Source organism: Lacerta agilis, chromosome 7, assembly GCF_009819535.1.
Source record: "Lacerta agilis isolate rLacAgi1 chromosome 7, rLacAgi1.pri, whole genome shotgun sequence".
Classification (NCBI taxonomy): domain Eukaryota; kingdom Metazoa; phylum Chordata; class Lepidosauria; order Squamata; family Lacertidae; genus Lacerta; species Lacerta agilis.
Genome location: NC_046318.1, coordinates 30,538,302 through 30,647,253, shown reverse-complemented (window position 1 = coordinate 30,647,253; position 108,952 = coordinate 30,538,302). Strand labels below are relative to the sequence as shown.

At 43.1% G+C, this 108,952-nt stretch overlaps 2 protein-coding genes across 3 annotated transcripts; both read right to left on the bottom strand.

Annotated features, from left to right (window-relative positions):
* Nucleotides 1–2,025: 2,025 nt before the first annotated feature.
* Nucleotides 2,026–7,213, bottom strand: BLOC1S4 (biogenesis of lysosomal organelles complex 1 subunit 4). The gene is made up of 5 exons (XM_033154739.1): nucleotides 6,882–7,213; nucleotides 6,013–6,084; nucleotides 5,512–5,613; nucleotides 4,244–4,378; nucleotides 2,026–3,313 (listed from the first exon to the last, which is right to left on the bottom strand). Exons 1-5 carry the CDS (start codon nucleotides 7,104–7,106, stop codon nucleotides 3,212–3,214), a joined length of 636 nt encoding a protein of 211 aa, XP_033010630.1. The 5' UTR covers nucleotides 7,107–7,213; the 3' UTR covers nucleotides 2,026–3,211.
* Nucleotides 7,214–13,877: 6,664 nt separating this feature from the next.
* Nucleotides 13,878–92,268, bottom strand: PARD6G (par-6 family cell polarity regulator gamma). Of its 2 annotated transcripts, none has more exons than XM_033154730.1 (3): nucleotides 91,862–92,268; nucleotides 71,314–71,536; nucleotides 13,878–14,992 (listed from the first exon to the last, which is right to left on the bottom strand). In XM_033154730.1, exons 1-3 carry the CDS (start codon nucleotides 91,931–91,933, stop codon nucleotides 14,136–14,138), a joined length of 1,152 nt encoding a protein of 383 aa, XP_033010621.1. In that variant the 5' UTR covers nucleotides 91,934–92,268; the 3' UTR covers nucleotides 13,878–14,135. The 2 variants fall into 2 exon arrangements, with proteins under 2 accessions (XP_033010621.1, XP_033010622.1); XM_033154731.1 differs by having other exon boundaries at nucleotides 91,867–91,947.
* Nucleotides 92,269–108,952: the final 16,684 nt, after the last annotated feature.

Genomic DNA, 108,952 nt, shown 5'->3' with positions numbered 1-108,952 from the left:
AGTTAGGCAAGATATAGCACATGCAGAGTACTCTTTAAAAACAAATAGGCCTGAGAACAGGGACAGGTTTTATTGCTTCTCTTGTCTCTTACTTTTCAGCAATGTATGTTCTGACATCTCTACAGAATACTATTGTTTTAACCTCTAACATTTAACATTCTGTTCAACTTGACTAGGACACCTTATTACTTTAGCATCAAGAAAAGAAAATGATATATTTGGTGTGCTGACTTGACATTGTTTTCTAGTTACTAACGTGTCTTTTATGGCAAGAGAATTTTTGTTAAGGTGAAACTGCATGTAAATAACTTTGTGCAATTTAAGCAGTTGCATTATAGGCTGTTCAATTTCTATAAATGTCAGAAAATTGTTCAGAGGGCTTTTTGGTTTGGTTCTATTCTTTAATACAATCTCATCTGACAGTGAATAATGCCAGTGGAAAAAAATAAATTCTGCAATGGGGGTTCTGTAGGCACAGGTAGATTATTTACATTTGTTTCAGCATTGATACTTATGTATATGCCAAAACGTGGTGAAAGAAATTGATTCAGGGGTGAGCTGGCCACCCAAGTGGTGATTACTACTACTTCTACTATTTTAACTTTGACCTTCATCCATTCATGTGAGAATGCCCAGAGAACATGGAATAGTGCCTCCCTCTGCCATTTTGTGGGAAAAACTAGGAGGTAAAAGTAGTGGCAAAAGCAACCTCCTTTTACTTGAAACCCAGATGCTGGCAAAACAGAAGTCACTGCAGACGTTAAGGGAAGATCAACTTGGCTTTGGGAAATGACGACCTATAAATCAAAATATTTGTGTTCAGTGCCGACCAACTAGTCTGAATTTCAACTTGGCCAAAGTTAATATGTGAGCTTATTTTAAGTTGCAGGATAAATTATATGACAGTGCTAATTATTATGCTTGGCTCTCACTACAGCACAAGTCTGAATACTGCATGTATGATCTGCCAAGAATGGAAGTGAATAGAGGTGCATTAGTGGTGCCTTCGTGAACAGCTCCTCTTTATTTTTCTAAACACCAAGGATCATGAAGGAGGGGAGCACATAAAGCTTGAGCTTCTCCTTACAGTAGGAGAGCGCCTAGTCTGTTACGTGTTACAGCAATTGATCTGTTGACTTCAAATAAACCCAAGTTTCAATTTTAGATGTGTATAGAAGTTTTTTAAGTGACATAATGGAGCAGCATTCAAGCAAGCAGCCCTTTGAGAACTCTGTTTCCTGTATAATGTGTCTTCGACCCTGTAGGCAGGCTTGAGCTGTAAAACTCCCTGGCAGCACTACTTCAGGCCACAGGTGTGTTGGGTGTTTGGATATGCACTGGTGAGGGGCACTGCCTATGCAGGCTGTGCATATTAATTAGACACTTAGGTTGGATCCTCTTTCCTGACACATAGTCTTTTACATGAAACATGGTTCCATTTAATCGTGTAGCAGCCCACTCAGACTGAAAAAGAGTTAAGAAAAAACTTTGTTTGCCACTGCATTCTGCTGAATACATTCTGTGCACCCTTTGATTCTGTAGAGTTATGTTAGTCATCTCATGTTTGGACAGGATTATAATACATAACTAAAAACCACTATCCTGAAAAGAACCACATTCTATCTCCCTACCAGTATCTCTTTTACAGCAGTGAAGAACTGATTATCGAGAAGGTACAGAAAGTACTTGTGCTTGCAAAAGCCTTTGGCTAGGTTTCTCAATATGGCAGCATTGAAAATAGTTTCACTGCTAGAGGAAAAGTCCAAATTCCATAATCCTGTTTTAATAAAAATCCATCCTAGTTTCTGTAGATGAGGAGTTGCCAATCTTTTTGAACCAGTGCACACAGTTTAATTTTTGAGAGTTAACAAACTGCCATTGGGTTGGGGGGATTGGCATGCCATAACGCTATATTAGACAGTATGATCTTGATGAATTCATTGGGCCATAATCCCAAGGAAGTGGCTTTACGAGTGCAACCTTACATATTTAGTTTAAAAATAAAAACTTCATACTCTTAAGGAATCTTATTTAAACTTTAATTAGATTTAAGTTATAAGAGCTTTGACCACCGCTTTTGGCATTTTATATACAAACGTTTTAATATATTCATCGAAAAGGGCTTTTGTCAGCAACAGTTCCCCTGAATTGTTGCAGTAGGCAGCACCTATAACTGTTTTACTTTACTTTGCAGCAGTTCAAAAAAAAACAAAGGAGCTTTTGCCTCTCCCTGTTTAAACAGTGCATTTCCACCCAATACATTGAACTGAATCCAGATACATTCATTAAAGGGCATGAATGTATAGTTTTGGTCCTTATTGCACTTAAAAGTACCACAGAATAATTAAAAAAAATATCCTTGTGGTATGTGGGTTAATACTAGCAGCAGCAAATAAAGAGAGATGCAAAAGCATACATTTCCTGTTTTCTCCCCTCAATCTCTTAACTGCAGATGGGTATTTATACATTTTTATTCCAATTTCTGAAATGAGAATAACCAAGAAAATAATAGAGTATGGCAACTTGTTGCCCATATGCCAACCCACTCCTGGGCAGAGGAAGACAAAAATGAGTTCTATTGCTTGGCCTCTTCCATCTCCCAACGAGTCATTTCAGGCCCAAAGAAGGGGCTGTAGATGTAAGAAACACATAGAGTATACCTGCTTCTACCTAGCCTTTCAATGTTGACAAGTAAAAAAGGCAGGTGTGTATGTGTGTTTATGGCATCCTTAGGGGCAGGTGTAAGAAAGGAAGGTATGAACTCAGGTGTTACTTCCCCACTTGCCTTCCCTGACACTTTTTAGCTGGGAAAGGTAAAAAAGGTGTTTGGTAGGTAGCTGATCTTAAGGAGCCCATTCTGCACACTCTTATCCTCTTTCCTACACATAAAATCAGGGAGGAGGAAGGACTATTTCTGTCTAAAAGTCATGTGGCATGAGTGTGTACTTGCCTCCACCCAACCCCATCTCCCTCTCCCTGCCCTCAAAGTGGGTTACTTGCAAAGGTTAGCTGCCAAACATGTGTATAGTTCACCTTGTTGAAAGACTGGGAGAACAGTATATTCTATACAAAACTAAGCTGAAGTATGTTTGAAGAGGGCATGGGACACATGGGAGGCAGCAGGACATAATTTCCAAAGAATTGCAACTACCTAAGACCAGCACTCACTTAGATAAGACTCTCTTGTCAATAATGTCATTGTCAAGCTAAATCACATATATTGTGCTTCACCGAGGGAAGGGAAGTAGTCTTCTGTCTTGAAGAGATCAGGAGGTTCATAAATGGTTTGATTCTGCCTTGAGGAAGATGATTTCTGGAATTAAAACCTGTATGTTAAAATTATTGCTCACAACAAAATAAACAGAAATAAATCATGAATTCCCCAGAATTTTAGTGGTAGCTTAAGAGGAGCCCTGCTAGAAGTATTCTGTTCCCACAGTGGCCAAAGTAGATTAGAAGCCCATAAGCAGGTCCCAAGTGCAACAGTACTCTCCCCGCTTGTAATTCACAGGAACTTGTAAGGCAAAAGATGTATGAGTCATCGTGCCCTGAAGCACAAAACAAGATCCAAAAAGGAACTCAGAAAGAATGGAGCTGACAGTTTGTCATTCATTTCTCATGGAAGCAAGTAACTTTTCTATTCACCCTTGGAGGACTTATCTGAGATAGCAAGGTGAAGCATGTATGAATCTTTCTGTTGGTTGGTGGGGTACGTTGGCCACTGGACATACTTTTTGTTAACAATTGAGTCCTTAGGGGTTAGGTTTAATAAAACAGTATTTTGCAATCATGGCACATACAGCATGTTCCAATTCCACTATTCCCCCCCCCCCCAAACCATTTTCCACTGCAGATAAATGCGGTGGCGGGGGAGTGGGGTGTGTGCAACCCTTGAAGTGAAGAAGCACAATATAAGCAAATGTCTGTGAGGGATATAACACTCCAAGAAAGTTATCTAGATTGCATTATATGTTTCATTCTCTTATGTATCTAAATCCACACATCCATATGTTGACTGTCAGGATCAACCAACCACACCTCTACTTAATGAATCATCATCATCATCTCAACAGTGGGAAGATTTGCCAAAGTTGCTCTCCTGGGCTTACAAACGTTCAGAAAGCCTTAACTAATGTAATAAGTTGACGTCGGAACATAACAAATGATATTGGATATCAAATGCATTATTATAGCAAATGCATTATTATAGCAAGCATTTCTATAGTTGAGGAAGAAAACTTACGTTAAGGAAAGATGGCACATTGATTGTGTGTAGAAATTTTTTGAAAGTATTTGGAAACGCTCCAAGGTCTGATTCTGCCTTTGTGATCTGTTCTTCCATCCCTGACACGCTATTTCCAACCATTTTTACAAAGGCCTGGTTGAAAGACAACAAATCAATAGCAATGAATAGTTGCAATACAGGAGAATATTAAAGAGATATTTTGTTGCCCAAATAGTTCTATTGGTTGTATCAAAAAGTTTTCTGTATGCATGTCAGAAACTACACTGGCATCTGATATATTAATATATGAAATTCAACAGCCACATTCCAAATTCCAACTTAGACTTAAAGTACATGAAAAGCAATGCATTTTAAAGCACATTTAATTATGCATTAGATTGTGGGAAAGCATCTGTTTAACACATGGTTTATTCAACCACTGTAACATTTTTTTTTTAAAAAAAATTAGAACCATGAGAGTCAGTGTTCTTACCTATGTCAAGAGTTCTAACTACATAATTACAAAAAGTATTGGAAGCACAGTAGGGGTTTTTTAGGTGGTGGTGGGAAACAACAGAAATGAAGAACCCCAAGATTTCTTATATGTTGAACTTTTAAACTCCTTTGAAATCTCTGAAGAGCGAGTCATAATTTTTACAATGTAAGATGACTATACTGTGGTACCTTGGTTTTCGAACATCTCTGTTGACAAATATTTCAGTTTTTGAACGCAGTAAACCTGGAAGTAAATGCTTCAGTTTCTGAACGCACCTCGGAAGTTGAACATGCCACGTGGCTTCCATATTGAGTTTTCTGTTTTGAGGCTTCCATATTGAGTTCCGTTTTCAAACTTTTCGAATCTCTTAACGGTCTTCCGGAATTGATTACGTTTGAAAACAGAGGTGCCACTGTATATGCCAAGACATCATAGCAAGCTCTTCCCCTAGAGTGCCTGAACACACTGATTTACACTACAAAGCTACATTCCTCTTTTATTTGAAATTTACAGGAGCAAGGACTTCTTTTAGAAAACGTGACAGTTTGAACTAAGTTTTAAGAACAGCAAGGGACAATGTGCCCAATCTACAAGATCATCTGCACACAAGAAAAGGAATGGACATGGGAACTTCTTCCTTTCTAGCTGGGAAGTTCTATGCAAATTTTGGAGCTCAATCATTTGGATTGGGTGAATATCTTTATGTTACAGCTTCAAAAAGAAAATAGCCCAAAGATTAATTCCAAGTAGTCCTGTAAAAAAGGGCTGTGTTGACATTAGAAACACATACCTCCAGTTTGTCGATCTTTCTATACAGTTGCTTCATTTCCATTGCCTTTGCATGAATATGAGGCACACTTTCACTTACTACTTGAGAGGAATCACTTCGAATCTAGAAAAATATCAGATTTTTTTTTCTAAACATCATTAAGATTACTTGCGATCTCAAACATCTAAATGAATGAATAAAATGTTATTTAAACCCACAGGCCACTACAAGTAAGGAATTTGTGTCTAAGTGCTCATATAAAGAACAATCATAATCTAAACAAAACTATTTGGCTCAGAACGAATTGGTTAAGGCTATTTAATTTTTTGTTTGGTTGATCTGAGCAAATCTGCACATGCCTGTGGGTAATGTTGGGTTGCCACAAAGACTAGAATGCTACATGTTAAAACAAGATAAAGATTAAGATTATTAATTTCATGTTGGTGTGAAAGCATGCCTAAAGGTAGTTTGATTTCAGTGGCTGACCCTCAACTGTCGTATCTATTGTGTTCTTAGACTTACCATATCTAACATCCCCACAAACTCATCTACCCTGGTCAGCAAATCTTCCAGACTCTTGTCTAAGGTTTCAATCTGCAAAAAAGTAAAATAAAAAATACAAACGTCACAGGGCATTCTTATGTGGAATGCTCTCCCTAGGGAGGCTCGCCTGGTGCCTTCTTTAGGCACCAGAAACACTCCTCTCCTCCCAGGCCTTTGGCTAATTAAACTAACTATAACCTTTTTAATTTGTGTGTGCGACGGGGGGTGGAGTTTTTGTTTGCTACTATGTTGTGTCTTTTTTTTTCTTGTTTTAACACTCTGCTTCTCGCATGAGGGCATTATAGAAATTAAGAAATAATGATAATACATGGACTGGAAGAAACACTGGGCAAAGTGGGGCTTGCTTCTGAGTAAACAGACACAGGATTTGGTTGAACAATGGAAGCAATACCCATTAACCTCCAAGAAAGAAACTCCTCACAACGTCCAAGGCCAGTAAGACCATAAACTAAAGTCCTACAGCTGCTGCGTTGCATAAAATTGGGGGTTGGGGGCATAGTCATAATTTATTGGGGGGGACGGACAGGACACCCATCTGTCATCCTGCAGATTCAGAACGAAATGTCTCAACGGTTGTTTCAAATTACTTTCTTTGGACCCAAAGTGTTCAGAAAAATCTTGTCAAAATCTTTCTACAATTTCTACTTTTAAGTTAAGTATTTTATTTATTTAATTGATGGGGGGGGCTCGCTACGCCCATGGGGTGGGGGAGCTTTGCTTCTAGATAAGCACCGCGGCGCGACCCAACTCTCCCTTCCCCCCTCCGAGGCTGCGGTTAAGCAGCGGCTTCCCCTCCTGAGGAGACGCGGGCGAGTTATTGCGCTCACCTGCCCGGTTGGGGGGACTCCTCCCAGCGGCGAGGGCAGCAGGTACCCGGCGTAGTCCGCCGCGGCCGCGGCCAGCAGCAGCTCCGCTCCGCAGGCATCTCCTTCGGCCGCGTCGTCTTCTTCCTCCTCCCCGATGCCGGAGGCGCTGCTGTGGCTCTGAGAGACGTTGCCGCTGTCGCCACTCGGCGGCGGCGGCGGCGGTTCCTCAGCTGCCGCCTCATCCATTTGGACCCCTCCCTCGCACTACTACTTTCCGCCCGCGCGCATTGCGAAGCCAACCGCCTGTCACCTGACGAAGCGCTTTTCAACGGTCGGCCCGTCAACTGTCGGTGGAGTAGCGGGAGGGCGCCTTTTCCTCATCTACGGAAACCCAGCGGGGACACGGCCAAAGAGAAGGCTCTACAGTAGTTGGTTAAATCTCATGAGGGGCGTGGCGTTCTTTTGAGCCGAGCCCGTGATTGGGTCTCATGGGGCGAAAGGCCCCGCCTCAGGCCTGGCCCCGAGATCGGCCTCCCCGTCCTTCCCTCAGTCCTAGGCTGGAGTGCGTTCAGGGAGGTGTTTCCGCTTTCGTTTTCCCTTCTGTTCTCCCCCGCCCTGTGAATTTAGGATTGCATATTCCTTTTAAAAGCGAGGTGCTGCCTGTCTCCCCCCTTGTTTTGTCCAGCACCTCCAAGGTAGAGGAAGGCTAGGATGGGCTAAGCAGACTCTAAAGGAGCCCCATGGAGTTTCATAGCACTTGCTAACAGGTAATACAATTGCAGCCGGAGCCACGTTGGTCTATCAGCAGAGTAGGGCCGATCCAAATGTCCACGAAATAGGGTACATGCTGTGCTGAGATGTCAACCACCTGCCCACAAGAGAGGAAAACCTGGTTTAATGGTGAAGTTACAAACGCTTGACTTTTAGTCACTTTTAAAAAATAAAAAAAAGATTTTGGAAGGAGAAACGCAGACATGCGTGTAGCCAAGGGAGGCACGTGCCCCCTAAATCAATAAAAATCAATAAAAAATACAATTATCAGGTTCTGACGCCCCCAACAAAAATCCTGACTACGCCCATTAAGGCAGACTTAATTAGATTAAGCACTTTGTAGCTTTGAGCTTCTATCTTGGGCTGCTGGGACAAAGTAAGTAAGTAATCACTCCTCCCTTTGTGTGTGTGTGTGTGGGGGGTGGAATCTAGCAGTTACCTATGCATCTGGATAAGGACTCACTTCCTTGCCCTTACACCTGCCTTCCTCAAATAAATATTCAGCCCACAAATTTTGGAATTCCAGGACTAGATTGGGGAGCTACTGCATTTACATGAAAACTTCCTCATATAGACTCAGACCATTGGCCAATTTATCTCAGCATTGTCTACACTCACTTGGCAGTGGCTCTCCAGGATTTCACATTGGAGTCTATTCCATCCCTACCTGCATATGACAGGGATTGAAATTAAGAACATAAGAGCCTGCTGGATCAAGCCAGTGCCTCATCTCATCTAGTCCAGCATCCTATTCTCAAAGTGGCCAGCTGGATGCCTTTGGGAAACTGGTAAGCAGGACTGGAGCACAAGAGTACTCTTCCTTCCTGCAGTTTCCAGCAATTGGTATTCAGAAGCATAATACCCCTTGACCATGGAGGCAGAGCCTAACTACTATTATGCTTTCATGAATTTGTCTAATCTTATAAAGCATAGATTACATTGTGAAACATTGTCAACAAGATGTAAAAATTCTTAATTCTATGCCTTCACCTTCCCCAGCTGCAATAAAACATGTCTCTCCCTTTTCTGTCTGTACGGCCACAGTAGGCGCTGTAAGGGGACGGGGACAGGAGAGAGGGACTGAGGTGGCAAAGCTGAAGTTCTTTTATTTAGTGTATGCTTGGGGTTTTTCTGTCAGCGTCACCTGTGTATCTGAAGAAGTGTGCATGCACACGAAAGCTCATACCAAGAACAAACTTAGTTGGTCTCTAAGGTGCTACTGGAAGGATTTTTTTATTTTATTTTGTTCTATTCGCTTGTTACGTTTCCTTGGTGATGAGAGAGGTTGGGGTGGCCTAGGGTGTGTCTGGTCGTCTTTGGCTGGCTGCAGTGGGATTTGTTTGTGCGTGGGTGAGGGGGGGGTGTCAGGTTAAGTTAGCCATATTGAATTGTATGTTGTCGGTGGGTTATGAGCTCTTTATAGTGAGTGGGCATTGTTATCTTGGAAGGTGTTCAGTAGGGCCAGTTCTGGGGTGACTTTTAGTACCTGTTTAGTTATTTTGCTTATTTCTGGTATGACTGCGCACACTCCTTTTCTGACTACGGTAGGTCCTCAATTACCTGGTTTGGTGGGATCTGCTGGTTCAGACACAGCATATGTCTAAGAAGGCCGCACGAGGGATCATGGGGAGGAGGTGCAAGAAAAAAAAACTTGTGATATTAATATCTTTGGCAACTTGGAAGGGCTGTGGTGGGATCCAGAAACGGCAACCTGGAGCCCCACTGACCATTTAACTGCTCTCTTCTCCATCAGCTTGGGAGCTTTTTCTGAGACGCTTGCAGGGTATGATAGCATCCTTTGTCATTTGAGCATCTTTATCAAGATGCTAACAGATCTGCCTGCCTTTGATCAGTTGTGCTTCAAGGGAAGCTTACTAGTCCTCTGATTCTTTAATATTTTCCAGCCCAGATAGATGTTAACCAAAGGATCTCACAACAGTCATCTCCTTGTAGGAGCAAGGAAGCATAAGAAAATCAGATGCACCACAAGAGCATCTTGGATGGGATGGCTTTCAAAGAGGGCTATAGAGCTAGACAATTACATGGAGGAGAGGCCAACCAAAGGCAACTAGCTGTGATGGCTATGCTCAGCTCCCCTGTTGGAGGGAGCAATGCTTCTGAAAAGCACTTGCTGGAAGCCACAGACTCCCCAAATGTGTTTCACAAGGACCCCTTCCTTCCCTCTGCCCCAGTACCTGAGGGTCGTCACGTCTCTCCAGGGATTTGGCCAGAACAAAGTACCAGTATATGTTGGGAAAAGGCTCCTTTCCTGCAAACAAAATGGAGGAATCAGCAGGCGCCTGGCTCCCAGCCATGCTAGCACTAGTCTGGTGCATGAGGGTGGGGGACACGGGAAGGAAGCATTCTTATAGTATAGGGCAGGGGTGGCCAACTTCCAAGAGACTGCGATCTATTCACAGAATTAAAAACTGGCAGTGATCTATCCCTTTTGGGGGGGTTCAGGTCAAGGTTGTTGAGCTTTTTTTAGGGAGGGGGAAAGCCCCATTTTATTCCCTTGTTTTGGCCTGCCCCTCTCCTAAGGAAGATGCAAGCTCTTGCTGGAAGCCACTGATGGGAAGAGTATTCCTATGATTCCTGAATGTTTCAAAAGCATCTTTTCATTCCTTTAGCTGCTTGATATAATCATAGCATGGCAGAGTTGGATGGGATCCCAAGTGTCATCTAATCAAACTCCTGGCAATGTAAGGACCCTGCCCACAGCCAGCCTTGGCTGGGCTCCAAACTCCAGCCTTCTAGTTACCATTGCAGTTCTGCATGGTGTGGAGAAAGGGGGGAGAGAAATGTGTTGCTTACACTCTCATAACACTGATATGAGATCCACACCATGCAGCCCTTTCAATAACTAAGTCTAAAGGGCTGCCACATGGAGCAAGCTTGTTTTCTCCTGCTCCAGAGGCTCTTAGGGACTGAAGCAGTGACTCTTCTTCCTTGGAGGTTTTTAAGCAGTGCTTGGATGGCCATCAGCCATGGATCATCTAGTTGAGATTGGACTCAACTAGGGGGTTGGACTAGATGAGCCACAGGGTCCCTTCCAACTCTATAATTCTATGATACTGTTTTAAAGAGCATCCAGTGTGCCTTTAAAGCACACGACTTCCCCCAAAATGATTTGTGCCATTGTGGCTTCCCTCTCCCAGAACCCATAACAAGCTACAATTTCCAGGATCATTTGGGGGAAGACATCTGGTTTTTAGAACAGGGATGGAGAACCTGCAGTTTGCTCACCTCCGTTTCCTAGGAAACAGGAATGGGAAGCTCAAGTGCTTCAACAGTACAGTGGTACCTCAGTTTATGAACGTAATCCATTCCGGAAGTCCGTTCTCCAGTGGATACTGGAGGGGGTGGTTGGGCAACTACCGGTAACTACCGTATTCAGTTTAGGATCAGTAGTCTAGTCAACATTTTTGTAATAAAGCAACATATAAGATAAAGAGATTTGAGGCCATAAGCTCAGTTACATACGTAATCATTTAGTGAATCATTCATACAATCTCCTTTAGTGAGGGTGTAGTACCTAGATTCTGGACCAAACATTGATATTTTTTGCTCTTTTCTAGTTCCATAGGTTTATGTTCTGGTTCTAATGATGTAATAGGGGTGGGGGCTCTTTAAATACTGGGGGCTGCTGCACACTCCTTTTTAAAAATAAAATAATTTCCCTCATTTTCAAAAACACATGCATTCTCTCTTTCTTCAGTTACATTTGTTGTGAAACACTGGTGTTATATGCAGTATAGGGCAGGGAAGAAAAGAGGGGGCCTGTAACTCTCCAACAGTTTGATTTCACCACCAAAAGCACAAAGAAATACTTATCTACAATCGCTGTTTTAGTCACCTACCAAATCATGGGCAGTTATGTGCCTTAAAGGAGAAGCCTGCTAAACTCATGGAGACTTATCCCCAATTTGTAATGACTCAAGAGGATTAATGACACAAAGATTGCAGATTGTAGTCTGGTTAATTTTTCAGAAGAGGTTAACAGAATCTGTATTCCCTTTAAAACATTTATGTGATTGATACTTTTGATCATGAAGTGTTTGTTACACAGCAGTGAGATTGATCAAAAGCCAACTTCATGTGATTTTGACAAAGTGGTTCTATAGGGATCCCATTCTGCATAAATATTGGGGCCTCTAAAAATTTGACGTGATCTGTTCACCAATGGCAATCGGTGTCTGGTATTTTTACTGGCTCCATTTCTCCAAAACAAAGTTCAATTATTTGTTTTTTGCTGCATTCAGCTCTCAGCAACTCTGTATACCGGTAGGTAAAGTAACCCTGCATCTAGTTTCCTAACATATTCACACTCTTCCAATTGTTCCATACAATCCATTTCTTTCTGTATGGCAAGGTATTCAGTGGCTACCTAAAATCCTCACTCCCGTACACTCTTCAGTAGCACAGGTGGGGAACTTGTAGCCCTCCTGATATTACTGGACTCCCATCTCCCATCAGCCCCAGGCAGCACAGCAATTGGCTAGGGATGATGGGTGTTGAGTCCCAACAACATAGATGGCAACACATTCCCACCCCCTGCTGCTTCTGAAGCATCAAAGGTATTTTTATTGAGATGGCTTTGGTGCCCAGGACCTGGGTTTGGGGTGATGGCGGCATTTTTCAGTTAAGAAATATTGAAGCTTGTACATAACTTTATTCCAAGCAGAACAATAAAAGGCTTTTTTATTAAACAACCCCAAAGTGTTTTGAGCCCTTTATAGTACAAAATAAGGGTGTGGAAGGTGTGGGATATAATTTATATAAAGAAATTTCATTTGTTTAGAAACGCTTTAATACACAAAACTACACAGTAAAAAACAAAGAAAATGACAAAGCTAAAAGTAGAAAAATACATTGTAACACAATTATATTTTTTCCTAGACACTTCATAATATAGTCAACCTTTTTTCTATTAAACATTGTAACAGCTTGTGGTGTTTTATAGAACACAAAAACAGCTGGGAGCAAAACCATTTCTTTTGCAGTAGCCTATTATTGATTTGCTTTATAACTAATCATGACCCCAACAATCTAATATAGTCTTTACTTGAAACACTTGATATGCTGTTGAATTGTAGCATTTTAGACTCCAGGGACAATAAAATAAAAGAACACTCTAGATTAGGAACTCAGTATGTACCAAGAGGAACCAGCTTTCAGTATTAAAGACTCTGGATTCAAGTTAATTCTAAACAGTAAGACAAATTTAGGCTGCAATCCTATCAAAATCTACCCAGAAGCAAGTCCCATTAAATTCAATGGGGCTTACTCCCAGATAAGTGGAGTTAGGATTACAGCCTTAGATGAGTTTCTTGTGGTGACATAGAATGCAATCCAAGCAATCTTATTATTTATTTGCAAATTCAGTACTGTTATCAATATAAAGTGAAACCAACAGTAACTAAAATTTGAGTATTTGTCTAATAAATATTTTAGCGATAAAAAGAGAACACATATCCTGATGGTGCATCAATTAAACCAACCTCCATGCTGCCTGTTGTTTTTTTCACATCATATGAAGACAGTTTATTCCAACAGTACTACAAGTCACCTGCAGGTGGTGCTGATCAAAAAGAAATTATGGCAACAATGTGACACTATCCCACTTTAAAAATATACATATAAAACACAAAATCATTTGGTCAAAAGTTTTGTTCCAAAAATAAAAAAAATAAATGCAGCATTCCCTCAACACTATTTCCAGGATAGAAAGTTGTTCAGTTAGCCCTTTCCAGATTTAGGGGCAAGACAAGTAAATTTTCTGTGTAAACAAACTAGGAAGCAGTATATAATGGCAGAAAGTAAAATTTAAAAATTTAAACACATTGCATTGCATCTAGTCGTGCTATTCAGCTGATGGTAAGGCTTTGGTCAGTATACTTACTGGAGTGGTCAGCAATTTCCAGCAATTTCCCCTTCCTAAATCTGCTCCAGAGAACTCAGGAACCCTCCAGAGCAGATTTTTTTTGGGGGGGGGGCGTTGCAGAGGAAGAGGGAGTAAGGATTTCCCTGTTTGGCTGACAGAAACCTGACTGAGCAACCCTGTTGGATGCAATCCTTAATAGTAGTTTTCCCCTCAAAGACTAATTTATGAATGCCCATTCCATGTTTACTGTGTCTGTTGTTATTAATCATCAAAATATATACCATTTACATGTATATATTGCAGCATACATACATCCATACATGCAGCAGACATACTTTCATAGATGGGATTCTTTTTAAAAATGCAGCAATCTTTACTTTCCCTCATTCTGACCCTGGGAGCAGGAACCATATTTACAATTTTTCATGGGTTGCAATAGGCAGCACTTTTATGTATAATCCTGAATACCACCATGTCCGGAAAGTAACACGTGTGTCACACCTCAGAAGGTCTAAGAGAATTAAGATTCCCTCTCTTCGAGATGTGTATAGATTTGTTCCAGTTGGCACTTCAGACAAGAAAAACGCACACACACACACAAACACAAATGGAAGCACCCACTAAAGTGTGACCACTGTTCCGTCCTCCTCAATGCCTTTGGTAATAACCAAGCTATGACGACGATCAGTTTTTAAGGAACTCTTAATTTTGTGAATATTGCCATTGCTTTCTCGTCCCAAGCTGTTGTTGAGTACCAGGTCCCTCTGCAGTCTTTGGCTAAGACTGCTGCCGTTAATTCGGGAAAGGCTACCAGAAGGAAGGCTGTGTGATTTCGGAATGGGTTGTGGCTCCAGACAGCCCTCAATTACAATGTCAGCATCCTCATCACTCTCCATTTCATCAGGGTGGAAGTTCTGCAGGACATGAGAAGAAGGCAAACTGTGATGACTTGCAGTGCTGTCTGTAGACTGGCCAGAACTCCCAGACATCCGACTGCTTCTGATAATATTGTTCCTTTGGTTTGCTGGCTTGACTGTGATGATAAGATTATGGCTGTTGGCAACCATCATGTCCGTTACCTGGTCAAGAGTTTTCCCGGCCACTTCTATGCCATTCACTTCCAGGACTTCATCGTTGACAGCCAACAAGCCTGTACTCTCAGCTAAACCACCAGGAACCATCCGAGAGATGAAAATGCCAGGTACCTTTTCCAGCCCATGAGGAGTTACTCTGACACTGGTCCCATCACGAATGTAGAACCCTAGTGGCTTCTCACACCCATGTCGATACAATCTCACTCTCCTATGAGTTTCAGGTAGAATGTCCACATCAATGATGGAAGACACGGGTCTAAAATCCTGAGGCATGCTGATATTAACGTGGGGGCGTCTGCGAAGGTTGTCATTCCGGAGGGTCACCAGAGCTTTCTTTTTCCTGGTTAAGGTGTTTGAACCAAAGTTACCATAATCTGCTTCATCTGAGAAGAGAGGAGAGGAAGAGTTGAATTTCACATGCCACTGAGCCATAAACTCTTTACAGCAAGCAATGGAATTTCATCTCTAAACATTTCTAAAATGTAGTCATTTGCCAATGCTGCGAACTTCTTGCTTTGAACACCTTTCTCCTCCCCACCTCACATTTCAGGGATTTCAACTTCCATCAGTCCCAGCCCAGCATAAACTGTTGCTAGCAACAAACCATAATTTATAAGAGTTTTTGTGAGATTGGAGGAGGACGTGGGCTGCTGCTGTGCAATGCAGAAACAGCCCTTGTTGTGTTATCTGTAGACAAGAACAGTTAATGAATTTTTACATCAGGTTATGTTGCAAATACACCTACAAAGAAATCTGTCAGACAGAAATTCCCAAATATTAAATAGGATTTCTCAGATGAGAGATGAATACAACAATTACTTTGCAGACTCATCATAGAGGGACATTTGTTATTATTAAATATATTTTACAGACTTCTTTCTCAAGTGGACCCAAGGCAACATACAACAGTATACAAATATACATTATGTGGGGTGGGGGGAAATTAAGGAAGAAAGTCACTTATCCGCATAATATGCCAAAGCTATTTCAGTTGGGTATATATGCTGAGCAAACCAATTGCCAGGCCTTTGGGAGGGGCTGGAGAGTGCGATGAGCTATTTAGCTGTGATTATTCACAGCCTGATATTTTTCTTGATTTTGTTAATTTTAATAAAGATTTAAATAGCATGTGTACTTGAGCCTGTTTTTATTGCACTGTTCAATTATCTTGTTTATGTTCTACCCTGGAACCATTTGGTGATGGGCAGATTAAAAAATCCCATCAGTAAGAACTGGTGGGAGCTCAGGTTTTCCTGGCAAAGGGAGATATTTCTCCTCCCATAAATATCTCTTCGAAAAGACACCTGATGGTGACAACCTGGGCATCTCGCCAAGCACATCTTTAAGGAAGCAAGTATCCTATTTCCCATGCCACCTAGTAGGAGGATTGGCAGAAATTGCAGAACTAGGAGCAGGGGATGGTGATGGCAAATTTTCTGTGCCCAGTGGTTTGTTAGTGCAGGGTAGGAGAGTGAATCAATAAACCTAGGCTACTTGGAGCCCACACTATACTAATCATGCCCCAGAGCAGCTCATTGGCAAAGTTTGTGGTACCAGAAGCAACAATGTGGCTACTGTGTGTCAGGGACTAGCTGGACTTGGAGTGGTGGGAGGCACCAATCGGGAAATCTCCAAGAGAAATGCCAGAGGAAGAAGGCTCAGAGCCAGGGGATTGGTAGTGGGACACTGAGGAGAGGTCAGAGGAAGCAGTCAGTGAGCAGGAAGAGCCAGTGACAGAGAGCAGTTCAGACTCTGAAGCTAAGGCAGAGGAGGTTGGAGGGGGCAAGAGGCTGCTGAAAAATCCAGGGAGACTCCCTCTTCTGCTGTGACAAACTCCCCTCCTCCTTGGTCTCCAAGAACACACAGAATAATGAGGGCTGAACAGAGACCAGAAGTGTGCAGGTGCAGTTTGAGACTGCTTGGGAAACATCTGGGAGAGGAGGAGCTTTAGAAAGTTTGGAAGGCAGGGACCTTCAGTCCTGGCAACTGCTCCATAGGGGCAAGGCATGCTGGGAAGTGTTGTATGCCATTTCCTGGAATAAAGAGTTAACTTCACTGACAATGGAGCCTTGTGTCTCTCATGCTGACCTGCATCTGACTCCAGCCCTGACACTCTGAACCCAGTTCTGCCTTCACTCAAGTAATCGGAAGGTGGTCTTCAGAAGAAAAATGGGAGTTATGCAAACAGAAGAAGACTTGTGGACTATGTAAGCATGGTTTAGGAAACCATGATTTAAAACGATTCAATCAGAGCTAATCAAGAATGGAAAGTGGTGGCGAAAATTCTGCAGCATAGCTCACACACTCAGCATTCTTAAATACGGTTCTGGAAAGCCCAGGAAATTGGGCAAGCATGAGGCTAAGCAGGAAGACACCCACTTGTGTTTTCAATTTCTAAAAGGTACAGTTTGTTATTAGACGTGCAGGCAAAAAGTAATCAAAGTAGTCATGGTCTTTCAACAAGGGCAGAGCTGAGAAAACTGGTGCCCTCTCCCCAGAAGCCTGGCATCAAAAAGTATGTCAAGCACAAGGGAGCAAGGGCAGGCATTTCCTGTTACTGCTCCCTAGTTTCCTTGATGCCAAAAATGAGCCATGAGTGCCAGGACAAGTTATAGCAACTGGTTGTGTGGGTGGAGTTGATGAATTGATGACTACTTGCAAAGCTGCTTTGATTTATGGCTCCAGTTAAGCAACCATGAGGTTGGGACACGTCTGTGCCTCCTCCTGCGTGTGGTCGGAATAGCCACTGCAAGTTACTGTTTTATCTCCATGGCATTTGGAAAAGAAAAAGCTATTTGTTTTAACTCACTCAACCTCCTCAGCTGCATTCTGCTTATCTTTTGAGTCATTCTTCTGAAAGTGACTTTTCTAAGAGTTTCAAATTAAAACAGCACACACAAACAAATGTTTGGAGGAACCCAAAGACTGATAATGTTCATTCCAAGATTTCCTGCGCACAGAGTTAGAAAAATAGGATGGCACCTTCTAGCAAACTGGGATTTCCTTTTCCTCTTGTCACCTCTTTTTAAAAGCTTCACATGTTATGGTCATCACACAATTAAATGTGTGTGCATTTAATTAATTAATTGATTGATTAATTAACCAACCAACCCTATTTTGGGGTGGGGAGATCCAGTACAGAGGTAAAGAATACCTTCAATATTAAACTTAAAAGTCCCCTAAGTCTAAGTAGTCTTTTCATTTTAAGAAAAGTCATGAGGGACACCTATACAAATGAATGTAAATATTGAGCATCTGGTCTTAGGAGGAAAACAGGTATACTTCAAGCAAGGTATTATAGACAACCATCACCACCACACAAAATCCCTATAACCAGAAGCACCACTCCCATTGCTTGGACAGCTGCTTTTTATAGGAACTGTCTGCCAGATGAAATACCAAAACGTAGCCAGATAAGATTATGTAAACAAGCAAGATTCCACAGAGAACCAGACTGCCAGACTCCTATAGGAAGAATTCATTTTGGAGTTTGCATTTCTAGTCAGCATACACTCCTAGGGTATTATTTCTTCTGGGAACTGTGCAACTTTAGTTGACAGCTCTGGAAACTACATCAAAGACAGAATTACTTCCACTAAGGAGAGCAGCACTTCAGGCAACTTTGGGAAGGAAGCCAACAACTCATTAAGAGCATTTGGGGTGCCCCTCAACCCAAAAAAATCTCAATTACTGAACGCAGAAGTAAACAGAAGGATAACTTAAAACTGGGGAGGGCTTTAAGCCTTCACTTCATCACCCAAAACAACTTTTCAGTGGATTTATTTATTTTTAAAGCTTTACAAATCTGCACCACGTGGCCTTTTCCTACGGAGAAATATACACAAGTGATATTTCGGAAAGTGATAAAAGCCTGGCCGGGGAACTTACTCCATCGTTTGTTATAAAATGATGGAACACGCGGAGATACAGAAGGATTCAAAAAGGAAACAGATATATCGTGAACTCTGACTTAGGCTGCTTCCTTTACCCAACTCAGATACAAGTGAGCAAGCTGGATAAGGCAAGAAAGAAAAACACAGTGCAATGCCCAACCAACACCTACTTGTGCTGCAGTCAAGCATAGCAATGGAACAAACAAATGCTAAAGTAAATTGGGCTGAGTTTATTGTTTGAAAGGCTGCTATGCTTTTTGGGTTAAAATAACCTGTTTTTAAAATCCTACCCAGTTAACCCCTGGGGAGGGGAATCTGTGCTGCAAGTTCAAACAAAAAATCCTGGCAGATCAAATTTCATACACAATAAAGTCTTGTGGTTTTTTCTTCACATGCACTGTACTAAGGGTTTGTATTATTATTTTATTATTATTATTTTACTATTTGTTAAACAGTGATGCTGATGTTCTGGTTATCTCAGAAACTGTCCCCTCTTCTTGGCTCTTTTGCCCTGATCATCCAATGAAAGTGGTGCTCCTTTAACTAACTTAGTTACTTTTTCCTGTTCCACCTTTTTGACCACCAAGATGGCTAAGCATTAAGAACCAAATGTAAATAAGCTGAAATACACACACACACACCACCACCACCACCAACCAATGAAATCAAGTCAGCAGCAACTCAGTTATCCAGCTGATGAGAGTAGACCAAAAACCTGAGTTCAGTACACAAATTCACAGCTCAAAAAGTGATAATGGGTTAACCTAAAATAAAGCAACTGCTCGCCTTGATATGTATATAGGCTCTCATCTGGTCTATTAGAACCAGCAGGTGTTTTTTAAAAAAAAAATAGAGGAATGCTAAGTAATTTTTTTACTTTTACTTGAGCTATTTTAATTGCATCAGGAAAGCTAAACTAAATTGCATTAGGAAAGCTAAACCTAATCCCTTTCTATATACACAGACAGCTTTTCAGACTTTCAAACATTTGAGAAAATCACTATCAGCTGATAATTCCAATTGTGCTCTCTGTAGCTCCAGTTGGTGACCACCAGGGGTCATTGCTCAGCTTCTATAATTTTCTAGTGCAGTATTGGGGATTGTTAAGCGAAGGGATGGGGAGAATGTAGATTTGGTTCTCATTACCTAATCCAAATGAACTGAGGCACAGCTATCTTTCAAAATGCTCACTTTTCCAAATTGCAGTGCTGTTCTTCGAGAAAGTATTTTGCCCAGAAAATGTGTATTGTGTTAGGGGGGAAAGCATTTATCAGTCAAAAGTAACAAAAATGCCTCATATTTGAGAAAATTGCTTGCAAAAATGTGTGTATTCGGAGAAATACACAGTAAATTGCTGACAATTTTTTTGGCAATTTTTTTAAAAAAACCTTCTGAATTAAGCTGAGAATGTGTAAAAATAAAGATTGTGGGGAGGCGGGGAAACGCCAGAGAGGAAACTAGAGAAAAATCAAACCTAGCATATAGATAAGGATGTAGGTTGGTTTTACTTACAAGACTGCTGCTCTTATGAGAAAAAAACCAGACTGGTACTTTCTTTTGCAGGCTAAAAGTACAGCAGGCTGGTAAAGAAGGAACCCTCGTGTCTCCTTTGCCAGTCTGTTGCCTTTCCAGAATGGGTGCAGAGGAAGAGAAGCCGAATAGGCTAGCAACAGAGGCAGAGTGCTTTGCCCTCCGCCTGCCAGCTTGCTCAGTCGCCTGGAGAGAATTCCTGGGTTGGCACCGGCGACCAGACAAGGAGTTCAATGCAAGGGCTTCAGTAAAGGGGCACTTGGCACCAACACTTCCCTTCTCACTTTCACTGCCTTCACTAGATTCCTCAAAAGTGCTCATCCACATGTGCTATCAGTCTCAAATCTGTGGCGTTGGATTATAGAGAACTAGTGATCCCTTCATGGATCACTGCCTTGTCGTGGCGAAGGGGCTTGAATTACTCAGGGAAGCTATGGACAGGTCAAGATGGACAGGTCATAGTGGAGCGTTTGGACCAAACGTGATCCACCTGGAGGAGGAACTGGCAAGCCACTCCATTATCCCTGCCAAGAAAACTCCATGGACAAAGACAACAGGCATATAAAAGATATGACGCTGGAAGATGAGCCCCTCAGGTCGGAAGGCGTCCAACATGCTACTGGGGAAGAGCGGAGGACAAGTACAAGTAGATTCAGATCTGATGAAGCGGCTGGGCCAAAGCCGAAAGGACGCTCAGTTGCGGATATGCCTGGAAGCGAAAGGAAAGTCCAATGCTGTAAAGAAAAGTATTGCATAGGAACCTGGAATGTAAGAACCATGAACCTTGGTAAGCTGGATGTGGTCAAATGCTACTAACATGAGTTTGGCCAAACCGTGGGAGGCAGTGAAGGATAGGTGTGCCTGGCGTGCTCTGGTCCATGGGGTCACGAAGAGTTGGACACGACTGAACGACTGAACAACAACAGAGAGAAAAGGTTTGTGGGGATGGAAAGCAATATATGGAAACAATACAAGGGGAATCATCCACTAGTTATAGTTTTCATTTGGGGGGGAGAGCACATCCCTAATCTGCAGTTTCCTGGAATTTTGTGGAAGGGAAACAATATTTTAGAGACTCGTCCACAATTATGGTGGATAGCAACTATTCTGTGCCATGATCACCCCTCAACAGTGAACTGCCATGTATAAAAACATTGTCAATGCCTTGTATACAGTCCAGCTGCATTGCAGGAAGCTGCTTCTACTTTGAATGCATTTCTTCCCTATCTGCCAGCACAGGTGATATATTTAAGGGTGGGTTGGAATAGCCACATTGATATTTTTGGGTTCAAGACAGGCAGCGCTTCCTTTGACTGGAGCCCTTAACATCCTCCTCTGCAGTACGAAGTGTTGGCTACTAGAAAGAATAAGCAGGAGGTGGTTATCAGGGACACAGAAGGCTGTCATGCAGGCAGTTCTAGTTTTTGTCTTTCTGAGGGGGGCAGAGAGAATGCATTCATGACTATTTCCTTTTCCCGTCAGTTAAACAAAAGGATTGAGAGTGGCCCCCCACTTCTCTGGAAGATTTGTCACTATCTCCCTAGTGAAAGTACATCCAAAATAAGCAGGCTGCTGTGTCGGGGAATCCCACAGCTCTGTTAAAGGAAAACATCCAGTTTAGTAAACCCAGTTGACACCAGGCAGCTTCCAAACAAACAGCTGCAAGTGGTTTTCTGCAAGTCTGTTAAGCCTAACACATGACATTCCCAATCGGCTCTCCTTGAATTCCCAGAGCCTGGCATTACCCAAGTATCAAAGCCTCCCCAATAACTGGTGTAGTATCGTGTGCCCTGTTCCTACTGAAGCAAAGCACCATTTCCAGGGTTTTGTGGATTTTGCACACGCAATGCAAAATCAAAATTAAAAAGCGGAACCTAGCAACACAACTCTGTGGTCCTGAACCCGTTTGTGCGCTAACTAGCAGTCGTGAGTTGTTATGTTTGACTGCAGTCTCCAACATATTTCAATTGGTTCCTGGCCTAATTTCTTATCGGTAAAAAGAGTATAAAGAACAGGTGCTCAAGAAAGGGTTGTGTATGGGATGGTCCCATCTACCTTTGGCTCTGGTCTCACCCACTATGAAGCCTCACATTCGGATTACCTCCCTTGGAAGCTCCTGCAGCCAATCAGAAGTCACGGAAGCCCCGTCGGACATTCGGGTTCCAAAGAACATTTGCAAACTGGAACACGTTTGCGGCGTTCGGGAGCCAAAATGGAAGAGTACCAAAGTGTTTGGGACCCAAGGTACGACTGCAATAGGCTTTCAACACAAATTAAATATGAGGTCTCTCTCCAGCACCAAAAAGAAGGGGCATGATTTCTAGATTCCAGCCTATCATATTCCAGCATTACTATGCAACATTCATTAGGCGGTTAAAGGGAACTGTGACCTTTCACATAAGAAGAGCTTTGCTGGATCAGGCCATTGGCTCATCTAGTCCAGCATCTTGTTCTTGGTGGCTGGCCAGATGTCTGTGGGAAACCTGAAAGCAGAACTTGAGTGCAAAAGCACTCTCCCTATTTGGGATTCCCAGCAACTGGCAGATTGTTATAGTTCTTAAATTTAGGTGGTGAATTGATGCATGAATCACAGAAGGAATTTCTCTCTCCTCGCCCCCCCCCATTAAAAGATACTTTAAAGCTGCATTCTTGCCTAGAAATAAGCCTCACTGAACACAGTGGAATGTCTATGTAAAGGTGCATAGAATTGCACTGCAACAGCTAAAATTAACAAGTTTTTTTTTTTTTTTAAAAAAAAAAAAACCCTGACGAAATCAGCTTCACACTTTGAGCTTAACTGGAATGTGTTTACGAGAAAATCTAAAGCTTATGCTTTGGGATGTATACTTGATATTAAACCAGAGTTTCCCAAACTTGAGTCTCGCAACTATTTTTTGGACTACAACTCACATCATCCCTGACCACTAGTCCTGGTACCCAGAGGTGATGGGAGTTGTAGTCCAAAAACAGCTCCAGACCCCAGTTTGGGAAACCCTGTGTTCAACAAATAAGGTGCACCAAAGGGAATTTTTTTGACCGGCTTTGGAATACGGTGCTGCAGCTGTTCCAGGTCATAAAGGAAAAATATAATCAGCCACCAAGAGTTATCTAGCCTAGACAATAAGCTGGCAAATATCACCAGTGGAAAGGTACTCCACATCTGTGAATCTAAACAAAAAGGCATCCGAATAAGAGTGTGTGATACAAGAAACCTCAACACTCTTTCATGTTCTGACCTTTGGGAGCATTGCTGGGTAAGATTTTAAGTTAGTCACAAGATAAACACCAATCGGGGTCAGAACACAGCTGCATACTCTCTTTAATCAGTTCTGCACAGTTGCAATCCAGGATATCATGATCTTTTCCAAACTGGCAGGCCAACATGTCCACCTGTACATCAGAAGGAAGAACAGCACTTTGCTCCAAACTGACACACGGGCTGAGGCTCTTATTTAACCGCCTGTGTCACTCAAGATGGAACAGGAATTCAGTCCATCAGCTTCTGTACCTCAGCTTCGGATCCCAGCCACTCATTTCACATGCAACAGAGTTACTCCAGAGGCCGGCTGGTGGGAGTGCCATGAATTACTTCAGAGTAGCCCTGCAGGGCAAAACAAGGAGTGGCACCGAGGAGTTCCAAAGGAGACTCATATACAGTCATGCCTTGTTAGGAAAAAAGGCTGGTGCAACCTAGTGCCTTTAAGATAGGGTGTGTGTAGAGAATGAGAGAACAGGAAATTAACAGCATTTAAAGAAACAAGGGCCACAAAGTCAACACCGAAGGAGGGACATCCACCTTGCCTGTGCTGCCCCTCCTTGATCCAAGCAGTGTTCCCCTCTTTCTAAAATTGTTATTTGCTCCTCAATTTTAGTTCCAAAATTTGAGAACGGCCCAAAAGCTAAGAAGTTCCCAGTTGACGTCATCAATCTACTGCAAGGAATGGAATGCAAGGTAAGGAGGTCTTGTCAACTCTCGGACTCCACTCCCCGCCCCCAGTTCTCAGCAACAGGGTAAGTCCTGAACCAAGACCTTGGCAGCAACAGTGTCCAGTCCACAAAGCATTATTCCCACATGGTACCATCCTTGCAAGGACAGTATTGCACAAAGACAGGAAGAGGCTAACGATTTAAAAGTGATCATTTGTGTCTATGCATGTGTCCGGCTGGCTGTAGCGATTCAAAATTATTCCTGGATTCAGTTATCTTTTATTTTCTAGCTCTAATCTACAACATGTAACAACAAAGACTCAACAGTGTCTGTCAAGGAAAAATGTTTTTGTTCATGAAAATAATGCAATAGGAACCCCCCCCCCCATATTTGAACCATTTTATGTTCCTGACTCATCTTTTTAGAGGCAGCAGTTTTTTGTGTTAGGCCACACCCCTGGCAGCACTCATTTACTGACTGGTGCCCTTGGCACTTTCTCAAAATGCCAAAGGCGCCCCAAGACCCAAAAATGTTGGCGACCACTGCCTTAAAACAGCAGCCAAGCTGGAATGAGATATGAGCCAATGTTCCACGAAACAGCAGCCAAGGCTATCCATCAGTGAGATAGTGCACCCTAGAGCAAAATACTTCTTAGACCTACTTGATTTTGGCTACTGATTAAAATTTTTGCAATGTCAATTAATGTTTGTGTTCTGCTATGCAGAATGCTGTACAATCCACATCATTCCCAGAACAGAACTCAGCATTAGGCCAGTTATGTCAAAGACAGAAGACAGTGAGCCCATTGCTAGGCCAAGTTTTGAATTGCCACATATTTCAATGCCATAACCATTGAAATATAGATATAGAAAAGCCTACATATGGAAGCACCAGAAAAACAAAGGATTTATTCAGTATTTAATACTGTAACATCCTTCCCCAGCATGTCTGAGGCTGATGGTAGTTGTTGCCATCATGACAGCACCAGGCTGAGGAAGGTCTGATCTTTGTGAGAAACACTATAAAGGGTTAGTTTCGCTGCAGGAGGAAAATGCACAACCCTCCTTGTAGCAAAAATGTCTGGAATGTACAAGATAACCAGTTTAAACCGAAATAACCCCTTCTCCAAGGGCAACACATCTATTATATATATTAGACAACTCAAATATATTCTAGTCTGGAATGGATCATTTTAGAACCAGTTTTAGAACTGTAATCCTATGTAAAGCAACAATCACAACAGGAACAGCAGGATTCAAAATAGGGTTTTTTGTGTGAAATTACCATAGTGTTTTGCTTCACCAAAAGCAGAGCAAGGTAGTTCAAACAGCACCCCCAAGGTAGGAAGGAAGGGAGAGAGACTAAGGAGAATAGGAAAACTTAAATATTGTTTTAAAGCTGCAATAAAAAGAGACTAGAGAATCATTGTTCTCAGCTGACCCTGAGAGCAGGTCAAGAAACAACATGCTTATGCTACAAAGAAGAAGATGGGTTAAAAATTAAAGAAGCATCTTAAGGTAAAGAGAAGCTAGACAATGGAATCAGGTAGATAGGGGTCACATAGAATTCCTCCTTTGTGTGGGTTTTAAGAAACAGAAAAAGGTTGTGCCAGCAACAGCTTAGGAATAATCTTTGGTCACTGAAGATCACTAAAAAGAAAGAATAATTGGAACCAACCGTTCTTTAGCTATGATAAATTGGTGGGTTGTTTAAACCATGGTGTCGTGTTAAATCAGTTTCCTGGTTCAGATGTGAGCCCTGCTAGTACTAACCAGGCTATATAAAACTGGTTTAATGGCCTGAGATAGTTAATTAGTGTATCTTGACCAGGATATATGCATGTAATCCTCAACCATTTTCCTCCTAAGCCAAAATCACACACTAGCATATAAAATATAAAGTGGGCACACAGATAGGGTGAAACTACTTGCAGGCATCTAGACAAGAATTGCTCCTATCTGTTGCATTAAAAGGCAAAAAGAGGGTAAAAGGCAGCTATTTCATGGTAAGACTAAACATATGTAACATTATTTTACATGACAAAATTGTTGTAGAACATGGCAACAAATTCATCTTTTTACAAACTATATAGTGTGGTTTTTATGTTGATCTTTTCTGTGAACTGCCCTGAGACCTCCGGGTATAGGGCGGCATAAAAATTCAATTAATAATAATAATAATAATAATTTTTTTTAAAAAAAACACCATAAACTTAAAAAAATCAATAATGATTTGTAGTGGCAGGCAAGCTCCACACTTGGTGCGTGTCAGAGAAAAAGTAAAAGCATTCTGAAATTATTGTATAACTTATCATATGTGATAATTTACAAAGATTCCTGGGGGTGGTAGGCCCCCTATGGCCTACAGGCCCTTGTGCACCCCACAGCCCTGTACACCCTATGTTGGAGAGGCAAGAGAAGAAGGGAAACCACTTAACTATGGTTTGCTCAGTGCCAGTGTTAATACTTTGTCACGGTTAATGCAAACCAGAGTTTGACAACCCTTTCCAAGCCACATTCCACATCTTGTTTGCTGCTCTGACTTTGAATGGAAAATGAACCATGGTTAAGTGTTGCCCTTGCAGAGTCTGGAAAGTAGCTATTCATAGCTGAAAACATGATCTTAGAGATGCAACATTTGATCCAAATGCAAGGAAAACAGCACCCAAAACTGTTAGGGTTTGCTTCATAAGCTTATTTAAAGATCATAAGCTTATTTAAAGAAAACCCAATAGTGCTGAGGCACTAAATAATATGCCTGCTTGGGCAAAACATAGTCCGGTGTGTGTGTGTGTGTGTGTGTGTGTGTGTGTGTGTGTGTGTGTGTGTGTGTGTGTGAAATCAAGTGACTGGTGTACAGAGCACTGCTGTACAGTATTTATTGGTAGCATGCATGATGCGGTTTCTTTTTCCAGTGAGATATTGTATGCTTGGAAAAACATGCAGGACTTGTTTGCTTTTACACTTCTGCAGTCAAAGGCCAGGGCAGCATAAACATGCTGCAGTTCCCATTTACTCCCTTCCCCAAATGATAGCATAACACAATTTAAGCTGAGCACTGCTCTTCTGATTGCTACATTAATTAAAATGTGCCCATGCCCCATTCTGATCCAGCACCCTGAGCAAAATGCAGTCACAGCGGGAGCCTCCCGCACTTTGCCAGAGTAGGAAGACTAGTCACATTTCTGCAGAGCCCACCATCATTCCTCAATAATTAAAGCTTCCACTTCCAAATCCCCCCTAAGAACCAGGAAATGCACAAGTGCCCCCCAGCAGACTTGGCTCAATTAACTCTGGAAATCTGTAGTCTTATCCTAAAGAGCTCTTAGGGTTTTTTGGGGGGTGGGGGTGGGTGCGGTGCAGGGAACCACTGCTGCAATTGGTGGGCTCAATTAAAAGCAAAAGGTTAGCAGTTCAGCTGGCAAAAACCTTGGCGGGTAACTGACCAGACAGTGCTTATTATTATATAGTTTGATTGATTTCAGCACTACTGGACCAGTAGAATGGTGAAGTGGTGAATTCTGAAGTGCAAGAGTGCATCGCGACATTTCCCAGAGCCACACCCCAAAGGACTCCAAAAATGCAGCCAGCTGTGTTCATCCATTTTATATTATATTATACAACAGCCAAAGAGCAGCAGTACATAACAAAATACTTAATTTATAAGGTTCAGAGTAACTACAATTAGGTAGTGTTTTCTGGGAAGAAGTTTCATTGAATCTGTGGTGCTGACTTTGGACCCTCCATCTGAAGGCAGCCCTATTCAGGGATGTTTGTAGTGTGTGATGTTGTATTGCGTTTTTACTGTTTTCTGTTGCAAGCTGCCCAGAGTGGCTGGGGCAACCCAGTCAAACGGGTGGCATATAGATAGATAGATAGATAGATAGATAGATAGATAGATAGATAATACGTGTTGTTGTTGTTGTTGTTGTTGAGCTTTAACAAAAGATACCCGGTATTCAGGCAGCTGAAATGCAACCTCTCTATCTTTTAATTAGAAATGCAAATGAGATTGCAAACAAATGCTGTCATTTAAACGCTAGTGTGAAGTGGGAGCCCATCAATAGGAAAGGAAAGTTGTGCTGAACCTCTGATTATTTTCCTCGTAGTCCAATTTCCTCTATGCTAATCTATCATAAATGTAGCTGAAAGCCTCATTACCTCATTCATTCGCCACAGCAGGGACACTACACCTCTGGCAGGATAAATGATTGAAAAAAGAGTCCCCGGGGTTGTGCTTGCCTGTGTTCCCTCTGCACTACATCACTGCAGAAGCAGCAGCTGTGATTAGGAATTAGAGGCAAAGGGTTGCTTCCACCCCCATAGCAAGGCCACAGCAAGTTATTCTGTTACGGTTGCCGGATCTGAACTGTGGGAGACATCACTTTTGTTGTTCCTGGCTATATAGTGCCCAAAACTTTCCAGGAATATTCTTACCATATTCTACAGCAAGTAGGAAGTTAACACAGATATCACACCACATGCAGTATTGCTACATCCTTGGTAATAACAGGACTATCTGACAAAAATAAGCACATTCATGTTCACTACCACCAATAAGATCTGGCTGTGTGAATTAGCCCAATACAAAGGGGATGTTACAGCTATATATCTTCCAAGCAACTAATGTATCTAAGTAGCAATGGTCTGTTTGCTTCCCACCCCACCCCCATCTCGACACATGTATCGCCATGGGTGGGGTATAAATATAATCATCATCATCATCATCATCATCATTAAGACTACAGCCAGGAAATTCAGTTCTTGCCTTATCATATAAACTGGGAATTATAACATGCATGAACCCCTAGCTACCTCTGTTGTCAATATACTTCGCTTGAACTGTGCTAAAGGAAATATCTGAATAAATTTTTGTGGCGATAATGGAGAAATACAGCTGGAAACTCTCGAGGTGGGGATTCCCCATTCGAACCAGCACGAGGCTACAAGAAGACTCAAAGGATAAATAACTGGCCAAACAACAATATAGACATACTTCCAAACAGGTGAGGTATCATTACTGAATACCAGTAAAGATTAACGAGAACAGAACTGCTAACACAAAGAGAATATTACCCAAGGTAGGCGGGCATATTTAGGGATGCAAGGAAATGTGAGTCACCTGGAACTGGTTCTGGAAAAAGGAATGTGGTCTAGTTTTGTAGGAATTTTTACAAAGGAAGCTGCTGTCATTAGAAAGGATGCTATTCCAGTGCCAGAAGAAAATATCTGGAAGATCAGGACTTTTAAATACTTTCAAAATGGGGGTTTGAAAATGTTTTTCTGTAAAGTGGGTCTTCCCCAAAACAAACAAAACACCACTATGGAGATGCCAAGAGCAATCAGACACAATGGGGTGGGAGTGGCAGCACATTTATTCCCCCCCTCCCCCCGCAGTTTAATGGAAATGGAATAGAGAAAAGTCTCAAAGATGCATTTCAAGAATCTCATGGTAGGGATGCAGTCCAGCTCCAGCTGCATAACCCACTCAGGTGTGGGAAGCAGAGGCAGGGATGTCAAGCAAAGGCACAGTCCAATTCTCATCATAGGTAAGTTTCCCAGTTGGAGCCACAGTGGATGGCAATACCATCTAATCACAAACACATTGACAGGATTTCCTGTTGGCTTTTAGAGCATCTACGGCACCACCTTTATTCATGCCTGACTGCTGTGTGGACAGAACTGCAACTGAGGCTTCAACAGCTGTACCTGCTAGACTGTATCCTCCCCTCCCTGGACTCCAATCAGCTGTGCTCCTAATCATAAGAAACGATATGGCTGTTCATGGAATATTTATTGCATGCATGTCCCTAGGAGGCAGTCAATACTCCAAATAAACAAACACATACAATCTCCATGTATCTAGCATGAGAATATAGTTTAATTATTTCTGGTCGAGGGGTTCACCAATGGCTCTTTCATCCAGCAGAGGCTTCTGAGAATGGAATCAGGGAGGCGATATTCTCATTTGCCTTTCCTTGTGCAGCCCCCAATCTACTCTGGGGGTCCCCTGAACAGTGTGGGAGATCCCCACTGTTGCATAGGGAGACTTTGCAAAATGTTGCATCTTCCATTCACAGAAGTCTTTGCTAGATTTAAGAACCTCCTATTAACAGATGGGACCACACTGGATACAGCACAGATTTATTAGCAAAAACGTGTTTTTGGTTGTGTTTTAATTTAAAACAAAACAAAACAAAACAAAACAAAACAAAAAGCTGCCAATAATTCCCTGAACTTCTAAACAAGGACAGACAATGTGCTACCTTTACAGCAACCTTCTTTGTCTTCTATCTTTGTCTTTGTTTATTTTACCGTACAGCAGGCATTGGCCTAAAAATCATTAGATATTCCATATATACTCCCCATTTCTCTAAGGAATGCAGGGTGGCATACAAGATCCACCCCTGCTTTTTTTTACTCCCAACACCCCTGTGAGGTAGGCTAGAATGAGAATTAATGACTGGGCCAAAGGGCATCCAAGTAAGCTTCAAAGCTGCATGGGAACAGTGGCCCTACCTGGAGAACGGTGTCCTCTGAGCCCCTCCGTGTCACTGCACCACTTTCTCCCCTGTGCTACCATGGCAACTACCTCCCCCTCTTGCAAGCAGAGTGGTGATGTGGAGATTGAACAAATGGGTTCCCTTTGGGGGGTTTTCAAAGAGGATGGAGGCAAAGGAAAGCAGATCTGCTTGCTCCCTTATCTCTACCTAGTAATGGGGTAGAGAGGATGGGCAGGTCCATTTTTGTTCTGTTTAGTGGAAGAAAAAGAAAGAAAACATGGAACCATTCCTTTTCATCCCCGCTACCTTGGGTTGTTATGAGGCAGGAAGGGAATGAAGAGGTTTATTTTCTTTCCCCCACCAAAAACAAAATTAAGAAAAAGGGACCTTTTTGTTCCCTTCCTATTACCAGCTCAGTCTTTCCTCCTTCTTGCCTTACCAGGTAGCTGCAATGTCAGAGACATTGTGGTTGTTGTTTTTTTAAGAGAGAGAGAAGAAGGCACACTGTTCCTATGGATCAAAAAAGATCACATCAGTCAGCCAGTCCTGCCACCTTCATGGCCCGGAGCCAAGACATTCTGGGAAATGAAGATAGCAGGTGCTACTGTCTGGAACTTTTTTGACTCCACAGCAGCACACCCACTCTGTAAAAAGAAAAAGGGAAAAGGCTGCTGCTGACATTGTGCTCTCTTTTGCCTCCACTCAGGCTGCAGGGTCCTTTATTTGTGTGTTGTAGTCCAACTCTATAGAGGCAATGCTAAATGAGAATTTGAACTGGAGTCTCCCCAGTCCAAGTCCAACACTATAACCACCAAAGGTGGGAGGAGGGAGAGAGAAAAATCAGCTTCTTACCTGCCCTGGTTATGTAACAGGGAGGCTGGATCAAAAGAAGTAGCAATACTTTGCGGAAAACAAAGATGAAAAACACCAAACTAAATTGGGAGGACAGGCAAAGGAAATCAAGAAATTTCTTATCCAGAAGTGTCGATAATTCAACCAGACTCCTCTTCTTTGCCTGTTGCCAGGCCTGTTTTCTATCCTGGATTAAATCTTCCATTTATGTCACTTCAGAAATAAGGATTGACAAATGATAAAAGCAATTGTGCACGTGAAATGTATTTACAGCACATTTGGGGAGGCACTATTGCGCCACAACAGGAACTCAACACACACACACACACACACACACACAATTACACTTCTTATGCCTTCCCCTCCATCACTGGATTTTCCAGCTGGTGTTGCATCTAAGGTAACTGGCAGAGCAACTCAGATGTAAGGAATTGTGGCCATGCCCTAGCCATGTTTGTCTCAACCAAGCTGGTAATCTAGCCAAGCTGCTTCCCAGATCTACTTCTGTGCCATGCTTTCCTGACAAGTGTGCTAAGCGGGGCATCCCACCATGATATTCTTTTCTTCCTCTATGTCAACCTGTTGGAAAAAGGCTGTGTTGGTGGGGGATGGGGGTGGGGATCATGCCACTTCTCTGCCAGACAGAAGAACGACCACCAAGGCTAATGGCAGACCCCAGAAAATAAAGAGATGTACAGTTCATAGTGGAGCAATGAGCATGCCCAAAAGGTGTGGGGAGTTTGCAGCTCCCACCTGAGAACTGCACTAGGAAGGAGGGAGGCTTACTCCTGTCAAGTCAGCCACTAACCCGTGTAACTTAGCGAGCTCACCACATAGGACGCCTACAGTTTCCGAAGCCAAGTTGTTATGATGCAAAACAAACAGGGGAAGCTGAAGTAAGTGATTTTGAGGAACACTTGGTGCAGCAAAGCCCATTAGGGCAGAAAAACAGGCTTTTGAGTGGAAACTATGGAACCGCATCGACATTATTGTGTAATATTATTAATGTTAGCTAATACTCGTGCTGGAATCATCACAATCCTGTGAAAAACAACTGGAGCAACTCACATAGAAAATTTAAAAATACAACCCAAACCACAAAAGGCTAAAAACTATGCATAAATCAAAACCTATATATATTAGAATTGAGAATTGTGTAGCTACTGTACTTAAAAACCCTGGCTGATAATCCAGCTAGTCTTGCTCAAAACAAACTCAATGAAACAAAGTTATCCACTAATTTCAATAGGTACAGTGATACCTCTGGTTAAGACCTTAATTCGTTCTGGAGATCCGTTCTTAACCTGAAACTGTTCTTAACCTGAGGTACCACTTTAGCTAATGGGTCTCCCGCTGCCGCCGCGCCACCACCACGCGATTTCTGTTCTCATTCTGAAGCAAAGTTCTTAACCTGAGGTACTACTTCTGGGTTAGCGGAGTCTGTAACCTGAAGCGTCTGTAACCCGAGGTACCACTGTACTTGAATTATGGCTGACACTGGATCCCTCTCCTTATCATTTGCACTCAGGAAACAACAGTAGGAATTCTTGCTGTGTATTTATTTCAAATCACTCTTCATCGAAAAAGAGCTTTTAAAAGTAGCACACAAAGAAAGATAAAATTACAAAAACATCACAGCATGACAATAAAATACAACAGAATTAAGAAGAATAAAACCACCCAACCACCTAAAACATATCAAACCAAAATCAACTAGAGTAAAGTAGAAGTTGCAAAGTTCTTGCAATTATGGGGGCAATTCATCTCAACAGAACCCAAGGCACAACAGATCAGTTCAAGCAGAATGCAAGTTATTTCACTGCAGCAGCAATTGGAAAAGAAAAGGAAAAGAAAACAATGTGGTGTTAGATAAATTTTTAATGGCTGTACACAAAAATGAGGTACGGGCTGTTGGTATAGCAGCCTAAGATACTCTGTCCTCTTCCACTGGCTCTCAACTTGCTCCATATATAAATATAACCACAGTTAAATAAATTAGTTATGTAAAGGGCAGCTGTGAAAATATTTGGGTTGATTGTTGGTCTTTAAAAACTGAAAATGTACTTTAAAAAAGAAGTACCCATTCAGGTTTCCTGAATGGCTTGTGGGGGGGAAAGAGCTTCCCCCTTTGCACGTGATTGGTTGTCATTTGGTTAATACAGAGGATTTTCTGCTTCATTCTCTGGGGAAGGCTCAAACATTAACAAATGGCTCTTTTGTTTTTAAAAAAATCTGCAGTCACCACGTCATGCCAAAACATTTTTATGTTTCCCACCAGCAACGCTGACCTGTGCCAGCCAGAGCTCTGGGAAAATATGGTATATGAAAAGAAGAAAAGCTCATTGTTGCCACAGAACCAGCTGAGGATGCATAAAACTCTAGTTGACCGTACAAAACCCTGAAAATAAAGACTCACAGCCACAAGGAGTCCGGAGATAACTTTTTATTATCAAAATTCAGCAGTGTGTTATGAGGAAAACCCAATCCTAGCTTACCCTTTCCAATGGGCTGAATACCTAATAAAACTTTTGGAAAAGCGAGAACCAGGCCAAAATATAACTAACGCCTGTAGCCACAGGAGATCCTGCAGACACAGATATACAGTCAGGTCCCAATGCTCATGTGGGCAGATTCCAGCGTACGCGTAACTATTTTCTTCCATGGAGGAATACTCTTTAAAATGAGTTGTAATGCAAAACCCATGGGGATTTTGCACAGATGATCTGACAGCAAGGCACTAGACTCCTGCTCCACACATATTATAAACATTTCCTCACATTCTTCTCTGCAGCCGAGAAATTGCTCCGATCAGCTACATTCTACCATTAGTAGCACCCTGGAGCTGGCACTCCAAGTACACTTACTCCCAGGATGCAGTGAGTACCTACATTCAAAAAAGTGTTTCTGAAAGAGGGTTACAGAGCTGTGAGTTATTAGTTATTAGATGGTTCAATGAAGCACAATTAGTCTATTTTTATTTTTTTTAAAGAAGTGCCCTAGTTCCTGAAAGATCTAGAGAGCAGGAATTAAGATTTGGTATTACTCAAGAGGCTGAAGCAAGTAAATTATGTCTATGAGGTAAAGATAAAGGACCCTGGACAGTTATGTCCAGTCAAAGGCGACTATAGGGTGCGGCGCTCATCTTGCTTTTCAGGCTGAGGGAGCCAGCATTTGTCTGCAGACAGCTTTCCAGGTCACGTGGTTAGCATGACTAAACCGCTACTGGTGCATGGAGGACTGTGCCAAGTGCCAGAGCGCACAGAAATGCCTTCCCGCTGTAGCGGTACCTATTTATCTACTTGCACTGTATGTTTTCAAACTGCTAGGTTGGCAAAAGCTGGGACAGAGCAACGGCCGGGAGCTCACCTCGTCACGGGGAATCGAACCGCTGACCTTCCAATTGGCAAGCCCAAGAGCCTCAGTGGTTTAGACCACAGCACCACCCTGGTAAATTACTTAAATTATGTCTATAGCACGGAGAAAGCAAAATTGGCTCCAGTTACAACCACTGAAGTAGCAGAATTTTATTTTGGCACTTAGTAAGACAGAACAGGGCCAAGGATGAGCACTCAGCGGTCCTGAACCCCAAACTGAGCCATAGAGATGCTTGGCCAATTCAGAAATTTAAAGAGGAGTGAAAGTGGGGGTGTCAGCAGCAGTAACAGGATCTGCTTTGGGGCAGGGATCTTAGGCTGTCCATCCAACCTCTACACTCACCTTTCTCAGAGCACCCCCCAAAAACACTAGTTGTTGATCAGAGAGTTCAGACCATGACATCTGCAATTGTCAAATGTCTAAGACAAGACCCTGTTACTCTGAAGTAAGAACATTCCCTAAAATGCAGAGAGAGATACCTTGGGCTGAATGAAGGTTCAATATCATTTTCACAGAAATGTGGTCTTTATACAATATGTCCTGGTGCAGCCCGTACCTACAGAAGCTGAACAGACCCTTGTTCAGGATTTAATGGCAGTGAGGGAGATGCTGAGCAACAGGGAAGAATGACAACAGCAGCAAAACAACAACAATACCCTAATCAGACAAAGGGATACTGGTGGCAATGCTGAGGACTCTGGTTTTTTATATATTTGCTGTATATGTTTCGCAGCTGAATTGAGCATGGCATAGCAAGCCATTATAAATCAGTAACTTCATCCACCTCAGCACAGCAAAGTCACTCGCTGACCTCTAGAGGCCCCCAAAAAGCTGCAAGCAGGGCAAAGATTAATGCATAAAACGAGGCTCCAAGCATCCTGCTAGGCCACATAAACCATAAGAGAAAAGTAGGAACATATGTTAGTGCAATTAAAATCCATTTTGCCCTAATGGATAAGATTTCAGCTTCCCAGACTTACGTAAAGCAAAACACCAAAGCTTGCAAGACTGTCATTGTGGTTTGCAAGCCAGAGTCGCCGGCTTAAGAAGAGATGAGAGCTTCAAGTTCTCAAGGAAAATGGAGTTTGCAATGCCAAAAGCTGGGGTGGAGAATGGGGCCAGTTAGGTATGTTGGCAAAAGTCCTAGGCCTAGCTGTCCACCCTGCTTGGTCCAGTGGTTTATCAAGCACTACTCTCATTGCCACATCGTCACCACACAAACACACACACACACACACGTTGCTAGGATACTCAGCCAGTCTTCACCTACCACAAGCCCCCAATCACGCTGCTACAAGCTCCCACTGGATAGCTCAGTTGGTTACCCCATGCTGCTGATAACACCAAGGTTGCAGGTTCGATCCCCATATGGGAAAGCTGCATTGCAGGGGGTTGGACTAGATCAGTGTTTCCCAAACTTGGGTCGCCCAGCTGTTTTTGGACTACAACTCCCATCATCCCTAGCTAGCAGGAACAGTGGTAAGGGGTAATGGGAACTGTAGTTCAAAAACAGCTGTAGACCCAAGTTTGGGAAACACTGGAATAGATGATCCTCAGGGTCCCTTCCAGCTCTACAATTCTAGGATTCTATGCTATGCCACTCAACCATTTCATGTCCTTTGGCTGTAGCTGCAGTGGATGCAAGATTATGGTCTCTTCACATTTTAGCACATCTTAAACAGATCCTAGGATATGTCACACGCCACCCCAAGTGCGCTTGAAAGCGTCCAGCACCAAACATGCGGTTTTAATTGCAAATCAAATCAACTGGAGAATTCAGCTTCTTTTAAAAGGAAGAGAGAGCATTCCAAAATGGTTACTGGAACACAGTCAAAAGAAGTCTGCTGTTTCAATTCAGAAATTGAAAACAAATATCAATACCTTGCAGTGGGAAGGCGAGTCGGTTCAATGTTAATGAAGAGTATAGAATTTAAGACATATAAAAAGCTTGGTGCACATACTGGTCAACCACAAACTCTCCAGATTGTGGAAGTAAATCTTTTGATATGTATCAAGAAAGTAGTGCTTAAAAAAAACCCTCTAGCATTTCTCCACAACACTGGAAAAAATGTTTAGATACATTTGTTCTAAAAAACCTAATCCAAGATCAGGGTAAACCCAATCTTTCCTTTTCAGTGCAGTGTCAACAAGCAAGTAATCTGAGTGCATTGCTACCTTGAGATAATTTTAAAACAATTCTTCAGAATATCTGGATTTACACATGCATGTTCCCCCCCCCCCATATGTCTTCTTTCGCCTGCTCCAATTCACATTCAGGTTCTAGAACATAAATGTCTCAACTAAAAATGCTCATCACAACTTATCATTATTTTCCTAAGACTCTGCCAGATTTGAGGTGGTGGAAAGAAGAAAAGAAGTTATAAAGAGGTGTACAAATCAATTTATATGTTTACTTCAGGGTAATACTTTTATTTGCTGCTTACCCACCCAGGTTGTTTTTCTAGTCTCAGCTTGGCCAACCCTTCCACGTCATCTACATTCCTACTCATCAGTGTACGTGGCTACCTTCACATATGTTTGTTTTTAAAGAATGCAAGTTTCAAGTCCTCATGATTATATGGGGGGGGGGGAGCTGAAACTGGGTGGACACGTTATGAGGATATATTTATTCAGTGCCTCATGCCCCTCTCCCATTTCCTTCTGCCTTCCCATTATGTCCAAGTCCCTGCCCCCCAAGCTCCACCTTTGGAAACTTCCCAGTTCCTCTTACTGGTGACCTTCCAGGCTCACTCTGGTTGCAGTCACACACACACCTCTGGTGGTTAATGAATGACTAAATCAATGTCCAACAAAAGCCAGTCACTAGGCCTCACGCCTCAATATCCCTTCAAGATTAAGAGCTCCGTAGCCTCAAAGAGGATTACTGGACAGTTCTTTTGAAAGCCAAGTGGCAGCATCCGAGCAACAGCCACAGATAAATTGATGCTGCACATTGAAACAGTCCAGAATCGCTACCTGTAATCAAATGCCCTATTATCTTTTTTGTGCTTTCTGCTGATAGAAAACAAGGTATTTTGGGCTGGGCTGCAGCTTCCATTCTGAAAGATCACAGAAAGCCTTGCAAAAACACCTTCCAGTCTAAGCTTGTTTTAAGTGCAGCGAAGGCAACAGATCTCCTCCTGCACCCTTTAGACCAGCAAGAATCTAGTACAGCTACACACCCTTGGCTAAAAGCATGCCTGTTCAAGCCCAGACACTTAAGACATAGCCTACTTTTTTTAAAAAAAGTGTGCACTTCATAATAGTCAGGTGAGTGCCAGCTGGCTGATTTACCCCGATCCACCAGGCTGGATCCACCAGCCTTGCTGCCGGAGGCTGAAGAGTCATCCTTTTGTGCAAACGATTAAAGCTTTCATGTGTTTAGTTACACAAGTTTAACAATTACCCAGAAACCTTGTAAGCCCATCTACACACAAGCAGCTAAAACTCAACCCCGGAGGTTGCTGTCATGCTATCCTATAATACTGTTTCATGCTCTTGAATGTTCTTTCCCTTACATAATCCAAACCACCCCATATCCCAATCCACTTCAAGTACTGAATTTACATGAACAGTTTTGCTTAGACGGTCTCCAGGCCACTGGAACAGATGCTTGCACCAGGCTGAGCAACAACAGAATACCACGGTCACAGGCCATTGTTTTTTTCCAAGATAGACAGAGTCAAAGCAAGATGGTCAAAGCAAGATTTGCACACAAGTGACTGGCTTAGTTTCCCCAGATTTGGCTTTCCTAAAACAGTATTTCACTCTCACTAATGGAGAAGTATCACCCAAAGAGCAAACACACTTCTCCTGTTTGTTTCATTTCTATCCTGCCTGTTTCCCCATCCCCTCAGTTTCTCCTCACAAAGATTTGAACTAGGGCCTCCCCCAGAGCTGGCCCAACGCTCTAACCACTATACCACACTACTGTGCGTCTTACTGTTTATGACTCCTGCCTTAGTGGAAAGCCTAGAACAGGTATCTTTCTGCAGCCCAGGGGCCACATTCCCTCATTAACAGACTCCCAGGGGCAACATGGCAGTGGTATGTGCAACAAGAGGCAAACATTTCATCCAGGCTATATTCCAGCTATAAAAAAGCGAGATGTTTTCTACCAACCTTCCTCTGCCCCTTGCACATCTCTCCATCCTGGTAAGATAGGGGCATTAACACATTTCAAAGACACATTCCAGCCAAGGAAATGCAATTGAGGACTGCTACGGGGCATGGTTTTAAGAAGGGGAAGGGGGCTTGAGACTTCTAATGGCCAGGCAGAGAGGTCTGGAGGGCTGCATTCAACTCATCCCAAATTAATATGATGAAAGCCAGACCTGGGCCAGTACAGTAGCAGGGGGGAGGGGCTAGACAGACAGGGTTTTTTTTTGCCCTGGGTGAAGCCTCCAGAGGGGCACCATTCAGGCTCCCAGTCTGTGTGAGAGAGTATGCAAATACAAGTGGTGTGTGTGTGTGTGTGTGCCAAACTGGGGCTTTGACTCCGGGTGAAACAAAGCCTAGTTTCGCCCCTGCATGGGGTCCCTTCCAACTCTACTATTCTATGATTTCCTCATTCCAGAAACTGGGGGTCTCTCTGAGACACCAATGTTATTTCAAGTCACTGCAGAGTAGAAATTGCACTACCACATAGTGCTCTGAAAATGAGTTCTCCCTACTTTGATGTGAATTGTTGAAAGTTCGACATACTGTGTATATTTTCCCTTAAAAACAGGGCATCAATTTAAGCCCTAGCAGACTTTCGGGACAAGGTGCTTGCAAACATTTATCCTGCCCACGGGGAATCACTTTGCACCCCAAGTTAAAATGGCTGCCCCTGAGGCAACTAGATTGATACAAGTGGAGGAGCTTTGTCAGATAGCCTTAATAATAAGCCAAGCACAGTGCCGTATTGGCCCGAATATAAACTGCACCCGCAAATAAGCAGCACCTTTAAAATTGGGGGGGGGGGAGAGACAATAGACAGGCTGTTTCCTGGGGGTGAGCCACACCGCTTTTCTGGCAGCCTTCCCTCTCTTTCCCCTTCCATAGGCAGCTCAGGGGAGGCTTGGGAGCAGCGGCGGGCTGTGTGCCATTGCCCCACGCTCCGGGGGGGGGGGGAGCCGCACCACTTTATTGGCGGTGCAAGGTCACGAATCTAAGCTGAACTTTAACTTTTCACTGTCGGAATTTGGGGGGAAAGTGCGGCTTATATTCGGGCCGATACGGTATATAGTTTCCCTCTAACCGTGGTTGCGCAAGTGACAGGACCCCTCTGAGGAGGGTTTGCCTTGTTTAGATTTTGCACTGGTCCTAAACCAATCAGAGATCTGTATAGATCAGAGAGAGAAATATATTATTTAGGAGATTAGCAACTAAAAGCATTCCATTTCTGCAAAATTTCTCCAATGGGGCATGATCTAGTACACAGTGAAGTACATAAGTCAAGGGGGGTTGGCTGTAGGTCTCTCTAGGGATTAGTACAGTGGTACCTCGGGTTAAGAACTTAATTTGTTCCGGAGGTCCGTTCTTAACCTGAAACTGTTCTTAACCTGAAGCACCACTTTAGCTAATGAGGCCTCCCGCTGCGCCGCCAGAGCACGATTTCTGTTCTTATCCTGAAGCATTATTTCTGGGTTAGTGGAGTATGTAACCTGAAGCATCTGTAACCTGAAACGTCTGTAACCTGAGGTACCACTGTACAGAGCTAACTTTTGGGATTTTGCTTGAATACAACACACATATGAGCAGAAAACACATCAAACCTAGAGACAGCCCTAAAAACAAAATACTAGCATGGATTTAGTTGTGCAATGCTGGAGATAAGATTTGAGATTCTTAAGAGGTCCGTGTAACCCCCGTTAGCAAGATCTGAAAAACAGATGTGCTCTTTATTAACAGAGAAAACAGCAAGCAGACACTCATTCCCTGTTCCTGATCACCGTAGTTGTTCTTAAAGGAATGTGCTTTACCTGGGGGATAAAGAATCTAGCAGACATTCATTAACCCATGCATTTTGATGGCAGCTTTGAACAAATAAAGACTCCAGGCCTGTCACAAAAGTAATTGACTCCTGGCTCTTGTAATCCTTCAGAGAACCAGCCAGCAAAACCCTTTGCCAGGTACTGATGCTCACAACTCCTCTTGCTGAGGAGAGCTCTGGTCCAAGAAAGTGCAGCCATGAAAAGGCAAGATAAGCAGGAGAGAGAGAGAGAGAAGCAAATCCACATACGGTAACTAAAGAAAAGCCAGAAAATGAGCAGAAGAAAATGCAAGGAAGGAAGGAACAGTTTTACAGCACAAGGCTATCCTTTAAAATTGAAACCAATACCCCCCCTTTGTTACTTCCCATAAAGTTAGAACATTTCAAGAAGCAGATTTGCATATATTTACTCATATCATAGTTTATTTGAGTTTAATGAGGTTTATTGCTTGTTCCCCTTTTTTAAAAAGTGCCCTCATTTTTATAAAAAATAAAAATCTTGCACAGAGACCATCAAACAGTTTCTCTTCATTTAGCGATGCTCGCTACGATAAAAAGTTTGAGAAACCTCACCCAAAGCATTTCAGCTGAGAGAACTAGATTCAACGCAGTTTGAAACAGTTTCAGGAACTATTAACCATCTCCCGACATTTCACAAAAACAAGGAGCTGGACACAAGCCGTTTGCCATCACTATATTCTTATTTAGACACAGGCCAGTGCCTTCACCACAAGGAATATGCATGCACAGCTGAACCCAAGGCTAAAATCAAAACACTTTTGTTGAAACCTGGGTTGAATTACTTAGCCTACATTGCTAGTGGAATGCAATTCTGGGTTGTAACCCCAGCGGGGCTGGAATAAGTTGCCAGTAATGATATATTTAGAAAGACATCCATAAAGTCTGCTTTTTGAGATAGCCTTTCATCCTTTATCTTGACAAAGGAACCTGTGCAGTATGATCTGCTGGTTCTGTTGCCTGCTGGCTGATACCGGGAGCCCTGCATTATATTGTTTACATTACACTGAAGCACAAGGAAGGTGGAATCCCTATCTATTACGGTATTCATGGTAGAAATTCAGTGAGGTGGGGACACAAATTCACTTTGTGAGATCTGCAGCAGATGAGAATGATGCTCACAGTCAGAGAGGCTTTGGGCATTTTGAAGAGGCATATGCACAGCCTTAATTTGAGCTATACTATCTTAAGAACATAGGGGCATCTGTTAGAGACTCAAATATATAAGCTAATCACCAAATTGCAACTTAAACCTACGTTAAACCACAGTGGAATAACTAGGTGCCATTTTTAAATGAAATTTGTTGTTGCTGTCTATTTCATTTCTATACCACTTTATATTTTAAAGAACACATCTCAAAGCAGTTTGCAACACATTAGGTAAAGGTAAAGGGACCCCTGACCATTAGGTCCAGTCTCAGACGACTCTGGGGTTGCAGCACTCATCTCGCTTTATTGGCCGAGGGAGCTGGCGTACAGCTTCCGGGTCATGTGGCTGGCATGACTAAGCCGCTTCTGGCGAACCAGAGCAGCACATGGAAACGCCGTTTACCTTCCTGCCGGAGCGGTTCCTATTTATCTACTTGCACTTTGATGTGCTTTCGAACTGCTAGGTTGGCAGGAGCAGGGACTGAGCAACGGAAGCTTACCCCGTCGTGGGGATTCGAACTGCCAACCTTCTGATCAGCAAGCCCTAGGTTCTGTGGTTTAACCCACAGCGCCACCTTGCAACACATTAAGACATCAAATAAAACAATCCAGTACAGAACAAATTCAAGCTTCAAGGAAAATATTCCGGATTCTTCTCTATGTGATGTTCTGCTTTCCCCAGCTGCCAACCTGGCATCCAGAGCTCTCTGTGTGGTCGCAATTGGACCCACACCAGTCGCAAAATGCACCTGACGCCTGGCCAATTTCTAACGCTGCACAGGAGAAATTACATGTTTAATGAACTTCACTGCAACAAGGTGTTAGGATGTGGTGATTGTGCAAATACAGGAATGCATGGTTGATTCATTCAACAACCCACTTTCCTATATTCATTTAAAATAGGGTCTGTACCAAGTATCTTTTCTGGGCATTTGAAATTGCTCCTAGCAAGGCTGTATGAAGTAACTGCCCAATGTAAGCATGAAAGCCCAGAATCAAGCTCCTTAGTGAAACTTTTCAAAATCCTTTCGAATTTTCAAAATATATTTGGCTCTAGTTGTTTATTTAGTCATTTGGTTTTGGAACGACTGTAAATCCACAATCTTGAAACAATAATTTAAGCACAATAGCTACAGTTATATGGCTCGTGCATATTTTCATTTGTTTACCCTGTCATAAATATCTAAAAGAACACAGAACATACTCTTCTAAAGGTCAGATATGAAACATGTTCAAACTTAAAATACCTAGTGGATGTTAGTGATACAGCCCTGCATAGTGATGATGATGATGATGTACAACATGAATGTGGAAGGAGTAAGGTGAATTAGGCTGAATAGTGTATTATGTGCTCTTAGAGATGAGACACATGAACTCTTTTCAAATTGGGGCCTTTTGATAGCTAAAGGGGAGTGGAGGAGTTTGTTGCTAGCTGCCAGTCTTGCTAACACTCTTACACAGTTGGCTTAAGCATGCATTTACTTTAAACTAGCATTATAGGTGGTTTATCAAATGAAATTATTTGCTTCAAACCTGAAGAGACCATGTTCCTATCTGTTACTCCCCACAAAATGAGAAGAAGAAAAAGACACAACTCATGCCAAACACATTTGGCTGCTTTGAAAGGAAGAGATGACATCTATTGCTGTCTTTCAGGAAAAAAGGAAGTAAAAAAAAAGAGATGTCTCCTCAAGTCAGGTGGATTCATCTCCAACGCAAAGTTTTCATTGGCAGCTGGTTCCAAGGGACCCACCGTTTTGTAGAAGAGCTTCTGGGTTTATTCAAAGCTGGCTAAACAGTCCAGGCAATTAAAAGAAAGTCTGCTGTACACTCCTCAAGTGTCAGGCCTATTGATATAGGTGTGGCTGATCAAAATGTGGTCTACGGCAGTGTTTTTCAACCTTTTTTGGGCAAAGGCACACTTGTTTCATGAAAAAAATCACGAGGCACACCACCATTAGAAAATGTTAAAAAAATTAACTCTGTGCCTATATTGACTATATATAAAGTAATTTTTCATTTTTTCCCACGGCACACCAGGCAACATCTCGCGGCACACTAGTGTGCCACGGAACAGTGGTTGAAAAACACTGGTCTACGGCACATATAAACGCATGCACTAGCCAGAAACTTTAAAGAAAATAAAAGAGCAATCACAAATACAATGAACTCCAAAATTCTTCATTGGAATCTAGCCTTTTTTTTAAAAAAAAGCATGCACACAAACAGTACACTGAAAGCCCATTCAAGCGTCCCCTTTTTAGGCAACAGCTCTGCCAGATTACAGTGGTACCTCTGGGTACGAACTTAATTTGTTGCAGGGGTCTGTGTGCACCCCGAAACATTCATATCCAGAGGGGCCTGTTCTGCCCAGGCATGTGCGGCGGTAGTCCACTTCTGCGCAGGTGCCGGAAGCCTTCCTGTTACTTCCGGGTTTGCCGCGTGTATGTAACCCGAGGTTCCGCTGTACAGTGTTTTACAGATCTACTGTATCCTCACACTCACTCTGCGGTATAAATTAAGCCAAGAGCAGTGCTAGAAACTCGTCGATACGTAAGCTAGGCACCAAATGGCTCCTTAAACCAGGATTACAGTCAAAAAATGGAATGCCTAGTTGCCACCAAGGATCCCCCAGGCATGCACCTCCCGATGATGGAGACGTCAGGCACTACTACCCTGCTGCCTGGGCATCTTCACGTGGTCGCAAGTGGCCGGTAGCAAAATGCACACGGCGCCAGGCAAATGTTGAACACCGACCGAGAGCTAGAGGCATGCCCCATGTGAGAAAACTTGAGTCCCTCTCCTGCCATCCAGCTCCAATACTCTTTATCCACAGGCCTACACAGGACTCCCTTTAACACGGGGCAATGCAAAGCTACAAATTATCTACCCAGAAGAATAAGAGGCAAGTTGCCTAAGATTTAACTTCAGCCTGCTCTGCCCATCTGTCGGTTATAAAAGCCAGAGGCACTTTAACGAGGGCTCACATTGTCATCACGGCATTTGAGCGTTACTTAAAAGTGACTGCGGCTCAGGAGGAAAGGGACGGCGTGTTTTACCATCATAAGCAGGGCCGTGGTTGTTTTTTTTTTAAAGAAAACCCTTCAGAGCTGGCTCGCCAATAAAACTATAGTAAAAACACACAGCAACTTGCCAGAAAGCACTAGGAGAGGCACACTCAAAAGAAAATGGGAAGCAAGATTAAGTTTGCAGAGTGTGTGTGTGCCTATGGTTTTGCAAGCGAGGTGTGAGCAGTAGTTGATCCACTGACTGCTGGCAGTTGTCAATCTGCAGAAGAAGACACAAGGATTTCAGGCAGAAGATTCCAGCCACCCAACAGTGTCAAGTGCATGTAGCCGTGCTCTGAAAGGCCAGTGTGGATTGCGTGGGAAGAGGGAAATGGAATGTGTAATTTACTAGTGCAGGGATTGCTGACGACAGTTGTTTTGTTTCCCTCCCTCCCTACGCAGCAATTCAGAGCTTGGTATGATGAACGCTGCCGACACACCGCATGCAGTACAGGCAGGAAAATAAATTCCCCCACAGAAGCTTTATGTTTGGATTTTGGCAGTGGCCTCTGGACAGACATCTGCTTGAGAAAGGCCCATACACAAATAAGGGGAGTTATGTCGATGCAGCTAGCATAGGCTCAAGAGGAAGAGGCAGGCAGGGTGTGGAGTCTGGTGTCACAGGGAACTCCCAGCCAGGTAGGTTCACTCCTCAATCTGCCAGGTAGCAGAGAAAATTGTGCCATTAGCAGCAGCATACCTACAGAGCAGTAAAACTGGATTTTCCCATTTTTTCACTACACGCTTCTGGGCAAAGTGGGCATTTTTCCAGGTTGTGGAAAGTGATTCGTTGAGTTCAGAACTAAGGATTGGTAGCTATGTGTGGCTTATGGTGCTGGAGGAGACTCTTGAGAGTCCCATGGACTGCAAAAAGATCAAACTTACCCATCCTTAAAGAAATCAGCCCTGAGTGCTCACTGGAAGGACAGATCCTGAAGTTGAGGCTCCAGTACTTTGGCCACCTCATGAGAAGAGAAGACTCCCTAGAAAAGATCCTGATGTTGGGAAAGATGGAGGGCACAAGGAGAAGGGGATGACAGAGGATGAGATGGTTGGACAGTGTTCTCGAAGCGACTGGCATGAGTTTGGCCAAACTGCGGGAGGCAGTGGAAGATAGGCGTGCCTGGCGTGCTCTGGTCCATGGGGTCACGAAGAGTCGGACACGACTGAACAACAACAGCTATGTGTGGCTACCTTTGAAGATGACTCGGAAACTACAACTAATCCAGATTGTGGCAGCTAGACTGGTGACTGGGGGCAGATGCAGGGACCGTATAACACTGGTCCTAAAGGATCTACACTGGCTCACAGTATGTTTCTGGGCACAATTCAAAGTGTTGGTGCTGACCTTTAAAGCCCTAAATGGCCTCAGATCTGTACAGCTGAAGGAGCATGTCCACCTCCATCGTTCAGCCTGGACACTGAGGTCTAGCTCCAAGGGCCTTCTGGCGGTTCCCTCACTGTGAGAAGTGAGGTTACAGGGAACCAGGCAGAGGGCCTTCTCGGCAGTGGCACCCTACCTGCGGAACGCCCTCCCATCAGATGTCAAGGAGATAAAGAACTACACAACTTTTAGAAGACATCTGAAGGCACCTCTGTATTGGGAAGCTTTTGATGTTTGATGCTTTATTATGTTTTTATATGTGTTGGAAGCTGTCTAGAAAGGCCGAAGACAACCCAAACAGATGAGTGGGGTATAAAATAATAAATCATCACCACCATCATCTAATTTAGACTAATTAAGGGTAATATCCAACAATGTCAGTATACTTACATGACAAATCTTCCCCTTCCTCTTCTCCCCCTGCTGCCCCAACCTGGCAATATCTGCTCTGGGCTTCCCCCACAACCCTCTGGAGCAGATTTGGGGTGCATGCAGGGGAAGCAGAGGGGGGTAAACCCTGTTGCATAAGCAGAAGTCCTTGTGCAGGCTGACTATCTCCCAGACTGATTTAACAATCAATCCCTCTTTCCCAGGGAATTCTGGGAACTGCTTTTCTGTGAGGGGAGCAAGGGTTTCCTAACAACTACTAGCACCCAGAGGCATAGCAAGCCCAAGTGGTACCTGGTGTGGATTTTTTTTTTTGTCAACCCCCCCCCACACCCCTTCAAGTCACAGTGAGCATTTTGCATTCCCCCACAATGCTTTGCGGCACCTCATTTGCATGTATTTGCAAAGCATTGTGGGGGGGCACAAAACGCTCACTGTGACTTGAATGGGTGTGGGCAGATGGTACCCCAGGTCCAGGTGGACTGAGTAAAGCAGGTACAGCTAATGCTTTTGCAGTGCTGTGGCAAGTCCTAAGCCCAAAGCCACTGGGTTTGCTCTGGCTTGTGCTTGAGGCTCTAGGTGGAGGTGCCAAATGTCACCTTTGTGCCCCCTGAGAGGGCAGTGCCCTGGTGAAATGTGCCGGGCTGCTAGGTGGAGCCCTGGCTGGGCAGAGCTGTGCTTCTGTGGCTCTTCCCAGCAGGAAGGAAAAAGTAAAGTGTGTGCTGTGTAAGCCAGCTGCTGCACTTAGCAACTTATGAGTTGTGGGGTGGGCATGCTGAGTCACCCTCCCTCCCCTGGAACCTGGGGCAACCTGCCCCCCCATGCGACGCCCCTGCCAGCACCCTTACAAAAACTACAGTTCACAGGGCTCTTTTGAGAAAAGCCAAGGCTGTTTGAAGTGGTATGATACTGCTTTAAATGTATAGTGCAAATGGAGTCCCGGTGTGTCTTCTGAACAGGGATTTGAACCTGCCTCTCTCCCCAGTCTAACTTCAATCTGCTACATTACACTGGCTGTCCACATTGCCAGTGTAATTTATTATCATGAAAGAAATGGAGAGTGGAGAGGTAAGTAGGTTCACAAAAGGTCTACTGCATTTGTAATCACCACCTACTTTAGGCTCAAAACTTAATAGGAAGCTCTGCAGTGCAGTGTAATAAATTATGATCATATCCTACTCTATCCCTCTGTTAAGGGCCTGGAATAAGAGAACAAAAGGTTCCGATTCAGAGTATTATAACACTAAAGGATGTAGTGAGGGATCTTTCATTATAGGGGGAAAGAGTGACAAGGCAGCAAATTAAGTTATGGGCTAATGTAAAAGATAAATGATTAGTATATGGACAGAGAAAGCTCCTCTCCAGGGTGAGGCCGACCTGTGTACCTCTCAGGTAAAATCTTTTATTTTGTGAGCTGCCCTCAACAAATATTTTAAATATCAAAGGTGCGTAACTGTTGCTCAGATACTGCTGGGGAGAGGGGGGAGGTATAGGAAGAAATGTAGAAAAGTACCCAAGCCATGCAACTGACAGATGGCCAAATTAGCTCACATGTCCTGGGCAGTACCTGGGTTAAAAAGCTTAGGCTAGTTACCCCAGGTATGGGAGCCGTTGGACGCCAAGAAACAGGATGATGATGTAATGAAAATAAAAGGATGAGAAGCTTTTGTTCTGAGCCTCCTTAACCTAGGTGGTTCTATTTATATATCCAGCAAAATTATAACATAAAACTTCTTACTGCAAGAACCTAATGAGAAGAGAGAAAGTTGTGTGAAACCATGACTCCGTGCACAGCGCTTATCCAACAGAAAGCTGTCGGGGTTTGGGTGCTGGAGCTCCTCGTGCACGGCCTTGGATTGGTTATGCACGAGGTACCAGTTGCGGGGAAAGTGGCCAGCGTTCCGCGTGCTTTTGAGCACGGTCGCCGGCCAAGCCTCACAGTCTGAAGGATGATGAGTAAGCCAATTGACGACTCCGATGAAGTGTGAGTTTCTAATTGCCTTCTTTAATGAACAGTTGCCTCGTGAAATAAAATATATACCCTGACTCTGAATAGACGGACCAGTTTAAAGAAATTAAATTTTTTTACTTTACTCCCCCCTTTAACCCCAAAGGAAGACAGACACCGGTTGTATCTTTAGTGGCTTCGGCAGAACCCGCATAGGCTCGTCCCCTAAGCTAAGTTCTCCTAAGCTTAAAGACCCTGCGCGCCCAATCTTCCGCGAGGCTAACTAAATAAACTAAAACCGAAATATCTTCCGCAATTCTAGCCCTAAGCTAAACCTAAAGAAAACCTAACTAAGGCTAAACCGAATGATCTTCCGCGATCTAACTCTAACTAAAGAAAAACCCATCCAACCCGTCCAGCCCGCTCCTAGCCCCTTAAACTAAACTTGACTTCAACTAAAACCCAACTAAAAGAACATAAGAAGAACGTGCGGTCTCGTGCTACTCCTCCTGCCTAAGCGGGGTGCCTCTGCCTTTTATTAGGGAACAAACGTGACATCATCAATAGTACTTTAACCAATAAAATCACTGTTGCTGCCCTCCAAAAGGGCGGGAAGCAAGTTTAACGCTCATTAACAATTTTGAACATAACCGGATCTACAAAATAAAGGCGGATTAATCTTGTAAGTGAATCACACTATTCATTCATGCTTTCACTTTCACTTTTGCGCGCAATTATACCAAAAGTAGACCTCGAAAAACTTATAAAATAATCAAATAAATATGAATCCATGGCGGATCCGTGAAACGTATTCCGACATATCATCTTTCTTTTTTTGTTTTAAATTAAATTAATTTTGATTTAGTTATATATATAAAAAAAAGAAGGTTAGAGATATCATAAGCATTTATCTGACATAAACATTACCATTTGTTTTGATATAGAACTCGACATGAAAGGGCAAAGCGTCAACAGTGCTGACAGTGTCCACATCAAGACTGTGATATAAACACCAGCAAAACCATCAACATCCACCCCTTTCATAGGAGGAAATACTTGTACAATAATGTAGCAATAAAGTCATGAAAATAACAAACCACTAGCCAAACATAAAAAGTGATCGATCCGATACACTGTAAACCTTTTAGGCATATATAAATACTTCAATACGTAGTGTAACACAACAAATCACCTCATAAGCATATATATTTTCGCGTGCAGCGTAAAACAACAAATTACTCCCCAAACACAAGAGAGGACCTGATACAGGTCCAAAATTAAAAATAACGGATAACGACTGCCCAAACATAAGAGAGGTCCCGATCCGGGACCCAAAATTAAAGTATAACTAGAGCTGGGGCTACATGGCCTACCCAGACCCCTCCCCCATTTTTTTTAAATTTTTTTTTATTTGGAAACTAAGGAAAATGGATAAGGAAACATAAAAGGGTTGTGGCTCTGAGGCTACAGAATCGAGGGAACTTTAGATTCTGGACTTACCACAGCGACCACAGGTAACGGGGAACTAGGGTCCGATTCCAGAGAGGGGATTTAAGCCACCTATGTACAAGTGGTTTTCGCCACAAGAGGGGATTTAAGCTACCTACATAAAGGTGTCCCAGCCAGGATGAGGATTTAAACCATCTACGCAAGGGTTTCCAGCGAAACGAGATGGGATTTAAACCAACTACATAAGGGTCTCCCATCAACAGCAGGAAACAAAGTGAAGGGAAAAGCTGGGAACCTGGTTTACTGCCAAAAGGTAGCATATAGAGGGGTATTCTTTAAAGAAAATAGGGGTACCAAAAGGGTAGGACGCCACCAGACTTGACACATATATCTTGAACAAATCCGAGAATGACCAATTCTTTGACCAAAGGAAATATTTCAAATAAGGCATATAAGTATTACCACATTTTGAACTACAACTTTTGCAAGCACAACGTGGAGATTTAGGATTATTGAAATAAAACATATATGTATAAATATATCTATGACTAGAACTGCACAAAGACGATGCTTTGACCTTACATAAACATTTCCATATCATCAAAGTTGTGACGCTCTAAATGGAAACCATTTCAGAAAAGCTTTGCATATATAAACATCCATATCATTAATTACCAAGCTATATGGAAAACACATGTAATATGCGAGGCGGATATTTCAAGAAGCATACAAAGGTAAATATGCAATTTTTACAAGTACAATATAAAGTACAAGACAGGTTTAGAACTGCAAAATGGTGTTGGAGAGGAGGATGAAGACGATGAATGAGTTGCCGGTCGTCTTCTTCTCCGACTACACATGACCATGTAGAAGAAATAGTCCTGGAACTCAGGAAAAGTTCATGGAGCTCAGGAAAGTACTGAAACATCGAGTTCTGAAGAAACAACGATACCTGTAGAAGAAAGGAGGTTAAGCAAGCAAATCAAGGTGATCTGCTAGTGAATGCAGGTATGGGAATAACTGGAACAAATCCAGGCAGCCAGGAACCAGAGGCCGCCCAGAGGCAAACAAAAGGCATAGGTTAAGGATAGTTGAAGAGTTGCTGCATTTGACACTGGAAACTAGTGCAGCCAAACAACGAGGTGGATATTCTCAACTTGGTTCCTTAGCTCTCCAAGGGCGCACACATCTGGCAGGCACCCAAACAGCCTTTTCTTCAAGGGCAACGGCAGCATACCCACGACCCCAAGTGATGAGTGGAACTGGTCCTCGCCATTCAATGTCAGGCAAGAGGCGATAAGAGACCAAAGGTCGAGGAAGCTGTTCTTCTTTCTTGAAGTGGAGATCCACTGGGGAATGAGGCTTGTTATGTGGAAAGAGAAGAAAATTTAAGGTGAACAGCACCTTTGCAACTGCCAAAGGGATCTCCGAGGCTGGAAGGTGACGTCCTGCGGTCTGTTTGTGGAGCAGAGTTTTGAAAGTGAGGTGTGTCCTTTCAATGAGAGCTTGGCCTGTCGAATTAAACGGAATCCCGTGGGATAGGGAAATATTCCATTGCACACAAAAGTCATTAAAGGCCTGAGAAGCATAGGCCGGGCCATTATCTGTCTTAATGGCTTGAGGTTTTCCCATAACTGAAAAGGTTCTCATGCAGTGCTGTATGACGTGCCTCGTAGTTTCTCCCTTCAGTGCTGTAGCCCAAATGAAACCTGAAAAGGTGTCCACTGTGACATGCAACTTAGACATTGGAGCAAGGGCTGGGACATGTGTCACATCCATCTGCCACAGCTGATTCGCCTCCGTGCCTCGAGGATTTACAGCGTCAAATGGCAAGCAGATAGGAGACTTGGAGCACGAAGGGCAGCATGAAATAATGTCTCTTGCTTGTGACATTGGAATGTTGAAGGTCTTGTGTAGAACCTTTGCTGATTGGTGGAAAGTTTCATGGCTTGTCACAGGATTGTCGAACAAGGAGAAAGCTAGAGTCCTGAGGGCAGCGTCTGCTACTGCATTTCCTTCCACCAGGAATCCTGGAAGGTTAGAATGAGAGCGCAAGTGTGCAGCAAAAAAGGGAAATGAACGTCTCTGTAATAGTTCTTGAAGCTGCGCAAACAAGTTAAAGAGATTTTCATCCATGGATGGAGACAGATAAGCAACTGGAAGCGATGATAACAGTCTATATACATACTGAGAATCTACAACAAGGTTGAATGCTTCTGTAGTGAAAGTTTGAAAAGCAAGAATTACTGCAGCCAGTTCCGATCTTTGTGCTGAAAGTTGTTTCTCTGTAAACACAGTCTTCCATTGCCCATCCTCCTGCCATGCAAGGACACCATAGGAAGAGGAGCCATCTGTGAACAGAGTTTTTGCAGTGGGAATAGGCTGAAGCACCAACATGGATGAAAGGTGATAGTTTACTTGTTGCAACAAAGTGAATCTTTTGTCCTTAGGAGGATTATACAAGAATGAACCGACAAAATCTGCAATAGCAATTTGGAAACTATCTGAAAACTGAATCAAAGTTAGTACTTGTTCTTGAGAGAAAGGAAGGTAGATGGAAAGCAGATCATTTCCACTCAGGCGAATTGCACGGCCTCTGCACTTAACAAGGAGATCAGCAACAGCGTCCATACTGGGGTACACATTCCTTTGAGGCGTGTGCGAAAGATGAATCCACTCCACGATCGCCACCTTTGAGGAAGTATCCGGAACGTATAAGGCTGCTGTCGGCAATCTTGGTGTAGTGAAGATAGCACATGAAAGAGCGCAGTTGGCTGTTGGCACACGATCTACAGCTATTTGGTGCAGTTTTGTGTTTACCCCTTGTAAAGCAAGACGCATCTCAGAAGTGCATGGAATAACATCTGAAGGAGATGTATGTCCCTTAAGAGCAGAAAACAATGGCGAGAGTTCAGATGTTGGAACTGCTAGAGATTTTCGAGCCCAGTTTATCTGTCCCAAGAGATGCTGCAATTGTGTTAAAGTAAAGGATTCTGGAATGACTATGCTCGGCATCTCTGGCAGGGCTGTATCTTGAAGCAGTCTGTGACCCAAGTAATGAAATGGAGCAGTGCGCTGTACCTTTTCTGGGGCAATACAAAGCCCAAAAGAGTTCAGGATGCGCGTAAGATGCTCAATATGATGCTCTGAGACCTTTTCTCCATGGATCAAGATGTCATCCATGTAATGACAAACTTCTAAGGCTGGATATTGTGCTCTGAAAGGCTGTAATGCTTTATCTACAAAGTTTTGGCAGAGAGTCGGCGAATTCACCATTCCTTGAGGGAGTACCTTCCAAGAGTATCTGGAAGCTGGTCTGGTGTTATTGAACACAGGTAGAGTGAAAGCGAACCTTTCTTGATCTGCAGGTGCCAGTGGAATGGTAAAGAAACAATCTTTAAGATCGATGATTGCAAGCTGATGGTTTCTAGGAATGAGGTTAGGGTTAGGAAGTCCACATTGAAGGGGACCCATTGGAACAATTCTTTCGTTGATTTTTCTCAGGTCTTGAAGCAAACGCCATTTTCCACTTTTCTTCTTGATGACGAAGATTGGAGTGTTCCAAGGGCTATTAGAGGGTTGCACACGATCCTGGTGTAGCAGCTCTTTGATTAGGGCCTCTGCTGCAGCGAGCTTTTCTGACGTCAGCGCCCATTGGTCGACCCATACAGGGGGTCCTTCCTTCCATGTGAGTGGAAGAGCATGTACTGGCGCTGATGCAAAGGCCCACATCAAAAATGTGTATGGACAACAGTTCTTGCTTTAGACAATAAGTCTCTACCCCAAAGGGTGATAGGCACATCCATAACAAGTGGACGGAGCTGCACCATGGAGCCTGAGTCTGACTGGAAGGTAATCGGATGCACACTCTGGTGGGCGGGTTCGAAACCTCCGACTCCGAAGACTTCCTGGGTGACAGTCGTTGCCCACTGGTCAGGCCAATCTTTTCTGGCGATCACTGTAACATCTGCGCCTGTATCAAGAAGACCCTTGATCTTTCGTCCACCCATTTCTAAGACGAGATGAGGGCGTTCTTCTGTAATCTTGATTAGCGCCATTGCTGTCTGAGGAGGCAAAGAGTCTACAGGAGCTGTAGGCGTAGAAGTAAGCAAATAGAGTCTGGCAATTTCCAAACCTTTTGTTAGGACACAAGGAACAGTTGAAAATCCTGGAATCAGCAACTGCGATGAATCTGTGATTCGAACTAGGCCTGCAGTCAGTGTGACTGTGGCAGGGAGGCGATCCATCCTAGGCAGGATAAGGCAAATCGAGGTGTCTGGGAATGGACCACGAATGGATGTTGGCAATTGCTGAGCAAACCATGGATTTGAAAAGTAACAGTCCTCTGTTAAGAAGAGTGGTATACCTGGGACAGAAGATTCTTCTTGTTCTTCGTTGGCAGTGTTTGAAGATATCTTTTTGGCTTCGGGTTTTTTGCACTGCTGAAGTTGGCAACTCTGAAGCTGCTTGGCGTTGAGTTGGCAAACTTGAGGTTCCTCTGTTGGTAAAAGTTGCTGATGCTGTTGAACCTGTTGGCATTCAGTCAGTTGTGCATCAAACTGGCAGGATGGAACTTCCTCTTTGACACGAGGCAGTAGAAGTTGTTGTTCCTGATAGTTGTTTGGTTGTGGCGGGCTGAGCTTAAAAGCTGGAGGTGACACAAAGGTGTGGACATTGTTAACTGGAGTGATGCTTAAGCTTCCACAAGAGGGAGCTGGCTCACTCACTTGCATTCTTTGGCCACATGGAAAGTGATCATCAGCTGGGTTGCAACTTGAACACTGCTGTTTCATCAAGGGCAAATGTCCTTCAATGACAGATTGACCTTGATTTGAAGATGAATAAAGCTCAGGAGTTGCGAGATTGATCTCAGTAGGATGTCTTCTCAACGTTGAAGGCAATTCTGCGATCAGAGGCTTGACTGTGATTGCTTGCTGTGAAGCAGGATCAACATCAGCAGGAACTGAAGGGCGGTCAGCAGAAGGTGAACTGAATGCTGTGTTCTCTACTGGAACCCTTTGAATAGGTAAGGCAGATGATGAAACCTCTGGAACCTGAATGCTTGATGAGGTCACATCTTTTCTCTGGACATCTGAAGAGTAGATATCTCTCTGGATCACTCTTTTTTCCTGATGACCTGGATAAGGAGTAGCGTTGTTCACCTTTCTGGGATGGTTGACCTTCATGATGTTCTTGAACTTGCACCCTATTGTTTTACCGGGGCCGGGGCGCGGCCCGCAGAACCGTTTCCCTGAACTGGAGATGAGGTAGGTGATGTGTTTTGTGGATTCAAGCGACAATCATTCGCCCAATGAAATCCTTTCTGACAGATGGGACATCTCTCTGGCGGCTTGGCAGAAGGCCTTGGCGTTGTTGTGCACTGCGACCGGAAATGCCCATCGCCTCCACACCCATAGCACTTCTTGACTGGTGTAGAGCTGTCTTGACGTGGCATCTGTACCGCAGCTGCCAAGAGCTGTGCTTTGTAGGAGTGGGTACCGACATTCTGGCAGACGCGTAGCATCTCAGTCAATGTGGCATCTGGACGAGCTGCAACTGCTGTTAGGGCATTCTTGCAGTCATCATTGGCATTTTCAAAGGCAAGTTGTTTTGTCAGCATGTTTCTGGCATGACGATCTTCTATCTGGCGTTCCACTGCAACAATCAGGCGATCCACGAAGTCCCCATAAGGTTCTTTTGGACCTTGCCTAACTGCAGCGAATCCTGATACTGAGCTAGCATCTGTGCGATTGGGTAGTCTGCGCCAAGCTTTGACTACAATGTCTGCTATGGTGACAAGTGCAGCATCAGGTATGGCTAGCTGTTGATTGAGATTGGAGTAATGTCCTGATCCTGTGAGCATATCTTCTGTGGCAAGTGGCGTTGCACGTCTGGCTGCTACTTCTTTCCACTCTTGCAGGCACAGAAGAGCATCTGTAGGCGACAGGAAGGTGCGAAGAATCAACTTCCAATCAGATGGCAGAAGTCTACTAGTGGACAGTCCTTCAAGTAAACTTCTAGTATAAGGAGCTTGAAGTCCATTTTCGCGTATGGCTTTTCGCAGTTCACGTAGTGTTTCAAAAGGAATGGCTTGATATCTTGCAGGTTGTCCTCCATTAGCACGAATCACTGGAAAGATGTGCATTGGATCAGCACTAAAGTCTATTTGTCCCAAAGCTGCTTCCAAAGCTTGGGTTCTGCAGATGGGCTGCATTGCTGTTGGGTCTGTAGGTGGCATCAGTGAGTTTAAATCTTCTTGATGCTTTCCAAATGATGAGCCACTAGATGGTGCTAGAGAGTCTTTGACATCTGGATGCCTTGAAGATGGCTGACTATGAAGACAAGATGGCTGACTTGAAGTTGGATGAAGACAAGATGGCTGACTTGAAGTTGGATGAAGACAAGATGGCTGACTTGAAGTTGGAGCATAAGGTTGTTGGCTCTGTACTGCAAGTCCTGGCATCTGGATCATCATTGTTTGGCTTTGCTCTTGTCTTGGAATCTGCATTGGCATTGGAGGTGCTGAAGGGTTAGTAAATTGCTGTTGTGCTGCTTGCATTGAAGCTTGGATTGCTGTTGATTGGAAATCAGCTTGCTGCAAAACTGGAGCTGCTGGCTTGAGCGCGGCCTGCAGGGCAGCAGGGTTTGCTGGCAAAAAGGCTGCTTGCTGCTGCTGCTGCTGGATCGCTGGCAAAAGCGCGGCTTGCGATGGAGGAAGCGGGACCGTTGCTTGGAGCGAGGTCCGCGGCTGCTGCTGACTTGAAATCGCTGGCTGGTAAAAGGCCTGCGATGACTGCTGAGCGACTGGCGGTGGGGCAGTCCGCGGCGGGGCTTGAAAGGCCGACGGCGTCTGCTGCACCGGCACAGGCGGCAATGAATCTGGCAATGACAAATTGGACAAGGGCGAGTGCGTGTACGACAACGGGGCCTGAACTGGCTGCTGCGAGGGGGCCGAAAATGGCACAACCGCAAGCGGCAGCACAGGGGCACTATTAAAAGCAGTATTTCCTAAATTCACTGTTCCATTAAGCAAAACATTTCTTGGAGCGATTTGTTGAAAGCAGTTTCTTACTCTGCTCCATACTAATTGTACAGGAATTCCGATTTTCGGGTTGGCCATAAATTCTAACCCGATCCTTTCCCATGAGGCTAAATCTTTCGTTCCCTCCTTAGGGACCCAGGGACAAATTTCCCCAATGGTTTTAACTAAAAGCTCTACTTCTGATTCAGAGACAGGGTGACCATTTCTTTTCAAAAGGTACAATAAATCTTCACAAAATTTTACTTGAGCAGTTGAGAGTGAGGAGCCCATTTTTTTTTTAAACACTTTTCAAAAACTTTTCCTCCCCCACCCGTAGGCTTCTACTAGGGGACACCGGTTCTACCCGTAGGCTTTAACCGAAAAACCTGGCACCCGTAGGCTTTAGCCAGAAAACCTCCACCCCCACCCGTGGGCTTCTACTAGGGGCTACCGGCCCTACCCGTAGGCTTTGACCGAAAAACCTGGCACCCGTAGGCTTTAGCCAGAAAACCTTTCCCTCCCACCCGTAGGCTTTTTCGGGAGACACCGGCCCTACCCGTAGGCTTTGACCGAAAACCCTGGCACCCGTAGGCTTTTGCCAGACCCTGGCACCCGTAGGCTTTTGCCAGAACCCTTCCCACCCGTAGGCTTTAGGGAAGACCTTACTCTGCCCGTAGGCTTACACTAAACTCCTTGCCGCTCTACCCGGGGACCCCTTGGGGCAAAATATACGCGCGCGACTTCTATTTACGCTACTTTGGGCAAGCGGTGGATTCGCGCTACTGCAGCGAAATCCTGGATAAACCGGGCCGTTATACCTCACCTCTCAATGTCTGTTTCCGAGCCACTTCCGATATGTTGCCTTTAACCGGAGTCTTCGTGGAAGCGATTTTCGACTACGCTTTGCCTCAGAGAGGGCACCACTTGTCGGGGTTTGGGTGCTGGAGCTCCTCGTGCACGGCCTTGGATTGGTTATGCACGAGGTACCAGTTGCGGGGAAAGTGGCCAGCGTTCCGCGTGCTTTTGAGCACGGTCGCCGGCCAAGCCTCACAGTCTGAAGGATGATGAGTAAGCCAATTGACGACTCCGATGAAGTGTGAGTTTCTAATTGCCTTCTTTAATGAACAGTTGCCTCGTGAAATAAAATATATACCCTGACTCTGAATAGACGGACCAGTTTAAAGAAATTAAATTTTTTTACTTTACTCCCCCCTTTAACCCCAAAGGAAGACAGACACCGGTTGTATCTTTAGTGGCTTCGGCAGAACCCGCATAGGCTCGTCCCCTAAGCTAAGTTCTCCTAAGCTTAAAGACCCTGCGCGCCCAATCTTCCGCGAGGCTAACTAAATAAACTAAAACCGAAATATCTTCCGCAATTCTAGCCCTAAGCTAAACCTAAAGAAAACCTAACTAAGGCTAAACCGAATGATCTTCCGCGATCTAACTCTAACTAAAGAAAAACCCATCCAACCCGTCCAGCCCGCTCCTAGCCCCTTAAACTAAACTTGACTTCAACTAAAACCCAACTAAAAGAACATAAGAAGAACGTGCGGTCTCGTGCTACTCCTCCTGCCTAAGCGGGGTGCCTCTGCCTTTTATTAGGGAACAAACGTGACATCATCAATAGTACTTTAACCAATAAAATCACTGTTGCTGCCCTCCAAAAGGGCGGGAAGCAAGTTTAACGCTCATTAACAATTTTGAACATAACCGGATCTACAAAATAAAGGCGGATTAATCTTGTAAGTGAATCACACTATTCATTCATGCTTTCACTTTCACTTTTGCGCGCAATTATACCAAAAGTAGACCTCGAAAAACTTATAAAATAATCAAATAAATATGAATCCATGGCGGATCCGTGAAACGTATTCCGACAGAAAGCCAATTTGGAAAGCTGCAGAGGGGAAAAGTGGGTGAGGGAGAAAGAGAGAGTAAAGGAGCCATCTTCATAAAACACACAGCGACTGTGCCATGTCTGTGCAAGGGGGAGTTCACGGTAGGACAAGAACCTAAGCAAAACAATAGCCTAAATCTGTGCTATGACCCAGTGTAGTGTACAGTGGTACCTCAGTTACAGGTGGGTAGCCGTGTTGGTCTGCCATAGTCAAAACAAAATAAAATAAAAAATTCTTTCCAGTAGCACCTTAGAGACCAACTAAGTTTGTTCTTGGTATGAGCTTTCGTGTGCATGCACACTTCTTCAGATACACTGAGACGGAAGTCACCAAACCCTTAAATACAGTGAGGGAGTGGGGAGGTTGTTTACTCAGAAGGGTGGTGGGAATGGGTGATCAGCTGATAGGTGTGGAAAACCTGTTGACCACTCTTAACAGCTGCAATTAGTCTTGCAGGGAAGGCAAGGGGTGAGATGGCTAAAGATAGCTTTGTCATGTATAATGAGATAAGAATCCAATGTCTTTGTTCAGACCAGGTTTCTCCATGGTTTTAAGTTTGGTGATTAGTTGTAATTCAGCCACTTCTCTTTCCAGTCTATTTCTGAAATTTCTTTGTATTAAGACAGCTACTTTGAGATCTTTTATAGAATGTCCTGGGAGATTGAAGTGTTCTCCTACTACTGTGGTACCTCAGGTTACATACGCTTCAGGTTACATACGCTTCAGGTTACATACTCCGCTAACCCAGAAATAACACTTCAGGTTAAGAACTTTGCTTCAGGATAAGAACAGAAATCGTGCTCTGGCGGCGCTGCGGCAGCGGGAGGCCCCATTAGCTAAAGTGGTGCTTCAGGTTAAGAACAGTTTCAGGTTAAGAACGGACCTCTGGAACGAATTAAGTACGTAACCAGAGGTACCACTGTACTGGTTGGAGTGTTGGACTCTTGGTTGGAAGATCACGGTTCAAATCCCTGATCTGCCATGCAGCTCACTGGCTGGCCTTGGCCCAGTCACCGTCTCTCCGCCTATTGTACCTCACAAGATTGTTGTTCAGATAGAACAGGATGGGAGGGAGGCAATGCACACCCCCTTGGATATCTATATAAAACAGACTAATAATATAAGGAATAGAGCACTTGAAGAAACTGACAAGTTATCTGAAAAATATCAGCAGTTGTCACAGACCTCCCCGTGTCTCCTCCTTATTGAGAAGAGATGAAAACAGAAAAAAGCGCCTTGCTTTTCAAGGAGAGAAAATCTGTTATAAATTGGATTAAGGAGCATTATTCACTCCTGGATGCTTCTCAAACAGTGCCTGACTTCTGAAGACTTTGCCATTCACAAAACTCATGTATATAAATGCCGAGCCTTATTGGGCAAGAAGGGGGAAGGTTGTTTCTTACAGCACACGCTGTTTAAAAGGATGCAAAAGCTCTCCCTGCCGCCTTCACGGTGCTCAGAAATGGCTGTAATTTTAACTACCGCTGTTAGAACAAGATACGAGACTATTAAGGGTGCAGCACAATGCAAATTCAGCACTAACCATGTTCATGGTTTCCCTCTGAGGCAGCATTTAAAAGCCCAACCCCTCTCCCGCCTCCTAGGCGGCATCTTCCAAGCAAAACTTCCCGTTGCAACTCTGAAGTCAAAGTATCTCTGACCAAGGATATTTACATTACGAAGAAAGCACTCAAGATCTTACAAGGGGCTGGGGAAAAGAAGACGGGAGGAGGAAGAGGAGGGATGTAAAGCACAATGCTGCAAACGTGTCCTCTTCTCTCCAGACTCGGCTCATTGAGTTCCTTGGTGGCTTTCCTGTCGCAACTCAGCACCATCCATTTATATGACACTCATGCGGTTGCCAGAGGAGGCGGGAGAAAAGAGGGCTGTAATTGAAGCCACCAAAAATAACCCATTGGCAAAAAGGCACTAGCTATTTCCTGCAGGCCCCCTTCAGCAATTCTCATGGCCATAATTCAAGGGACGGTTTTGCCAACACACCAAAAGCAAGAGTTGCTTTCCCCCTCGCACTGTGGGGGTGGGAAGATTGCAGGCCAGCACAGAAATCTGAGAGAAAACAAAAAATCACAGCAATGGGCCTGCTTAGCCCATGCCATCAGCAACAAAAGGACAATGGAATAAGTTGCTCCAGTCCTGTCCGAGCCCTTCCAAACATCCCGTTCCCTCCATGAGATAATTCAGCTAGAGTGGCTAGCCTGAGTCAGCAGGCTAATAGCAACAACAGCCTGCCAATTATGAAATGCTGGCTTAAGCCTTGCAATAACTATCCTTTTGTGGAGAGTGTGAGTCTTAGAGACTGATAAGATATTCCAGATAAAACATTTTTCTTAAGCACTGCCAAAGTGAACCGTGGAGGGGGAGGATATCCCCACGTGATTTTCAGTGTGCCTGGGGTGAGGAACTGTCCTCCTGCAGATGTTGCAAATCCCATCATCTGAAACCATTGGCCATGTTGGTTGGAGCAGATTCGAGCTGGATTCCAAGGACATCTGCAAGACCATGGGCTCCCTAGCCAACAAAAGTGCAAGCATACTCACACTGCACACCATGTTGCCTAACGACTGAAGCAAACACACATGGCTGCAAAGTTTCATCTACCCTGGATATTAAGAGAGTCAAACATACCAGAACCAGAAAACCAAAGAACTTTCTTCTGGGTTTGCATCCCATGTTGACGGAGGATTGGAAACACTGTGGATCAGCATTTAGCAACTTGGATCCACTACAGTAAGGCCATAACTTATGCACATTTAACTTGTTTGTATTCAGCTTTATGTGCGTGGCAAAAAAAAAAAATTAAAAGAGACAGGGCCCTAGAAAAAACAACAACACCTTGGGCAATCCCACCTGCCATTGAGCCCAATGTGTTTTGACTATATGCAATTTTGGCTTTAGGTGCAATTCCGGATTGTAATCTCTGTGTCTGTGTAAATTGTGGGTTTATCGTGCTCAATAGAGCTAAACTTGAGCCCTTTGATTTGTTCAGTGGTTCATTTTCCCTCCATTTTAAACAAAGCAAAGCAGCAGTTCTTCAAATAAGGTATTTTCTTCTATGGCAAAGAAAATATACAAGCCAAGGGAAGGGGTAAATCCTATCTCCACCATCACATGACGCTCACCTGGCATTGCAAAAGCTTCCAGTTAACTAAAGCACCAGGAATCTAAATAGATGCTAAGCATTCCAGAGTGGTAGACCCTCTTACGAAAGTCCTCAATATGGCGGCTGTGGCGGCTTCATCTACTTACTGAAGTCTGCTTTGAGAAAAGCAGCAGCTCCCATCCCACATGCTTAAGTTGCATTGTGAAACAGCTGCTAAAATCACCTGAGCTTGGGGAAACAATCTTTTTAAAAAGCCAACTAGATATTACAATGGCATGGCCAATTATAAGAAAACAGAATATGCTAGATTCCTATTGGGTGGGGGCAGGGAGTTTGAAGCACAACATGAATAAAAGGTAGGCCTGAGCCAAAATCACTCAGGAAAGACTTTTCTGACTAATTTGAGAATTCCCCCATCCCCCACAAAACAACAACAAGAATTTTATGGAGATTTCAAATCCTTCCCTAAAGAATATTTGGTGAAATGTCCACCCCTCTTTCACCACCCATGCATTTTGGTTACATCTGTGAATCACATTCTAATATTTTATTATCATCATTGAAGGAAGCAGTGGGCTTGGCTCCTACTTCTTCCTCTTTGATGGCCTACTGCTCCCTTCCCTTAATCTGTTTGAACTCATAGAAGTCTTATTGTTTTGTTTAATGCTGAGTCAGCCAAACTTTCTCAGAAGAGAGCTTTCCGAGGAAAAACAATTGGAAAATTTAATATCTTTCTCCTCACCCCGTAAGAATATTTGGCAAAACATTTCGCAACCCACAAAATAGCACTGAAGGTTTTTGAGAGGCAAAAGGTTTTTGGCACAGCCCTAGGTAGGGGCTGTCAAACCCTTCCCCCTCCAGCCTTTCCTTTAGTAGTGATTACTTTTAAATCTAAGTTCAAGGAGAGAAAAGCAATGTTGGTGGGGTGAGGTGTGGGGAGAAGATGGGGCTTCAGAAGCAAGTACAACCTGGGAGAGTTCACTACCATATTCTGCATTTTGAAAACTCCCCACCCTCCATTTTATAGGAATTCTATAAAATTATTAACATGTGTCTGCAATCTCATATTTCTCTAACACACAACTGTTGTTGTTTCGCTCTGCTTAGTTATCGAACTGAAGAATCTGCAAAGAAAGTTTTGGAAAAAAGCCTTACAGATCAGCATGAAAAGAGGAGCGGGGAACGCAGGCATACACAGAGAGAAATGTTTTCAATGCTGGGGTTTTAAACAAGTGTGTGGTGGTTTTTTTGTATTTCTCCAGTCAAATAATGTCCTGTATTTTAAGCATGGAAAATGAAATTCCTGAATAATAAATCTTGGTCATTCAGAGGCAGAAAAATAGTTCATGACCGCCATTTGAAAGTGCAGCTGAAGCCAAGCAAGGCTGTTGCATTCCATTTATACTTGTGCATTAGCTCTGATAGATGTTTGTGTCCTTAGAATCTCAGAGAGCCAATATTCAGAAAGAACCACCACCAAGACTCTTGGTTGTAAAGGAGTAAGACCCTAGACAGCGCTTTAAAGAAAGTGTTTTGCAAACAACCCTGTGGCAATATTGGTCACTCAAGGGTACAGTTATCGGGGGGGGGGGGAGTTTCTGAATTGTTTTGAAAATTTAACACACGAAAATCCTTAGTGGCAAGTGATGCAATACATTACCACAAGGTGAAATAGTGATTCTTGTACCTTTGAAGGTGTACGACTTGCTCAGAGATGTGAAAGCCCAGGAAACGCCCCCCCCCTTTTTTCTCTTGGCATCTCTTGACTTTCCGGCATCTTTCTAGCAGTACTTGGTCATGCCAGAAATTCATGTCACCTGGGAAGAAGAGACCGTGCTGCTCACCACAGCAGCATGAGGAGGAGGAGGCATGTCATGGGCTTCTCCCACATAGCCTCAGATTTCAAACATTACTGTGCAGCACAGGAAGGGGCTCGCATGCTGGAAGGCAATGTCAGAAAAGACAGTTGGGGATGGGGGGGGGGGGAAACTGCATCCAACTCCATATGCAGCTATTGAAAGAGGCAACGGCTGGTCTAGATGAAAGCAGTGACAAAACCTCAACTAGGAACCCTACATGAACTCCAGTCATTAAGCATTTGCTAGCATCATGATGAAAAGACTATCTCCATATGTTGTCTGCACCATTTATTCCAAGGAGAGGGTTAGCGGGTAGTTAATTCAAAAGTATTTACTACATTTCCTGTGTTAAGTTTCTAATTTTAGCAGGGAGGGGTTTTTTGTTTTTGTTTTAAAGAAAACACCAAAGGCACTGCATGACTACTTCTGCAGATAATTCCTGCAGCAGCAGCAGCACCACATAAGACAAAAAACTTCCTAACCTAGTGCTTTGCCAGATGTTTGGGGTTGTGCTGGCTCAAGCTGGTAGTCCAAGGATGCAGCATGAACTAGGCTGGGGGGAGACTGATCAAACGTGTTCCCATATCTCATGGGAGCAGCTGAGAGTGAGCAACTTTTAAGTATAAGTAATTATAGCTTCGATCTTTTGTTCATGAGGCTGGCTGGTTGGCTGAATTATTCTCATTGCTACTTTGCAGACTACATATGCAAGGACTTATTCCTTCAAAACTGGTGGCTGGGGGAGGACGGCAGTGGCATTGCGTGGCTTTCCAGTGCCCTGGGCCGTGCAGGGCTTGGTGGGAGGGAGGGAGAGAAACGGATGGAATATGCATGCACATTAAACTGCCTAATGGCATCTGTGTCCTGTGTCACCCAGGAGATAAGAAAAGAAGTTCCAAAATCTGGAGGTGTCACTTCCTGGTTTGCATGGAGAAGCTGTTTCCAATGGAGCCCAGTGAAAGCAGTATGGAGGAAGCACCCAGTGTTGAGATTCTGCACCCCAACAATTCTGCGCCTTGGGGAACCACTCCTGTGCTCCCCCCCCCCAGCTATGCCACTGTAAGACACTGGTAACCTTTCCCCTTCAAATAAATACACTCCCCTAAGCAGAAGCTTCCTGGGCTCAATGAGGCTGTCAATTAAGAGTGGCTCAATTGGGCCATGGGTGGTGCTGTGGTCTAAAGCACTGAGTCTAGGGCTTGCCGATTGGAAGGTTTGTGGTTCGAATCCTCGCGACGGGGTGAGCTCCCCTTGCTTGGTCCCAGCTCCTGCCAACCTAGCAGTTTGAAAGCACGTCAAAGTGCAAGTAGAAAAATAGGTACCACTCCGGCGGGAAGGTAAACGGCGTTTCCGTGCGCTGCTTTGGCTTGCCAGAAGCGGCTTAGTCTTGCTGGCCACATGACCCAGAAGCTGTCTGCGGACAAACGTCAGCTCCCTTGGCCAGTAAAGCGAGATGAGCACCGCAACCCCAGAGTTGTTCACGACTGGACTTAACTGTCAGGGGTCCTTTACCTTTACCTTTTGTTTAAACTATTGCCTTCATTCAGGTGACAGCCCGAAGTATATATGCTAAAAGAGAAAAACAGCAGCAGCAGCAGCAGCAACATGTATGATATTCTGTGTTGCCAGGGACAATGTCTGAATTTACAATTTCTCTTTTTATCACCATTAACTGTGCTGCCCATAAAAGGCATCCAGCTTGGTCAGTTCAGCTCTGGCAAATCTCATGATGCTGAATAATCTTGTTGGCCATGAATACCACATAATTCGGATTCAAACATGCAGAACAAAGAGCACACAGGGCAGCCCAGAAGTGCTGTGATGTTTGTAATTATCTGCTTGTAAGGTTGCTGTAGAACTAGGCTTGTCACCACTTCCTTTTTTTAAAACTAATATACAAGATTAAGCAGGTAAAGCTTTTCCAAAAACTTTACCACCTTGCCAGAAAATGTTTTCACCTGCACAATGTCTGGGTCAGGTGTTGTTAGAGCAGGGTTTCCCGAACTTGGGTATCCAGCTGTTTTTGGACTACAACTCCCACCATCCTTAGTTAGCAGGACCAGCGATCAGGGATGATGGGAATTGTAGTCCAAAAACAGCCAGAGAGAGACCCAAAATTGGAAAACCCCATGTTAGACATTGGAGTGAGAAAGTACACAAAGTGGGGCTTGGTAACCCTTCCATGTGATATGACAGTTCCCTACAGACAGCTAAGTGATCTTGCCTCCCTGCACTGGGAAGATGTTTTATTAACAGCCGCCAAGTCTAGATCCAAGCTTACTTTGTAATTAGCATACCAAGGTGACCAGAAAAATTATGCATTATAGAAATCTCAGGTTTCATGACAGAGAGGCCAGGATCAAAGAAGAGGAACAAGGTCTCACACATGTTCAAGGGGACATCTCACTTTCTTCTCTTGACCTATGCAACATAAGGTAGACCTTTGTGGAAGACCTCTGCAATACCATCCTATTTGTGTTTGTTTGTGGTTTGTTTGTTTTTTAGATGGGAGGTTGTCAAGCAACTACTATTAATAAAAGTGTACCTGAAGCCTCTACTGGGCATGTGCTTTTGGGATCTCAGCTAGAAGGAATAAGCAGCAAGATTTGTGCATTCAATTATTTTATCAATCCTCCTTTTAGTTTAACATAGATCAGGAAGTAAAGACATGTGCCTTCAGAAGAAGAAAAGTTTGCCATATTGCTATCCCAATGATGAGGTGATAAATTTCTCATGCAGCAGACACTTCTCTTTATAGGAAAAAGTTTTTGATCCAACTGATATTAAATTACAGAGTTACAAGAGCAAAACATCCCAAACAGTCTTGTCTAGAGAACAAGGATAGTAGCTGATGGCCTAGTCTTTAAAAACCACTTCTCCGAAAAGCAATTGGGAAATATCTATTTCAGCTGAGGAAAATTAAGTCAACAGAATTAGTGCTTGCCTTTTATTGACTGTTCGGTGTTCAATTATGCAAGCATTCCCTTAAAATTGGTCATCCAGATTTCTCCTCCAGGCTACTGTGAAAAACAAAGCACCTGTACACTATTATCAATGCTTGAAATAGACAACTAGGAGAAGCTAATGAAACCGACGCTAAACTGGTGCTTGTTGCCAGAACACATTACTGAATTACCCTCTCTGTGTATGTGTGTGCATGTATATGAGTGTCTGTGTCTATATCTATATTTACACACCCACACCCAGGTTGCCCGACCAATACAGTACTTCTGGATTCTCCCAGCACACTGTGGATATCCACTTTGTATGGCATGCTAGTAATGCAGCCCCTACACTACCAAGGGCTTTATATGTTCCAGATTCAACACTGGCTCCCGCTGGACATCTAAGGACACTTTCAGACTGATCTGAACAACAGGAACAGGAAACATTCTTTCAACACTGCCAATCCCAGCAGCACAAACATGTCGGGTTCCTCACCCCACGCTCTCCTCTGATCAGTTGACAAGTGTGAGAACAGCCAGAGAGTACACACCCAGCTTGTATCCTACAGTGAGCATGGAAATGGCCTGGGGAATTTTTTTTCATAGAAATACTTCCTTTGCTCAGTTTGGTACTGCAGTTCTCTCTCTCTCTCTCTCTCAAATAGGTACCAGCAGAAGATGCTGCCAGAAAACATCCCTCATCCATAACACCACAGGTTGAACACAAGAAGTATCAGTTTACACTTAAAACATGGCTCTTTGTTTGCAGGTACAGTGGACACTCGGGTCGCGAACGCGATCCGTGCGGGAGGCACGTTCGCAACCCACGCCACTGTGCCTGTGCATGCGCGTGATGCAATCCAGTGCTTCTGCGCATGCGCGAGTGCCGAAACCCAGAACTAGCCCGTTCTGTTACTTCCGGGTTCGGCGCGGTGCGCAACCCGAAATTGCGCAACCTGAAGCAGCCGCAACCCGAGGTATGACTGTAATAGTTAGTTACCATTAGTAGCCTGAAGCCATCTGCTGTGGCTTTGGCTAAAGTAATCTTGGCCTGGCCGGTACCCGGGACAGGATACATCTAGGAACTATTCCGAGCTGTGACAGGTCAAGAAAGCCATAAATGGGATAAGAAAGGGGATGTGAAAAACAGCTTGCAGCACCCAATGTAGTAATAAAACTTACTTTAAGCAGCTTCTGCAGAGTTTCTAGTATTTGCATCGATTTAGGACTGTTTAAGCGCTCATTGCACTGAAAGACTGACGATTGTGTTTGGGATAAACTAGCTGGCCAACACGAGTTTGACCAAACTGCGGGAGGCAGTGGAAGGCAGGAGTGCCTGGTGTGCTCTGGTCCATGGGGTCACGAAGAGTCGGACACGACTAAATGACTAAACAACAACAACAAGCTGGGAACAAAGGGCGTATGGAGGAGAGAAGGAAAAAGGAAGGAAAGGAGAAGCATCTGAATGAAACAAGTGGAGCAGTTTTTATATATTGGCCTTGAAAGTAGATGATGGATGCTGTGCATTTCAGTGACCAAACTTCTTAGCTCACACTTGTCTGCCTACCAGCCAGTGATCTGACAGAGTCTCCCTATCGTCATCAATGCACTGACTGAAAAATCTCCTTGTGATAATCTAGAAAAAGAAGAATGACCTGCATCACGGCCTACCTAGGTGGAAGCAAACCAGAAGCAAAGGTGTAGAGAGACCCAGGTTTTTTTCTACCTTTAGCAGAGGCCAACAGAGGATGGCTCACTTATTCCCTGTATTATTTGTATACCTCCTGCTCTTATCCCCAAGGCTCATGGCCGATTTTTACATTTCATTCTTTATTATCAGTGAAGCAAAACATCACCCCCATTTTGCAGGGGGAGAGAGAGGGGACAAAGGCTTAAGGGTATAGGATGGGTCCAAGGCCACCCAAAGTAGCTCAAGGGGGATTTAAACTCAGGCGCAAGTGCCACATTATATTCGCTTCTCCACCTGTGGGGGGGGGGAACAAACAAACTAAAAATGCTTCCCTTTTGTTTAGCAGCACTGATGGCTCAGCATGCTTAGCAGAAAGAAGCCTAGAGCAGAACAGCTGTGCCCCTCCCTTGATGTTTAAGAGAGAGGGATACTAGTCCAAGATGGCAATCTAGCCACAACCTGTTCAACCAGAGTGCCAAAAACGACAACGACAAGGTGGTGATGTGCATTGCAGAGAAACACCCACTTGCTGTGCAGTCCTGGAGTCCTCTAGCCCCAGACACAAAGAGCAAACTGCCTATTGCAGGCCTGTGCAAAGTACCTGCCCTTCAACATACACATACACACACCCCAAAATCCAAAGCTTAATAGGTTCTGTATTTGAAGCTGTGAAGTTGGGACACTGCAGCTGTAATATTATAATGGCTTGTAAGGGAATAGGAAAGTGGAACAGAGGAAGATACATTTTATTGCCCCCCCCCCCACGAAGCAGATTTAATATTGGCAATGGATTATTTTTAAGTATAACATTCCACCTCCTCCAAAACATGATTATCAAACCCAGGAGTGTTTATACTCTGGGTTCTACAGCAATGAAGTCACTTTTCCCAGCCACTCCCTTTCTGTATTATTATTTTTTAATGGGAACATTGTAACAATTCCATGTCAGGTCATCTGGTTCTAAACCTGCCAGTCCCCTATCTAAGATGTAGCAACCACTTTTATTTTATTTTATATTAAATTATTTTGTTTTGTTTTATTTACAAAGGAAAATTGATATACACACACAAGTAAATTTGAACTGGTGCTGGCATAGGAAAATTAGATATAATTCCTTATGATTCAAGGTTTGCTTATAAATTCAAAGCTACTGGCACATTTGCCAACACAGACACACACCTGTATTAGTCACTTGTGACTAAAGTACAGAATCCAGGATAATGGTACCCAAACCAGCACCCCATATATCATCATATAATAAAACTGCAATGGTTTTCGACCAATACAAACTTTTGCGCACTCCGGTTGCAAAACGTCTCGACTGCCCTACATCAAAATCAATCTGTATGAGTAAAGATTGAAATCACCACCATCATCATCTTATTTGTATGCCACCTTTCCACAGTTAAAACAATGCTCAAGGAGGCTTACAATATGAAAAGATTTACATAATTACAAATATAGCAAAGTAGTCATAAAAATAAAACACATTAAAAACTACATAACCAAACTGAACAAATTTCCACATAAAAACAATGATACAAAAAGTTAGTATCAGTAACAACAGCAAAAACTTCCAATGAAACTTCTCCCAAAATACCCCAGCAGCAGCAGCAGAAGCAGCCGTCCTTATGAGGCCTGTCAGGCCCCACGCTGCACAATGCCAGTCTTCAACATATGAGCATTTGTGAGAAGGCCCCCGGAGTGATTTGTCATGTTATTTATTCCTGCTATTTCTACTCTATTCTGTTTTAAGAGTTTATTCTCCTTTGTGCTGCTTCATTTTTCTTACTACATTAGTTATTTCAGAGCTGCCTGCCTTTGGCTCTGTTTCAAAGTCGCTTGCTTCTTAAGCAAGCTTTGGGACACAGCAGCTTAAATATGCTTCAGCAATCCTGTTTCGAACTGCTAACATGCTTTAAGTTGCAATCCTATATGGCTGGGAGTATGGCCTATTGAACTCAGTGCCCTTTATTTCTCAATATATATATATAGAGAGAGAGAGAGAGAGATTGAGAGAGAGAGAGGATTGTGTCGTTACGTAATTAAATTGTAAGAACAGATAAATTAGGCAATCAAACCATGCAAAGTAGGGACTGCTAATGCAGAAGAGGGCAAAACAGAGCCTCCATATATGGTTCTTTCCTCTGGCAGAAAAGAGACGCCTGTTAGAAATAAAGAGTCCTAGCATACATTTGGCCCCCAAATATTATGGCTGCAGGGAGAAGTTGGAGTACTGGCAGGCTTGAATTCCCACCCCCAACTCTCATGAGCTGATGCAAGAGTGAAAGAAGCAAAACAAAACTCATTGGCTGGGCATCCAACCTTCTTTGATCTTCAGCCATTATTTCAGATTTCTTAAGGGCCAACTTACATTTTCTACATACAAAGGAAGGAATTTCCAAACAGTAATACAGGAGCAGCATCTCTAACAACAGCTTGCTGCTTCTTGAATTAATGAAAGGAATATGCAAATTATTTTGAGCGCATGCTATTAAAATACGCTGGTGCACTGCAGTCTTTTGTACCTCGTCGTGATATATTTCTGCTGTTTCCCTAACAACAACTTATCCACCCCACTCAAATATCCAGGTCGAGGAGCCAATACAAACAGGATTCTACTCTCCACGGGGGTTTTCAAAATCTAGAAATCGGTAAGAAAAAATGAGGAGTTTATGTTTTCAGCAGATGGGTGATCATTTAATCTTACCTTGCTTTTGTATAAAAATCCTAAGCAGCGGGTTTGCACTTGTAACAGCCTTGAAGAAGTTGTCGTCATTATTAATAGGAAGAAGATCTCCGTGTATATCGGCATAACCAATCATCACCTCCATGTTGGATATGTGGTGGATGTGAAGAATCAGTTTGTAGAAGTCTTCAAATTTCCCTGGTTTGTAACGATCCAGGGAAAACCTTCGAAATTCTGCACCAAACTGGAATCAAAGGGAAAAGAGCAGATAAACGGGTGTCTGGGTTTTTAAGGTGACAGAAGCTTTCAAGTTTTACATTTGTTGTTCTCATTCTTAAATAGTTTACGTGCTCTTCAAACTGCAACCTTATAATTGTACAGGATATTAAGATGATGGAAGAGGCAAGTTGTTTTTTAAACTTAATTCAAACACTGTACTAGACTGTGCTTTGCACTAGCTGTAGCTTAGAATCCAAACCATGGTTTGAACTTCTAAAGCACTATTCTTTCTGTACTTCAATCGGTAATGTCCTTGGGACAGCAGATTTCTCAAGGCAGACAGATGGCTATAACTAACTATGGTTTGTCAATTCAAAAATCACACCAAACCAGTTAGAACAAATTTGCTTATTCTCTCCTTCCCCCTGTCAAAAGCAGACAACCCTATCAGTGTTCCTTTGCCTACAGTTGCTTTGAACATGTCAACCAAAATGCAATGGTTCTGTTTTCCCCTGCTACTTACTATACTTCATGATTTCAGCAAATTGCTCAAGAGGTCTCCCAGAAGTTCATTTTAAATTGATTCTTTTTCACTTCCCTAATTTGACCAACAATTGGGAAATCCGGAGGCCCACTCTGCAAGATCAGTTCCTGCCAGGTTTTTGAGGGACAGAAGAACTCTGGTTCTCAATTTACTGATGAAAACAGAATCCCCAATGACATAGATTTCTGATGTTGAAGAGACCTTGGACTCCCAAGACTGTTGATGACCATAAAGTACTCTACAAGCCTGCAAAGCCCACACCATATTCTCCTCTGTGAAGATTGCCTGTGCAAGAGAGTCCCTTGCAATGGAAGTTGCTCACATAACCAATGCCTGGAAAAAAAGCCTCATGAGCTTTGAAGCAACATGCAGGGCTCCCTGAGCAGTGCTTTGAAGTCCTGACATTGGGACTTCAAAGCACCCAGTTATCTTATATCATTGTGACACCAGATAATTTATGGGTGGGCAGCTTCACTCACCTGTCAAGTTTGGACTGTGGGGCCAGGGCCTGAAAAATATCTGGTTCATGGAGCCAAAAGTTTTCCCCACCTGTGGGCTTACATTCTTCCAAATATGTCGGAAGTCAGTTCCACTGAAGTCACTAGGTGACATTTGAGACAGTTTCCCTGAATGATAGTTATGCAAACAATGCAGATGTGGAACACACTAGGTTAATTTAATGAGGGGGAAATTGGGTGGATTGTTCTTAACAAACACTAATTTCAATTCAGGGATTTTAATATTCATGTAGCCCTAAGAGACTTGGAAGAAAGTCTCCAAAGATAATTTCCATGTTCATTGCCTTGGCTATATTTGAAACTGTTAACTGGAATGCTGATAAGCACTCTCAGCTCATTGCAAAAGGAGGCTTCTACATGGAAATTAGGAGATGTCAAGCATCAGCAAGCTGTTACTCAAGTGAACAAGTAATTCAGGGAGTCAGAGCTGGAGAAGTATATTAGTCTTTAGCTGTCAAGGACTCTGATTTTAAGTTGTGAACCACTAAGAAACAAGTCAGTAAAAGGGAAAAGATTTGATGAAATATTGCCAATCCGAACACTGCAGATAAATCTTCCCACAGCCATGCATGCGGAAGGGTTGTGTATGGTGCAAACAGCAGTGCCAAGGGGGTGGGGATGCAACAACACCTATTTTGTTGTTTCTTTCTTGTAAACTGCCTTGTGTATGGTAATATAGAAAGGCAGTATACAAATTAAAAATGAAATGAAATGAGTTTAGAGGCGGAACCCCAGTGAATGGACTTGTGCATTTATTAATTTAATTTAATTTAATTTAATTTATATACTGTCCTATGCCCGGAGGTCTCAGGGCAGTTCACAGAACAAAATCAAAATATGAAACCACAAAATATATAATCAAAGTAAAAACCAACCCAATAACCCTTTTGTAACGATTCTCCTTTGTAACATTTATAGGAGTACAGTAATTAAGAGTTTGTCCTTGTGACTTTTGTGTCTCTTGTCATTAGAAGCAAATCATCTCACATAAAATCACAATCATACAACATGTGTCCAAACGTGAGAAATGAAAGCTTTAAAAAACAACAACGCTTCCTATCTGAAGAGTTTTAGGAAAATGTTGTGGTGTGGTGTTTTGTTTTGTTTTTAGAGTTCTGTGAAGCCTGGAAAGCTTGCTTACCATTACAACGAAACTTGATTAAATAAATAAATAAAGCAACACAAGTCTCATTCTTTTGGGCAGATACAATTGTAACCCTTCATAAGAACCTAGAAATTAAGAAGTCAGGTCAACCGATGGAGTAAATATTTAGAGGTTTGCATCCAAACACACATGTGGAGGCAGAGCCGTAGCTACGTGATCTTTCGCCCCTGGCAGAACCGTCCAGATTGCGCCCCCTGGAAAGGTGAAGAGTGCCCAACAGTAGAAGATTGGCAGATGAAGTTAATTGATTACATGGAACTCGCAGAACTGACCGCGAAGCTCCGAGACCAGAGGGAGGAGAAGGTGCAAGAAGATTGGAAGAAATTTAAATTCTATTTGAAACAGCGTGAAAAGTTGGACATTTGAAGTGAAATCAGTGAACATAATAGGTGATAGCTATGTAATGCTAGGTTAAAATAGTATATAAGAAGTTAAAATTTATATATATATTAGAAGTTATGAGTATGATAGAGTTGATAGAGATAAGATATAATGTTATTTGAGGATGAAGAATAATGGTGAATGATTGTTAAAATAGTTACAAAGTTATTAAACTAAATTAGAATTGAACACAGAAGAGAGAATGGGGGAAGTCCCTGGATCAAGATTTGAAATAAGATTAAGATAGTTAAATAGGTGTTTTATGTGTTTTTTATATTGTGTATGAGTTTTCATTTTTTTTTGTTTAAAATTTTTGTAGTATGTAGTATGTTTGTATTGTTTTTTTATATATGTTTGTTATCTTTTTTGGAAAACCAATAAACTCTTATATAAAAAAAACACCAGATTGTGCCCCCTAGCCACGGACAAATTAGCTCTTCTTTCCGCCTCTCCTCCAACCCCAACCCCTTCCACCCATTCAATTCACCCTCTATTTAAAACCATTTCCTATGTGGCTATAATCAATATTTATATTTATGGACATATTTTATTGCCGATTTTGAACCCCTCCCCATCGCCTGCGCCCCTGGCGAGGCGCCCACCTCACCACCCCCTAGCTATGGCCCTGTGTGGAGGTCACAAAGCCCCCCTCCCACTTTACAAAGTCTGACGTGGAGACTTAGCAGAAATGTCCTATTTGGCTTGAAGGATTTTCATGAAGGCTGCAAGCTAAAAATAAAAAGCAAGCAAGAGAACACAGTGGCCTGTTAAGTTAACCACCCCTTCTCTTCAGGCTACATACTTTTGGATCCCAACTGTTTCACTTATTTTATTATTATTATTATTTTAAAAAGGTTATTTCCATTCCCCTCTTCCCTAATTAAAGCCTGGTGAGCAGCAACGATATATTACTAAGCAGCGCACTGGGTAGTAGAAGAAACAGGATACCTCATAGTTGGTATCTATCTCTAAAGCAGTGTTTTTCAACCTTTTTTGGGCAAAGGCACACTTGTTTCATGAAAAAAATCACGAGGCACACCACCATTAGAAAATGTTAAAAAAATTAACTCTGTGCCTATATTGACTATATATAAAGTAATTATCTTGAATTTTTGAATTTTTCCCACGGCACACCAGGCAACATCTCGCGGCACACTAGTGTGCCGCGGAACAGTGGTTGAAAAACACTGCTCTAAAGGCCTTTTCCAGAATAGTCTCCTCAACTGCTTTGAACCTTCCTATCACTAGAGTGCTAAATGGCTTTTAGAAGGGTGTTCTTTTGCCTATCACCCAGGCTACACTAAGACAAGCAGCCAGAACAATCCTTCATTATGGGAACCTAATCTACTTATTAGAGCAGTTTTTGAACAATGAAGTACCGTAATCTACTTTGGCCTACTTGCCTAATGCAAACATCTCCACTGACATCGCAAAGCTAAAAGCAAGGGAAGGAAGGGCAATACAGGGTTGATGGTAATTTAGGCTGACAGTGCTGTGAGAATGGTGACTAACAAAATAGTATTACACATGCTTGCTCTTCAAACAATGACCCCTCGTTCTAAGAATCTCCCTCAATATTAGTCACCGTCTGGTCGATTTGCAGATACTGTACAGGCAGCAAAAGATGCCTAAGGAACCAACCCGTTCTAGCACAACAGGGAATCTCATCTATTTCCGTATTAAAATCAACACCAGGGACAATACAAAGGGTAGAGAACGTACGAGGGCAAATTTCATGTGATATGAATGCCAGCTGTCGAATGGTTTTGATGGTTTACATACTATACAATAAGAAGAAGAAGAAGAGTTTGGATTTGATATCCCGCTTTTCACTACCCGAAGGAGTCTCAAAGCGGCTAACATTCTCCTTTCCCTTCCTCCCCCACAACAAACACTCTGTGAGGTGAGTGGGGCTGAGAGACTTCAAAGAAGTGTGACTAGCCCAAGGTCACCCAGCAGCTGCATGTGGAGGAGTGGAGACACGAACCCGGTTCCCCAGATTACGAGTCTACCACTCTTAACCACTACACCACACGCTAATCTGCATGTGGAAGTGATGCTAATTGTTTTAACGTTTTTTTAAAAAGGATTTACAGAGAAACTAAAACTTGGGCACAATACGCAATCTTAGAAAACTGGTTAGAAGGACCAGGTTGGGAAATACTACAGCTCCAAAATTTAAGGAGGGTATGTGGTGTGTGTGTGTGTGTGTGAGATTTAAAATGGCTTCCAAAATTACAAGCTCCTAAATCTGTTAAACATTGTCTCAGAAATCGTGTATGAGCTTCTTTCTGAATAAGCTCAAATACTGGGCTCAATTCAGCATTAGAAATTAGCCAGGCAGAAGGCACAATTTGCGACTGGGGTGGGTCCTATTGCGACCACGCAGAGATCACATAATGCCAGGTTGGCGACTGAGGATAGCAATATGTGACTTAGAGAACGATCTGAAATATTTCCCTTGAAGCTTGAATTTGTTTTATTCCTGATTGTTTTATGTGATGTCTTAATGTGTTGTAAACTGCTTTGAGATTTGTTCTTTAAAATATAAAGTGGTATAAAAATGAAATAAATAACAACAAATTTCACTGGAAAAAGGTGCCTAGATGTAAAATAAATAAATAAATTGCCATTTGGTGATTAACTTATTTATCTTGAGTTTCTAACAATGGGGCTGAAGAAATATTCTCTCAAAAGAACAGGCAGGCTTTAGGCAAAGGGCTTCTTATTTAGTCATTAGTTGGCAAATATGCCAAGGAACCCAAATGGCTTTATGCAGCCTTCAAGGAGTTCATGACAGCCTTTGACAGAATGGACCAAAAATAGATTTATAGTTTAAACTGTGAAACACAAGCTCTTCATGGATTCAGCAATGGGTTTACTAGAGATATCTAGTTGACCATTGTGGGAAACAGGAGGCTATATTAAAAGAGCCGTCGATCTGCTTCAACGGGGCTCTTAGGTATTTGAAAGCACAGGGGAGGGGTAGTCTAGCTTTCTAGAAAAAATTCTCCAGTTAGTGTGTGTGCAGCACAGATATTTGATGGACCTATTCCTATTATATAAGTGGCACACTCAGAATTTCAACATGCAAAACATTTTCTAGCAGCACACATGTTGTAATGAAGCACCCATATTTACGCTGGCAGATGATATGCTTTTGTCATCATGAAGTGAAGTTGGTTTACGATGACTCCTCAGAAATTATGACATGGCCTGCCAAAAGGAACAGTGAAATGCCAATTATACTAAACTACCGAGTTATTTCTGGAGCTCATGCTATGCACCACAAATGGTTGTGCAATGGTCAGGAGCGAGGGCAAGTTAGAAGCTACAATTTTCTTAGTAACTGGTTTTCAGAAACAAGGTACTTTGTATACTCCTCTAACTGCAACAAAAGGTGAACATTTCCAAATCTTTTATAAGCAATTGTGGGTTGTTGTTGTTGTTGTTTTAAAAAATAGATTTTGAAAGGGGGAAACTGAATTTCATTTGCTCTGAAGATCCCTGCTGGAGTTGCCTTCAAGAACCCTGGCATATATGAGCGCTGAACTTGCATGTTTATGTCAATGAAGCCCATATTCTCACAGCTGTTTTCAATATTATTTCAATATTATGTAAAGAAGTGCTGCATTTTTATGAGAATAAAATGCATTTGCTTGACATGGACCCACAAACCCCAAAGAGCTGGTGCCATTAGTAGCTACCGAAATTAACCGTGGGAGAAGCCTGCCAGATTCACTACAATCTCCATACTTGCTTAATTTTAAATATGTAACACATATTGGGGGGAAATTACTTCCATTCGTCAACATGAAGCTCCCTGCATAAGGCCTTTTTAGCATTAGAAGACTGTAAACTATGCCATCTCAGAATTCCAACTGAGAAGTGTTGGTACATCTAGAAGGCACTGCAGTAGAATTTTTACAGCATTATGTATTGTACTGCAAGATTTACGCTGGAGCAAGGGAGACGCTTGTTTTGAATTTAACATATCTATCTAAACTTGCTGCCAAATCAAGTGAGAATGACTGAGTAACAAGATTTGTAGAAACACAAACTGAGAATGAAGCAGGATGCTAGCAAAACGGATGAAGGGTGTGTGTGTGGGGGAGATTTCCACAAACAAGGTGTGATGTCTGACAAAACCCTCCTGACAACAGAAAGGGGGAATAACCCCACACTGCTCCCAACACATGAACTCATCATAGTTTCTACAGCAGTAGTAGCCAACATTTCTGGAAAGAGCCCTACAAGTAAAGCCCAATGTCTGAGGAATGACCTACAGTACACAAATGCCATCTCACTCATTTAACCTATCATCATCAGCACAACACAAGATGGGCAAACTCAAGAGATCCTTCTCTCCAAGAGAACCATCTTCCCCATGACACTGGTTACAGTGTCTTCACTTATTAACACTTCCTAGTTGGTTGCCATTATTAAAAGACTTGAGGCTTATAAGCAAGAGGACGTGTTTAAAATATGCTCCTCATGCCGGAGGGGAACATAAAAAATCAGGCCAAAATTGCTCACACAATGATTGTTTAGGTAATTCCACAACAATCCAGAAACCCAAGAAATTCAGAACTGACTGAAATCTGGCACCATGTCTTCATTTATGAACAGCAGCAATATAAACAATGTGGTTTATTTTTTATGTCTGGATCCCATTCCTTATGGTTTGAATAATCAACTTATTGTTGCTGTTTTTAAAATTATAGTGGTGTTTTTAAAAGGATTTTCATCAGTTACCAGTGAATTGACTGCATTGCAGGGAGTTGAACTAGAGGACCCTTGTGGCCCCTTCCAAATCTACAATTCTATGATTCTTAGCTAGCCAAAGGTTTTGTATTTCTGGCAGCACACCACTGATGAAACAATGAGGGAGGAAAGATTGTTTAAAACTGTTGCTATCTATTTAATCCCGAGTCTGACACCACACAAACTTTAAAAGGGAATGGCTATCTCCCAAACGTTTTAAGTAGCTCAGGCTAAATACCTTTTTTTGAATTTGAATTCGAAAGCTATCGCAGTTGAGAATGCATTTTATTTCACTTTTTCAAAAAAAGAAGAAGTTTAAATTACTAGAAGTTCCGGTATACATACTTTCCAAAGTTGCCTGCAGAGGAGAAATATAGGCTGGGTAATGGGAGACACTTACAAATGTATCATCTGTATGGTAAAGGTTCAAAAATTAGGGTATAAATTAGCAGGCTCTACTAGTGTATTCACGACAATACACTATCAAGCAAGATATCAAACAAGCTTCCTCAGTGTTGCTCCAATCTAGTGATTGTTGTTCATAGGACAGAACTGCCAAATGACTAACTGACTTCAGCATGTGTCAGAAACCCAAACTACTGCAGAGAGCCAACAATATCCACAGTTTAAACCAGAACAATCTAGACATTGTTGCATGGAAGACCTTCCAACCACAGGGAAGAGCTTCATACGTTGCACGAATCGGCCCCATAGAGGAATCCAGGGGCAAAGCCAATAGGGGTGCTTGAGGAACTGGGTTTCTGCAAATTCCAGTTTGAAATGACCCAGCCTGCTCCTCATGGGCTAATGTATAAATCAGAACTTAGTTACCCACAGAATTTCACACTTCCCATAAATATTCCAATGCCGTTCTCTCAAAGAGATAGCTACATAAAGACAAAACTAGGATTACAGTACATGCAGATTAAATGAATGCAGGAACGGGACAGCACAGACTTATGGGATACCAAATGCTGAAGTGACGCAGACCAGAAATAAGTCTGATTTGCTCATCCCTGACACCAACACGGTAAGAGGCCCTGGTTATAAAGTGTAGTCTCTTTAAAAAGAAAGAATAGAATAGAATAGAATAGAATAGAATAGAATAGAATAGAATAGAATGGTGTGGAACAAAAGAGGAGCTGGACAGGCACCTTCAGAATTCTACTTCCCTTCTATACCTTACAAAAACAAAACAAAAGCTTGTGGGTTGACAGGTCTTGCATGCTGGGAGTTGGCCTAATTTCAGACACTATCTCCTTCCCATTTCAGATCATCAGTCATATCCCCAAAACAGCAAACAACTTGTCAAATGGAAAACATTGCGCTAGCAAAACAGGCAGGGATGTGGCAACAGCCCGTTACACCTAAACGTGATTAGAGGCTATTCTGTCACACGGTAGTTATCCTCAGAAGACTAGCTTCTATCAGGTACACCTAGAAATTAATTATTCTAAAGGCATTCTTAAAGGACTTTGGGTTTTTTTTTGGGGGGGGGTTGCCGCAGGAGATTCCTCCAAATAGAAACCTACCTGGGTAAAAAAAACACAAGGTAATCCTTATGAGACCCTCTGGCTCTGCCCATTTCTAACAATAATTCCAGCAGAAAGATACAATGACAAAGAGAGGTGTGAGGTGGAAATGTATTCATGTATTCTCAGTTTAAAATTCTACAGGCAATACTTAAATCTTGCCCATTTTCACAATTCCCTTCCTGCATCAGCTCATGTCCAACTAATGCAACACGTTATCTAAAATGCTAGCAAAATTCCAATGCCTCAAGAAGTGTGACAGTTCAGCATATTAATTCAGCTGTGTATCCCATGTGCTTCTCACAGGAACCTCATTGATCCATCTGTCCCAAGACAAAAAGTGATAGGAGCTTGAAGTGTGGGTGGGTCAACATTTGAAAAACAACTCACATTGAACAGGTTATGCCTACCAGACCCAGTGTTTCAACATCCTTGGAACCAAATTGCACGTTCCAAACAAGAGTTTAACTGAAGCCCAGCTCACAAAGTTGATGCAGATAAGTGTTTTCCTTAGGGCCAGGTGGTACATTACATGCAATATAATGCACCAGCTGGAGACAGGTGGCTCTTTTTAAAGAGGAAACGCAGCTTTTGGAGAGAATGGTGTGAAGTAGCAGCAGAATGCTTAATGCTTTCCCTACTCCGGCAAGTCCCTCCCACAAAAGCAGCTTTTCCTGCTGCAGACAGTCAAATGCAAGGATGTGCACATATGAAACACCTGAAGGGAGCAAAATGGACAAAGGAAAGGGAATGCTGGGTACACAAAGAGTTAAATAGGCCCTTCCCACTCCAGATCAACTCTTGCAGAAATAGGTCCCCCCCTTTTCTTTAAAAAGGAGGCCATCAGACTACAGTTGCATGAATTTGTATGTGCTTTGTTATTGAGTCTTTAGGAATATCTATTACTTTGCGAACCTTGAAAATTTCAGAATAAATGATTTCATCTTAAAAGAGAATGATGCTTGTAAATCCAAAAAGGACTAGAACAAGAATCTACTAAAATATTTTTTTCTGGTGCATCACTTTTAAGAAGCATGGAAATGGTATATGCAATTTCTTTTCTTTTTTGCTATTCTATCTCTCTTTCTCAATAAAATATATTCTGGTAAAAGATATGGAACTGGAGTGGGTGGAGGTAGGGATAGAAATAGTTATAAATGCAATGCTATTACACTACTGCTTACCTGTTGAATTCGAACTTGGTTATGCAAAATATATCCAGATTTCCCATGCATCTGATGAAATCTGATTCAGCTGGTAAGTTTGGCAAGGCACAGCAGCGGAACAACAAGAAAAGCTCTCAGACCCCGGGGGGGAATTAACTGATACAGAATAAAATTCAAAATATGGGTCAAAGCAAAAGTGTGGATGAGCCCTTTGTCTGAGCAATTAATGCGAAACAAAACCACCTCCAGGTGCAAGGTCTTAAAAATCTAATAGCAATGCACATTTTAAAAAAGAGTGCATTGTATGGCTTACATGTAGGAATGGAAGATCCCTTTTCGACAAGGTACATGTAGCCAGATGTAATTTCTCACTCAAAAAGGACTTTTGCTACCAGTTTAGCAGAGTGATGATGAACAAACGCTGGTTCCAACAGTAGCTAGTATGGGAGTTGAACACCCACCCACCCCAAGAAAACCCTACACACATTTAGCTTTTTGTGAGTTGTAGCATATGCTAAAAAAAAAAAAGTGGAAGACATGACTAATCAAAATTGCCAGAGAACTAGACCTTCCTGATTTTCAGGGTGCTGTCACTGTACTGGCCCCACAGAATAAAAGAGTGGAAGAACAAGTTGAGATAACAATCTTTCATTGAACTTGTTAGTGTAAAAGCCAAAGCTGTTCTTGATTGGCTGAATTTAAGCAAGTCTTCTAGCCACAGTAGAAGGAGATAACCAAAGTCAGGTATAACAAAGCTACCCAACCTTTTATCAGGACAGGAAGGCACACAAATTCAGGATACATGACTTAGGAGTTGCCGTATGGACTAGGAAAGATGTAGTCTTACAGTGCATGCTTTTCATTGCCCTAGTTGAATTAGATTTCCTACTTAGGAAAAAAAATATATATTTAAAAGATTTGTACCCTGCCTTTCTTTCACAGAAGTCCAAGGGGTCAGTCAAGAATACTCAAGTAAGACTCTTTAAAAAAAGCTATACTTTCACCAGGCAACAAAAAGTTAACAGTGATAAAAACAGGAAGTTAGGAAGACATTCTACTGATGTGGCAACTGAAACAGCCAGACTCTTGTGCCAGCCTGGCAAACCAAAGAAGGAGACACTGAGTAAGACCTCCAATGTTGATCTAAATCAGTGGTTTCATAATAAAAATTTGCTCATGCCACACTGGATAAGAAATACATTGGAAAACAAAAACTTGAGAGCTGCAGGTTTTCCCATCATTCACACAGTTCCAAAATTCCAGCCCAACTGATTTAAATCTTGCTCTCTTTAACTCTCTCTACAATCTCAAGAGATCTGCAGAGGACAATGCAAGAATCTGTAGTCGCTTACCCCAGAACACAAAGCTCATTCCATGACTTAGGAACCTAGAAGTTAGTGACTGAAATCTCTCTCCAAGCATTGCAGTTGTGAAGTATTAATTACCTCTCTCAAGAAGCACTTCAAACCAACATGGATTTTGCAACCTTTCCTTCTTTCCCAGTTCCCTAATAAAAAGACTCAGGCTGCATACACACAACATCTTATTCAAGAATCAATGGAGACCAAGTATTTGTCTTTTTCTGCACAGTCCATCCATGTACCATCTAGGTCTATCACCTGTATTTTGCACCCCAAGAAGTGCTTCCTGAGAAACTGGCTTCATTCTGAAAATAAAAGCTTGTTGATTTTGCATTATCCTGCAGTGTGTCCATCTGAAAACAGATGGAGACAGTCTAGGGATGAACCAAGACCAGGCATAGGCAAACTCAGCCCTCCAGATGTTTTAGGACTACAACTCCCATCATCCCTGACCACTGGTCCTGTTAGCTAGGGATGATGGGAGTTGTAGTCCCAAAACATCTGGAGGGCTGAGTTTGCCTATGCCTGACCAAGACCTTTTGGCAGCCGAAGCGAACCACAAAATGGTGCTGCCACACCCTGCCAGGGAAGAAGGGATGAGCGAATATCCACATCAGGAACAAGGGGTGAGAGGAATAAATATCTACATCTGGAACAAGGTTGGGAGGAGACCCAAAGTGCCTCCTGTTTGCCAAGGGGCCACCATAGAAGTGGCGGGGGTAGGGGGGGCTGCAGAGGAGGCAACAAATCTAGTCTCCAAGGAGTGCGCTGCAGAAACGACATTTTTTGTGCCACAAACATTCTAGGTTTGTCATTTCTTCTCCTTTCAAATAAACAAAGTTCCTGATTACATCTGGAGGCCCAGGATGCAGGACTGCACCCACTCATACCCATTTCTTCTAGGCTAAAGCATTGGAGGATAAACAAGAAAACACGAGTTCTCACTCTCAACTTTCTTGTTCCCAGACAGGTTTTCACAAGTCTTGGCACTTACAACATAAAAGATGAGTTGATCTGTTTTTGTTTTTGTTTTTTAAAGGATGATGGCACAGGCATCTGCCGGAAAGAACAGCACATCCCAAGTGGCGTTTTGAGCTTCATCTGATCTAGAGCAGTCTAGCCAAGTTGGTCAAGATCATGCTTGCAAATAGCTACCCACCTATGGCAGGTAAGAAGAGCCACTAGGCAGGGAAGTGCATGCTACCTGTAAGACAGCTATTATCTCTTTCAGGCCATCTGGGCTAAGAAGTGCAGGTGGAGCTGTTTGCAAAACGGAGCTGAGACACGCTTGTTCTGTGTGGTTAAACAGTTGCCCACTTCATTAGCAAGACGCCCATGTCCACCTAATTCAGACAGAAAGCAATATAGAGCAACAGATACTTTACTAGCTCGATGCATTCTTACAGATGGATCGCCAAGTCCTAATGGGATGTTATTTGTTCATAAATTGTGAGCTGCTTTTCCAAGTGCTAAAAAGTGCTGCGTAGAAGTAGAAATTCAATAGCAAGAAGCAAATATTCAAAGAATACAGTTCAAGCCAAAGTGTTGAGACTTCAACAGTTTCAGTGCCCACCCTAAGTCACAAAGTGCCCATAACAAACCTTTCTAAATTTAAGGAAACATCCATTCTTACCATCTCCCCCTAAAAACAGAAGGCCAAACTAGACGCAATGGAGACACCATTCATGTGTTCATCCCATTTACATGTACGGTAAAACAAGGACGGGAACCTGACTTCATAGGTCACCAACACATACCCAGAGGTTTTCCTTGGGGTGCCCCCAATGAATTTAGGATTGGGGAGATTACCTCTTGCCTCCCCAACTGCACTCTCCAGGAAAATCAGGGGGTGTGAAGGGTTCAACACTCTTGTATACTCAGCTTACTGCCGAATAAAGACCTAAAGATAGACAGACACAATTAATGCATGCGGGGACAAGCACTTAAGAAGAAACACATTTCTGCCAATAATAACTACTTAATGCTGCTTCCAAACAGGATTCTGGAGCAATGATCCCAACACAAACCCTTTGAGTTACTATAGGTTTATTGTTCCAGAACACGAACACCTCCCTCAAGAAGAAAGAAAACTTGATGGGGTGCCCTCTTCTCACAAGAGAGCTATCATATTTGGTATTTCACAGAACTACCATGCTCTACTTAACATTTTGTTTTGGAGATGGAACAGCCCAGTCGTATGCGTGTCTGGACACAGTCAGATTACTCAGAAGGAAGTGCTACCTACTCCCAGGCGAGTATGCGCAGAATAAAGCTGCAACCCAACCAGTCCAAGTGAAACCGTGAGACTATCTCATCACCTACTACAAAAATGCTGACTTTGTCTCTCAATTAAATAAGAAATAACTGTTACAGTTTTCCCACAAGTAAGGTAAATTTCAGTGCTAATCCGCCATTTGGCAAATGGAAGACCATCTGTTATATACCTGACAAAATTAGTAACATGAACTTAAAAAGATAAGTTCAAAATTTCCACAACTCTCAAGGCATCTGCACCAAGCAGTGAAAAGCCTTTTCATCACTGCTGAATATCCACCTTGACATATTTTAAATATAAGCACTATATTTAAGTTTCACATGCCACTCCAAACCAGTGAATTAAACACCACCAACACACAACAATGTGGATTAAAACCATCTGTACTTTAATGATAACATGCCTCCCAAGCTGAAGAAGCCATTCTCTTCTTTCCTGGACAGCAGTTTTTGCAATTAAGGATTTCAGAGGCACAGGCTTAAGCACTCAGTGTATATTTGTCACTTGATGACTTACATGTGTGTATGGGCCCTGTGCTGATACATCCCATCCCATCACCACAAATGTGGTTACTTTTGATTCAAGAGAATTATTTCATACATTCAACTGTGAGTCATCAAGACATACAGCAATTCAGTACAAAGAAGCCTAAAGACAACTTTTCTGAAGCAGGGTATGTGGATCAACAACATCTGGAGGCTTCCAACTCCCATCCTCCCTGACCATGCTGGCTGGGGGCGATGGGAGTTGGGAATCCAACAACATCTGGAGGGCCATAGGTTCCCCATCTCTGGTCGACATTAATGGTCCTGGAGTCTGTGCCTGGCACATTTTGCATCTGGCTTTCGACCACTTGAGACCAAGTGAAGATGCCTGGGCACCAGGATGCCACCTGACACCTCCACCATCTGGGGATCAATGGATCTGGATTGTTTTCACACACTAATAGCCCATTCTGTAGAATTCTACCAGTTATATTTTACATGCACAATCAGAATGAATTTCTGGAACCAAACTGCTTTTTTCTGTGCAGCCTGAGCAGGAGCAGGAGCAGGAATCACCATTAAGAAAAAGAGGTAGGACTAGGGCCAATATATATGTGGACTGCCCCTGGGTCAAGTGGCTTTTCTTCTTTAAGTTCCCAACATTCTTCACCTAGCTTAAGGTTGTCCTCTGAACTTGTTGTTGCTCAGTCGTTTAGTTGTGTCTGACTCTTCGTGACCCCATGGACCAGAGCACGCACATCTGTCTTTCACTGCTTCCCGCAGTTTGGTCAGACTCATGTTGGTAGCCTCGAGAACACCGTCCAACCATCTCATCCTCTGTCATCCCCTTCTCCTTGTGCCCTCCATCTTTCCCAGCATCAGGGTCTTTTCCAGGGAGTCTTCTCTTCTCATGAGGTGGCCAAAGTTTTGGAGCCTCAGCTTCAGGATCAGTCCTTCCAGTGAGGACTCAGGGCTGATTTCCTTCAGAATGGATAAGTTTGATCTTCTTGCAGTAGCTAGATGTTTAACTGAGAATTCATCAAGGTCAATCCATCGTTGGAAAAATAATGACCTCCGAGCCGCCTTGCCCCAAAATGGCAACTAGGCATTCCATTTAGGTGACTGTAACCTTGGTTTAAGGCAGTGTTTTTCAACCTTTTTTGGGCAAAGGCACACTTGTTTCATGAAAAAAATCACGAGGCACACCACCATTAGAAAATGTTAAAAAATTTAACTCTGTGCCTATATTGACTATATATAAAGTAATTCTCTTGAATAGGAATCAAATAAACAAATTTTTCCCACGGCACACCAGGCAACATCTCGCGGCACACTAGTGTGCCACGGAACAGTGGTTGAAAAACACTGGTTTAAGGAGCCATTTGGCGACTAGCTTATATATCTGAGTTTCTAACACTGCCTGGAGTAAAGGCTAAGCATCACTACCAGAAGGATCATAGTCAATGAAAGTGTCTACATGTTGAAGTACTTTCTCGTATCAAAGCAGAGGAGGCACACACTTTAGAGATACTTTGTTTATTATGTCCTTTTCCTTACTGGCAGCCCCTTTACTTAAATATTTCTCAAGACTCTAGTAAGGAACACTACCTCTGCCTGGAGCAAGACCTGAGAACATGGACGCTAATCGTCACAATCAATCAATTTTCTAGAAATGTAGCTGTGTGGAGTTAATCATCCAAAAGTATGTTACTCTTGGTCAAAACAACATTTTTTCCTTAGCTGTGTAACAATCTCTGCCCTGCCTTCCAGGTAAATCACACAGAGCCTATGTCACAACCTCATGCCATAGAAGGTTTAAAAAATAATAATCCGTAGCATTCTCTCTTCATTAGTCCTGTAGTCATGTCAAATGGGGAAGTATTCCACCACCAAAGCACTCAATATATTATGATTGCTACCCTAATATACAACTTGAGTGTAATTGATGGTAACAATAACAGTCTTAGGAATCAATGTCAAGTGACAGAATACCACCAGTAGTAACTGATTGTGTAGAGTGTGCTGCTCTCTTACATCTAGTAACCTGTATGTACTTCTGAGTGTGATTGGAAAACAAATATTCTCATATATCACAGGAGGTATGCTGTTGGTTAATAACTACATCAGTTATTTGGTCAAACAAATACTCTTGAAAAGGAGTTAACATGAATGGTACACCATCAGTGTTGCAACTGTCAAACCTTGCCTTTGAGGGTCTAAACTGTATCACTAAAAATGTTACTGTATCATTATGAAGCACTTCCGGTTTAATAGGCAGCAACACAAAAAGAGTCTGTTACCTATAGATATACTTTATGTGTACTGTGTATCAGATTGTGTGTATGAATCCCAACAAACTAGTCGGGCTGACAGGGATTAAGGACTAGTATTTACATATACACAACCAATTCATTCCTTCAGAACAGTTCATTCAAAGGATGCTAAGTACAGCTCACACTTCTGACAGCATGGCCTTTCTACTGCCTATTATCAGAGCTTGCACTGCAACAAAGTCTCAGAAGTCTGTGTTCTAAATGGTAATAAGACTGTTGAGAGAAATACAAGATTTATTGGCATATGAAGGAGAAAGGCAGCCAGCTGGCTATTTCATGCAACTCGGTTGCAGAACATCTGCTCTGTACGCACGGTCCCAGGTTCAAATCCCTGGCATCTCCAAGAATGGAATGGAAGTACCACTGTCAGATGGACCAATGGTCTGGCTGGGTGCAAGTTCCCTATATTTCACCCAAAGTAAAGTCAAGCATCTATAATTTTGAAACAAAGAAAAGCAACTCATCCCTAACATAGAACACAAAAAGCTACAAAACCCAGAGACCTCTGTTGGTTCCACAACAGGGATGGGGAACCTGTGGTTGTCCAGAGGTTGTTGGGTTACGATGCACATCATCGTAACCCAACACTGGCCTTGTTGGCCAACACTGATGGATGTTAAAGAGTCCAACAAACATGGGCATATCTTAATGTACCCCCTTTAAATGACCAAATAAAGTAGGGAAAACAGTGAGGAATTTGCTCAGTCAGTGGCAGAACAGGAACTAAAATTCAGCTCTTTCTAATTTCAGCTTGGATTGTCCACAGAAGGACTCTTGCCACCATTTAACATTGATTTAAACATTTTGCTATAAGCTGTTGAGAACACAGAAGCGATGCAACCCCCACCCAGAGGTACTGCTGTGGATCTTACACGTGCAAGGCAAGTTTGGAAGGCAAAGCCAAGAATGAATGAATGAATGAATAAAAGAATGAGAAATAAAGAAAGAAAAGTGGGCGGGAAAGTAAGGTAGCTGTAGAAATACAGATAAGATGAGGCTGGAGTGATTTGGGAAAGACTTAGAAGGCCTTCCAGATGTTGGTAGGCTACAATTCCTAATATCCTTCCATGATCCTGGCCACAATGCCTGGGGATGATGGGAGTTGGAGTCCGGCAACACTTAGAGAGGGACATGGGTACTCCACCTCTCTGGTGTAGTTCATTAACATAGGTCTCACAACCACGCATATGTTTGTCATAGATAAGCTGCCTGGAATGGCACAACTCATGACAAAAGCAGAGGACAAACCTGATCTCATGTTGTTTCAAGGATAGCTTCCTCCCCTGCTTGAACAGGGGCTTTGGGATGTAATGATGCTAAGTTAGGGTTGCCATATATCCAGAATTTTCCAGACATAGCTGGTATTCAGCCCCCTTAAAGCATCTGGGCAGAAATCACTGCAATGTCCAGGAAAATCTGGACATATGGCAGCCCATGTTGGTAGTGTAGAGTTTGAGGATTTGCATAAAAAATGGCTCAAAAACTCAAACTTTGCCACAACCCCCTCCCCCAAAAAACTCAGCAACTTTGCAAAAAAAATGCTCAACAACTTTTGTATCCAGATTTTCACTTTTTGAAATATGGCAACTCTAGCAAACTTGTCATAGCAGGCATGCCATGATGCAAGCACACAAAAGGGTAAGTCTTCACTATGCTCAAAGGGTTAAAGTACCTTCGCTACTGCTCTTATTAGCCAGTCCAAGGGGGGGAAACACACATAGCAAGAATTTACAAAATTATGGATAGTAAGAAGAGGATAGCCAAAATGCATTCTTATCCCCCCCCCCTCATCATACAACTGTACTACAATTTTGAGTCCCATGCCAAAATCATCTATCTGTACACATGAAAACAGGACGGGCTATTTCACACACCTAATTAACTTACGGAATTCACTGCCACAGGATGTGGCGATGGCCACTACATTAGATAGCTCGCCGCAACCCCCGAGTCGTTCGACTTAACTGTCAGGCTGTCAGGGCTCCCTTTACCTTTTTAAAATGACAAGTATCTCCATCAATGGGTATTGGCAATGTTGTTGCCTTCACCCCTTACACCTACTTGGTTGGTTTATGGAACTGATCAGGGGCAGGCAACCTGGGGTCTTCCAAATGTTGTTTGACTACATCTCCCATCATCGCTCATCATTGGCCATGTTGGTGGGGGCTGATGGTTGGTGTAGGCAAACATCATCTGAGGGCCATGGGTACCCCATGCCTGGGCTAGATGGACCCTTGGGTAGTCAACAAGCCTATTCTTATGTTATGGTCCCCTCCCATCCCTTGGCTGATTTATCTGAAAACCAGAAGCTCTTGGAACTATGAAGCAGAATTCCAAGCATAGATGCATGTAATTTATCCCTCATTACAAGCATGCACCTTCCTCCTAGGACAAGATAGGCAGGCTTTACTTAAAAGTTCAATATTCCTTAAAGGCCTCTTCAAAAAGACAGCAAGGGTGGGGCGGGGCGGACAGATTCAGAGGGTGTAGTGCAAACAGATCCGAATGCACTTAAGCCAGAGTTGCGTCTTTTCAGCGGGAAACACCAAAAACGTGAAGACTTACGTTTGGTGAGGCAAGCAATTCCCTCCCCTCACCCCACCCGCGACGAAGGAAGAGCTGAAAGACCAGGTGGCACCGGGAAAAGGGAGAGGGAGAAAGGGAGTCTACTACTCTCCAAACAAGTTTAAACAGGAATTAAAGAGAGCGAGTTCGCAGAGCTCAAGACCTGCAAGGCAGCAACAGGGCCAGGAGCACATTCAATAGGGCCAATATGGGATTTAGGAACAGGCTGCCTGGCGTTTCTTGAGGAGAACTCCAGAGAGCTGAATTCAGGGGAGAGAAATAATGCTCTCTCCCCACCCCCCACCCCCGTGTCTGTAGTCCAGTCGTCCCTTCCCGCGTCCACGGCAATATGTTCAAACCAAAACACAAAAGTTTAAAAGTACTGTACTTCCATAAGGAGGAACAATGGGAAACGTTAAGCAAAGGCAGCCGAGCGTTTTGCTGGAATTGGACTCGCTCGCTCCCACGCGAGTAGCGATCAAGTTTAACTCGAGCGCGTGGGGGTGGGGGGCTTTGCAGCAACAGCATCCCCCCCCCTCCAATCGGCCCTCCTCGTGGCCCTCTTTTGAGGTTCACTAATCCAGATCTGAGCGAGCCTAACCTGCTTCTCTTTCCACCCGAGCTCCCCCCACCCCACCTCCCGCCGCCCTAGTTGGAAAGCCAGGCTGGCGTGCTCCCCTTTTGTTGTGAACGGCCCACCAGCAAGAAACGTGCCGCGATCGCCGCCTGATCCCAGCAAGCCGATAAAGCCGGAGATTAAATATCCAGGCGCCCCCAAAGCGAAATTGAAACAACAACAAAATATGTGAGAAATGTCCAGGCGGAGAAGTAAACCCACCCCTCACGACAAACACCCTAGAGATCTCTGGACAAGTTGCTATGGGATACGTCCCCTATGGTGGAGAGAAAAGGGAAAACATGTGTTCCATAGCAAGTCAGGGGGGGGGGGCTGGCGGGCAGAATATTCACTTATATTCTTTCATAAATTGACGCAGACACGTTTGAAAGAAAAAAGAAGTTGCTGCCGGAGTAAGTTTATTCCCTCCGGTGGAAAACTAGGGCAATCTCGTTTTTTCTAGACACAAAACAAAGCATCATAAGGGGAGGGGGCGGGATGATGCAAAGAGATGGGGGGTCTCCATTCATTTTAAAAAGAAGTTAGAGGAGGTGGTGGGGAAAGGTACTAGAGTGCGGGAGGGGAAGGCGGGGGGGGGGAGGAAGGTTAATCCGGGCTGCAAGTAGCTATTCCTTCTGTCCTTACCTTACTTTTCACTTCCACCGCGCTGTAGCCAAAATACCGCAGACTCTGAGATTTGTTAAAGCTCCGATTCATTTTCTCGGCCCCCAGTTTGAAACCCCCCCTCGTCCTTCGCCTCCTCCTCTTCGCCCTCGCTCAACAAGGGCTGGGAAGATCCACCGCCTCCGTGAGAAAGCGCCCCCCGGGCAGCCGCTTGTTGCTGCTGCTCCGACCCTGGAATGTAACTTTCTTTGGAACGCTCAGCCTCCCGAGATTCTTTTACTTTGTCCCAGCGCGCTAATCAGAACGCCCGCCTAGCTCGCTCTTCGGGCTTCTGTTTGTTACAATCGCTTTCAGCTCGCAACGCGCCTCTGACTCAATAGGAAGGCGGCTGCAGCAGCAAGGACTGGGCCCCGCCTCCATCTGGAACCCTCCCACTTTCAGTCTTCGCCCGTTTCAAAAACTCCAGAGCAGCAGTCATCGCCGTCGCTCATCATGGCCGCCAGAGGGCGCGCGTTTGCGGATTATGACAGAAAAATGATAATATTTGCTTAACTTGCTCAGCTAACTAGCTGGCTGGCCGGGTGCTCAACAGTGGGCAGTGTCGCACAAAGGTCTGAAAAAGCAACAAACTCTGCTGCGTTAATCAGCATAAAGTCGCTTCCTTTTTCTTTTCTTTTTAAAGTCACATAAAACTTTTTTTTATATTATGGGTGAATGCAAAATGCCTTTCTTCTTCTTCCAGTGAATACGCCAAACTTTCTTTTGATCATTTTTGCATACGAGGGCGTGAAAGTCCATTAACATTGGAGGATATTTATGCAAGTGTGCGCAGGACCAGGATCTTTACAGAAACAACCACAACCATGTGTAATAAACAAATAAAGATAATCTGCCTTTTTATTTTTTATTTTTATTTTTTGTTTTGCAATGGAAGGCATTGTGCTTCTATACCAGGCACACTGGCCCAAATGTATATTTTCATTGTGAGAGATTTACCCAGAACAACCCCAATTTTCTGGCTCCTGCCTCAGGTGAATCACTACATTAGGAAAATCCTGATACCAGTATTCTCTATTTGTCAAGTTTGTTTAAAAACAAAACAAAACAAAACACACAAACACATTTTTAATAAACTGTGGGCTTTCCCCCAAGTAAAACTGCTTTTTAGCACTCAATCACAGGACTTATCCACACTTAACTTTTGTACCACTCTTTCCAGACACAGTTCTGCACTTTAAAACTCTGTGTTGGGGTGCTTTCTTTTCCCCTCCAGAACTTTTCCTGCAAAAGCTGTTCTTTGAAGCTTAAGCACAATTGGGGTTTTCGACATATTGCTATTTGTTCTGCTTCAGCTTTAAAGAGCATGTTTTTGCTGGAAAACTTCTGGAGGGAGGGGGGTGGGAAATCACTCTGACATGGAGCTTTGAAGTGTGGGCTGTGCCTGGGAAGGACAGAGGAAAGGTAAATGTGGATATATGGCAATTCAGGTTTTCTCTGGGTTGACATTTGCTCCGATTTAGAGCTAAAGTGCAGTTTTTCCCTTTGAATGGAGCGGGGCAAGGCTTTCTAATCTCAGGACAAGCAGAAGTGTGGGGTATATGGTGACTAAAAGGTAAAGGTAAAGGTACCCCTGACCATTAGGTGCAGTCGCGGATGACTCTGGGGTTGCGGCGCTCATCTCACTTAATTGGCCAAGGGAGCTGGCGTTTGTCCGCAGACAGCTTCCGGGTCATGTGGCCAGCATGACTAAGCCACTTCTGGTGAACCAAAGCAGCACATGGAAACGCCGTTTACCTTCCCACTGGAGCGGTACCTATTTATCTACTTGCACTTTGACGTGCTTTCAAACTGCTAGGTGGGCAGGGGCTGGGACTGAAGAAAGGGAGCTCACCCCGTTGCGGGGATTCGAACCTCCGACCTTCTGATCGACAAGCCCTAGGCTCAGTGGTTTAGACCACAGCGCCACCCGCGTCCCATATATGGTGACTACTTTACAGCTTATCCCCAGAGCGTTGCAGGCTGGGGAATAGTGACAAATATGCACAGTTATTTAAATAAACGTTTTCTTTCTTTTTTATTTATAGCATTGTAGTTGGTGTTATGTATCCTGATTCTGTATTAAGGCCACAGTCCTATGCCTACTTACTTTGAGAGTTAGCCCCACTCAGTTCAGTGGGACTGAGTAAACTGAATAAAACATGCATGGGACTCCACTGAAAAGGTCTGGAACAGCAGTCTCATAAGGAGCTGAAGAAAAAATGGTCCTCGGCTCCCTGTAACTGTACATAGACTTCATTACACCAGCCCACTAGAGATCAATTACACAAGCCAGCTAACCACATGACAAGCCATACTGCAGAAGCCACCATCCCAGTACGACTCTCAGTGTGATGTTAACTGTGTTTATGTGATGGTTTCAAGTAGCAAATCGATTTATTCATTTATTTCCTGGCACAGCACATATACCGGTACATGGTCACGTGCGAGTTGGACATGCATACTGTATTTGAGGGGTGGGTGGTGGTGCCTGCATTCGTTTCTAGTTTGACCTTCAGCCAACACTTGAGTAGCAGATGCTAAACTAAAGACATTTTATGAAGCTCAACTTCGTGGCACCCAAGATGTTTTCTTTATTTTTGAAAGTTCCGAGGCCACATAAGGAGGGAACACAGTCCTGCCATCATACCAGTTTGACATCCTGACTCAGAACACCTGCATTCATGTCATGTTCTGGGATGCTGTCTTGGTGAAGCTATTGTTTTCACATTCCATCATTAGCCAGAAGGAAGTGAGAAGACAAGCCTTAGCAGCAAACTATTCCCTTGTTAATTAAGAGCCACCTCCAATGGAAGATTTTGCAACTTTATTAGTCTGAGAAATGGTGCCACAAGCAGGGTGACATCAGTGTAATTCAACCTATAACATAACAACAACAACAACAACAACAACAACAACAACAACAACAACAACAACAACAACGGATTTTAGATTTCTTGCCCACCATTCACCATAAGGTCCCTGGGTGGTTCACAGCCATGTAAAAATAGAATATTAAAATCATGTAAAACCATTTACAAACAGAAGAATAATATTCTTAAATCACCCACAGAACCCATTAGGTCCTCTTTTTAGCCTAATATCATTGCTATCTGCTCATGCCTATGCATGTTTACTCAGAAGTCCCACTTTTTTCAATGGAAGTGCAGTTAGAATTGAGTCTCCCAAAACACAGTTCCGTCTGTTCAAGCATGATCTGTTGATATTTCTTAGTGTTTCATAAAAAAAATAAAAGTTAAATTGGTATTTTGATCTATTCTCTCAGAAACAAGTTGCTTCTGTTGTTCTCCATGCTATATCAAAGGTTCTTTACTGCCGGCAGGCACCCACTCAAAGCCATAAGCCAAGTGTAAACAATAGTAGTCTGATATCTTGAACCTAAATTCCATCAGCAACTGGAATTATCACCAGGTCATTGCTTCCATCATTCATTTCCTCCACAGTGATGTCTTCAGCTCCCATTATGTTTATTTATTCAGCCATTTCCTAGCTATTTGTTGTGATTTTAATCAGTTAGAGATTTCACATTCCTTCCACATCTTAGAGACAGCTCAGTAATGGTTAACTTTTTTTTGGTAGACGTTATTACCGCTTTGATCCTGAGCTGACTGGACCGTGGAGAAGAAAATATAAATTTGTGGTCACAGTGGTGACACCAAAAGAGAAATTTCAAAAAAAAGGGCACAAAGTGTGGGTGAGCTTTTTTCCTCATTGGTTAGATTTCTGAAAGAGAAATAGTAATGTTATATTATATATTAAGGCTCCAATTCTAAACACATTTCCTCCATGGTTTAGTTCTGAAGGAGTGAGCATGCTTAGGACTGCAACCTGATTAAATATTTCAGTTTAGATCAGAATGGGAAAAGTGCATTTCCTTCAAATAGCTACAGGAGTCCAGGAATGGGGGAGTGAGCTGTTTGTCACCTACCCCACCCCCGTCCCTTTGGGCTGCTTATACTTGTGGGTAGTAGAAGTTTGCTAATCTTAAAGTCTCACAGAACCCCTTAGCCAGTTTAGAATAGAATCCTTTTTATAAAAGGTAAAGGACCCCTTGACGGTTAAGTCCAGTCAAAGATGACGACAGTATGGGGTTGCGGAGCTCATCTTGCTTTCAGGCTGAGGGAGCCAGCATTTTTCCACAGACAGCTTTCTGGGTCATGTGGCCAGCAGGACTAAACTGCTCTGGCACAACAGAACCCCATGATGAGTGCCAGATCGCATGGAAACACCGTTTACCTTCCCACCACAGTGGTACCTATTTATCTACCTGCACTGCTGTGCTTTTGAACTGCTAGGTTGGCAGGAGCTGGGACAGGGTGATGGGAGCTCACCCCGTTGTGGGGATTCAAACTGTCGACCTTCTGATCAGCAAGCCCAAGAGGCTTAATGGTTCAGACCACATCCTGTTTGTACTGGCTCTTTGGCTTGGATATTTCAGTGGAGTGGGTATATTCTGGGTATATGATCACATAAAAAATTCCTTAGGTGTGCAATAAATATCCGAAGAGGGCTTTTTTAGGCTTCCGAAAAAAAGTTCGCAAACCAGAACACTTACTTCCGGGTTTGCAATGTTTGGTTTCCAAGCTGTTTGAGTACCAAGGCATTTGAGAACCAAGGTACCACTGTATATTTCTTCAGTGCAAATTTGAAAACAAACAGGATTTAACATATTTTCACTTTCAATATGGTACTAAGAGGAAGCTTAGTGGAGAAACACCCCCTGTTTCTAATGTTACTGTATATAGGGCTTAAAGACAATGGCAATAAGCAATGGCAAATCTTCTACCAAGCAAATTGATCTTGTGCAGACCTTCAGATAAAGCCATACCTTGTACTTTAATCTTCTTGGTCATTTCAGGCTTTGCAATCACAAGTGGCCCCTTGAGAAAATATACTGTTAGACTTTGTTATTCTTGGGACTGCAAGCAATCACTGAGGATACCACATCTCATCTGGAGGCTATTGTCTGTTGCTTTCTTATAAAACTCTCCTGTGTATTTTGATGGCTTGTAAAAATGGAAAAACATTCCTATTTGTGCACAACCATTACAGCATTCCTGAATGCACTTGCTACAATCAGTTCATTCTTGGTGAACGCAACAGAATGGCCGCAGTATACATTTAGAGTTGTGACATCATTCCTTAATGTGTTTCCATTTAATGTGTCCAAACCTTATAAATTATTTGGCGAACCAATAAACAGTTCCCATTAGCAGTTCTGTTCTAGATCCTGTGGATTTTTATGGACAAGTTGGCTTAGGAAGTTATATCTATTTTCATCATTGAAAACAAATAAAATGAGAACCTCAATATAGCACAGTGACTCAATGAAGTTCATTCCTTCTTGATAAGAGTTCTTCTTATGCTGATATCTACAGTACTTTTATAAGGATCTGGCTGAATCTCTGGTACAATTGCTGGTAAAATGCAATTGTTTCACCATAAACCTCATCTAGTATTTATATCAAGTCTTGTTCATGCAGAAGCTTCAGTTAATTTTACCAGGTAATATATTTTTCTACATGTTCCTAGAAATCACTGCATACCAAGCTGAAATCCTTTAAAATTTAACTCTTTGGCTGTATAAACCTGGGCTTTCTTCTAAAGCCAATGGAGGTTCTTCAAAGCTAATAGCCAGAGTAGAGTTTTCATTCCGTAAGACTCAAAACTGGTTAGCAAATTGAACTTGCAAATGAAAAATTAAGTAGAGCTCTTTGACATTTATGCTTGTAAGCCACAAGCCTGATAAATTACTTTGCTTTCTGTTATTGTTTTAAGCTAAGTTTATATTACTTCCAAATAATGGACACTTGAACATTTAACATAAAATGATGCATTGATTTCCTACAAAGTGCCAATAAATTTTTAACAGTGTAAATCTCTTGGGCTTATCAGCTGGTCTGAGAAAGCTTAATTTGTCAAATCTTTGAGAGCAATACTTTTCTCTGAATATATCATATTCCTAGGGTTGTGTGAAACTAAACATAGACTCAGCCTTATCCAACTGCCAGGCAAGGACATGTACTCAGACAATATTATGATATCTCAGCGCAAATTTATTCACTGTAAGCAGTAATCGTAATTATGTAGGTACCTGCAGAAATAATGGCAAACGTAAATCACACCTGAAGCTGCTTTTTGGATATGTAGATGTGCTGCCCCACTTGCATGAGCACAATTTCTGAAGCTCATTTTAGCTCCATTTCAACTCTAGCAAGTGCATGCTGGCATTGTCCATACCCACTGATCTGATGTGGTCAGAATAGGTCACAACATAGAATGGAAGGTTCAATATCTTTTTTTACAGCCTGTTAACCTGCTGCCATATCTTCTGCTGGCCCCGAGAATTCTGAAGACATATGTTACATGTGTACAGCTGAAGCTAAGGAAGTTTGAAGGGAAGGATAAGTCAGATTAGGGTGCTGGGGTGGGGATGGGGGAACCATGGTACTATTTTCCATTTTGGATTTTTCCTCTGAAGCTGGTTTTTTGTTCTCTGGTGGAAATAAGTAGGTACCCATAATGGAGCCATTATTTTTTCTGTCTGCATAGAAAGCAACAATTTGCAGTGGGAAGAGGAGTTCTGATTGGGATAAAGGGGACGAAGTTGCCCCCCACCTCCATGGTCCTGATCCAATGCCCCTTAGCTGCTTTTAGGATTGTAGAAAAAAAATGTGGGAAAGTCCATCACAGGTCTCCCATCATCATAGCCATTTTGGCCCAATGACCAAAACAGTATTTGATTGTATTTGATTTTCCAGCTTAACATGTTCTTAACCAACCATTGCAGTGTGCAACCAATTATTATTTGCAGTGTTTAACTAACAGGAAAAAACGTGGATCATCCTGTTTCTTTCCTCCTTGCACTAACGATTCAGGCAGCGTTGATTTCTTTAATATTTCCCTTAAGGTGCTTCTCTTAAAAGTTATGCCATAACCCTATAGATCACTTCTTTCTCGTGCTTAAGGATTATTTCTATGAGTCAAGGCTAAAGAAGATCAAACCCATTGTTCTAGCTAGCACTGTAAGTAAATGAAGACAAAATATTTTCCCAGAACGGCCTAATTTTATTGCATTCCAGAGTCATGTGTGCAAGGCAGGGTTAACATCTGTTCAACAGCAGTTAATGCTGGCATGTACATTCCATTTGACTATCTAGCTGAGCTCAGGATATAAGTTTGGAATTGTGAATATGCCAGGTAGCAAGAAATCTCAAGGATAATTTGAAATCACTAACCTACAGGCTGTTTTCTCTGCTGCTCTGCAGCAAGGGAGTCACTTTAGCTTGCTGCTGCTGCTGCATGGTGTCGCATGGGTTATACAGATTCCAGTATTTAGCAGACTGTATTCCTCATTCATATTGTGATTGAAGTTCTACACAGAAGTAGGCAGACACTACCAGCAATTGATTTTAACACTCTTCATAGCATCCAGGAATATTGTATGTTGTCTGCAGAGTAATTCAGACCAGTATAGCCACATTGTGCAGCAGTAAAGCTCTTGGAAATGAAAATGGGACCTACAAACAAATACTGTAAGACATTTCAGCGATTTCCATCCAGACACTGCTTGCAACTGCCGAATCCCGGCTATGTATGGGAAATTCTGGCTGTATGGCAGCCCTACCAATGAAAGCCTTTTGGTACTTTCACCGCATGAAGAATTCATTGAATAATAACACTCACCAGAACCACAAAATACAATGACGCCTATATTAATTATCGTACTACTACTGCTGCTGCTGCTGCTACTACTACTACTACTACTACTACTACAGACTTCTGAAAAATAACTTGTATTCACCCAGTATTCATGCTCAGACCACCCTGCGACAATAGGTGTTGAGCGGGTTTATTATATAAAATAACTTTTACTGATGCTGTTAAAAACACAGCTACTTTATTTTCTTAAATGTGCTTCAGAAAAATCCCTCCACCTCTCCTCTCCATCCTCTTTTACCTACACTTTTGATGTGTTCTTTTGTGCAGGCAGAACATGACTGATGGGTATCTGAGGTCACTCCTGAAGCTAGATGTCAAGATAACAATGCGAGGCTGGAGACTAGCTTGAGCACAGTTGTATTGTGAGGAGTGATAGAAGCTTTTGGGCTCCAGATTTCGGTGGTTACTCAGTTCTGGGAAGTTCTTTGTTCTGCCCACATGGTTAGTTGGGGGAATCTGCAGAATGAGGGATGGCAGAACCATTATTGTCAGGCATTGTTGGCAGGCTGTTGGACAAGGTTATTCTGGTTACCGTAATCTTCCATCACATGTTCAGAAATCCAAGGGAAAAGCATGCTACTTTTGATTAAAGAAGTACTTTCATAAACAAATAAGTAGCAGCTTCTTTAGAATCATTCTAATATTGACCTCTATTTCCACTCCAACTCTAAACTTTATACAGTACTATGATCCCACAGCATTACCAAAGCACATGCTGTCTTGTGTTTGCTGGTTTGTTTTCTTTTTCTGGATTCCTTCCATGCAGGTTGGTACAGAAACAGTCGGGTGAAAATGGAATTATTCCTAGAAATAAATAAAAAAAAATTATTCTAGTAGCAAGTCAAGCTTGGCCCTGTAGTAAATAATAATAATAGTAACAATAATAATAATACTTTCAAGCTAGTCAACTTGATATTTTCTTATGGTGAGCTCTCAGGCTTTTCCAAATCTGCTTTTAGTTAAGATAAGCTAGGGTGGTTAGTATCCTGTGCCAGGAATGAAAGGCTTGGATGTTGCGCTTACACGTGGTTTTGCTATCTGCTGCTTTGTTTTTAATGAGATAAATGTTATATTTTATTGTTTTCAATGGTATAGTTAATAATGTTTTATTTTATTGCTTTGACTTTTTCTTATAAGCTGCTTTGGGATGATTTCTGATTCCGAAATGTAACATGCTTAAAATCAATCAATATAGAAAAGAATTGTATTACTACCACTATTATATGGTGAAGCATAAAGGGGAGTGGAGGATGAAGTCAGGTAAGGTTGGAAGTGCTAGAGTGATGTGACTGGCTGTCCTGCCCTAAATATACTTCCAGCAACTGCTGGGGAGTGACTGAGGAGCTGGTTGAAGAATGTTGGGATAACTACAGTATGACTCAACAGAGCACTTCATTTGCATGAACTGATACAATCAACTATTGCAGCCTGCCACAGAGTCAGCACTGGGCCATGGGTAACAACCAGGAGAATGTCAGAAGCCGGGAGCCGGGAGTTGGCAGGGACCAAGATCACAGGTTGAACCAGGAGGCAGGAATGTGCAACAAGTCAGGAGTCAGGTCTAAAACCCCACAAAGCCAGGAATTTGGAAGCTAAGATTGATGCCTTAACAGATATGCCCAATACCACACCCAAGGAATATAGAGAGATAAATCACAAACTAAACAACTCTGTATGTGGTTTACAAAAATTCATTAACAATAATGTACGACATTTTGACACCTTCTAATGCATGAAATCTTAAATAATATGTACAATGCCAAAATAATAATAACACGTGCAATTTAGTATCTCAAAGACAAAATGTCCAAATATTCCTGAAATAAGTTCATGAGAACAGCTCTCTGTGTGTATACTTGTACGATCCCAACGTAACTCTGCCAACAAGAAACCCGGATTTCAATCTCTGTTTCATGAATCTTCTTCTGGTTGGTCTGAAAAGGAGCTATACAATTCAGTGCTCTCTCTCTCTCTCTCTCTCTCTCTCTCTTAAAAAGAGCAAATTGCCTTTCTAAGGTTGGAGTTGACCTATTTGGTGGAACATTGAATTGAGTTCTGTTGGGATTGCACTAGAACAAGTATACCCATAGAGAGTTGTTCTCGTGGACTTATTTCAGAAATATTAGGACTGTTTGGCTTTGAGATACTGAGTTGTGCATGTTGTTGTTATTTTGACATTGTATATATTATTTAAGATTTGCTGTATTAACAGACATGCCCTGCAACCAGCAATTATGTTGGTGCAATGTCACAAATTGTGCTTGCGTATAACATACCCTTCATGCATCCAAGCTTTTTTTGCCTGATCCTTCAGGCCCAAATCCAGAGAGGGGAAGACAAAGTGCTTGGTACCAAAGATGCTACACATTCTGGTCCTGCATTGTCATTTGAAGCATCTGAGCCTTGCTGTAATGTTAGAGGAATCCTCCCGTGAGTTGACCTATGCCTTTTTAATATTACACACCCCAGCTTGGTAGTTGAAGAATAGCAGTACCTGCCAGCACTATAACAGGCGGCCATTTCTGCCTGCTTTCCCCAACATATGTTTACCAGATGTCCCCATTTCCCGGGGACAGTCCCCAGATTTACAAATCTTTCCCCGGACAAAATCCGTCCCCAGAATGTCCCCGGATTTCATTTAATGTCTCCGGATTTATATTTTAAGTGTTGTAGATTTATTAGTAGGGAATGAATATTGTGTGATTGGTTCAACGGCACAAAACACATCAGCGAGGCAAAATGGCGGGCACCACAGCAGCAAGCAGCTTCTGAAGCCAGCCAGAGACAACTGTGCTACCAGGCTAGCTCTGGGCTGCTGAGACGGCCACTGCCACTGCCACTGCCAGTGCCAGTGCCAGTGCCAGTGCCACTGCCAAGGGGGAACCGGGGACACCCATTGTGTCAACTGGGGGAACTGCTGCTCCCCCGCAACCCAAATCGAGCCACGAGCGAGAACACCCGTCCACTCGGCCGACTGCCCAGTGGTGCTCCGGGGCCAGGAAAACTCCGGAGCTGCTGCAGGGAGGAGAGGAGAAAGAGAAGGAAGAGAAAGAGGGAGGAGAAAAAAGAGGGGAGCACTGACCTTGCTGTGCCACTGCTAAGGAGGAGAGCCTGGTAGATGAAGGGAATGCTGTGGATATAGCCTATCTTGATTTCAGCAAGGCCTTTGACAAGGTGCCCCATGATATTCTTGTAAAGAAGCTGGTAAAATGTGGGCTAGACAATGCTACCATTCAGTGGATTTGTAACTGGCTGACTGACCGAACCCAAAGGGTGCTCATCAATGGCTCCTCTTCATCCTGGAGAGAAGTGACTAGTGGGGTGCCACAGGGTTCTGTCTTGGGCCCAGTCTTATTCAACATCTTCATCAATGACTTGGATGATGGGCTTGAGGGCATCCTGATCAAGTTTGCAGATGACACCAAATTGGGAGGGGTGGCTAATACCCCAGAGGACAGGATCACACTTCAAAATGACCTTAACAGATTAGACAACTGGGCCAAAGCAAACAAGATGAATTTTAACAAGGAGAAATGTAAAGTACTACACTTGGGCAAAAAAAATAATAAAAAAAAATGAAAGGCACAAATACAGGATGGGTGACACCTGGCTTGAGAGCAGTACATGTGAAAAGGATCTAGGAGTCTTGGTAGACCACAAACTTGACATGAGTCAACAGTGTGATGCAGCAGCTAAAAAAGCCAATGCAATTCTGGGCTGCATCAATAGGAGTATAGCGTCTAGATCAAGGGAAGTAATAGTACCACTATATTCTGATCTGGTCAGACCTCACCTGGAATACTGTGTCCAGTTCTGGGCACCACAGTTCAAGAAGGATACTGACAAGCTGGAACGTGTCCAGAAGAGGGCAACCACGATGGTCAAAGGCCTGGAAACAATGCCTTATCAGGAACGGCTTAGGGAGCTGGGTATGTTTAGCCTGGAGAAGAGAAGGTTAAGGGGTGATATGATAGCCATGTTCAAATATATAAAAGGATGTCATATAGAGGAGGGTGAAAGGTTGTTTTCTGCTGCTCCAGAGAAGCGGTCACGGAGCAATGGATTCCAACTATAAGAAAGAAGATACCACCTAAACATTAGGAAGAACTTCCTGACAGTGAGAGCTGTTTGGCAGTGGAATTTGCTACCAAGGAGTGTGGTGGAGTCCCCTTCTTTGGAGGTCTTTAAGCAGAGGCTTGACAGCCATCTGTCAGGAATGCTTTGATGGTGTTTCCTGCTTGGCAGGGGGTTGGACTGGATGGCCCTTGTGGTCTCTTCCAACTCTATGATTCTCTGATTCTACGATAGGTAGGAGAGCACCGTGAGGGCAAGGACACGGGCCGAGCCCAGCCCCAACCCGCACTTACTCCGTGGCGGCTAGCGCTCCAAGAGAATAGGCTGGGGCCCAGAGGAAGGCCGTGCAACAGAGAAGACCACAGAAGAGAAATTACTTCTTATTTTTTATTTTTTTAAAAAAAGTGTCCCCGGATTCTTTGAAAAAAAATCTGGTAACCTTACCCCAACATGCAGTTGGGAAGAGAAGAAAGTTTTGTATATTTGGCTGTAGCAAGGTATTTGCCCCTAGGTCAGATTGTTTTGGGACCTTGGGTTGTTCCATTTAGAAGCATTTACATTTAAAGGCACATTCCCAGCTGAAAGTATCCACATTTTGCAATATACACAAGGATTAAGAACAAACAAATCAGCCCCACATCCAGCAGACTGCATAACACAAGCATTTCTTTAAGAATACACAGTTTCTTCTTTCAGGATCATATGGGAAAGATATCAGGGTTTTTTGTGGTGTTTTTTTTTTAAAGAAAGTCTAATGGTTCCTGTATAATTTCCCAAAGATTTCCTGTTCAAATTCCTCCTTTTCCAGAGCTGCCTTTATTTGAAAGCAACGTCTCCATTGTGCATGAACTCTTTCACCTCTGACTTCAGTACAATACAGAAACTCTAGAAATCAATGTCTTCCTGCTATTCAAACACTCAGTTTATTAACTCCTGGCATGCTGTACATGAAGGTACTCTTAGGATCTGGAGATAATGTAGCTCTCTTTATTATCTACTAGAAGTTCAATCTATTAAAAGTTTTTATTACTTCCTAGAGGAACACTGAATTTTAGAACAGTAAAAGCAACTGTTACATGTGAAACGTTCCACATGCAGGCTGTATCCTGTGTTTATCTAATTCATTATTCAGTTGGAAATAAATCTGGAGTCCCATAGAATTATCTGGAAACATCAGATGCTGCAACATTATTGAAGATGACTTGCTAAGCAGCTGGATCACACCAACTCTGTTGACCATTTAAGGTAGCTGGACCTGGACCCAGGTTGGGACCCACAATGCTTTGCATTCATGGTACTGACAGCTTCCATTGTTCTGACCAATGAGAAGAAATGTATTGGGATGACTGCCAAGCACCTGACATTTAAGACATTTTATTTAAAAAATAAAGTTTATTTTATTAATTTTGGCTGCTGCTTCTCCTGATGGTGAGATCAAGCATAGCCACATGAGTCTATTCCGAATGTGATGATGATGACCAGTGTTTTTCCCCAAGAAAAATAGCTGCCAGAACTCACAATGAAGTTGTTACAGTAAGTCACTGGGCAGCCCTGAACAGATGCTGGTTTGACAACAGCAGCGTTCCCCTTTCAAATGTGCCTTAATGTTATAGAAACAGCACATCATCTCCACCTGAGCTTCCTGTAATAACTGACACAAGAAGTTGCAGATTAATGACCTGCTGTATACCACAAGGAAATAAATGTATGTCGTAAGGAAGCAAATATACGTTTTCTTTTGCCGTGATTGTAGACAGGTTATGTATATGGGTTAAATGAAATGCAATAGATAATCAGATCTAGGTGAGGGATGTCCAGTGACCTTGCACACACCAGCCCCTTTTCTGGGACCATACAAGCTCTAAGTGTGTCATTGCTGTGTCACACTAAGGCCCAGAAGCATATGTGGCAGTCGCTGCACTGTAGCGAAGTCTGGACTTTGATGCAGAGTGGGCATGAGCAGACAAGCTGTGCCTTTGCCTTGGTACAGGGGCCCTTACGCCAGATCTCAGTAACTTACTCCCCAGCACACAAAAGCTAGGTAAAGGTAAAGGGACCCCTGACCATTAGGTCCAGTCGTGTCCAATTCTGGGGTTGCAGCACCATCTCGCGTTAATGTGGCCAGCATGACTAAGCCGCTTCTGGTGAACCAGAGCAGTGCACGGAAACACCGTTTACCTTCCTGCCGCCGATTTGGTCTGTGACCGTTTAATAAAATTTGATTTATATAACCTTCCTGCCGGAGCGGTACCTATTTATCTACTTGCACTTCGACGTGCTTTCGAACTTCTAGGTGGGTAGGAGCTGGAACCAAGCAATGGGAGCTCACCCCGTTGCGGGGATTCGAACCGCTGACCTTCTGATCAGCAAGCCCTAGGCTCTGTGGTTTAACCCACAGCGCCACCCGCGTCCCACACAAAAGCTATTCATAGGCATTTCCCTCACCCCCCTCCCCATCTCTATTCAGAACTCAGCCAAGAAACGGAGAAGGAATAAATAACGACTAGATGATTGCGAGCCAAGCTGTATGCAGCTGCAATGAAGCTGTTGCAGCTGATAATTGATTTACCAGCCAAACAAAGGGTGCCTGCTGTTAAAAGGCAACAGTTTACATGGCAACTGGGAGAGTTTCGCCTCTTCTCTGCTCTGCCTTCAGCTTCTTGATGAGCACAAGTTCGCCTCCTAGCCAGAATGCAAGTTCAATACATAGTAGCATGCCATTCATCACCCTTGCGACTGTGTATGTAATCTCTCTTTCAAAGCTGAAAAGGAGAGGGAATCTCACATCTGGAAACCTCCTATTCCATTGCTATCGGGAATTCAGCCAAGTGGGCAGATGGGCTGAAGCTGCCAAGAGGTCTTTGAACACCAGCTATGAAGAAGCAAAATGGATAGCTAGTTAGATCTCCAGGTCACTGCTCTGCATCAAGCCTTAAGTAAACACCAGGGAGCAGTCCAGAAATGCCGACTGTACAAATTAACGTAGGCCAAAACTAAAATCCCTGAGTGCCTTGTTCTCCTCCTGCAGGAGGCTAGTTCGTCCCAGCACACGTTCCTGATTGTTCCCAGTTTATTGCTTAACTGCAGCACTTTACAAAAAAAGAAGAAGCAAAAACATGCATTGAACAGTGGTGTGATATAACATGATTGCAGGGAGATAAACTGGGAGCCAGGTGCTTGGTGATGAAATCGCACAATCATTCCATAAGGAGCAATGCCAGAGCATACATTTTCTCAGGGTGAGTGCAACATCTACTACCAGCTGAGGTCTGGCATCTACCCTGCTCATTCAAATGATATATTCTGCATAAAGCTGAAAAATGATGGTCTATGGCAGTGCTATTTTTTCTAGAAAAAGAGGTGCCGGAGCTCACCATGAGTTTCTCCCTTGTTCATTGATAATGGCAATGGTGCCCATCTGAGATGTGCCAGAACTGAGCTCTGGCTAAAAATAAAGCCCTGATCCATAGCCTTTTGAACCATGCTATGTTCCCAGTGCTGCACATAACACCTAGGAAACCTCCATGGAAATTCCACCTCCCCCCAAATGTTTAAATTATCTTCAGCTTTGTAAATCAGGATCCAAAAAAAGAATGAAAGCCAATTCATTAAATGTTTGATTTAGTGGTGAACCTGCTTTGGAGAGAGTCAGTGAAAGCACAAGTTGTTAACTATGATTATGGGAATGAAGAAGCTGCTTCAGAGGAAGAGAGGATTGCCCCGACAGCGAGTATCAACCTGTTTTAGAATTTCACATCTTCACCTTCCCTCCCCTCTCTGTTCACCCAAGACTAACCTGTTTGCTTACTTTTCACAGGCAGCAGCCTATCTGTTCAGCATAACTGGGGAGGAAAATAAAGTCTGGCTGCCACCTACAGACAAGCTGGGTATTTCGAACAGTTTCAGACATAGCTGGTTCTTAAGACGCCGCCTCCCTGAAAAGGTAGTGGCCATATTTATCTAGTTACGAGAACAAACGGATGCAAATGTAAAGGAATGTTTAGATCTCAACCAAACATTGGGAGGAAGATTTCTGAACTACAACCACCATCAGCCCCAGCCAGCACATGGCCAGTAGCCTAGGATTGTTGTTGTTCAGTCGTTCAGTCATGTCCGACTCTTCGTGACCCCATGGACCAGAGCATGCCAGGCACGCCTATCTTTCACTGCCTCCCGCAGTTTGGCCAAACTCATGCTAACTCCATGGACAAAGCCTAGGATTATGGGAGTGAAATTCAGCAGCTTTGGAGGTCCAGAGGCTCCCTATACCTTAAGAAGAAGCAGCATGGCCACCTGCCAGGGATGCTATAGTTCAGCGGTTCCCAGTTGGCAGTCTGTGGACCCCAGGGGGTCCGCGTAACCCACCCAGGGGGGTCCATGGCACATACCCGTCAACTGTCCAGGACACCCCGTTTTGAGGGGTTGTGCTGCCACATGAGAGCCTGGTACCCGAAAACACACAAGATTGCGGCACCCAAAAATGGGGCACCATACTCTCAGGTGGGTTTCATGTGACTCATTGCGGGAGTGCGGATTGGGAGCCAAGTGTCCTGGTTTTGCCCTGAGACATGTTGGAGGGTATGGTGGCACCATTCACATAACAAAAATGACTGCAGAGATATCAACTTTTTCAAAAGTAGGAGCTCCATGGCTTGGCTTTTGAAAAACAGGGCATCCGCAGAACCTAGCTAACTGGGAACCATTGCTGTAGTTGCATCTCTGACAAAATCCTACCCTGTAATGAAACTTTGTAGCCTGTGTCCTGTGGATTCACCCTAATATCAGAACTGGTCCTTCTTGACAGTCTTTAAACACCTCATGTAATTATTGCAGAATATAAACTCAGAAGGTAGGAATTAACCTGGACCAGGGCTTCATCTATGGGAAATCTAGTGCCCTACAGATGTTGTTGGATTCCAACTCCCATCAGTCCCAGCCAGCATGGCCAATGTCCAGGGATGATGGGAATTATAGTCCAACATCTGGACTAACACAGAGGGCTTATATGTGTTACTGTATAACATGTCATGCACACAGTCTCACATCCTGTATGTTCCTGTTAATAAACATATAGATACAGTCTGTGGTAAGTTTTGATAACAGATATACGCACCATTCAGTCTCTTCTCATACACATACAAACATAAAACAGCAAGTGCGTGCTTCTGAAAAAAAGGAGACTCTGCCCATCAACCCCCTTTACTCCAGACCCTGTATGAATAAATCACAATGAAATATTAATACACATACACAGCAAGC

What these genes read in the sequence shown, in the direction of transcription:
- BLOC1S4 (XM_033154739.1), bottom strand. Translation starts at nt 7,106, where the DNA reads ATGGATGAGGCGGCAGCTGAGGAACCGCCGCCGCCGCCGCCGAGTGGC. An exon ending in GAAAGATCGACAAACTGGAG is followed by an intron (nt 4,379 to 5,511) that starts GTATGTGTTTCT and finishes TCTTTCAACCAG; the next exon opens with GCCTTTGTAAAAATGGTTGG. An exon ending in ATGTGCCATCTTTCCTTAAC is followed by an intron (nt 3,314 to 4,243) that starts GTAAGTTTTCTT and finishes TTTTAATTCCAG; the next exon opens with AAATCATCTTCCTCAAGGCA.
- PARD6G (XM_033154730.1), bottom strand. Translation starts at nt 91,933, where the DNA reads ATGAATCGGAGCTTTAACAAATCTCAGAGTCTGCGGTATTTTGGCTAC. An exon ending in CGGTGGAAGTGAAAAGTAAG is followed by an intron (nt 71,537 to 91,861) that starts GTAAGGACAGAA and finishes CTTTGATTCCAG; the next exon opens with TTTGGTGCAGAATTTCGAAG. An exon ending in GATTTTTATACAAAAGCAAG is followed by an intron (nt 14,993 to 71,313) that starts GTAAGATTAAAT and finishes CTCTCTTCTCAG; the next exon opens with ATGAAGCAGATTATGGTAAC.